This window comes from Durio zibethinus, chromosome 14, assembly GCF_047325235.1.
Source record: "Durio zibethinus cultivar Kanyao isolate XHJ-2024 chromosome 14, ASM4732523v1, whole genome shotgun sequence".
In the NCBI taxonomy this organism is placed as follows: domain Eukaryota; kingdom Viridiplantae; phylum Streptophyta; class Magnoliopsida; order Malvales; family Malvaceae; genus Durio; species Durio zibethinus.
The window spans coordinates 13,696,649-13,839,447 of NC_143175.1; the positions used below are offsets into that span (position 1 = coordinate 13,696,649).

Consider the following 142,799-nt stretch of genomic DNA (forward strand, 5'->3'; position numbering starts at 1 on the left):
ATCAAAGAATTCATCATGAAAATCATTAACTATTTCAGTTTGATGTGGTGCAGTCATTGAAGTTCAAAATGAACTTTTAAAGTTTTGGGTTTTCGAAACTCACATGTTTTTTTTTTTTTTAAGGTTTTAAATTGTAATTTTATTGCTGTGGAGGTTGAAAGGGATTGAAATCTGGTTTTTTGGTGCGAAATGACATGAAAATGTGGACAAAACGAAACAGGTCGGATGAATCAAATTGCAATGAAATGGGTAGGCTAGGTAAAGAACATGATTGGCGCACGCACTGCCAAAAAATTTTGGTTGTGGCGCGTGTGATAACCCACTACACCGTGGCGCATGAAATCCACGCGCTTACTAATCCGTTTCTAGCGCATGTCGTACATGTGCCAGATGCACTCCCTCTAACGCATGAAACCCGTGGGCCAGACGCCTCTTGATTGGCACGTGCTTAGATCTGCTTGACGCAAAACATTAAAAAAGGGGAAAGGAAATCAAAGAGAAATTTCGTTTTTGCCCCTTTTGTTTTGAGCCATTCAATTTGGGCCTCCTTTAATTCCCTTTTTTTGTCGTTTCCTAATTCTCCCCTTTTAGGTCATTTTCCTGTATGGCCATTGGTATAGGGCTATTTGGATAGGAATTAAAAAGGAATTTTTTTATTATTGGTTGATTACTTTGTTTAGGTTAAATTTAGTTATTAAATTTTAAAATTATTAATTTTAATTAATTTTGGTCATTTTATTAATTAAATAAAATTAATAAATTTGTTTGATTTTATATCATATTAAATTAAATTGAAATTAATTTTAATTTTAATTTTAATTTCATTTGGACCACTCAAGTTTAGATCATTTTGTTAAAATTAAATTTGATCATTTTGTTTTAGACCACATTTATTAAAATTAAAATTAGGCCTAATTTTATTAATTTTAAGCATTTTGCTTATAGTTTTGTAAAATATTTTGATCTAAAATTAATGACTCTTTTTGGTAAAATACATTTAACCTAATTTCGATAATTAAAATTTATCAATCCGTCAATAATTCATTTAATTTCATAAAAACTCATTTAATTAATAAAATTACCTTATTATTTGTATTTTCACTTTAAATCAAATCTATTGATTTTGTTAGATTAATTTTCTAAATATGCATCCAAATATAATATATTTTAGTCATATTAAATTTTGGTTTGATAATTAGGGAATATGTTTAAATTACACAAGTCAATAATCAAAGTGATTAGAGCCCGTTTGTTGTGGGAATAATCATGAAGATTCTTAGGATTTTTTTGATAATTTATTTTGGAATAACAATAAAGCAATTCTTATGATAGTTGCAATATTTACTAAGGTCTTTTAAGGTAATAAGACCTTCCTTATTGGATTGATTATATCTTTGAAGGATGCTTGGGAAGGAAAATATTCTAGTTGGGATATAATGTGATTTAGTTACTCTGTCAATAGTAAGTCATTTCAAGTTTATACCTAACTAGTTTTGTAGTATCATTTATTGTATGTTCTAGGAAAATCTTAAATCCTAAAATTAATAAAATAACTTTCATGGCATGATTCTATTTTACATGCATGATATAATTTGAGTTATTTTATAAAGCCTTAAATCGCCATTTGTATTTGCAACTATCATCAAACAATATCAATTTCAATAAATGGTATGAATCACTCTTTACTGTTTTGAGTGTAATAAATTTTAAATGTTGTTTTAAGAGTTGATCACTTCTAATACCCATTTTTAGGAGCTCGATTGAGAACAAAAGTGCAATGTGCATTCCGAAGGCACTCTAATTAGAATTGTCTGATGATATATAGGTATCTCATTAATGAGTTCATCAATAAGGTGTTCTACACATTGTTAATCAAGGATGCTATTAAAGATAATTTGATAGGTTCCATAAGGTTGAAATATCAAACCACATATACCGTTCACCACTACCATATTGGATAAGGTAGATGATTTCCATGAGTACATTTTGAAAATGACTAAAGTTGAAACAGAAGACCAATTGCTATTGTGGCAGGTTTTAATCACTTTTTTTTAGGGGTGATAACGTGAAATCTACCTATAAAGTACAGAAAGAAGCATAGGATTTAAATATTGTAAGTGTTATTAATATTAAAAGGTGAAGATATTATATATCAGTAAATTTCATTGTGTCCTTCTTAATTATACAAGTCAGCACTACTACCAAAAGGAACATCAATAAGAAAAGCCTTATTAAAGGTTATTTAAGAAAAAAAAATTTAGGAAGCCTATTTTTCATTTTAATTTCACAAATGCTTCTGAACTCTAAAATCACAAAATTTTAGAAATTTGTGCCACTTTTATTATAAATTAGGCATAATAGGGCAAACTGTAAAAGTTTTCTAAATTGAAAAATAAAGCAAGGTATTCTATTAGCCTTTTTCATTTGAATCCAATCCGGATAATATGCCTTCTGCTTTTCATGGTGGGATATTGGTATCATTTATGAACATAGGCAGTCTTCTTCAATTATGCATACAATAAATAATGTGGTCGTTAGTTTTAATCTTGGTGGAATAGATAAAAAGTCTAGCATATTGTGGCATGAAAACAAAGACATTTTAAATTTATCACATGTAGATCATTGCTAATATATAGTCCTGATTAGTGGATGCAAAGAAGTTTAAGAACTGATTTATATTGATAATTGTAGATCATTTTCACTTACTACTTTTAGTAAATATAAGTGCTTTATCCCCTTCACTAAATACCATCTTGGTTTCAATCATGTGGACTGAGAAGTCTAATTCTGTAGAACCCTTAAAGTTTTTTAAAATCTATTGCTGAGTTTTCAAAAACACAAAATTAAGGTAATGAGGTCAGACATTGGTGATGAATACTGCGGTCGATATAATGAAACTTGACACAATCCTAGATTATTATATTAAGTCTTCTGTAAAATTATGGTGTTGACATTTAGTATGTTGTGCTTGGCACACTAAAAAAATAAGGTTACAGTAATCGTACACTTTGTTTATTATGCAATACATGCTGTGTCATTCCATATTTTTGGAATTCATGTGGAATAAAGCCTTAGAGACTTGCAATATTTAATTTAAATAAAGTGCCAAATGAAAAAATTCCTAAAGTTGTTGTAAATTTATGGTTAGATAAAAAGTGGATTTTCGAGCTGCTTTTATGTTTGAGGTTATAATATGTGCCCACAACCTGCAATGAAGGAAACTTGATTGGAAAGTATCAATGGCATTCTATTAGCTATTACATCAGCTTTAGAGATTCTAGATTTAGATATTTGTTGTGAAATACTATAATCATCAAGTTTGACTATATAATCTATCTAAAAGATGACTTATAGGTTTTGAACTCCACAAAGTTATTCTCATTAAAGGAAATATTATTGTGCTATCTCTTATGTGATTTATTTATTGACGAAAAATGCCACAAACGGTTGAACCAACAAAAAATCTCAACAATCTAATTTCTGAAACTACACCTAAACTTACAGAAAAACATAGATATGACATTCATGTATCTTTTGATTTTATTATGTTTCAAGAGGCTATTAGTAATCCTAACTCTTTGAGTTGGATGTTTGTCAAGTAGTATGAAATTGTATATGTGTTACATAAATGGGTATGGAATCAAGATCAATGACCACATTATTGTAGTCCAATCAATTGTTAATGGACTTACAACATTAAAAAGGATTCCATATGTTAGGTAAAAAGGTTTAAAGCTAATCTGTGATCCAAAGCTTTAAAGAAAAGAATGAATTGTAAAAAATCATTTTATATTATTTCTACCAATGATTCTTTTAAAATCTTTATGGCATTGGTAACTCATTTGATTTTAAGCTATATCAGTTAGACGTTAAGACATCTAAATGGAGTAAATTGAAGGTTTCGTAGTTTTTTTGTGATGGAATATGATTTGTTAATTTAAAAAATCTTGTTATAGATTTAAAAGGCATCCATTTTATGACATCTAAGTTGATAAGATTTTTTCTATAAAAAAAAATTCATGATCAATGCACATGACTAAAGGTTAGTGGAAGAAGCTACATATTTCGAGTGTTCTAAGTTGATGATATCATATCAACAATTTAAACATTGACATATTGTTTGAGAAAAAATATGTTATCATGTTACTTTGGATCAAGAATCTAAGTGAGACTCCCATTCTAGTTTAAGGATTGAAATTCATTATGACATATATAGAGACATATTTAGTTGGTTTAAGAAAACATATATTCAATGTATGTTGAATAGGTTTGATTTGCAAAGCTATTTTCCTAATAAGGTGTTTATTGTGAAAAATGACAAACTATTAAATCTTAAAATCCTCATAATGATAATGAAATAGCTCAAGTCGAATATTCAATATACCTCAAATGTGGGTAGTTTGATGTATGCTTAAGTTTGTACATATTCTGATTTTATATATGTTGTAGGATTATTTTGTAGAGACTTGAATGACCCTGTGTTCAAACATAGTGATATGACATTTTAAGATTTAGTTAGATATTTTGATCTTGTTTTAGTATGCTATAGGTAGCCAATTTCGATATTATTGGCTAAAAGAACTATTTTTTGAAAAATGTGAAATGAACACTTACAATGTCCTTGATTATAGAGGTAAAATATGTACGATAATGTGAAGCTACATACCAAATCATTGGCTATAGAATCTCATTTCAAGGTTAGGTTTTGTGGTTCTTATTTCGAAGTTGCTAAGGATGCTTCGTGGTATATCTAGAACAGGTGTTTTCTCTTAATATTATAAGTTTCTCACATTCTAAATAAATAGATATCATCATTCAATTTATTAGAGATAAAATAATGGAATCTATTTTAAAATAAATTATGGAGCACATGATCTATAAAGCTCATCTACTATAACACTAACTGATTTTGGTTGTTATAATGTCTTGAAACATGACACTTATATAAGGCTTATAGAGCCTTCTGTTGTATTAAGTTAATGGGACTATATGTAATGAAATCTATTATAAATGTACAAATGGATGCCTATTTGCCATATGTATATTCTACTTATGTGCATTTTGTTAATTATGGCATTCCATTAGATCAGATATTCTAATTTAGTTTCATGTGCTTTTATTGAACTGCATCATTCAGTTTAGATGTAAAGACCTAATAAAAATGGATATTGATTCTGTTTTCATATCATTTCTATCTCACATTATTGTACTACTACTTTTAAAGTGTTTATGAGTTTATGTACATGTATCCTATCGATATGGTGCATTGTAAGGGCTCATAAATGCTTATTGTTATTGCTATTGATGAAGTATTCATGTCTGTGTACATTTATCCTATTGATACAATGCATCCTAAGGCTTATAAATACTTTTTTATTGTAAAGGGCATATAAATCCACACATTTATACCTTATCAATACAATGTATTTTAAGGCTTATAAGCGTTCATTTTGGCTTATGATGATTTGGGTATTTACTCATATTTGATAGTTTTGATTTTGACCATTCTGTTGATCGATATTTTATTTCCTAAATGTATAAGTATATAGATTATACTATATTTTAAAATATATATAATTGACTTATGTTGTCCAAGTGGAAGATTGTTACAATTATCTCATATTATGGACTAAAATAGTCGATTAATTCAGAGTTAGGTCAATTTACATTAAATTATGAGTAATTACAGTGGTATCATATTATAATACACCTAATATAATATGATTTTAGTTGAGTGTGATCCTAATTTAATTTTATATCTGGACCCATAATGGAATTGGTCAATTTTGACTAATATATTAAAGGAGGTTCTTGTGAAACCTTTATAAATATGAGGTTGGCCCATTAGGTATCATAACTTTAGTTTTTAGAGACAAAAAGAAGTTCTCTCTCCCTTTCTTATACAAATCACCATTCGTAGCCTGAAAGATGGCATTGAATAGCTCATGACGGTGATGCCTCGATTAAGCAAGATCGCGCCTCCGTTCACATCCAAGTTAGTTTTAATTTTAATTATATTATGTTAGTGACTTGGTAAGTTTTTAGGCAAATCCAACATAATGTTCATAAATTTCATAAGCTCTTTTAAACAATAAATTATTACATCATTGTTAAAATCAAGTGATTCAAAAAACTTCTTTAGAAAAACAAGATAATCATATATCAATTACAACTTTATACTATCTTTTAAATTTATCTAAAATATGTGAACAGTGATGAAATAGCTACCATTACTTTCCAACACTTGTAAGGCATTTAAAAATCATTTTAAATGACTTCAACATGTTTTCCACTCGCTATTTGTAAAAAGCATAAGAAATACCATTACTAGAAATAATAAGTAGACAAATGAATCTTCAACCACCAAAAAATTGGTTTCAACCTTCAAAATGAATAGGAAACTTAGAGGATAGAGCAAAAAGAAGAGAAACCTAGAGATGAAAGAAAAGTTGACCAATAAGTGAATCAGATACTTTGGCTTAATAACATAGGCACATGATTGAAAGGAAATGAATATTTTAATAGGGGAAAAAAAGAAAAAGGTATTAATTGAATACAAAACCTAAATCCATCGATTACTAAACAGCCATGAAAACCCAAAAGCAATTACATATCATAGCGTACAAGTCTATAAACTTAATCATTAGATACAAATATATAGTCATCCTTTATTTTTTGTAGGTGCGATTGACCATTTAGTTGAATTTATTTCCTTCAAAGATATTCGAAGCTCAATTCAGGTTTTTTTAAAAGAATAAGTTCCGATCCATGAAACAAAATTAGATTTAAGAGTATAATTACTTATAGGAAATGTTATAGCACTCCTACAATGCCTATCCAAGATGGTACCTACTAGTTTTAGTGTTATACAAAACCTTAAAATACATCTAAAAAAACTTCTTCAATAATTTAATATTTTAAATTATTCTTAAGATTACTCCAATAGTTTTGCAAAAATTTAAAAATAGTTTTTTACCTTAAAAGTATTCGAAAAGATTCTGTCATCAAATTTAAAAACTTTTCCAAAATTAAAATTAAAGTGAAATATTTATATTGGAAGGTCTTCTTGAATTATTCCAATAGTTTGACAAAATTTCAAAAATATATTTCTAGTAATTTATATAGAAACTACAATTATAACTTTTTAGTAATTTCAACATTTGGAAAACTCAAATTTTTATTTTTCTAAATCTTAGAAAAAATTGATATTTCAATTTTTTCCTAAATATTTTTCAAAAGTTCATCTTAAAGGAAAAATTAAAAATATATATTTCAAATATTCCTTTTTATTTTTCAAAAATTTAAAGGAAATTGATACTTCAATTTTTTTTAAAGTCAAAGAAAATTTATATTTCAACTTTTTTTTTATTCTCTAAAAGTTTCATCTTAAGAAAATATTGGCATTTCAACTCTTTCATTAATTTTTCAAAAAAAATTAATTTTTAAAAAACTAATAATTCAACTTTTTCTTTAATTTTTCAAAAATTTATCTTTTAAGAAAATATTGATATGCTATTTCTTTTCTTAATTTTTAAAACAATTTTATTTCAAGTAGATTTAAAAAATACTTCTAGAGTATGAATTAAAATCCACATTAAAAATAAATACAAAAAATTCTTAAAAAGATAAAAAAAATTACTATTATGCCCTTAATTAACGTTGGTTTGATCAATAAATGAATGGTCAATGTGGTCAATAGGTGAAGAGCTGGAGGCTGAATCGAGTCAGGTGTGGCTAGATATGGGTCGGGTCAATAAAACATACGAATCTCCCTTATGTAATATGATAGCTAAAACATTTTCTTGTTTTTAGTTTTTCACTTCCACTTTTGTCTTTTCAAAGTCTCCCATTTTTCTAGACAAAACCCATCAAATTCAAAGTTAAGAACACTAGTTGCCATGTTTTTTAAATTTTTCAAAATCAGGCAAGGCTCCACTACCGTCGCCTTCACAAGCTGCTAATCACCGTCGCTTCTCTTAATTTTCCAAAAAAGATCCTTAACACCTCTTTCTTTTCATTTTTGGCCTTGATTTCCCTTATAACAACCTTTAAACCTATAAATCTATAAAGATAATAACCTACCGTTCCAAAGGCCTAAAACACTTCATTTCATCACTACAATTATTGAAAATAGTGACTCAAATCCCATAAGAAATTTGTTTAGGATTAGTTAGATATTACTTGATAGATAAAAAGACTTGTAGATAAAGAATTTTAAAAGGAAAAGGATTCTTGATAGGTAAGTTAATATATTTATAAATATGTGAAGTCTCTATATGGTTAGATATGAGAAAAAAATGTAAGAGAGTTGTAGGATTTTATAGGATAAATACTTCATAAGACTACTGGAGATTTACATCTTATGGATGTGTATGTTTGAATGTTTGTAAATGGACTAGAAAAAATTGAAAAGGTCCACATAAGTATAGTGCATTGGTGTATATGTGTATGTATTTGTTTAAGTTGAGAATACTCTATAGGACTAAAGAAGATTGAGAGGATCTAAGGATATTAATTATTAGTGCTTGATTTTATGTTTGTTTATAATTCTCTACAATTAATGGATTTTTTTCTCATCCGTAAAAATTGATTGGGTTGAACTACGTTAAATTATTGTTTCTTGTTTGATTATACTTCCACTAACATGGATGTTTAATTGGATGGAAGCTTATATCAAAACTATGGTGATCCCCAACAAGTGGTATCAGAGTATAGTTTAAGTCATGGGAAGAAGCAAGTCCTAAAGAGCTTGACTCATGAAAGAAGTTTAAGTTCATGTTTTGAATATTGATTTATGTGAAACATGAAGATACACAAGAGAAAATGATTGTGAGACTTCCATTACAGGTGGAGCTAAGCATGTTTAGCATGAAAATTAATGATTGATGAAATTTGAGTCGAGGTGGAGATTGTTGAGAATAGTAACTCAAATTTCATAAGTGATTTATTTGGAATTAGCTAGATATTACTTGATGGACAATAAGACTTGCAGAATAAAAATTTTAAAAGAAAAAAAGATTCTTGATAGGCAAGTTAATATACTTAAAAATAGGTAAAGTCTCTATAAAGTTATGTATGAGACAAAGATGTAAGAGACTTATAGGGTTTTATGGGATAAACATCTCATAAGACTACTAGAGATTTACATTTCATGGGTGTGTATATTTGAATATTTGTGAGTGAACTATAAGAGACTGAAATAGTCCACATATGTATGGTGCATGAGTGCACATAGGTATGTGTTTGTTTAGATTAAGAATATTTCATATAGCTAAAGGATATTGAAAGGATCTATGGGTATTATACTCTATATGACTAGAAGATATTGAGAGGATCTATGTGTATTATACTCCATATGGCTAGAGAAAATTAAGAAGATTTAAGAGCATTAATTATGAGTGCTTGATTTGATGTTCGTTTGTAATTTTCTACAATTAATGGATATTTTTTCTCATCCGTGAACATAGGTCGATTAGGTCGAATCACATTAAATTATTGTCTCTTGTATAATTGATTGATTATTTGATTATACTTCCTATTGTGTGGATGTTTAATTGGATGAAGGCTTTTTTGCCTAACACTTGATACCAAAGGATAATTCCTAATACAATCGACCTAAACTTTCATTATGTTGTTTCCACTCCTCCACCATACCCATTCATTGTTTTTGATCTTCCATAAGCCACTATTAGGGTTATTTACAAAACCTTTTTTTCTTCCCTCTGCCAACTGCTACTTCAAAAGTCTTCGAGAAACCCTAATACGAGAAATCCTAAAGGAAAAATTTGGCTAAAATTTGCTTTTGTTGATTGTGTTTGGATGTTGTTGTGATTGTAGTAGTTTGGGGTTGTTTTGTTGGAAATTATAAAACATCTCTATGTTGGATTTGTGTTTACTGGTTAAGGGTATATAGGTTCACTTTATAGATTATTATGGATTGATTCTCTATGTTGGTGATTCCCCTCTCCCAGAAAACTTAAGTACAAACTTAAACTGAAACCCTAACATTTCTCCAATACCATAAACTATTTCACAATTTCACTATTGTTTTAGCTTTTTTTTGCCTTTCTTCCTCTGCTAGTCTAATTGTGTCCCAAATCCTATAGCAAACAAATAAGATCTAAATTTGAATTTTGTTCAATCTTGGTTTTAAATTCAAATCCAATTTCCCCCTTTTTCTTTCAAATTTTAATTTTTGTTTTGTATTTTTATTTATCTTTTATTTCTGAATTTTTTATCCCTCCAAAATTTAACAAACTTTTAACAAATTTAAATAATAATAATAATAAGAAGAAGAAGAAGAAAAAAATAGAAAATGAAACAAAAGAAAATCAGGCCCTTGGAAACCCAAACCAAAAACAATTTCGATTGAGGCTTAAATCTTACAACTCAAGCCCAAATAAGGATTCAAACTGAAATGGGTTAACCTTAAGCCCATTTCAAAGCCCGTGCTCTTATTAATGGACAACAATGAATACCAGGATTTAAGAGCCGCAGACAAAATGGGTGTCTAGATTCAGTATCCACTAGATCCCGAAATTTGAAAACCAGGACTCCATTCACTGCTTCCCAACACGAGAATAAATTTTTTTTTAAAAAAAAGTATTAATCTACAAAAAGCCTATGCATCATCCTACATGTGATTCATGTACCTAAAGAACCAAAGTAAATGGCTTGCAATTTAATGAGGGATTTCCAGTACCGACAGAATTATGCATTCACTATAGCTGCTTCACAACATCAGTGAATAAAACCGATCAGGTTAGTCCCTTAATCGGCTGCTACTGCCTCGTCTTCTTTTGGCATGACGGACATTTGTAAAACTTAATCATTTCCGCCTTGGCTGGCGTTATCTTCACACACTTTCCATGGTACCACCGTTCACAGTTGTCACAACCAATCCAAAACTCATCAGAATTGTATCCTCCCCCACAGCTCCCACAAAAGGTATCACCCTGCTCTTCTTCATCCTCGTAATTTTCATCAGCTAACATAGGATTGCTTCTTGGCTGTCCATCAATTGACCTCTGAAAGGCAAAAGGTTAATTATAAAATACAAAACCAATCAAGTGAAACAACAATGATGATACAAACTTCACATTTAACAATTTGAATTGCTTTTATCATTCTCATGAATGAAGGGCAGCATAAATTCACCTTTGTGCTGTTTCGTGATTTGCTTCCACTCTCCACAGTGGGCTTGTCTTTGATGGATTTCCTTCCAGTTACAACTTCAAAGCAAGTAGGAAGATCATTTATCATGCTAAATAAGCGCTTCCTGTTGAGTGAAGGGCACAAAACTCATGATTTATGGTCCTATCACAAAAGTTTCAGAAAAGCAAGCCACAGAGAGAAAGAGAGAGAGAGAGTGAATACAGAAGGTTGACATCATAGGAACTAGGGATGGAAACAGGTCACTATCGGGGCGGTATGGCACTCCCCATCTCCATAACCAATTATGTTACATTTATCTGTCCCCGTCCCTGTACCCTCCAAGTAATACTTTCTTGTACACATCCCTGTACTTAGTGTGTAATGCGTAACCCGAACCCACCCCAAATACCCAATTATTCCTTTTTGAGAGCTAAAGCTTTCGGGAAAAAATTTTAGAATGAATTAAAATTTAATCTCAAAAAGACAAACCTTTTAAATCAGAGCCCTAAAACCATAAATTATCTAGTAAACTTTATCCCAAAATCCATTGAAAAATTTTATAAAAAATCAAAATCCAAAAAAAGCCAACAAAACAAAAAAGAAGGAAAATATCTCAGAAAAAAAGTAAACTAAAAAAAGGGAAAAGATCTATATTGAGGTTTTGATGATGGAAGTTTTTTTGGGAGGGGGGAGAAGAATAAGGAAAAAGAAAGAGGGGAGCAAGATTGAGGTCGCTGGTAGCAAGTTATGAAGCACGGACACGGACACATAATACAGATACAACACGATACAGACATGGCAACACGAGAATTTTTAAAAAATGCGGACACAAATACAACAGTACACAGCAATAAAAAACATTTTTTTATATATCATAATTATCAGTTAAAAAATATATGGTAGATATTAGACTGATTTTTAAAAGATATTTACTCTTGTAAAAAAAAATGATGATAGGCACAATAATAAAAGAACATATGGTGTTATTATCCACATGAGAATTGTTTTTTTCTTCTTTTTCTTCTTCTTTGTCATATCTGTCGAATGTATTTAGGCATATCGCAAGCATCAAAGTATCGGACACGGATACAAAATGGGCATCCAAGAGGTTTAGAAGTGTCCATACTTCATAGGTAGCAAGACTACCATTGCAAATCACGGAAATGGAAAAAGAAAGGTGATAGTACCATATCCCGGAGAGAGGGAAGCAATGAGAAGGAAGAAAATTAGAAGAAAAAAAGACAAAGGAAAGAAAAGGCGAAAAAAGGAACAGTTGCTGAAAACGAACATGCTAGTTGAAGCACATGCGAACAACAACTAAAGTAGAGAAGAGAGTGAATAGAGATAGTGGCTGATGATTGATGAGAAAGAAAGAAGAAAATGAAAATTGGTGAAAAAACAAATTTATAGGTAGGGTTTTAAGGTTTTTGTCTAATATTAGTCAGGTATCAAGCAACTCGCGAGGCAAGTAATACCCACCCATCCTATACCCAAACTCAATTAACTGTTTAGAATAATCAGGTCAAAAAACCCCTCATAACTGTACCCATTTGGGTAAGAAATACAGATTACCCATCATGTATGCGTGAAATTGTCATCCCAAATAGAAAATTGTCATCCCAAATAGAACCAACAATGCGATAGCTAGTGCTGGGTCCCTTGTGAATTGTGATATTACATATACAACCCCTTTTTTAAAAGGAAGAGTGAAAATAAAAAAATCGTTGGAACAGGCCCATCAACTTCTAGTCTACAACAATAAACACACGCATACACAAGAAAGCAATCCTCGGGTAAAAACAAGCATTCTTGTTAAAATATGTATGCATGTCAAGGTTGTCCAGCACAAGTAGAACCAGGGGTTACCAACTTCTTAAGGTCCCAATGATGAAAACAGGGATTCTCAAGTATGATGCATTAAAGATGCAAAGTGCTGGTTGAACCTGTCCTTCATCTACTTCAGCATATATATTACTTACTGCAATATGTCATAAGCACCTATGATTGAAAGAGTTCTTACAAGTCTCTTCCATCAATATTCGATTTTGCCAGGCCTAATGTGATATCAATGAAACTGCAAAATACAACTTTACCCAAAGAAACAACAAAACCAGATCTAATACAACAGACAGAGCCAGAACTAATTAACTGGGGAGAGCTAATTTAAGATAGTAATGAAACCTTAAGAGGGAAAGGGTAGGGTGGGAAGGTTGCGATAAAATTTTGAGGGCAACATAATAGCCTTTAGTTTATTAGCTGATGACTTCCATTGTGCTATTGTGTTGGCCACAAACAGAACGGAGACAAAGAAAGAGGGATGAGGAGGGGGCTGAGGCTTATTATGAATTTCAAGTTATAGTTGGAAAATAATCTCTCTTTCTTTTTTCCTTTATCATTGAAAGGAGCATTATATTCGGTACCCAAGAACAAAAGTAATGCCTACAACCATGAACTAATCACCTAAAACTAGTAAGGGGGAAAACAAAGAAAAAAGGCACCAAAAAGAAAAGGAAAAGAAGTATAGTTTGATATATGTATCTTAACCAATTAAAAGCTTAGAATGCCTATCCTGCCACAGACTCCAACAATGGGACAGTTAATGTTAAGTAAATAACATCACTCCTTTAAGTGATACGTGTCTTAATTCAATCAAACTAATAGTCATAGCATGGGGCAATTATTGAAACAGGGGAGCATTCTCAGATTAATTTGGGAAGGACCTTCAAAGTAGCCTCCCTGGATTAAGGATAAAAGCATCAGATAAAATGGAGACAGTGGTCTCTGCTTAAAGGATTCTTGAGATAGAGGATAGAAGGTATTAATCTCCAGATTCCCATCTTACAATCCATAAACAGAAGAGTGGATGACTCCAGATTGAAGTAAAGAGAACAGGCAAAAGGTAGGAGTAAGGTCTTTAGCATTGCTTTGTTGGAGGATTTTGAAGTCGTATAGGTTACTGACTTGGTGGCTAGAACTGAGAATCTACCTAGATTGCATGCATCCAAGGGTGTGATTGTCAAAGCCTCCAAAGAGAAAAAAGGATTTTCAAATATGTCACTTGGTAGTGCACTCAAAGTGCAACATAACATTCTATTGGTTCTGACAATTAAATGCTGGCAGAAGACCCCGAGAAACCTCTCAATTCTAAACACTCAATCATCCATTTACCCCCACCCAACTGAAATTTCTTCTGGATTGTTCACTCTCACTTCAAGTTCAAATCAATACTGCACTCTCCCTCAATCCTAACGTAACACTAGAAACCCTGAATCTTCAAATTCAGTGAATGTAAACCACCTAAAAAACAATATTCATGGCTTCATGCAATTATACAGTACCAGGTTTTGCAAACTCAAAATGTCAGGGGAACATATGGAATCAACTGCCTACCAATTTAAAAACTAAAATATGAAGTCCTTAAGGCAGGTAATGGGGTGAATGAAAGCACGTAGATGGATTTATATCCAATAAACAGTTATCTGAAAAATTATAATATTTCAGTATGTAACATATACTTCATCATTGTAGCAGTCCCATATTCATTTGTCTAATCACAGACAAAATCATCACAAACAACATAACAAAACAATGACCTTGATAAAATAAATTCCACCCAATAAGGGAACATTACTTCTAAGAGTGGCCCATATATATAAAGTATTCCAACATCAACATCAGAATTCTGATGGTAAAATTTTTCAAATTTCAGCCCAACATCAGACTCCTTTCTCATTTTCTTTTATGTCAAGTCACAGACTTTCATATCCACTATGGCTAAGACAAATAATTGTTTAGAGCAAGAGAACAGAACATAGAACATAAACACCATATCAATGCAAAAAAAGAAAAAAATCAAAACATTTGCAATTCAAGTAGAGAAAGATAGACGCCAGAACAATGTACCTCTCGTTGCCATTAAGTCGAGCTCCAAAGTAGAAAGCCACGGAAAGCAACCAACAATCACTATGCACTGCAACCAGTGAAAGCCAGTCTTTACGATTCATCCCATCTCTTGCAAAATTAACACCCAAGGCTGGCTCAGGGAGCTCTGGTGGAACTTCCTCTGCTGGTAAAGCTACCTCCCAAGCCTCATTTGGGTGTCCATACAAACACAAATTCTCCTTATCTGAGCAGCAACAAATTAAAAATACTTCAATAAAAAATTAAAGCTGCAATCAAAATCACAAATTCTACAGCCTAAAATAAAGCACAACTTGGACATTGCTCAACTGCTAAAAGAAAATGCAGGAAAAATGAAAATAAAACCAATTGCATACTGCATATGAATAAATTTTCCGTTTCTTCTCAGAACTCAAACAAAAATTCTAGCAGTCTCAAAGACAAAAAGGAAACAGATTCGCATCTAAATTGAACAAGTGACCAAAAAATCCAAAGGCCTATAAGGAAAGGATACAACGATTGATAAAATTTTCTTCTCTGATTTCCATCAACTTCCTATACTTATTTACTTAAAAAGAAAGTCAACATAAAGATTGAAAATCCAATGGCCTATAAGAAATCAGAAACCTTGAAACAATAAATCGAATGCAAAGGCAACAAAAACTCAACTTCAAAATCAAACTGGATCGATCGCATCACCTAGAGACTACTTAGCTCACTCCAAATTAAATCATGACGGACAAATAGAACTCCCATCTCTATTTTCCTCAGCAAACAAAAATATATAGAAAAACTGAAATAACAAAAAAAGGACAGAAACTGACCCGGATCGCATTGCGAGTAGAAATCATCTACATCTGATCCAAACCACACGAAAGCAAAAACAAATTAATAAAATAAAATTAATAATAAATTCAAAGAATGAAATTAGGGTTTACAGAAAGAGAAAATCACCGTAAGTGAGAGCACGAACGAGACCGGAGCGTCGAGCGCTATAATCTTTGAAGATCTCTTCGACAGTTCGAGGACTAGAAGAAGCCATTTTTCTCCAAATAAATATTTATAATTTATAATTTTTTTTATTTTTGTGTGTACAAAGAGAGTGTTTTGCTTTCGGAAACGGATCGATTGGTTATTTGCGGGGACAGTTTTTTTTTTTTGTTTTTTGAGAAATCGATAGTTTCAAAGACAAAAAAGCAGACTTTGTGAAGCTCACGTGTACGGAGCGCAGAAATGACCGAGCTTTGTCAGTTTGGTACTTCGGTGTCAGGAAAAACAAAAAATATAACATTGGTTTTGGCAGAATTTCATGGAACTTTATGGGCTTGTTTGGTCTTGGCCCAAAAATAATAAGGCTCTGTTTGGTACTTGTCAAAACAAAATGGCAAGGTCATGTTTGGTCTTGGCTCAAACCAAAACAAGGTAGGAGTTCAAACTACATTACCCCCATCCCACAAAAAAAAAAAAAAAAAGGAAATATAATAGGGCCCATTTGGGGACATTTTGGAAAATATTTCTTTTTTATTCAATCATTTCAGGGCTTATTATGTTTTCATTGATTATTGGAGTAGAAAAGGTTATTATTATTTTTTTTTAGTTAAAGTTTTAGCATTTATGAGAATATTGAAATTTTATGAATTAATTAATAAAAGTATAGAATAGGAGTTCTAAAGTGCAAAAATACAAAGGCTGGACACTCTATTCCTTTCTTTTATTCCATTTTTCTTCTTTCAACTTTTGGAGCAATTTGCAATTGATTTTATCACCTAGGTTTATAACCTACTTATAGCTTATATGAAAATTGCTTTTTAATTGTAACAAATCACAATGAACCCAAAAGATATTTCACATTTTACTTTTTTAAATGAAAACCAAAAACTAAAAATATCATAAAGTCTCACTTTTATATATACTTGTAAACACAAAAGTTAAAAGATCTATAAATCTAAAAATATTTATATGTTTCAATATCATTTTTAAAAAAATTAAAAAAACGTTAAGGTGGATTTAATTTAATAGTAGGATTTGCATTAACAAAATTAATAATTTTAACTTTTTTCTTTACTTTTTTTGCATATAATAGAAGTCATTGCAATCAAGTTCAACCAAAATTCTCAATATGTATCTTTTTTTTTTTGTACTTTTGTTTAGACCAAAAACGAAATTGGGTAGGCTTTTATCAAAAAAGAACACAGATTAAGAGCAAAGGTCTAAGGTTATTCTGACATTTGTACTTCAACACACAAATTAGTGAGGTAAACAAATAAAGAGGAAAGAAAGCAAGAATACTGAAAATAAGAGAAAAAGATTACTTGCCTCACTTGAAAGGGAATGAGAGATATTTATACATGATATGGCATAGTAGGCAGCATCTAACTTGGTGTAGGTTATTCGGACATGGCCTTAGGTGAACCGGATAGCTACCCAACACGTCAACATGCCCACTTGGGGATGCATAAGTCGCAACAAGGATCCACGTTAGCTATAGGTAGTAGAAGTCTAACAATATCAACTATACGCCTCTACTAACAACATGGTCATATCAATTTGCCTTTCACTAATTGTGCAAGGATGTCAGGTCGTCATAAAATGAAAATACCCTAAGTTAACCAAAAGTTTAAAATGCCCTTGATCCAAATGTAATATTCAAATGTCCATTTTGCCCTTAAAGTTAATAATGTCCATATCATTTTACCCTTTCAACAGCTAATTTAATGGTTCAAAATAGGTGATTTAGACTTTTCATAGGTTGAGTATTCGGGCAAAATGGGCACACCTTTACTAATTAAATTTTTAGATCGCTTAACAAGTTGAAGAAGAGGATGACTATGTCATTGAAATAATTTTAGGTTCGATGTCAAGGTGAGGTGGTTGTTTAGCATAAGCGTTCAATTTTTGCAAAATGAGTTTAAGTCAAGTGTTCCTGTCAGCAATTCCCATCAACTATTGTAGGAGTTGTTTAGGCCATGCTTGATTGGCAATCTGTACATTAGTTTTCTTTTATTGATAACTTATAAAATTTTGTTGACTTCTCGAATGGGTGCTAAGATTAGACATGATTATTGAGGGTTTTTTTTTTTTTTTGAATGGTAAATTGAAAGGTTGCCTTTTTTTCTATATATAAATATATGAACTTTTTCTTTTAAAGCCATTACTTTCAAATCTTTTAGTAAAACTTTTCCTCTTTGAGGATTTGAACTACTCTGTAGAGTTTTAGGTATTCTTCTAGTTTTTCGCTATTCTAGATCATTTTTAGGCATTTTGCTAGGTTTTTAGGTATTCTAACTTTTTTTTTTTTTTAGGTATTCTTGGTGGCCTCTTTTCTTCGAATTTTGACCTTATTCTTCAAACATTGGTACATCTTCAAACATGTCTCACTCCAATTCATCTTTAAAATTCTTAGATGCTGAGGTGAATCTAAAGGCTGAGCTTTTGACCAAGGTAGTCAAGGTGAACACCACTTCATCATTATATTTAGATGAGTCTCCCTCGTGCACTTTAAATGCCTAAAGTGAAGAGTTAACCAGTTATATATGGTTTTGGCCTTTGTCCAAATACCAAAAAAATGCGTTGTATGAGAATGAAGCAATTCGTACTATTGTTGAGTTGAGCCAAAGTGTCGTACCTAACTAAATGATCCTTTCTATTAAAGTTCATCCTCATTGGCCCATCTTAAAAAATAAGGATTTGAATCTGAAAGTTCTAACTAAAGACGAGAATGACTCTTAACTCGATAACGAAATCCAAAATGATTTACCTCGAGCCAATAACATCTTCTTAGATAACAAACCCATAGAAACCATAAATTCTTTAAAAAGTCAAGCTTTCCCCAATAATTGATCTAAATTGTTTACAAATTGTCATATAAATGAGTTTAGAAAAAATTTTGACCTCCCAAAAGATTACAAGGTCAAGTCTTCTGATTTTTCTAATAGAATAACTTAACATCAAGGTCAAAATAAATTATAGGCATACAAGGAGGCCATGGTTGCCATACTAAGATTTTTTTACATCTTGTCATAATGATTATTTTAAATTTTTATTATCAGTTCCTTTTCAGCTCGTGCCCAACTCTTGGAGCATTGTTGGCTTTATAATGCTAATAAAAAGTATAAGTCAGATAAATGAGTTTAGGAATATTTTGGACCTTTCAAAAATTTACAAGGTTGAGTCTTTTGATTTTTCTGATAAAAGAACTCAACATCGAGGTCAAAATAAGTTGCAAGCGTACAAGGGAGCTATGGCAACCAAACTAAGATTTTCTTTACATTTTTTCATAGTGATTGTTCTAAAGTTTTATGGTCTAACTCCTTTTCAGCTTGTACCTAACTCGTAGCACAACATTGTTAGGTTTATAGTGTTAGTAGGGGGCTTAGGTCAATGTTTAACCCTTAACCTTTTTAGGAATTTCTTTTCAATAAAAGCTTATCCTCAATATCACAACTGGTATTATGTTATAGCTAAGTCTAGTAAAAAGTTATTTGATAAAATCCCTACCTCAATAAAAACATAAAAGTTATTATTTTATTCCATTATCACACCTAACAAAAAATGGATAGTCCAAACTAGCCTTGGTTGATTTATTAGCCATTTGAGTGGCCAATTTGCTCTTTGTGGAAGATGCTCATGTCTTCTAAAATATCAATAAAATTAGGAAGTATGGGATCTTATTGATCAATGTAAATCCTTTAACCTCAGTTAATACTCTTTGTTATTTTAAAATTAAAGGTAATTATGACTAGGTAATTTTTCAAAGGTTTGCAAAACTTGAGGCTTATAAATGTCTAATTATTTTTTGTTTATTTTCAGATATAGCAGGTGCTAAAGATCAAGCAAAGTCAAGCTTGCAAGCCGACAAAGGGAAAGAGAAGCAAGCTCCTACCTTTAACATTTTTTACTTCATCAAACTTTTTAAATGGTAAGTCAAGAGCAAATGAAGAAGAAGAGCTCAGCAGGTCATATGTTGTTGAGCTTAACTTTTCAAGTCTGTCTTCCTCAACTTAACTTCCCCATTCTGATCTTTTCGTCAAGGTTAAAGTTGTTAAGGTCTAACCTCTTTGACCTATTACAAAACATTCTTGCTAGGTGACGGATATGCCTGATTCTCCTCCCCCTCAAACTGAAGTTCTAGTTGAAACCACTCTTTTGGTGGTTACCCTATTTTGTAGAGATAAGTGAAAATGAAAGTGCTTATGACTTCACTAGATTTTTTTCATAAAATTATCAAGTTCATGATACCTTCTGTAGGTGAGTTTGGTAACTTAGTTATTCTTTGTTATATCTTTTAATGTTTGTATTGTGGCTAATCTTAACTTAATATTTGATTTTTTTATTACATATTTTTTTAGATAAAAAGAAATTCAACATTCCTATGGTTAATAACATCAATTTTGTGCAACATTTTGCCCATGATGCTTTAGCTCATGTTGATTGGGCTGAAACACAAAAACAAATATACAAGCTTAGATCAAGGATGAGAAACACACTCAAGAAAAAGGCTTGATAGATTCAAATACTCTTACAAAAAATTAAGTCTCCGTATGCAACTATTAAGACTAAGCTAGACCAACTAAAATTTGAGCTAAGAAAAAAGAATGATACATTAAAGAGGAAGAATATCGAGCTGAATGAACTTCAACTTAAGTTTAAATATGATGAGGCAGAGTTTAAATACTAAGAAGAAGTTTACAATGTTATGAAGGCTACCTTGGTAAATTTTCAAGAAACTGAGAAATTACAAGTTGTTGCAAAACTGCAAATGAGGTCAATGTCTGAAAGTCCTTTAACTTGGCCAAAGACGAGGTTGACAATCTACCTCTACTTTAATCTTTCAACGATCTTTGTTAATGATCTTAAAATCCTCCAACCTCCAGGATAAAAAAAAAAAGATGAGGACAATGATAATGATGGTAATGATGACAGTGGAGACCAAATGTAAGTAGAATACTAGGGAGCTCAATTTGATTAAGAGTATGAGGATACCACCTATATTGAGAGGAGAAATGAGAGATTCAGACATAGATTTATATTTGTAAGCAATTTTATATAATACAATTATTATGGGATCATAAAGAATAGTCATTTTGCTAAACAGTTATAAGATTATAAAAAATAATATTTTGCCAAACAATTTTCATAATTATATGTGTTTTGTTTGTTTATTAAAATATATGTTTATTTAAGATCAAATTTCACATCAAGACCTTTAGCTCAGCTAAATTGATTTATCATAACCAAACTTACCACTCTTAAGATCGATTGTCATGCCTTTGACATATTCAAAATAAAGATCAAACCTTCTTAAGTCGGTTAAAGATATCATTATTTATTGATAATAAACTTTTTAAATTATTAGCATTCTAAGTCCTAGGGACAAGCCTTCTATCCAGGTCCTATAGTTTGAAGGTACTAGCTCAAATCACCTCTTTTACAACATAGGGGTAACTCTCTTAATTGAAAGCTAGTTTTCCACCTTAGTTATCCTGACCTAATGCTTCAGCTTTTCATAATATCAAGTCTCATTTCTAAATGATTTTCTTTTTCACTGTTTTGTTGTAATACCTGGTCACTCTTTATTAATATACTATTGTTTTGAAAAGACCCATGTTTCTTTGCTTTTCAATTAAGTCAAAGTAAACCTTTATAGCTTTAGGAATAGCAACAAAGTAGATATCCATTATTTTTTAGATATCCATATCCAAATTTATTTAATATTTATAATATTTGAGTCTGTTTAAATATCTACTTAACTTTAATATCACTATCCAAATCTGAATCCATTAAATAAGTACTATCCATTTAAATATCTGAATCAATTAAACTATTTGGTTATTTAAATTTTTTTATCAAAATATAAAATAAACAAGAATTTAGTTTAAAATTTAAGTTCACTGTTAATTAATAATAAATAAAAGTTATTTTTTAAGGTCTAAAACCTTCTACAAGTATAAAATTTTATATATTTTACATATGTAAATGAGTAACAAATTCATATACGGATTCAAATATTTGATATCCAGGGGATATTATCTGTATCCACTTCAAATCTATAACAGATAATAAATCTCTTATCTGAATGTATTAATTATCCATTTCTAACAATCTGAATCTGACCAAAACGGATTAGATAATGACGGATATTTATTTTTTTACTATCCATTGCCATCCCTCTATAGCTTTTACACTATCCTCTTCCTTATTCATTTTAACTATAAAGCTTGACATACCGATCTCAATTAGAATAATTGTTTTAATCCTGAATGCCAAATTAAAAGTTGTCTCCTCTGTTGGAACTTTGTCATCATCCTCAATACCCATAAAACTCTAAGAAGTTTTTTTGCCTAAGTTCCTTTAGCTTCATCTAACTTTTTTTTAAAGCTTTTAAGATATTATTGTTTGCTACCTTGGCTTACCCATTAAATTGGGATGAGCTACCGAGGTGAAGTAAAGGTCAATCCTAAAATTTGTAGACCATTCCTTGAACTTGGGATTTTTAAATTGTTTTAATTATCAACAATTATTACCTTGGGCAAATCTACATACTACATTCTTTCAACAAAATTTCTCCATTTATGCTTTAATTATGGTCACTAATGGCTCCGCTTCAATCCACTTAGTAAAATAATCAATGGCTATTACAACAAATTTCCATTGTCTTAAGGCTAGTATAAATGGGCCCAATATAATTATCCTTCATTACATGAATGACGATAGACTGATTAATAGGGTGAGCTTAATGACGCGCTTTGATGTTGAATAGGTGCAAATCATTAGCACTTATCACATCTTTTAACAAGATCAATGATGTTTTTCCTAATAGTGGGCTAGTAAGACATTTGTCTCAGTACCATGTAAGCCAAAGCCCTTAGACCAAGGTGGTTTCCATATATTTCTTCATGCACCTCTCTTTATATGTGGTTGATCTCGTATGCACTCAAACATCTGAGATATGACCAAGTAAATGATTTGCAATATAGCTTTCCTTCCACAATGGTATACCTTAATGCCTTTCTTACCAAAGCTTTGGCTTAGATCCTATTCTTTAGTAGGTTTTTCATTGTTAGGTACTCTTTAATTAGGCTTATCTAAGACTCTTAATCTTTCTTTATCTGTTTGACTTGCTTATCTTTATTGTACTCATTTCATTGATTTTTTCAATTAAAAAACTTCATGGGTTCTCTGAGATTAGGCTAGTAGACAACTTCGATAAGGCATTTGCCAATATTCTATTCTCAAGGTATTCTTTTTATTTTGCACTTAGTGAATTTTTGGAGTATATTTTTTACCTTGTATAAATATTTAACCATGGTTTCTTCTTTTACCTCATATTCACCCTTAACTTGGCTTACCATGAGCTATAACTCACTGTAAACAATTAGCTTTTTTTTTCTAATTCTATTGCTATCCTTAAACCATCTATAAGTGCTTTTATACTTTGCTTCATCGTTTGAAGCTCTAAATTTGAATTTCAAAGCATATTGCACCTTTATGTTTTTAAGATTGACTAAGATGGTTCGTACACCACTTCTTTCCTCAGTAGTTGATCTATATACATATAAATTCCATATTTTCTTTTCATTTAACTTTACTATTTCAAGGTTTTAGATAACGTTACTAGTAAAGTCGATAAAAGCATTTCTTACGATAATGCATTCTGTAATAAAATCAACTGTTACTTATTCAAAATAGTTCATGGCTTGATATGCAAGTATATTTGATAAGCTCCACAACCCACTTTATCAGCCATCTTGACAATTCTATTTTTGTAAAACTTGTCTTAAAGATTGGTCAGTTAGGACATTAATTATGTGAGACTGAAAGTAAGGCCTGAGTTTCCTTGTTGTTATTATTATAGCAAAAGTAAGCTTCTTAATTTTATGGTAATTCAATTTGGCCCTAAAAAGAACTTTACTTACAAAACACACAAGTTTTTGGCATAATTTTTTCTCTTTAACCAATACCTAACTAACTAAATGGTTTATCATAACTAGGAATAGGTACAAAGGTTCTCCTATTATGTGTTTAGAGAGTATATATGGTGTAGTAAAAAATACTTTAATCTCTTCAAAAAAGCTTTCTGACATTGTTTGATCCATTAAAAATCACCAATATTCTTGAAATTTTTAAAAAATGAAAGACATCTATTAGTTAACTAGACATGAACCTATTCAGTCTAGCTATTTTTTTAGTCAATCTCTATACTTCTTTTACTGAATTTGGTAGGCTCATATCAATGATCCTTTAAACCTTTTTAGGGTTTGCCTTAATACCCTGTTGATGTATCATAAAGCTTATGAACTTTTCTAAGGTAACCCTAAAAGCATATTTACTCGGATTTAACCTCATCTTATGTTTTTTCAAAACACCAAACACTTTTTCAAATCTTTCAAATGCTCTTCCAAAGTCTTGCTTTTGACAATCATGTCGTCCACATAAATTTTCATGTTCTTACCAATCAGATGTCAAAATATCTTATTTACCAACATCTGGTAAGTAACTCTAACATTCTTTAAGCCAAATGGCATACCTTATAATAATACAATCTGTTCTCAGTTATGAAAATTGTCTTTTTTTCATCTTTTTCAATTATTTTGATTTGGTTATACTTAAAATAAGCATCCATGAAACTAAAAAATCCATATTTAATAATATCATCTACTAACTTGTCAATGCTCAGTAAAAAGAAGCTAATCTTAAGATATGCCTTATTGAGATTAGTAAAGTTTATGATCATCCTTCATTTCCATTTTGCCTCTTTACCATCACCACATTAGTTAGCCGTTTTGGGTAGTATGCCTCTTTAATGAACCCAATGGCTTGCAGTTTATTCACTTCTTCCTAAATCATAACTTGTCTTTATAAGGCAAAACACTTTTTATTTTACTTAACTAGCCTAACGTCCAACCTGACACTTAAACAATGTACCATGTGTCTCAAATCTATGCTTGGCATATCCTTAGGTTTTCATGTGAAGAGGTCTACATTGTTCCATGAACCAACCTATTTTATTTTTTAACTTTTCACTAATCTATATAATTTTTTTTTATTTTTCTTCAAATATTGAAACTTGTACTAATATGTCTACAGGTTCAAGTCTACTATGGTCTAAATCTGGCTTGTAATCAAGAATATCTTCAATTCTACCTCCAATGTCATTACTTTTTGGAGATGAAATACATTATGTTAGCTTAGTTATAGGTATTCTAGATCACATATGTATATATTTTATTCCTATGTAGTTTATTTGTGAATGTGAAATGTTAAACTATTTGATTTTAGCACCACTAACAAGTTTATGCTTTAGTGACTTGCTTAGCCAAGCTACATCAACAATTTCACAATTATAATATAAGTAAGGTGTACTTGCATTTATAATATAAGGATGCCTTCCATAAAAAATAAAAGTGTTAGACAATTATAGGTATAGTTGATTCATATATCAAATATTATGTTTCATGGTATTCACAAGTCATTGTAAAAATCTAAGACCTTAATTTAAAGCAAAAACTAAATAAAGCTTGATTCAGAGTTTTGATTTTTAGATATTCATTTAGGTAATCTCTTGTCGTTTCCTTATTGGGCTTTGCCAAGCCTTTTTATCATCATTCTCTTTCTCACTTAAAGTGTTCAACTATTCTCTACTAAGTTCCACTACTAATTTTGGTTGGACTTCTATTGCCTCTTCCTTCATTTTTAATTTTAACGTAGCCATATAGCATTATCTAGCCATGGGCTAGTTAGTCAGGTTTTCACCTATTTCACATAGAGTTAAAAATTTCACTTTTAGATGAGATGTTGATCTATCATCTTCAAAAATGTTTGGCTAGGCCTTCTTAAGATGATATTATAGGCTAAAAGAATATCTACAACCATAAACTCGATCATAGCTGTGATTGTTTTTGGCTCAGCTTCTAGGGTGATAGGTAACTTTATAGTTCTTAACACAGAGACGTGCTCATTTTCAAACATGACTAAGGTCATCTAATGTGGCCTGAACTGGTCATTAGATATTCCCATCTTTCTCATCTTGCTATAGTATAACACATTACTTGAGTTATCATTGTTAAAGTAGATCTTTCTAGCTATATGGTTGTAAAGTATGGCACTGATAACTATCCCATCATTTTATGGGAATCAATATTCTTTAGGTCTTTTGTCAAGAAAAAGATCAACTCTTCTTTCCAATATTTAGTCTTCTTAGTTGAAAAGCCTATCGCTAAAATTGCCCATTTATTAACTTTATTTTTAGCTAAGGTTGAAGTTTCTCTAATAATGACATTGATAACCCTAACAATAAGTTAGTTCATATTGTGCTCTCTTTGCTCTTCAACTCGACCAAAATTTTTCCCATCATTTTTCTAACCACAATCAACTTGATTATAATAGTTTTTTTCTAATGGTTTTCATATTCCTCTTTTTTAATAATTCCTATTCCTTTTCTATCTCAAGTTTTCCATGAACATATGTAGTCTACCCCTTGCGATGAGGTTTTCTATATCATTCATCAATTTCGCATTCTTTAATAGTGTAGCCATGGCCCTTATGAAATGCACATTTTTTTGTTTGATCTCTTTAGTTGTTTTGCCTTATAAGCCTAAGCTACCTCAATTATGGATCTCTTTCTATCTACACCAATAACCTTTCACAGAAAATATTCTAAGGGGTATATTGATCATATTTTTTATCCGAGCTCCTGGCTCTTGTATATCCCATTATGTGTGGTTTTTTCCCTTTTTGAGAGCTTTCTACCTCTTTACCTTATTTCTTACTCAGGTGGTTAGGAATTTTTCCTATTCTATCTTTCTTAAAAGCCATTGTTTCCATAACATTAATGTGTTGCTCAACTTTTGTAAGGAGCTTTTACATTATCTTTGAGGGTTTTAAAAAGAAGGCATATTTGAATTGGTATTTTTTATCATCCAAGCCTCTTAAGAGATTGACCACTGCAATTGATTACATTAGGTCTTTGTCCTATAGAGCATTTATGTTGAATACCGTTATGAGAGCATTTACTTAGCGCATCAAAAATATTTGAACAAAATATAGACCAGGGTAGGCTCTTATTAAAAAGAACACAAGTCAGGAACAAAGGCTCGAGATCATTCTGACATCTGTATTTCAACGTGCAAGTTAATGATGTAAACGAATATAGAGGAAAGAGAGCAAGAATACTAAAAATAAGAAAAAAGGGTTACTTGCCTCACCTGTGAAGGAATAAGAGATATTTATACCTAAGATGATGTGGCATGTGATATCTGACTTGACGTGGAGGATGCCTACATGGGCATAGGTGGAGTGGTAGCTGCCAAACACATCAGTAGGCCCATTTAGAGATGCATAGATCACAACAGGGATCCATGTTAACAATAGGTAGTAAGAGTTCGACAATATCAATTGTGTGCCTCCATCAATGACTTGATCATGTCAGGTTTATCTTTTACTAATTGTATGAGGATATCAAGTCAACAAAGAGATAGAAATATACCAGGTCGACCCAAAAACTTAAATACCCCAATTAAAAGATACTATTCAAATATCCATTTTACCCTTAAGGTGAATAATGTCTACATCAACTTCCCTTCCATAACACAAAGATGAAAAGAAGTTTTTTTCCCTACTTTTGTTGTTTTTAAGCAAAGAAAAAAAAGATTCAGGGTACATCCATTCATGTAATGTAATATTCAAAAACTAAACTTTATAAATTAGAAACAATGAATAAGATAAATAAAATAATAAAAATTGAAAAAAAAAATCACATGGAAGTTAGGGTCATGTCAGCTAATTAAAGCATCAATGCTTTGCTTCTTCAACTTTTCTTCTCCAACCTTACCATACGGTATTGCATACAACAATATTATTAGGTACGTTTGTATTTAGTTTAATTATATTTAATTTTGTGTTTGGCTACATTATTTACATCTTAATTAGGTAGCAAAAAACAATAATGCTTACCCTAATATATTTATCTTTGAATTGTCTGCAATAACATGTTTGCAATTTAATATTATATTTTACAAAAAAAATTTATTATATAATGATAGTTTAGTTATCAAAAGTTTTATTGGCGACTAGTAATTATCATTACCTACAAGTTCAAAGTTTTGTTAGTTTTCATTTTGAAATTCTAAACTTTCGTCATTATTTACCGCCTCTATCGTTAGAAAAATATCCAGTTAATTCAGTTATTATTAAAATATTACATCAAGTTGCAAGTTTAAAAATCAAAATTCAAATTGCAATTCTTTCTTTTAGTCCTAAATTATGATTTTTTTATAAAATTTTTTTTTTAAAAATTTTAAAAATTGCTCTTGTTCTTGTTTAGCATTGTGATTTACTTTTGGCATGTGCTAACTATAATAATGGCAATAATAACAAATGATATAATTTATATAGCAAAGAAAAGTTAATCTCTTCTCTCAAAATGTAAATTATCAACAATTTATCAGCCTTGTTCCCTTAAAGGAATTTGATGAGATAAAAATGACATCTCAATAAAATGAAACCAATGATTCTTTTTATTCCTTTTTCGATGATACAAAATAAATGGAAAATGATTAACAACCCAGGTTCAACTTAATTGTTATTCTTCTTTTTAGGAGGGTTTAGGATCTTCCTTTTTTAAATTTTTTACATGTACAATAAAAATATAAAAAAATTTTAAATAATAACAAAATTTTAAATTTAAATCAAATTTTAATTCAATTAATTCATATAATTATTTTTAAAAATTGACATCTAATAAATCTGAAATTTAAATTTTTAACATGTGCAACTCCTTTCTTTCTCTTCAGGTTACAACCTCATTTATTAAAAAAACAATCTAGCTAATACTTTGAGTAAAACATTAGGTATTATAACTCAAATTTCTGCCACAATTAGATTATATATATACAAATACTTTCTCATGTACAGAAATAAAAAAAAAAAAAAATTCTATAAGTCGACAGTTGTAAAGGTTATAATGTATATTTTTTATAACAAATCCAACAAGAACACAAAAAAAGAAAATTACTAACCAAGGAAGAACAGATTCGGTTGAACCATAATTATAATTGTTTGGTTGAACCAGAACTATATGGTAGGGACCTTTATATGGTCTATTATTTCTTAAGTTATCCTTTTAATGTCACATTATAATTATGAACTAGATCTTAGCAATCAAACCAAAATATTAAGACTCAACGGCTATATTAGAATCATATTTTTCAAAATCCAAAACCCAATCAAATCCTACAACAAATTTAAAGGGGAAACGAGTGAAAGGTAGCAATCATTATAAAGGGGAAGTAAGGAGTGGGGAAAATGAACTAAAAACATCCTTTTTCTTTCGTGTCACATGGAAAAGATGCTAGAAAGTGAAAAAAAAACAAAAAAACAAAAAAAAAGCCGTGTTTATCACACTATTAGTGGAGAAATTAACATCATTTCATCATGGCATGAAGTTGGATTTTTTTTTTCTTATTTATGAGCCCATGAACCCATGAAAAGTAGGTTCCACCAGTAAATTAACTAACCCAATGTGACCCCACCAACAAAATTTGACCTATTTAATCAATTAATTGCATCAATGTATTCTTTCTTTACATTTGATCTTACGTTATGCTAAAAAGAATTGGGTTAATGAAGGAATTGGAAGATCCTTCGTCTAAATTCTCATACTTTGTTGATTGCCAATATTTTTCGTTTATAAAGTGGTCATAGAAGGATGACAATAAGAGCTTGATTCACTTTAAAAACTACTTTTCTTCTACATAATAGCAATTTATCACCTAGGGTACTTGTTTTTTTTTAATAAAAATCGTAATTTAAAAATAAAAAAATTTTAAATTTTAAATTTGATAAATATTATTTTTAAAAATAATTATATAAATTAATTGTATTAAGTTTTAGATTTAAAATACTTGTTGTTGCTATTTTTGTAATGTTATTTATTGATATAAAATGAAAAAAATGATATTATTTTACCTTGGCTTTTCTTTTTCCTTTTATGAGAAATAAAATATCAATTATACTTGAAAAAAAAGTAAAATGGGGAATAGCAATATCAAATTAACTATCATGGATGTTAATATTCTATAAAAAAAAAAAATGAGCACTTTTGACTTTATTTTTTAAGAAAAATCAACAAATAATTTAAAAGTATAAGATAAATTTGAAAAAGATAATGTCTACAGAATTTTATTACAAACATGGGAAACATCTCGTCTTCATGTGAAGCGTCCCTTAAGTTGAAAATTTGACATGTTCAAGATTCGAACATGTTTTTGACTCTCTGTTTTTAAAACCAATGACTTTTTTTAGAGAAAAAAAAGTTAGGCAATGAAAATGGTCCCCTAAACGACCACTTGACTTCCCATAAAAAATACAAAACAAAAAAACAATAGAAAGATTATTACAGAGAAAAAACTCTCGTCATCCACTTGTAGCATACGGATTCATCCACGTGTTCATGTGATGGAATGCGACCCCACAAATAAAAATCAAAGACCCCACTTAAACCTCTTGTCAGCCCCTCACATTTCAAAGTTGGTAAGGATTGGAGTAACATCTTCGGTGTTTGGCTTAAGTTTCACACCAAAGAGAGAAGAAAAAAAAAATGCAGAAGCTAGAGGATGGAATTTTGTGTATATTGTTTTCCGCTTTTGACCCTCCATATTTACTTAATTTTCGCACTTACAGCACCTGAAAGTCCAAAGACACTGAGAGAGAGAGAGAATTGTTGTTTTTTTTTTTCATGGAGGCGAGCTTTGAAATGGAAGCTGTGATAGAGTTTTTGAGGAAGAATGGATTGAAAGAAGCTGAGAAAGCACTTGAGGAAGATATGACGGAGAAAAATGAACAAGAAGTGGGTGCTTTTGATTTTGAGAAATTCTTGTTCCCCATGCCCCCGCCGGTCAAGATTCCAGGGACCCTCCGGCGATCAGAGGTGGATGAGAAAGTGAAGTCAAGTGATGGGTCGGATTCAGATGGTGATGAGTTTGTCAGCTTGAGCTCTTCTACTAGTGATGTTTGCTCTTCAGGTGAAAAGAACTTTGGTTTTTAATTTTGTTTGATCTTTTAATGGTTGGAATTAAGTTGGTATTAAAAATGCTTAGCTAAATTTGTTTTTATTTCATATAAATTTTTTTTTTCAAATTCTTTTGCTCTTTCAGTGATTGTTTTAAGTTGGAATTTTGTTTTTAGAAACTGACTTTTGTTTTATATTTTTTTTAATTCTTTTTCTATTTTTGTGATTTTTTAGTTAAAATTTGATTGGTTTTACTTTAATCATGCTTAACTTAATTGGTCTTTGATCAACTTGATTTTGTTTGAAAGATTCTAGCTTGATCATCAACCTTCATTGTTTTTCTGGTTGCTTGTTGAGTTTTAGGTGATGTAAGCAACAGGCAAATTGCTATGAATAAAGTTAAGCGAAGGCCTTTCTCTTTTTCCCTTTTTATCTTTTTCTCGTGTGGGTTCGAATTTGAATGGATTGTTTACTTGCTCATCTCCTTTCCTGTTTTAATTTTAATGGATCTTTATAACTGATGATTCGATTTTAAGATTGCTATAAGGTCACAAAACTTAGTTTAATTTCTTGTGAATTCTTATAGTTTATAGAGCAAATTTGTGAATTGTTGTGTAAATGTCTTGAAACCAGATGGGTTATTCATCTTTCTTTTTGATTTGGGGGAGTGGGATTCGAACCTGCTCTGTTGAGCGAAAGGTCATACATCAACTCATTGAGTTAAATGATCGGATGTATGGGTTGTTCATCTTAAGTGATTAGAGATGGTGCTTTTTCTCTTTTTAATTAACGTTTTCCGGTAGTAGACTCCAATTATGCTGCTTATGCATTGTAAATCTCCTTGAACTTCTCCCAATAAATGGAATCTCTTTTCACCACCATCTTATTCTACTAGTGCTTTTTTCTTACAGCTATGCAAGGATCACCTTTTTTTTTTGTTTGAGACATGCACGCCTCATTGCCATCTAGTTTTTCCATGGAGGTTGTGTGAGAAATTTTATCAATTCTGTTTGCTACTTCTGCCTTTCATCATTGCCATTTCTAAGTCACTGCCAAGTACTAATTAATAGATCCTTCTGTACTTTTAAAAATACCACCAAAAAAAAAAAAAAAAGAAAAACCTTAAATGTTCCAATTTTATTTAAGGAATTATGCAACAGTCTGAAATTGTTATTATTGTTTTCTTATTTGGCCCTATTTTCAATATCTAGGTGGCTGCTGGGATGAATGTGTTAGTTAATGTGCATAACAGCAATCCAACTGTTTTTCATTTTGCAGAGTTTGTGAATCCATATGGACTTCATTCTGGCTCTCAGGCTGATTCTGATACTTCATCAGATAGATTATCTCAATTTGGAACGGCACGCGACTATCCTGATTTTGACATGCAGAATGACTTGGACTGGTATAATGAGAAGGACTTCATGACTCCATGCTTTGCTGGGTCAGACTTCTATAACTGTCCAAGTCAGGATAAGTTTGTCACAACTTTGGAGACAGAGAAGCAACATGATAATAAACCGAGTTCACATAACAAATCTGAAGAATTTCAAACAGAAGTGGGCACTGATTACTTGGACAAGCCACGCTTTTATAATATGGCCTGCATAAATGGCGAAAATGAGGTTCAAATGATCGATTATTATCATTTTGATAAATGTAATGGGATTGAAGGGGACATTGAACGAGAGCTGAAGAATTGTGGTTATGGTTGTTCATTTCCCCTTTGCAAATGTTGTGAGGGGTCCTGTGTTTATGATGAAAATCCCATGAACTTCAGCTACATGAGCTCCAAAGAAACTGATTTGGATGATCTTCAGTTAAAGGCTACTGGAGAGGTTAATGCAGATTATAATAGAGCTTCTGAACATAAATCTAACAAGAATCTTTACTCTGCCAGAAGGGGTTCAAATGATTGGATTGATGGGTTTAAAGGTGATTCTAACTTAGTGCACAAGATTGGCGAGAAAGATTTGTTGCAGAAAACAGTTGATGGTTATGGAGTTGAAGGTGATGAATACTATGGAGAACTTAGTGAACCTCAGGCTGCTGCCGAAGAAGAGGGTGATGCTACTGATGAACTTCTGATGTACTCTAATGATGATGAATATGAAGTATTCAATTTGCGAATCATTCACAGGAAAAACAGGTTAGCTGCTATACTATTTCTCAGATTGCTGATGTTAATTAAGCTAATATAGGATTTTTTTATAGAGCTAAGCAAATTGGTGAGTAAACTTGTTTAAAATTGATAAGTTGCAGACGAAATTTATGTTCGTATTCAAATTCTCGATGATCATAAACTAATCAACAGGTCTCCAAATAACTATAGTTAAATTTTCTCTCTCAAAATGCTAATATACAAAGCCCATATTACTGGAGTTCACATAAATAAAGTGCAAATAAAGAAAAACTATTTGCTAAATTTGGTCTTCCATCTCATTCTTACGTGGACAGGACAGACTTGCTGCTAGAATATTTTGTCATGTTATATAGCTCATGCTGGCACTAAACTCACCATGCTAAAAGTTCTTTCTTTATAGATATTTGAGGACAATGCACTGCAGGTTAATATGCGGAAATCAGTATAACTCATGAATTATACTATCTCTAGGACTGGATTTGAAGAAAACAAGGACCTGCCTATAGTGCTAAATAACGTCATTGCTGGAAGATATTATGTAACAGAATACCTAGGTTCAGCTGCTTTTAGTAAGGTTGTTCGAGCACATGATCTTCTCATGGGAATGGATGTTTGCCTGAAGATCATTAAAAATGATAAAGATTTTTTTGACCAAAGTTTGGATGAAATTAAACTACTAAAGCTTGTCAATAAGCATGACCCTGGAGATGAGCACCACATTTTGCGTCTCTATGACTACTTCTATCATCAGGTATGTTTAAAGAGTAAATTAGTAATTCTTTCCACCCCATTGCAAAAAATATGGACTGCACTTGAAACAGTCACTTGTTTAGTAAAATGGCTATAGCCACCCCATCTCACCATTCTGAGTTTCAAAAAATACCATTTCATTAGTGTTTATTTTGTTGAGCACTATTTTGTACATATTGGATACTAATGATTTCTTTATGGCTTATGCAAAATCTGTGTAGGAACATCTGTTCATCGTCTGTGAACTCCTTCGAGCAAACTTGTATGAATTTCAGAAATTCAATCAAGAATCTGGTGGAGAACCATATTTTACCCTCAGCCGGCTGCAGGTTTGTTCAAATGGATATTGGCTCAGCCAAGATGTTTTAGTTCATTGTTTCTCTTTTTTGTAGTTAGTTATATATTTCTGAACTATAAACCCTTATCTGGGATTGTTTGTTAAGTGATAAATTTTTAGGTTAACTCAAATAATACATCCAGCATGAGACAATAATTTGCTGTTGATATTCTCTCACACAGGTCATAACTCGTCAGTGTTTGGAGGCACTTGATTACTTACATGGCTTGGGAATTATTCACTGTGATCTAAAGCCCGAGAACATCCTTATCAAAAGTTATAGAAGATGTGAGATAAAGATTATTGATCTTGGAAGCAGTTGCTTTCGGACTGACAATCTGTGCCTATATGTTCAATCTCGTTCCTATAGAGCGCCTGAAGTCATCCTTGGCCTCTCATATGACCAGAAGATTGACCTATGGTCTCTTGGATGTATCCTTGCCGAGCTATGCTCTGGGGAGGTTTGTCATATTTTATCATAGTTTGGCAATGTCTTGAATTAAAGCTAACCAAATTAATGCTGATTCCATCTGATGACTGCCTTCAAGTTTCTTACAAACATCTTATTGGCTTCCTTTACTTCTGATTTTTCTACCAATTTTAAGTAGTTATTCCTTTGGAAGCAATTTTATCAGTGACTCACTTTTAAGTACCCGTGTCCTTTTACAGGTCCTGTTTCCAAATGATGCAGTCGTAATGATCCTCGCACAGATGGTTGGAATGCTAGGTCCTATTGATATGGAGATGTTGGAGAATGGACAAGAGACATACAAGTATTTCACAAAAGAATATGATCTGTACCATATAAATGAGGTTTGTTTATGATTTCTTTTTAAACCTACAAGTATTTCACCAATTATAGGTTTGAGGGCAGTCAATTTTTTAGTGAACTATGAGATTTACTGGTTAGTTCATCCAACTTAATTTAGGACGAACTCATGCTGTTTTTTTTTCTGTCCAGGAGACTAACCAATTAGAATACATTATTTCTGAGGAGTCTTCACTGGAGCATCATATTCAAGTTTCTGATGTCGGGTTTATCGATTTTGTTAAACATTTGCTTCAGATGAATCCTCAAAGGCGCCCAACTGCAAGGGAGGCATTAGAACACCCATGGCTTTCGTACTCGTACTGAACCAAAACTCCCTAAATTGCTGTTGGAATGACCTTTTCTGTGAGTATTACACATTCATCGAGGAATGGAATTATATGGAGACAAGGCCAACTGTATTTCGGATTTCAATTTTGGTTTTATGTGTATAGCAATACTCATATTTATTCACATTCTTTTTTGTACAAAACTCTTCCCCCTCTACTTTGTTGGGGTCGTAAAAAACAAGCCCTTTTGATTTGAGTGACAAGAAAGATACAATAAAAATCATTTTAGTTGAACAATCTCATGTTATGCTGCATAAGCAACTCATTTTTTCCATTTTAATTCATTTATCTGCATCGGATTCAATACTTTATCCAATAAGTGTTCATCAGCCATAGAGCTATGTGATACATCACTGCCTTTTTGTTGACTTGAGTTTTCGCGAAGAATCCCCCTCAGGTGCCTTTTGTTTCAACATCCACAGGAAACATCTCGGAAGCTGTATGAAGTCGTGATTGTCACATACTTAGTTGTGAATGTCTGGTCATGCAAACCCAATGAAACTCCAAAGTCTCTTATTATCTGTCTTTAGGTTAAGCAAGGCATCAAGTAGATTTGCTTAAAGGGATTTTTGGGTAGTGACAACAATGATAGCTGTCAATAGATATTAAATCGGGAAAAGGATCATGTCCAAATTAATGATTGAAATTTGACTAGCATAAGTAAAAGTAGAAAAGTTTGATTATACTTTGTAACAAGAAAAAGATTGTCAATTAGGAGATAAAAGTTGATGAATTTAGTATAAGAAAACAAACCAACAATTTCAATTCTAGTTGTATTATAAAGAACAAAGAACAAAACATTGCAACAACAAGATTTCCACATTCTTGTCCAAAAGAGATGCAGACAGAATCGTCATAATCTAATATCTATTTGCCAGCACATTCCATTTTTTCTCTCGTTCTAAATTCTTAATGTCTGCTTCGTATATTTTCTATTTTATAAACTAATTATTAAAAACTATAGTGACATAAACTAGAATCTATTTCCCGTAAAAATTATTTCAGTTGATAAATAAAAAAAAAACCTTTTTTAATCAAAGTTTGATTCTTGTTAGAACACTTTGAAGGTATAATACTGAATGTATCAAATCCATATAAAAAAAAATACATGCTTAATTTAAAAAAAAATACATAAAGTAACATTACTAAAATTGTCTTGTCAATCTAGATGAAGTAAATTTGATTTTAATAAATAATTGTATTACTAATTTTGGCAGTATCAATAAAATACCTATGGTTATTATTTTCATTCAAACTGATGTTATAAAATTATCATATTATTATACTCCGAACCATTTGATTTATTGTGATTTATATGATGCTTTGTTAAGATCATCCATAGTTAGAATATACAATTTTTAATTTCAAAATACTGAACATAATATATGGAAAGATAAATGAGGCTTTTGTACAAATATATATATATATATACATATGGTTAATTTCCATTTTTTGAATAGAAAATAGAAGAGGTGACGTGGAAAGTGAGATCATGTAATCTGAGTAGGCTTTGGGACAGTAGATTCCTCCCTCAAGTAGTAATTAGCAGCGAAGTTTGTCTCGCATGATTGGCTGATTCGATCCAACAAAATTTCACTAGTTTCACTTTCTTTGTTTCTTCCAGTGTTTTACACCACCACTTTCTCTTCTAGCCCGTGTAATCCACTTCCACTCTGCACTTTAATTCTTGATTATATTCTAGGTTTAATTCTATTGATTAAATGCAACAACAAACAAAATTAATTCTTTTGAATTTTCTTCAAAATTTTACCTAAGAAAATAAACCTTTAATGCCTAACTTAGCATTGACTAAAATAGTTTGCATACTTGATATGTTTTTAAAATTTGTAATTTAAAAAAAGTTCAAACAGGTAATTTTTTTTAAGGTGAATTAAATAAATAAAAATTAAGAGTTAAAAATAAATTAAAAATTAAAAAAATAAAAATTTGATAGCTAATCTTGGTCTTGGCATGTTTGAATTAAATTTCATGGTATGTTATCGGCTAAACAAACGAATTGCAATCTATTTCAATTAATTGCATGTGATTTCAAAAGTTTCATTTAATATAGGTGGTTGGTATCATTAAATAAGAATATTATGCTGTTAAATTTTTAAACAAACTAGTTGAATTGTATTTATTGCTCTCTTTCATTAAATTTAATGTTAAAATAACAGAAAAGTTTTAAATTTTTATTAAGGGATTAATTTTTTTTAAAGCAAAATTGAAGTGAAATTATTATAAATCATTATGTGTTTATATGTAACCAAATAAATTAACCACTATGGCTTAAAAGTTGGTTGGAGCTAGCAATTACTCAAATTTTTATTAAGATTATTAAAAGATTATAATATATGCATATTTGTTTAATTGATTATTGAATTCACGGTGATTGACCTATTTTTAACATACAATATGATTTTAGATCGGTTAAGTCAGTTCATTATAAGAATTATGAGATCAATTTCTCATCTCAAAATCAAATTTACTATTTTTAATCGAATAGGAAAGGTTTGAGGAGATTGGTCCACGGCAAGGTAAAAAAAAAGATTATGAAACAGACTTCAAGTTCAGCTAGCACTAAAGAAACCCAGGGCAAAGAAGAAACGGAGATCAAGATTATTATAGGGGAAACAAAGTCAAAGGGTAAGAAGAATGCAACTGGCCAAGAAAGGAAGAAATGAAACTAGCTTTTTAAAGAGCCGAGAATGAAAAACATGCTTTTAATCTTGAAATTATTGTAAATAATTTGTTATGAGGTTGAGCACTTAAGTTGACACTAAAATTCATATTATAAATACCATACTTTGAATTTAAAGAAAAATTTATTAAAGCAAAGCTTACCCTCTACATCTTAATGTATATGTCTATTTTTCTACCGATTGAACAAATAAATTCATGTCTGAGAATTGGTCTTTTCACAAGAATCAATCTCGACCTAAATAAAGAAAAGAAAATCATTGATCAAAGGCCCAAAATCGATCTCGCCCAACTTGAATCAGTGGAAAATCTCGTATTGGCACCATTTTGTGAAAACAGCCAGGAAAATGCATACAAATCGAGGCTAAACTCTTTTATAAAGAACAACTAATACAATTGCTAAGAAATAATGTCAATCTTTTTTTGCATGGATCCCATAAAATATGCTTGAGATAGATCCTTCAATAATAGTTCATAAATTGAATACTAACCCAAATATCAAATCAATTTCGCAGAAAAAACGGTGTTTTGCTTCTAAAAGAAAGATAATAATTAAGGAAGAGGTTGATAAATTATTACAAGCTGTGTTCATCAAATAATCTTATTACCTAATTGAATAGCCAATGTAGTAATGGTGCAAAAAACATAATAAAAAGTGAAAAATATGTGTTGACTTCGTCGACTTGAATAAGGCCTCCCTAAAGGATAGTTTTCTTTTACCAAGTGCAAATGCACTAGTAAATGTTGATGCCAAGTTGTTCGATGAAATCACAAGATTCAAAGTTGGTTAAAGGCAAAGGTTGAAGTGTCTTCGTTTGTGTTCTTATACTCAAATTAGTGTTTAAAATTTAAATTATGAATGACGTGATCCTTTAAATAAACAAATATAAAAAAAGATTGTTAATACACAATTATTAAAAGTAATTGGTAAGAGCAAATGTCACGGACCTAAGGAAGAGTCATGAATCCCACATCGAACATAATAAGAGGGTACCTGGGGTATAAAAGGGTTCACACCATTTTCGCCTTGTGAGGTACCTTTTATAGGACAAAATCGTGATGTCAGGGGGTCAGAGCGGACAATACCTCACAAGGGTGTAAACCGTGACAAAAGGCTGATCTGGGACGCCGGAAGGGTGAATGCCCCGGTCCCGAAGCCACACAAGTTCGGAGCTTGAGTCTCGACCCGTGACACAAGCGCCATGACATTCCTTTTAAAAACTACTACATTTTAGACTCCCTTTTATTTCACATAAAATAATTTTTGAAAAATAATTTTTGTATTTTAAAGTGTTTGTTTGATAAAAAATTAACTGGTCAATAAAAAATAATTTATTAGTCAACAAAAATGAAATAATTTTTCTTGAAATTATGTTATCCTCTTCAAAAGGGAAAGACAATTTTTGAAAAATAGTTGTTATGAGTAAAATTATTTATTAATGTGTATAAATATAATTTTACTCAAGTTGAACCTTATACATGATTTTTCAAAGTTTAAACTTAATTTGACTCGATTCAAAATATTATTATATTAATAAATAATATTTTATTTAATTATACCTAAATTTTTAAAATATTAATATTAAAAGTCTTTTAATATTTTAATTTTTAATATTTTTATAGTTTTATTCAAGTAAGACTTTGAACATAATATTTTAAGCTTAAATTTTATTTAATTAGATTTAAAATATTATTATATTAATAACAATATTTTATTTAATTTTAATTAAATAAATTATAATATTAACATTAAAAGTCTTTTGATATTTCAAATTTAAATATTTTATTTTATATATTATTAAACATAAATATTTCAATATTTCAATAAAATAATATTATTTTAATATTTTAATAATAAATAATAACATATATAATAATATTTTTATTATTTTAATAATTAATGTTTAATAATAATATAATATTATTTTCTTAATATGAATTTTTTGATATTTCTTTTTTTTTGTTTAAAATATATAATTTTACATTTTTATTTATTAAGAAATTTATATTACTATTTTAACAATAAAATAAGTCAAAATTATTTTTTGATTTACTAATAATAAAAATTGTAAATATTTTATTAGTATAAATATTTTGTTAATAAATATTAATATTTTAATATTAATAAAAATAATAATATTATTAAAATATAATTATTCTCAAATATTAATAATTTTAATAATAAATAATTTAATATACTTTAATAATAAATAACTTTTAATATTATTTAAAAATATTTTAAAAAACAATCAAATAATGAAAAAATACTTTTTTATTAATTCATTCAAATAATAAAAAAAATTTAAAATATAAATATTTTTAAAAAATATTTTTTGAAAATAAATTTATACGAAATAAACATCTTTTAACCTGTTTACGGAAGGCAAATTTACTTGCCCAAATACGACACACAAGTCAATAATTAATCCGAAGAAAACCTCGGAACACTCCCAAATTAGAAGAAAAAATTAAAAAAAAGAAAAGAAAAGAAAAGGCCAAGAACTACTCACTCGCCTAACTCAGAGCGTGGTTCAGCACACTTTCTCTCATTTCTCTCTCTATACTTTCTCGAATTTCCACCATGATCACAACTCTGATAAAACTGCTTAACTAAGATAGAGAAGAGACGAAAGCCTCTTCACCAAAGAAGAAGAAAGATTTTATCCGTTGAGTGATAACCGTATTTAACGAACCGATCCGGTTCCGGTAAAACCGTGCGCACGCTCAGCCGCCTCGCACCCGGTATCTTTCTTATCGTAAATTGTTCGAGTTTCGATGGCTGAGTTCACTCAGGCCGAGGTGTACTCGCCTCGGTCGACGCAAGTATGGAGGGCGTTTTTGAACTGGCTGGCCTTTTTCTTTCAGATCTTTGCTCAGATCATCAGAGCCGTTGGTCAATATCCTTTGCTTTCTTCTTCTTCGTCGACGACTTCGACTTCAACACACCGTTTCAAGCCCTTGCCTGTCGTTGACTCGACCGAGATCGAGTCTCCCGCTACGGTCGAGATCGCTGCCGTTTTGGACTCACATGTTCTCGCTGATGAAGACCACATCGAAAAACTCACGGTAGGATTTTTTTTTTTTTCAAAATTTTCCCTTTTTTACTAAATTAGATTCTTATTTTTCTTTCAGTTAAGCAATAAAAATGCTCTTTTTTTTTTTTGAGGAATCGGAGATTTTTAGTTTTTTTTATTTGTATCTATCAGCCAATTAGGGAGTTGAATCAATATATGAAAAGTTAATAACAAAAAATATATATCAGGTGTAGGTCTACAATTTATTTAACTGTCTCTTGTGCCTAATTTTCCGATGTGGAACTTCTGTTAAGAAGCATAAACCCATGAGGGTATAAAGATGCCAACTTTGATTACTTTAAGGTAATGTGTTCAAACCAGGTGAATGTGTAAAATAATATATATATATATATATATATATATATACTAAGTATCATAAATATTTTTATTGTTCGTTTGGTGTATCATTGTTTGCCGATGTTCTAGGTCTGATTCATGCTCCTGCAGGTAGTTCTTGACTTGGATGAAACTCTAGTATGCGCATACGAGACATCTAGTCTGCCTCCTTCCCTTCGTAATCAAGCAATGGATGCTGGGTTGAAGTGGTTTGAACTAGAATGTATGTCTTCGGACAAGGTTTGTTATGAATAATTCATTCTCTATTTTAATTGATGGTATTTATATCAGAGAGGCACTTTGTCATTTGGGTGCTTTGATCTTTAAAGGAATATGAAGGAAAACCTAAGATCAATTACATTACGGTGTTTGAGCGCCCGGGTTTGCAAGAATTTTTAAATCAACTAAGTGAATTTGCTGAGCTTGTACTATTTACTGCTGGCCTTGAAGGTTTGCTCATTATTACCCGTTTGATTTTTAACTTGTTACTCAAGTTTCTGCTTATATTTCTTCCCCCCACTGCCCTCTCCCTGCATTATCTCGTGACTTTTAATGGCTGCCCACAGGCTATGCTAGACCACTTGTTGACAGAATTGATGCTGAAAATCAATTTAGTCTTCGACTTTATAGGCCTTCTACAATTAGTACGTAAGTACTGCTTCCTATGCATGCTCCTTTTATAATCTTCTGCCCGACTTGCTCTCTGATTTGTAGATCAAAACAGAAGAAACCTATTCATCTTTTGTGTTACACATTTCTTTTCTGTGAAATTATACTGATACCGGTTCTTTTTATTTCATTGCCCATCATCTGCCTGGTCTTCTATACTATCCTAAATGGACCTTAATCATGATACTTCAGGGGGCTTCTCTCCCCTGGAACTCCATACATAAGGGTCAAAATCTGTATGTGTTGAACAATGCCTTGAATCCAAGGCTGGCTATTTGGTTACATGTATAAATTCATTTTTTTTTCCAGTTTATCTTGATGTAAGATGACATCAAATTTCTAGAATTTGAATCTCCAAAAAAAAAAGAGATTATCTTTGAGTTTTGGGTAGGATTTCATAAGTTCGTTTTAAGCTGTGATCAGATGCTTTTGCTTAATGTTTGTACAGTAGCAATGCATTGGTGCTGATGTTAATGACTTGATATTTCAGTTTTGTTTGATAAAGTTTAGGAAAACATTATTAAGTCGTTTCGTTTCCTATCTAAAATATGAAAGGTATTTATTTTTTGGCCAAATAAAGGCATTAGTTAAGTTGTCCAAAAACTCCCAACATGCTTTGTGCCAAGCATAGATGTTTTAGGGCAAATGCGTGCTTCCTTTGTGTTGGATTTTGTTGTTTCATTTGGTGGTGAAACAAATGACATCGTGGTGATTATATGTCTAGTTCCACTGAAGATTTTGTTGTTTCATTTGGTAAAATTTTTCTTCTGACATAAACAGGGAGTATCGGGAGCATGTGAAAGATCTCTCCTGCCTATCTAGGGATTTAGGCCGAACTGTTATTGTAGACAACAATCCTTTCAGTTTCTTGTTGCAACCGCTAAATGGGATTCCATGCATTCCATTTTCTGCGGGGCAGCCACATGATACACAGGTAACAGGATTTGCATTAGTTAAATCTTGTTATCCTCATTCAATATCAATTTGTACACCATTTCTGTTTACTTACCTCTTCTACATCTGGTTTTGTGTTGAAAAGCTTCTGGATGTACTTCTTCCACTTCTCAAGCACCTTTCTCTGCAGAAAGATGTGAGGCCTGTTCTGTATGACAGGTTCCACATGCCTGAATGGTTTCAAAAGCAGGGTATCCCTGCTTCTAGTTGGTCAGCATAGGAAAAAGATCATATACAAGGCCTTCAATCAGATATTTACTTTTCATGCCAATCTCTATTGTCCAAAGGCAGCATCTTATTATAGGATTCATGACCTTTTGTATAGCATCTGAATGCTGGAAGTGTTAATGAAAGTCATCAGAGACTTGCAAAAGGATGAATGTGATGCTATCTCTTATTCGATTAGGTAAACCATTTACATATTTAGATCCACTAAAAATTCTTGATTCTTAGTGTAACTTTGCTTATAAGCTTGCAATTCTGTTGGATGTTTATGTATCTTTCAGAATTTTGTAAATTTCTTCTCTATCAGTGATTATTTGTAGTTTACACATCCTTTATTTGCTTGCTACTCTACTTTGTACAAGAAGCCACGGCTGCTAGGCTCTTATTGCCTAATTGAATTTTCGAAAATTTACAAGAGATCTTGCGAGAGATTTGAGCTGTGGCTCAGACAGAATAGATTAGGAAGTTTAGCCAAATGTCCCAAGTTTAATTCGTTTCTCTGAATGTATCAATGTATCAATGGATCAAGGAGGAAGAGAGAGAGAGAGCACCTGCAAGAATGTTTGTAAGATTATTTTGATCTGATATAAAAGAGGTCATGAACGTGAATGCCAGGATATTTCAAGTCACCAGCTGGGTTATGATGTTTTATAGCTTGAACAGTGTCCAAGTCTCCATTGAATTTAGCCACAACAGTTTTCGCAATGGTACAGTTTTGCTCATAACTCATGCTAACACTGCCGGGCATGGAATGCAAGGGAACAATCTTTTAAACACCCTTGCAGATGAAAACGTGTTCGATTAAGCTTCGTTGTTTTTTGCCCATGCCTCCTACAGTGACAGGCAAAAAAGGCCGCTTTGCCAGGGGTTAGCCCTTTCAAAGTCCTTGTGATCAAACTAGGTTCAGACACTGAAGACATTTTTTTGAGCCCGAAGGTCATTTAAGGATACCAACTCTTACACGTTTTCTCAATCTCACCAGACTGCATTTACAACTGATGACCGAACCTTGTCCTCTCTGACACTCAAATGTATTAACTGGACAAAATATTCTTGTTTTGTATAGCATAGTGTCAACGCGAAGTAGCAAGTATGGTGGCCGCCTATGAACAAGGAATGGACCGAAATCTACCTTCCACTGTCACACCAACCAAGGAGGCTTAAGGAATCTACTTCACCTCCCTGGTAGCCTTTATCTATGGGGTGGAAAGTGAAGCTAAAAGAGTGATATCATTTCCTGTGTTTCCCAACACTTTATGCTTATATTTCAGTAAATAGTTTGAAATCATGCTTGAAGGAAGGAATAGGGAGATTTTAACTAGGGAAATCTTCCTCGTATTAAATTGTAAGGTTTTGTCTCTTTTGACCCATTAAGTCCCATGATTTTATCCTATAAAAATGTTTTATAGAGTTTTATTTATATATACCCAGTCGAACTTTAATACACGTCGGATACAAATTTAAGACTCCTCTTTGAGACAACGATTGCAACCAATTTTCCTCGACGGCAATGCCTAACCTTAGTTTGATTTTTCCATATAGTGCGAACTGGAAATACTGTGGCAGTATCCAGCAATAGCACAAAAGGGACAACCTAAGCATGGCCACATGAAAGAGGGATGGTTTGATTTGTTTAGTTTTAGACTTTCAGTTGATAATAATTGTCTGGAAATTGTATACAATTAGTTAGCAGCCCGACAGAATGTTAGGAACTTAAGCTATCAAAATAGAATTTTACAGCTTTCCCTGTCCCAAAAGCTTATTATATATATAATACAAGTGACAAAAGCAGGCTAAAAGCTTGTAAACATACATATATACAGTTGCAAGAAGCACCGGCATCTCTTTTCCAGATACACTTTCCACTTCCTTTTTCTCCCCATTTATTTATTTCCATTATAGAGAAAGAGAACGGTTGATCCTTGTAAAGATAATGTTCTAGTACCAGTTTATTAAGTGTTCATGTTTCTTAGTTTGAATCTTCCTTTCTTATTCCAATAGGACAGAATGGAAAGAATCTGTAATGAAATGGATTTGGAACATCTCACATGGAGGAGACATCATGATCAGAAACAAATAAAATTTTAGCCATTTTTCCAAGAAACTGATTATTCCTATCTCTAAATAAAATTTGATTGTCTTGCTTATTTTTTAACATGATTATGCAATTTTGGAATTTATTAAACCAATGTTGTATCCTTTGTGAAACAAATATGATTAGCCTTAAGGGGCCCATAATCAAATGCATGTTTAATCTTTGCTGTTGGCTACCTGCCTCTGTACTCTTGACCAAAACGATATGCTTTTTGGTCAACTTGATTCATCACGATGAAACGGGTCTCAAATTCTTCTTTCGTTGGAATTTCTATGAATAAACTGGCAAAAAGTAAAGCAATACTGTAACATTATCAAAATTATTCTAACCAATTAGCTAGAAAACCAAAAAAAAAAAAGTTCATACATAAAAAATAAAATTATTCAAGTCTCAATAAATGCAAATATTTCTATTTACAAAATCTGATTCAATATGCATCAAACCCATTGATTTCAATCTGACAACCTCCCTAATACCATCAAAGATTTGCATGAAAAACTCTAGTAAATGTTCATATAACCTGTTTTATTCAGATTTCTTATAGTAAAAACTTTGTTTTTGACATTTTCTTGCAAACAAGAAGTAAAAGTAAAGGCATATATATATATATATATATATATATATATATATATATATATATATTGGAAGTAGAATCCTAATAATTTCTAATTCGTGGGCAAGATCTCCTGGTCTGAATAAAATTCTGTTTAATGCATTATAACTTTTCAGTGGGGAAACAGACATCAACTTGGAACTCCACAATCATTTTCCCAAGTTCCAATTAAGTATCACATCAAACCATCAAAAGTTCATTTTTGTGAAAATCACGTCACCTCTTTCTTGTGGAAAAGTAATGGATTAAATTAATTATTACTAAATTTAAACTCTCATTTATTACGAGATAAATTTTTATTTTTTATTAAATATAAAAAAATAAAATTTTTATATCAATTTTTAATGAATGAAAATATATTTAAAAATAAGTTTATTTATTTTTAAATATAAATTAATGTAATTTTTATTAAATTAAAGTATTTAAATAATATTTTTATTAATATAATATATTTATATAAATATAAATTAAATAAATAATAAAATAAAATTTTAATACATCTCCAAGAAAGTCAAGACAAAATACCTCAAATTTGGTCATAACTTAACTCAAATTATTTAAAAAATAAAAACTTAATTCAATTATCATTTAAAGAAAATTGATTTGATTAGATCGTATCAAAATCGAAATCCATCGGATATAGTTTTATTTTGTTATTTCAACATTCATTAAATTTTTTTTATAACATTTATCTAATAAATAAAATTTTACAAAATAAAAAAATGACAAATAATAAAATATATATTTTATATATACTAAGGCTAACATCCAAAAGCTTACTTTGATTTGAGTTTGATTTAAAAAAACTAAACTTAATTATCTCAAATTAAAAGAAAATGCATTAATTGGATCAAGATGAATTAAAATACATCGATACAAGTCATTTTGCAAATTCTATCTAAATTAACTTTTTTATTAAAAAATTTATCTAACTAAAAACAAAAGCAAAAAAACTTTAAAAAAAGAAACCCAAAAAGCAAAAGTTTTTAAAAACAAAAAAAAAATTAAAGAAGTGCCACGTGAGCACTTGAGATAAGGCATAACACCTTAAATTCATCTCTAACTTAACCTATTTTTTTTTAAAAATCATGATCGAATTTTTTTTTTTTTTTTAAATGTAACTACATTGGATTGATGTGAATCAAAATTAATCAAATACCAAATGTTTTACCATACCTATCTTCATTGATTTTTTTTTTTTACAAAATTTATCTAATAAAAAAATGAAATAACAAATAAAAAGTTAAACATATATGTACATTAATAAAAATAAAATAAAAACATAAAAAAAAAAGAAGGATGAGGTATCACATGAACACCATCTCCTTCCCCATTCTCTATAAATTTAAATATACAAATATATAAATAATAGTTTAATAAATAAATAAATAATGTCAAACCAAGAATACAATTCTCTCCTCTTCCATGTTTTGCAACTACTACTACTACTTTCAAGTTCAAAGTAAGAAAAGAAGTCTTTGGTCAACAAACCAGACTCCATAGCATCATATTATATATGTAGAATGGCCCTCAAGAAGATAATGAAATAATTCTTCAATTTTTTAATTTAATTTGACCAACAAATTCTTTTTTTTTTTAAGAAAAAACTTATAGTAACGTTTTTATTAAAAAGGTTGTACAATAAAATGTATTAAATTATTAGAATCTATAAATTTTCAATTTTGAAATTATATATTATTTATTTTATCTTAATCAAAAGTAAATGTATGCACTTCATTTATTCCAATTTTCAATAAAAATATATTATTTAATTAATAAAATATTTATAAATTTTTAATTATTTAAAATCATAATATATTTAATAAAATATTACTACTACTACTACTATTATTATTATTCTTATTATTTCAATAAAGACCTATAATTACATTTTACTTACAAAAATAGAAAAAAAAATCAATTTCATTTTTTTTTCTAAATTTTAAGGGATTTCCTAAATAATTAGTTTTATTTAACTTATTGAGTTAATGAGTTATTTGTTATTCTTATTCCCTTTAAAAGCTATTGAATAAATCTAATTCATACAAAAAATTAAGAATAAATAGATAAAGAAGGAATAAACTAGGAAATTTATATTTTTTTTCGTATTTAAGTTTACAAGGATTTGTATCCTAGCCATAAAAATAAAGAGTTTAACATCCTACCAAGAAAGCATACAATTGTTGGTGGCTTAAAAATATACATTAATTAATTGGGATGTTCATGATATCGTTAAAATCGAATTAATCAATCGAATCAAATTAATTTAATTAATTGACCGATCACAAAATTAATTTTGATTAACTATCAAAAATGATTTTTTTAAAAATTTCGATTTTCAATTAATTCGACTCGATAATTGAATTAACTAAAATATAACAAAACCTAAATAAAATTGAAAATATATGAAATAAAACATTTTATTTTATAAATTGTTAGAAATTTTAAGTTAATAATTTGATACTTAAATATTTTGTTGTGTGATTTTATTTAGTTTGTTTTTAATATAAGAAATGAAGAGTTTAAAATATAATTTAACTTGAATATATTTTATTGTTCAATTAATCAAAAAAATTAATTTAATCTGTAAGTTAATTTTTAAATTTAAAAAATTTAGTTTGATTAATGAAAATAAAATAAATTAATTCAGCTACTTTAATTTTAAATAATTTGAGTCAAAATTAATTAAACCGATTAAACGATGTTGCATGGATTTCAACTATCATCTTTCATTTTCCTTTTTTTTTTTTTTTTTTTTTCTGATGTTCTCTGGTTCATTGTTGTCTTTGGTAGTCCTGCAGTTTTATACATGATATTTTTCTAAAGAAATTTTTTTTTTTATTTTCGTTTTCATTTTTCTGTTTCTTCCATTCGTTTCTTAGAAATTTTCAGTTCATTTTAGCTTCTTTTTTTTTTTTTTTTAATTTTTAAATATGATAAGATGTTTTGATGTATTTGTTGTTTGCACATGTTTATGATTTGTAACTTGTGACTTTACTGGTATTTTTATTTTATTTTATTTTTGATTTCGTGGGTATCAAGTTTAAAATATTTAATAAAATTTTTTGGGTTAAATACATTTTTATAAAAACGTTTCGAAAGTTTGATTTTTGTTGCCATTGCTACTTCCTATGTGTTCTAAAATTACTTTTAATTTTTAATTTATTTTTAATCTTTCAATTTTGATCTATCCTTAATGGAAAGACATTAAGCATTTAAATTATCTCAAACCCACAACTTATAAAAATCTCTCTATTATGCATGATATTTGAATTAATATTTAATTAATTGAAATTGTTATATTTTAAAATTTATAGTATATATCATGCTTTTACTTTTGATATTATATGCAAAATCTTTGGTCCAATTGCTTCCTTTGAATAAAATAAATTATTAGCATGGAAATTGGGTACATGGGATCCTTTATTTTATAGAAAACAAATACATGAGCATTGAGCAAACTTAGTTGTTAATATTTCAAATTAAAAATATGGGAATCTCTTATAAAAAATATTCACATAAAAAACCAAGCGTCCCTTTTTTGGGTCTCTCTCCAACGTGCTTGACTCATATATTAATTTAAAAAAAAAAAAAAAAACTAAAACAAAACCCGTGAAAGTAACAAATGAAATTGTAATAAAATACGAACCTACCATCCTTTTCTTAACAAAAAGCAGCCGTAAATTTCATGTTGTTTGACTCGGTAACTCCAATTTGATTTTTTTTTTTTTTTTGAATTGTTAGAAGATAAAGTACAATTGGCTCTAGAAGATTAAGATACCATACTCCAAATATATTCTACATGAACAATTGAATTTAAGTAAAACAGCTTCATTTTAATTTTTTTTATTCAAAATTCAAATCATTTATAAAATGTGTTTAAATTTTGTTTCTTTAATAACTGATGCTGTGCTATATATAAAACTTTTAAGTTATATAGGAATTAAGATCAAATTTCAGTATTATATTATAGATGAAAGTTGAATTTTATTATTATATTTTAATTTTGATAATTTTTGAAAAAAGATAATGAAATTAATGGAAAGTCGTCATTTGTGTCAACAAAATTTTCTTGAAATAGTCAAATTTCATTATTTTTTAAATTAATAAAATTACAATTATAATAGTAAAATTGAATAAAGCTAAAAGTATAGTGATAAATTTTAATATTAAATTATAATTCAATGATAAATTTTGTTTTAATCTCATTATTCAAGGTGAACAAATTGAATATTTCATTGAGCCTTTCTAGTTTTTTTACCCTTAAATAAAAATAAAAAATATATAATTTTGTACATTTAAAAATATATATATATTTAACAATTTTTGTCAAAGTTAGGTAGCTATTTCTTAATACATGTCGACTACATTTTCATAATATGTTTATTATAGAAGCGTGTGTCTTTCACTGCTGAGAAGCGTAAACGATGTTCCATTTTATAACACGTGGTGCTTATATATGGCGAGTAATTCAACTTAGCGATTTTGCTTATATTTATCTTCCGCGTCCTTGTTTGGCTTTCCAAAAATAGTGCTTTTGTTTTGAGCATCCAAAAAGAGAATAAAAATTTAAAATAATATATAAACAAAAAATATATAAATATACGGAGAGTTTCAAATTTAAATTATAACGTTAAAGAGCTTTATCAGTTAAATATTATTTAAAGAAAGATATAAAGTATATAAAAAGATAAAATCAGAAAATCCAATTTGAAATTTTTATTTGAAAAAAAGTTAAAAATTCAAATTTAAATTAAAGAATCTTTTTATAAAATTTTTTGTACAATTCAATTGTCAAAAATTAAATTTACATGTCAATTTACAAAAAGGGTGATGAAGATTTTTTTTTTTTTTTTTTGGTATGTGTGGTAACTGTAATTATTAAAAATTATGAAAAAAATTAAAAATATATAAAAAAAAAACACTTTAAGAACCAAGAAATGTCAATTATTGCTTGGCATTTAATTAAATTAATTTTCTTTATTTAAAAAAATTTAAAATTCAAATCTCAAAATAAATTTTAGATTTCTAATATCTTGTTCATAGAATATTCAACTTGATGTGGACCTAAAGAAAAAATATATAATATAATATAATAAAGATAAAATTTTAAATTATTATTATTATTATTATTATTATTAGAAGAAGAAAAAAGATTAACAAAATCTTCAAAAATTTGCTAGTAATAAACTGGCGGTTACATTTCATTAATTCAATTTCACCTGGTCCCAAACACGGCCTCTTTCCTTTTCTTCTCAAAACGCTTTTAAAACTGAAACTCTCAACTTCTTTGCGTTCTCTCTTCAAAACTTTATTCTTTTATCAAAACTCTTTCCTTTCCCGTCCCTCTCTCTCGCCAAATGAAGCTGACGGACGGAAACGCCAACTCTTCCTCTGTCGAGCTCAACTTTTTTAAATGATGGAACTATTCTTCCCTCTCCTTTTCGCTGTTAGTTTCTTCACCATTATCTCATTCCCGCCGTTAACTCATGCCTTGGGTTCTGGCTCAACTCTCGCCGTCGCCTACGGCACCGCCACTGTATGCGCCATCGTGGCCGCCGAGCCGACTCAACGCATTATCTGCTACCGCGCTGGCGACATCTCCTCCTTCGCCGTCCCCATCCTCCCGAACGTCTCTTACTCCACCGTCGCCGGTGGCCAAACCAACATTTGCGCCCTTCGTTCTGGTGGTTACAGTCTCCTGTGCTGGGAAACAAACACCCCAACTTTTCCTCTTAAACGCATATATTATAATGACACCATGTTCCTACAATCCCTCTCCATTGGCGACGGAAGGATTTGTGCAACTTCGACGAATGCGACGCCGTCTGTAGCCTGCTGGAGACCGGGCGGTAATACTAGAAATAACAGTGAGGAGTTACCCAACGATAATTACAGAATGGGTAAAATCACATCCGGGTTTGGGTTTTCTTGTGGGATTGTATTGAGTGAAAACAACAGGATGACCTGTTGGGGAAGTAACCCCGTAGGGAAAGACATAGAAGGGCAATTCGGGAACATGTCAATGTCAAATATCGAAGCTGGGTTTTCCCATGTTTGTGGAGTGAACTCAGCTGGTGATTTAGTATGTAAAGGAGAAAACTCAACTGGTCAATTAAATGTTCCTTTAAACAGAGGTTTAAACTTTGCTTCAGGGTTAGCTCTTGGTGAAAGGTTTAGTTGTGCAATTAGGAGATCGAATGGGACAGTTGTTTGTTGGGGTTCAATGGATGAGACTGCTGTTGAAGGAATCGAGTTCGAATCCATTGTTTCAGGTTTAAATTTTACGTGTGGATTAACCACTAGGAATTTTTCAATTGTTTGTTGGGGTACAGGGTGGCCTGGAAACAATGGGTCAAATTCAAATTCTTCCGCAAATGAGTTACCTTTCGGAGCTGATATTTTACCAGGGCCTTGCGTTCAATCTCCTTGTAACGAGTGTGGGTTATATCCTCAATCAAGTAGCCTTTGTTTTGGCTCTGGTAACATTTGTAAACCTTCACCTTGTTTCAATTTCACCAACTCATCACCACCGTTATCGCCGCCACTACCGGAAGCTCCACCTCCGGAGGTTTTGAGGCAGTCGTCGCCGTCTAAAGCGTTGAGGAGAGGGTTATTGGTCTTTGCAATAGTTGGATCAGTTGGAGGTTTTTTGGGGATTTGTAGTATTATTTATTGTTTATGGACTGGGGTTTGTTTTGGGAAAAAGAAAGTACATAATTCAGTTCAGCCAACAATAACTAGAGCTGGTTCTAGTGGTGGTCCAGGTTCAAATAATAGTCCTCCGTCAAGGTCATCTACAATTAGACGCCAGAGTTCAAGAGCAATGAAGCGTCAAAGAAGTGGAACATCATCGAAACATGCTGATAGAGCTGAGGAATTTAGCTTCGGCGAGCTTGCTGCTGCTACCAATGATTTTTCATTGGAAAACAAGATTGGTGCTGGTAGCTTTGGGGTTGTTTACAGGGGGAAGTTGTTGGATGGCCGTCAGGTGGCAATTAAAAGAGGTGAAACAGGTCAAAAAACCAAGAAATTCCAAGAGAAAGAGACTGCATTTGAATCAGAATTGGCATTCTTGTCTAGGCTTCATCATAAGCATTTGGTTAGGCTTGTTGGGTATTGTGAAGAGAGGGATGAAAGGCTTCTGGTTTATGAGTACATGAAGAATGGTGCACTTTATGATCATTTACATGATAAGAACAATGTTGAGAAAAGTAGTAGTCTGCTTAATTCCTGGAAAATGAGGATCAAAATTGCTTTGGATGCGGCCCGGGGGATTGAATATCTTCACAATTATGCAGTTCCACCTATAATTCATAGGGATATAAAGTCTTCTAACATATTGCTTGATGAGAATTGGACAGCAAGAGTTTCAGATTTTGGACTTTCCCTTATGGGTCCGGAATCTGTCCGAGATTACAGGCCAATGAAGGCGGCTGGAACAGTTGGTTACATTGATCCTGAGTACTATGGCTTTAATGTATTAACAACAAAGAGTGATGTGTATGGGCTTGGAGTTGTAATGCTAGAACTTCTGACAGGGAAGAGAGCTATATTCAAGAATGATGAAAAAGGAGGGACCCCGGTGAGCCTGGTGGATTTTGCAGTTCCTGCAATTATGGCAGGTGAATTGATTAAGGTTTTGGACTCGAGGGTTGGACCACCAGAACTGAATGAAGCTGAAGCAGTGGAACTGATGGCATACACTGCAATGCATTGTGTGAATTTGGAAGGGAAAGAGAGGCCTACAATTGGTGACATTGTTTCTAATTTGGAGAGGGCAGTGACTGTTTGTGATGGCAGCCATGGCAGCATCTCAAGTGGTGCATTCTCCATGGTTTCAGAGTGAGATTTTCAACTCTGAAAAAAAAAAGTACAATTTTGCCCTTTCCTTCGTTAATTTTTTCCGTAAGTGATTTATCCAGGTATACATTTTGGAGTGCAAAGATTTTTCATTTTTAGGAGTTTTTCTTCATCTAACATTGAGCTGTAGTTTAGGGTTTTGTGAACAGTGACAGTAAGGAGAAATGATTGCATGATTTATTCTTGTTGCCCTTTAGCATATTGTTTTCCTGACAATTTCTTGATTAATTTACTCTCCTAAAGAGTAGTTAATTTTCTTTTCTTGTTTATTATTTTTGGGGTTGGGATCAAATTTGACCATTTGGTTTCATTTCACACTAAAAAGAAAAAAGAAAAGTACTAAACTATTGAGTTAGGGCCAACCTGACAATGATAAAGGCAATTAGCCAACCAAAGAACAAAAATACGTGGACATGAACTTAGCTTTTTGGCATGTGCTTTGAAACTTGAAGTGCATTGCTTGCGTGGTTGTTTCACCCCAAATAAAGGTACCAAGATTTTGTCAAAACCCATCACCCAAATGGTCCAACAAACAGAAGGAAACTGAATGAAAAACTGGGTCCATTCTTTAAAAAATTCACACGTAGGGGCACAGTTAGATAAAGGAAATTGACTTTGAATTAGAAAAATGTTTTGGATTTACGTAATCACTCGACAAGTGTCTGATTTATTTTTATTTTTAAAGGTTGGATGTTACTATACTTGAGTTGGTTAAAAATTGTAAAAAAAAAATTCATGAATTGGTGTAGATTGGATTCTCTAGGGCCATTGATTTCATAGAATTATTACCGAATTGGACGGTGCCTCCTAATTAATTTGTAAGCAGTTTCTTGCATGCCAAGTTAATACCAAAGAATTAAAGTAGAAATTTAAAGAAACTAAATGTTGTGGAGCTAGATAAGGTGGGCCAAGGACACAAAGGAGGGGTGGTGGCCGATTGGCCGGTGACCCACCTCTTCCATTTGCCCCTTTTCACTCGGTTGCTAATTGGTTAAAATCGTACATTGATCAAAGGGTAGTAGTGTGGAAAGTGTTTGCAAAATCCAGAAAAAAGGGTATGGTGAAAAGTGAAACTATATCATATCTCTCTGCACATTGATATAAGTAATCATCAATGTTTTGTCAATTGGACTCTCGCAAGGATTTCTCCTTGATTTCATTTGTACAAAAATGAGAAAATCCCATTAAAGAACAGTGGACTTGGATTGGATAAATTGTGTTTGTTTCCAAGATATTGAAAATTTTCAGTTGCTTTATATTGATTGTGATAAGATTTGATTTGATCATTACCAACCTTAAAACCAAGTTTGAGACCTCCTCGATTCTTTCTTATCTTTAAATTTTGAATTGCTGTGACTTCTTGATTTACTTTTAATGAAAGAGCAAATAATCAGAAAAAGGAAAACAAAAACAAAAAGCATTTTTCATGGGCATGGAGTTTGCCAAGAATTTTCATCAGTCGTCACTAAATTATTTTGTTTTGGTTTTTTTTACCATGAGTTACATATTCATTGATGATGAATTCTAGTGGTTTTTTTTTTTTTTTTTTTTTTTAAGGTTAGGTCAAGTGTAACATATCTAGAATATTCAAGACTATACTAACAGAAGGGAAATTAAATATTGACCCATTTGTCTCCAATTTAAGCCCACCTTTTTAATGTGGTTGGTAGGTCCTGCAATTGCGGCAGAATAAACAGGGAACCGGCAATGTAGGAGACCAGTCAAATGCGTGCGGAGGGCAGCAAAAATCACCTTTGCACAACAGGGTGAAGTCCCTCAGAAACAAACATCAGTTTAAGCCCAACAGTCAATAGCCATCCTAGCACTATTAGAGAATGTCACAAACACCTTTAACTCTTTCTCATTCTGTTTTGAAATTCCATCAGAAAACCTCGATATTTTTACAAATATTGAATTAAAATTTCTAATTCAGCTACATTTTGCACCAACTATTATAGCTGGCCTTCATTCAAATTTATGGGCAACTTTTTTATTGCATTAATAATGAGCTTGAGTAGTATTACAAATGGGACATTAAAACAAAATTCCAAAATTTCAATCACTCCCCAAAGTTTAGTGAGTGACCGTGTTGTAACCTACACGACAAAAGAGAATGTTTTGCCAGAAACCAAAATATCAATTATATGTTCAGTTTACGCAACAAAAATTCAAATGAGAAGAATTCCGAGAAAGATCAGATGCGTTGATGTCTTCTTTTTGCTCGTTGCACTTCAACTTCATTCATCCAATCGGAGAGTCTCAAGAGACCTTTGTAAACATAATATGTTACTGCAATCAGAGCTGCTACTATGATGATAAACAAAAGCAGCCGCTTCAAGGTGCCCACAAGTTTCTGTTGGAAATATAATAATAATAATGATGATGTTGTTAAGCAAAGAAAAGTGACTAGGAAATGATCACTTAGCTTGTGAAGAGAATGACATACTTGCAGTTTTGAGACTTGCTTGCCCTCCTGAATCCGATCACGCCTTTTTCTGCGCTTTGACACATGCTTTTCATTTTCTGGCTCCTTTTTCTTCAATTAAGCAGGCAATGATATTAGATTTAACAGCAAGAGCCACAAAATGATGAACATAAGTGTAAACAAGTATACTGTATGCATGGCAAGGCAATAAAGAGAAAATAAAATTTTATACCAGTTGGCGACTAGATGCTGAAATTATAAGATTAAGGATTGGAAGTACTGAATAATAGAACACAGAAACAAGTTTGACAACTCTCCCAGTACGCCAGAAAACCACTACCAAAATCCAAAGCAGCCCACCCTTGTTGTGAAAAACCCAGGATAGATCTCCGTAAATTGACAGGATATTTCTGTTGTGGGTAACTTAGAAAATGTTGTCATCATAAAGTCCTAGCATCTGTGATAATAGCATAACACGCGCGGGGTATATTTCATTTTGTATGTTCACGGCAGAAGATTTAGTCTTCTCTGTACGGTAATTATCTCAGCAACAACCACAAATTCTAACTCAAAGGAGGATTAGTCAATAAAAGGAACATTGAAGTTGGATTTCAAAAATGTAAATACAAATTTTCTTGTTACTATATAATCTGATAATTGAAAAAGAAAACAAGAAATATTTCCTATTTCTAGAAAATATATAAGGAACCCAATACTCAATATCTGCTTTATCCACCAGGCTGCCTATCATGTTATAGCTGATTACAGAAGCAACTTGACTCAATATGTATGCAATACATCTTGTTCTCGAATAATCATTAACCAATATCTAAAAAGGTTCAAAGTAATCTAAAATGACATACGCTCAAGCAAATGAACAATGAAACAGAAGTTGAATAATGATAACTCAATTTTAAAGATGTTACCTCCAAAACCTTAGGCTTACGCAATTGTAGAGCAGAATCAACCTCCTGTACCTTGCTCTTACAATCTGAATTGCAAGGCAGAAGTCCAAGTCCAAACTGATTCTTTGATATATCTTTGGGATCATACCCAATGTCACAATATGCTGCCTGAACATCTTGGCATATCCATTCCTTCTTCAAGGTTTGGCATTTACAACGAACAGTAACCTTGCACATAGAAGATGGAGACGGAATAGGAAATTAATAACAACTCAAATTGTGATTATGAACTCTGTTATAATGTTGCTAAAGTTCAAGGGACATCATCTGAGTAATTCAATTAATATACAAAATTCCTTACTTATCACTTATAAAGTGAATTACTTAAAATTATTACCCTTTTGCAGCACTTGTCAGGGGCAGGGCATCGACCAGCATGGCATATTTCAGGGCATAGATGTGTACAGTTGGGCAACTTTCTGCAACACAAATTTCAAAATTTTTAGTATAGGAACACATGGCAGTGCCAGTTCTGATACATGGAAATAAATTTCAATGATACTATGAGAATGAAAACAACCCAAGAACTTAAAAAACAGCAGCAAGAGAGAGAGAGAGAGAGAGAGAGAGAGAGAGAAATAGAGTATATTTATAAACTACCTATGGCAAGGCCCTCCACATGAGCGAACAGCCACTTGATCCTTTTCAGATAAATTGTTATAATAGATGCACTCAAATGCATGGACCATTGCACTGCAGTGACATGACCGTTTCAGCAGCACTTTGCAAGGAGGGCATTCTGCAGGATGACATGGTAGGGGACAGGGGTGTGGACATATGGGCATCCTCTCCTGGGCAAATATTAAGGCAGAAGGAAATTAAAACCCCCATATTAAATAATGTTTCTTGTAACTAGATAAACTATGGTAAAAATGAGTTGCTGATAGCTGCCTTGTGCTTTTAAGCTACCCAAGTGACAGAGAGCAAACATAGCAAACAAAAGATTAACAGGAGACAAATATCATAAATGAGGGGAACAAGAAAAATAACAGGTTTAGCACCTTCTGGCAAGGGAGATTACACTCTTCACAAGACTCGCTTCCTTTACGATGTTCTGACAATGAAGACTGGATCTCCAGGGGATGGCAAGTCTTCGTACAATAATGATTGCCACAAGGAAGAAGATTTCCACATAAATTATCACAAGAAAATCGTGCTCTATCTGAGCAAACCATCTGAAAGAAGGAAAAAGAATAAGTTCAAAGTGAAGTAGATGGCCAGGGCAATCAAATAGATTGATTAGCAGCTATTCATTCACAACTTAAAAAAGAAGTAAAACCAACCATCCTCTCTGCTCCTATGTGCTGGCCAACACATGGTCTCCAAACAATTTCTGGGCAGGGAGGGCAAGGGATGCCAGGAGTGTACGCAGTATGATGATTTGATTTCTTTTTCTTGGGTTTCAATGTGAATTCTGGATTTGGAGGAGGTCTTGGCCCATGACACCTGGAATGTCAAAAGTAAAAGAAAACAAATCAGCTAACAGAAACATATGTAGAGAAAAGTTACACTCTAAAGTGCAAATATCAATTAAATATTTGGCAAACCTTAAGTTGCACTTATGACCACATGGATATTCTTCTTCACAAAGCAACCAACATTGGGGGCAAGCTCCATAATGGCATCTGTGTGGCTGGTAAAATATGGATGAGAATTTATGGCTAGGAGAATTAAGCAAAATATGCTATAGTTTCTTTATGGTAAGTAAATTATGAAACAAATAGAAACACTATCACTTACAAGAGATAAGTGCATAAATATAGAAACTTTTGAACATGATAAAAAAAAAATTATGGATCATTATTAATATGACACAACTAGCTAATAAAGTAAGTTAAAAAATTCTAAGACATATATGTAGTAGACACCATGAAGGTTATGTTGTATAGAAATGAAAGAAGAAATCATGATGATTGTTGATAATACATAATCCAAGCATAAGACCAAAACTTGGGCATTATCACCATGCTATCAACAACATCATACAACAGAGACTGAAGGAAACTAGTGTAACACAAATAACCTCCAGCCAATAATATGAAAAAGTGAAGAATCAATAGTACCTTGCAGTTTGATGCATGCCTGCACAAGGGAGTTATCTTGCATAATTTACGACATTTGGGAGGCTTTTGATTGATCTCAGTACCACAAGGAACCTAGTTCAAAAAATTATAGAAACAATCATACAACATCCAAAAGTGCCTCATATTAGCAACTGATATGCAAATAAATAACAAAGAGGAGCAATTTGCCAAAAGACCACAAATCCATCATGGTGATCAACTAAGATCCTTTTTAGTTTGGCATACGAGACCTTAACACTTTAATGCAGTGTTATATCCATCTACAAATGAACAGAGAATCTGTTATAACCAAACTCTCACCTCAAAGTGTGTCTCACCACATGCACATGAAATTGTCACCATAACCGGACAGGGAGCACAAGCACCTCTACAATAATGAAACTCACGGTCAGCACATTTTGCCTTCTAGAAAGGAACTCATAGAACAGTACTCATAGGAAAGAATGATAAAGCCAACTAGGAGTCTACGACTTGGTTTTGAAGGACAGCTATTCCATTTACAACAGACATGACAAAGGTGCTAGGCAATTCACTTTGTTTAGCATTGTCCTAATCTAACAGTTTTATTGCGTAACCCTATACTCAGAAGAAATAAAAGTAAAAAAACTTGATCATGCAGCATACCGATGACAAGGGGCAGGGCATTTGTGGTTCTTGCACCGAAGCCTCTTATCACAAACCTGAAACATCCATAATTATATAACATTTCACAGACAAAACAATTTCAACAAAAATAATAGCATTTTAAAGTTTAAAAAAAAAAAAAGCACAACACCTCCGAACAAGGCGGGCAATTTCCATCACAACATCGACGCTTACAAGCATGGCGTCCACAATCCCTCATTCTCAAACACTTCCTCTCACATGACAAATCTTGATAGCAAGGAACCTACACTAAATTCAGTTAAAACATTCATGAAAAGCCAAAAGAAAATCGTAACTGAAAACCAATCAATCAAATTCTACCTCTTTCTTCAATCCTCCACACCGGCACGATTTCTTAACCACAATCCTACATGTCTCCACACAAGGTCCCTTATGACACCTCTCAGGACACCTATGGAAACCACAATTCAACAACTTATTACATGTTGCACCGCAAACAGGAGCTGTCCCATCACAGGGCATCCCTTCATAAACTCTTTTCCCACATGGACATGTCCGTTTTCCTTGCAACGGACACTCCCCACAATCTCCTGCATGACATCCTCTTTCACAAACATGTTTTTCACAATTAAGTAACTTTTTACACTCATTTTCGCAGCGAAAATCCCTGTCACAACATTCTTTTTCCTCCTCCTTTTTACCACATCGGCAACGGTAAACGTCACGAGCACGGCAAGGAGGGCACGTGCCTAGATGACAGATCTCTAAACAGTTATGTTTGTTACAATCTAAACGTTTGTTGCAATGTCTGTTACAGGAAAAGTTTTTGAAACCGCAACGGCGAAAATCCTCGCAGGAGCCGCAAAAGCAACGGGTTTTGATGGATTTCGGGCAGGACGGGCAGGGTCCAGGGTGGCATAAAAGGAGGCAAAAGTGACCGCAATTATTGGGCAACGGGCGGTTACAGATTTCGCCGCAAGAGTGAGGGAGGATCCAGGGGTTGTCAGAAGGAGGATCTTGAAGCTTACCGCAGAAGCAAAGGTAAGATCTAGGGATCTGCGATTTGGAGTAGGAGGAGCGGCATTTGGGGCAGTTCCAGATGGCTTGCTTGGCAGCGGTTTCGGCGGTGATTGGGAGACGTGCGGCGGCGCGCGCAGCGGAGAGGTCGGAGGATTGGCGGGCCCACGATTGGATGCAGAGGAGGTGGAAGAGAGCGAAGCAGAGGGAAGAGCAGGACCAGGTGGGATCCGAGGGGCGAATTCGTTCGAGGCATATGAGGCATGATAGAGCGCCGGAAGAAGAGGAAGTTAGGAAGGATTGGATCTTGGAGAGATCGACGGCTGTGATCGAAGAAGATGGTGATGACGAAGAAGAAGAGGAAAATTCGAGGTAGGTTTTGAAAATGGAATTTGAGAGATCAGATCCGACGTGGAAGTTTTCGGAATCGGAGTCGGAGTCCGAATCCGAAAATGGCGATGGTGTGTCGTAGTTGACCATTGTGGTCATTTTGGAGATCTGAGCTTTCTGGGAGAATGGGTTTTGCCGCCTTTTTACAGTGATGCCTTTGGCTAGCTTTTTTTAGATAGTTTGAAAATCACGTGAGATCACAAAATTTTGCATTTAATAAGAAATGGGGCTCCCCAGTCAAAACTATGGATAGCTCAGTTGGGAGAGCGTCAGACTGAAGATCTGAAGGTCGCGTGTTCGATCCACGCTCACCGCATCAAAAAATTTCATTTTATTTATTTAAACTGTTCATCCTTTCCAAGTTTAGTGATTGAATTTTAACATTGCAAAATCTTATATCCCGAAGATGCATTTGGATGTAAGATCCAAAGTTATGAAACTAAATTTCGAAAAGATGGGAAATATACAACCTTGATGAAACCGAGTGAAGATGATAAAACAGAACATGTTCGGCATCCAAAAGCCATTAACTAATAATAGCAGATAAATAATATATACCAGGCTTGCTAATTACACACCTAGTTTAAGTTTTTTTTTTTTTTTTTGTCTCGTAATTATATATCACAAGTTAAAAATATGACTAATTACACGCCGCAAATGAAAAGCTGCAGAGCAGATGGTATATATATATATATGTATATATGTCTATATATATACATATATATGTATATATATATATATATATATATATATATCAGACAGCAAACATGTAATGGATAACTGCACACAAGCTCAGCAAATACCATCAAACAAATTGAAGGTGGCTTCAGAAATGTGGAACTGGAACTCTCTCAGGGACTATGAAGCGACAAATTCGAAGCGCATAAGGAGCTTTACAGAATTATACTTGTCACCCTTCAGGCTGTTGAGGGGAACTGCTCGGATCCCTCTTCTTAGCTCTGAAATTGGTAGGCATGTTTGCCCTCCGAAGTCATCCTTTTCAGACATGTCGTATTCGTGCACTTCGATTCGAAGTAAAGCCAATTCAGGGACGGTTAGAGGGAACTCGAATTCCTCATTCCAAGAAGGCACCCAATTGTCTTCTAAAGTCTTTGTTTTCTTCATCACAGAATCTGCTGGGACTCCAGCAATTCCCACCTGCAGACATATTAATCATATTTCAGGTTGAAGTTCTCCACTTTCACATTAATCTAGTTTTCTCTGGGAGGTATTGCCCATGTCACTGTTTGTCAACTTACCCTTGCATAAAAGTCCGGAGGCGAATATGCATCAAAATGTGTGTGATGGAAATCATAATACCATCCTTCCCCCATATACACGGTTACCTTTCCAAAACAAGGACAAGAAATCATAATTCTTGATTGAGAATAATAAATAAAGGGAAAAAAAAAAAGCATCACTTAGTATTACAAATCAGCACTTTAGGGGAAAAAATAAATAAATAAAGGGATCCCATGGCAATAAAACATTTACCTTCAAAATTGTTTTCACTGAAGGCTTGACTTTGGGATCAAAGACTTCATTAGAGTTCAACAGGAAATCTGGTTTTTTCACATAACCACATCCCCCATTGGCTTTGAACATTCCATGCATCAACCATAAAGATCTTCCATGACCCTGTCATACACATCAACAAGAAAATAAAAGAATCTTATCATTTGGCAAAGCAGCTAGCCAAAATCAACTAAACAAAGCATTCGCCAAATTTCCTCTCTGATATCCATTAGGCTATCATCTCTCACATGATGATGGAACAGAGAAACAGAGTAGGCTGTGAAGCACATTTCGTATCTAGTTGTTGGATCAAACATGAAGCCTACCAGCAGTGACCAGTCTAGGAAAAGGATCACTACTCAATTAATTACTCACTATTCATGCTTTTTTGCCGTGTTCTAATTACAAGAATCATGCAATGCACAAATAGCCCTCTAGCTGTGAAGTTATAGGTTAGGATAGTTTTTGAAACTTTCATCTCTATATCTTTGAGCTATGCAAATCATTATGTCTATCCATAACCAAATAAAGAAAGATATATTACCATACCTGAGACTTCTACCTTTTTACTTACTATTTCATCCAAATGTCAGACAAATGAATAATAAAAAGAAAACCATACCTAGAATAGAAATGAATTTTGAGAAAATATAGCTAAACGGAAGGGGAAAAGAAAATAAGGAACAAAAAGGGGGGTTGCGTAAACCTGCATATTAAATGCAACCATTTGAGCTCCATGAATCCATCCAATTAGTGGGTTGTAATTGGAAGAGTCAACACGTATACCCTTGGGATATACCCTAAAAATATTCTTCTGTGTAAACCTGTAGCAGGACAAACATCAGAAAGAGGGAATTCGCAATTTTTAATAATCAGAATATTCGATCAAACAGATGACTTACAATGCACATGCCGGGTTAATTCTAGCATAACACAACGTCAATACTAGCATAATAACACATGAAACAAAGTATTGACAAATGGAAACACATCCAACTTAAAAATTGAAAAAAAAAATAGTATGTAACTGATCAAATAATTTGAGCAATAATCAAAACCTTCCAACAACCATGATCGTTTACATGATAATACAGAAATACTTAATGACTGCTTCTATCAGACCAGCCAAGCCACTGATAGTCCCTAGCTAAATTTTCACACCAGCCAGATCAACGACAACATGTACTGTGCACTATTTTTACATTGCTAGTGTGGTGTAATTGCTTTAAGTTGGATGCTTAACATGGTATCAGAGCCAGCATTTCTTTCTGTTGCCCTTTCCAAATCTGTCACATAGTAGGCTTCTTCCATCTCTGCTTACATGTGATGGGGGCTTGTTAGTATGGTATTATCCCATGTCTAATGAATTTCCAATATCCTATAGTCTTATATTCAAGTCGGACCCCTTCACTTACTACCAATTGGTTTTAAGTTGGATGCTTGACATGCATCATCTTAAAGTGGATTCATCTAAGCAGTGAGAAAGAAAAAGCTCAAGAAGCCAGGACGGATATGTACTCTTCGTAAAAATATCACCAAATAGGGCGCATGCAGACAATAGAGAAAAAGAAACTAACAACTTTATCTAATAACTAAGGATCATTTCTCATAAATGAAATTTGCCAAATCCTTTATTACATACCTGACAATTTGTTTTCCATGAGTTACTGCAGCCTTTTCAAGTTCTTGCTCACTCATGCTAAGTCGTCTCACTTTATCAGGATCCACCCTTAGACACTCATCTAATCCACCCTTTGGCTTCCCAGCATGAATAGCAATTAAACGTTTATATTCCGGCACTAGAGTATGCTGTGACTTATCCCCATCATCAAGATCCTCCTCATCTTCTTGATCCAAGTCATTCTGTCATACAAGAGTAACCAATAATTGAAATGTAAATTATAAGTAAACATTTAGTAATATCAATTTGAAGTAAATCACGGTAGCATCATCAGCCACCTTGTTGTCAGCTACATGACTGCCTTTAAGCTCTGGAACTTCTTTTCCCCAAGCTTCTTCATCACTGGCCTTACCCCTTTCGGACTCATTCTCTTTATCCTTAACTTCTTTGGCCTCAAGGTATTCCTTCGGTGGTTTGGTAGATATGATTATGCGTTTCTTCAATGATTCTGGAGAAGGGAATTCTTTTAAGCATTCTGAGCCAGGAGAAAACAGGATGTCTCCAAATGTTTGGGTGACCATCTAGAAATTAGCGACAAAAATGTAAATTATGGGAATATTAGATGTTTAAAGTCCCATTGAAAGCACCAAGACTCACCTCGGCAACTTTAGCCTGAAGATCTGGGGTAAGATGGTCTTCTAGAGTTATAACAACTGGGTAATCTGAGGCAACAAAAGCATACTCCTTAATAGACCTCAAACACTTGATGAGTTCCACGGGAGTAGTCAAAGTCCTACATGAAGAAAATTATTCGTTATTTTCCCAGAGGCAAAATTACTGACTAGGGATGGACTGTTATTTTTAAAACTTAAAGAGGTTAGTTACAGTGGGAGGTAACATAGTAGTAGAATCAGTTGTATCCCAAGCAGGTGTCAAACATGTAAAGTTATAGCTTTAATGCAGAGTCATGTTTTTTCTTCAGCATTTTCCTCATACAATGGAAACTACATGCTTATGCGCAAGGTGCCCGTCACATTAACAAGCAACCATCTTTTCTAATTTAATGCCTGGAAAAATAAATCAATACACCAATGTCAAGTGCAATTCAACATTTCTTCTCCCTTCAGCTTTTCATTTTGGTGGCAAGTACATGTATATGTTCAAGATACCAGCTGAAGGGAATAAGCAAATTGTTGTAATGAAAGCATCACATTTTCAGTAAATCATTTATCATCATTTGGCAAAATAGAAGATCCATTCATGTTAAAGGCTTAAAATGGGAACAATTTGGACTTCAAGAACATACCTTCCATGAAGAACATCGACATTATCTTTTGCTGAATTTGGCCATATATCCAATTCTATCACTCTCACACCTCTCTTAAGTGCATTTATGATGGGGACATCGCTGCAGACACTACTGAGTTGATTCCCAGTAAGATAGGAATTGTGACCAGTATATATGAAATAATGAGACAAAGGAGCATTCATATCATGGTGCACCTGAAACCAAAGAAATGAACATGACATAAACAACAATAGCACAAAGTGTTGAAAGCTGAATGATTTGCTTTTGCAACCAAACTACAAAGCAAATTAGAATAGAGGGATCACAAAAGCTCAGGCACGAACAAGGCTCCTAAATTTTTTTCTTCACCAATCTCAAGTCTCAACATTAATAGAATAGGATTGTGATAAGCAAATTGTGGAGCGAACAACAAAAGCAAAACAGTTCAAAGGTAAAGCCACATTGAGATAAGTTAAAAGCCTGTAATGGCATATTTTAGCTAGAAGTTAAATACATGCCATGCGCCGTAGAAAGCATTTTCAAACAAAATCATCATCATCAAAGTACCATCCTCAAAGCTATGAAAGCAACAAAGCAATCCAGCTAATATACATTACTTGCTGAGCTGAAAATAAGTACTTAGTTTCATTAGTTTCATTTAAATCCCATACAATCCAAGATAAATCATCTAATTTGGAACTAAACCCTTCAATCGCAATTAAACAACAGAAAAGGAAAGAGCCAATCCCAAAAACAATAGCCAAAATGAAAAAAAGAGAGAGAGACAAATATTTTTACCCCAAGAGAAGCAAGAGGAGGATTAAGATCGCCAAAGAGGTACTTAAAAAAAGCTTCAAGATTTAGACCCTTTCTATGAAAATGCTTAAAACTATCAATAATCTTCTGATCATCTTCTCTGGTGGCGTTATCTTCTTTCTGGACCTCAACCAAGAACCTCTGCAGTCCATCAACGCTCATGATCCCATTCTCAGAGTACTGTTCGAACACCTTCTTGATCTCCTCTGGTGCCTCTGCAACTGCCAGCCTAAACCTCCGCCTGAAGCAAAAGCAAACCCTGTAGGTTTGTTTGGACATTGGTTATTCCTAGAATTTCCAAAAATCTGATCAAAAGAACAAAAAAAATACAATCTGCAAATCTGCACTGTCTGAAATTTAACTTTTAATTGCTTCGGTTGGCTGTTTCAGCTTGATGAAGTCGTTATCAGTTTGTTTCCAGAGAAGTTCGGTGGGATGGGTTGCGCCCTTGGGGGACCCATACCCATACGTGAATCTGAGATCCATTCACATTCTATATACGTGGACCTCATGCGACAATTGATATTTTGCATAATTTTTTTTAATTATATTCATAATCAAATATTACATCTTATAATTAATTAAATAATTAAATAATTGAATAATAAATTATAATTTAATTAAATAATTAAATTCACGCAAAATAAAACAAACCTAAAATTTAATCTTAAAACTAAAAACAAAGGATTTCAGGACTTGGATTTGATCATCTTTATCTAATTGTCGACATGGACTACAAGAAGTCAATCTGACAACGAACAAGTTTTTAGGCTTTCTCTCAATCATTGAATGCGTAGTGAAAATGCCAAAATGGGTGAAATAAGTATTAAAATATGGTTAATTTTAACTTTTTTTTTTTCTTAGGCAACTAATGCAATGAAGATTATAGAGCTTTGTTCATAAAATATCTCGTCTGTCATTGTTGGCTGAATTTTCTTTTTGCTTTTCCGAGAGTGTAAAGATGCACTAAAAAATTTTACCCGCTTGGGTTTTAATTTTATTTCATGCCAATAAATAATAAATATTTATAAAATAATATTTATGGGAATAAATTAATAAATTCATTTAATTGAAGTTTTATTGGTGTATAAGCTAAAATTTTAATTTTAATTTTAATGCTACAAACCAAAAACTTATAATTTTACAACATAAAAAAATAAATCCATTCATTACACTAATTACTAAAAGTACATATTCACAATTAATTAAGTTTATAGAATCATAGATTCATATATTCATAAATGGTTAAGTTTATAAACGATTAGATTTATACAATTTGAATTTGATTTATGATAACTTATGTTTTTTAATATTATATGAATCTAGATTTAAATATTAAATTTAAACAATACTAATTACAAAATATATTTATCCATAATTAATTAGTTTCATAGATACTATAAATGATTAAATGATTAAATTCATGAATTATTAAATTCCTATATTTTAGAATTAAAGAATAAAAAATAAGTGAATAGTATATATGAATCTAATTAATTATAAATCTTATTATTTCTTAATTATAAATTATTTAACTCAATCCAATCAATATAATATAATTACAGATACAGGTCATTTAATTAAGTACCTTAATTGACCAAGTGTCATGTCATTCCTCCTAAATCCCAAAATTATAGTAGGGTATAGATTTAATTTATTAGTAAACACAAAACAATGACTTTTAGTTTTTAAAATAATTATAATCTAATAAAATCATTTTCTTTTTTAAATTATCATGATAATTTTAAAACTAACAAAATCAAATTTAACCAAAATAATTATAATATTATACCTAATTTAATCCTCAAATTATAACTTAAGATAAGTATGAGTTGTCCATGCATTAAGTTTTAATTTTAAGTGAAGATAACTTTATTCTAATTACTAGAATTAGTCCCCGCTATGTTAAGGGAGACAAATTATTTTAATATAAAATAATAAATAAAAATATTATAAAAATATTAAAATTAAAAAATATATAGTATTTCATATATTGTGATTATATTTTTTTGTTATTTGTTCATGTTATGCGTATTATATTTTTTTTATTAATTATTTGATCAAAATGTATGACTTTTTTTAATTTTTTTGTAGATTATAAATTTTTTATAAAAATATTTAAAACAAAAGAAAGGAAAAAAGAAAAGTAACTTATTTTTTGTTTTTGCATTTTATATCATCTTATATTTATATTTATTATTATTACTATATTTTTATTATTTTATTTTGTAATAGATAATAAATGATAAAAACTTAAAATTTATAAAAAAATATATATACTCAACTATAACTTAACATAAGACAAATACAATATTCTTTTTTTCAAAATTCAATTAAAATCTAACTTATTATGTTCAAATCCAATTAAAGTTCAACACATTGTAACATGCCAAATCCAATAATTTATTAAATTTTATTATCAACTAATAACTATTTGACAAATAGAGAGTAATTCAACAGCTCAATTGCGAGTTGTTCTTCAATTTAGAGTTATCCTCACTTAGGAGTAACTTTTATTGTATGTTATTGATTAATTTACGTATAGAAAAAAGTATTAACATCTTTACAACATTCATTTAAATACAATACTAATTAATCTTATATTATCTTAAAAATGTATTATCTAAACAGTCTTTATTTTTAATTAAATTTCACTATTTCAAATATTGAAAATGTTTTTATATTTTTATTACTATTTTGATAGAATTTCAAAAAAATTCTTTTACTTCAAAAGTATTCAAGAAATTCATTATTTTTTTGAAGATGCTATGTTGTTGGATTAATTTAAAATTTTATAAAAAAAATGTTTATTTATGTTTTACTAACCTTTGTTTTTATTAAATATTTTATTAAAAAATTATAAAAATTTTTTATTGAAATACCTTTAAAATCTTTCAAACACTTTTGAAAAGATTATAAAAAATCATTTAGGAAATTCAAGCACCACTTTTAATTTTCTTTTAATTTCATTATTGGAAAATTTTTCATTTATTTTCATTTCTAAATTTACATGATACAAATAAAAAAATATAATTATAAAAAAATTATAAATCTATTTGTCTAACACATATTTTTAGTTTTTTTACATTATCAAATGATTAAAACATATTCTTAATATAAAATTTTAAATATGTATCTAAATAAAAAATAAACAAATAAATAAGTAAATTGATAAACAAAAAATAAAACAAAAATAACATAAAATGAAATGAAATGAAAATAAAAATAAAAATAAAAATACCAAAATAAAAAACAAAAAAAAATTAATTGACTTGTGTCCAAAACAAATAAAAAATACTAAAAGTTCTTTCTCCAAATCACTCCTAATCAATTTATTTCATACCTTAATTAATTCTCTAATCATTTTTTATGTCTTATCATAGCTGTTTTTGAATTTGAAGAAACTCACAAATATATAAAAAAAAGATATATGATTTAAAAATTTAATAATAACTCTATGGATAAACTTATTGGTCTTATAAGGAAAAAATGTAAGTTTAAAAAAATTGGCTGCATTCAAAATTAACATCAAAAGAAGGTTACAGTCTACAAATCCAAATATGAATTTTGAATACGAAGGAACTTAAATTTATGGTCTGAAAAATGCATTGATTATGTTGGACCAGGTAACTCTCCTTTGCAGATGGTTTTCAACACTCGAAATCTGATAAAGCAGCGTCATTCCAGTTTTTGAACTTAAAATTTGTCACAGACTCTACCGGTAAATATTTTTGTCCCAATTTTCATGCGCTCTTAATCTTTACTGTTGACTGAAGTTTTACTTCATGAAAAAAAGTGGAATAGAATACAAATGACTCAATAATCAGATATCACGGATAAAACAGTCGAACGCCAACAGAAAGAGACAAAGGTTTGAAAAGATTACAAGAATAAGCTTCTCATGGGCATTTTAACAAACATTTGGTTGTCCCAATCAGCCACTATCCATATGAGTCAAAACCAACACATTAAACAGCCTAGATTCAAGTAAAATAGCAAAATAATCAATAAACACAAAATTTATTACAAACCAAGAAGAATAGGAGCCATTGTAGGAGTTGGGGATTTCTCTTTCCAAACTTGATATCCTTCTAATCTCAAAATTCTCTTTACTAACTCATGGACACACTTCATTTCTTATTCTTTTCAGTTTCAAGGTGCACTTGTTTTACCTTTTTAAATTGATAAACAACAATTTTTTTAATTGAACTTTCCAACATAAATTTCATCAATTAAAGGGTAAAGGAAAAGTATATACAATCCACTAAAAGTCCAGATAAAACTTATAATTTAAAATACCAAACTAATTGGTTTTTTTTTTTTTTTTTTTTTTTTGCGAATGAATTTAATCAAGTATTAAGAAAACGATAATAAAAAGTTTTTTTTAAAAAAATTTAGTGATAAAAAAGACTCAGTTTTGAACTTCTTTTTTTATTTAAACACTTACATACTTTTACTATGAAAGGAAGAAAGAAAATTTTCAGAAAATCATAATACTCAAGTAACTTACGATATGAAGTTGTCGGTTTCAGATATAAAACATGAGATTATGTGGCTTTACGAGGACTCGTGTATCCAAAAGCGATCGTTAGGGTGAGTGTCGCTAGCATTCCCTTAAAATGTTTAGCACATTCCATCTCTCAAACCGTCATTTGTTACTCTCACTAAAACCCCATCTTGACATTCCATTTGGAAACTCAATTTTGCAACAATCTTCAATTTTCTATTTAATTTAAAAGATTAGAAGTGTATTTAGAGTATTTGTAAAACAGATTTTACCTCAAAAGCAAAAACCAGCTTGGAATTATGGTATATATATGCTTTTGTCATTAAAAAAAAAAGGTTAATATCACAAATAATTTTTAAACTATAATAAAATATTTAATGTAATATTTTAAATTTTAAAAATTTTTAATATGATATATGAATTATAAATTTATTAATTAATATAATACTTGAAATGTTATTTTTTGTCACATTTTATTATTTGAAATTAATAAGGTTAAAAATAAATACCACATATAAAATTTTTAAATCTTAACATTATATTAAATATTTTACTATAATTTAAACATCATTGATGATATTAATCTAAAAACTTAATTCATCTTTTGTATAGATAACGGTATGCCAACGCCAATTTACAAGCCCAAAAAAGACATTAGAAAAGTTTTTTAAGATCTTCAATGCTCATCAACCATCAAATCTTCCAAAAAACCAGAAGTGCTTGGCAAAAGAGTGGTGTGTAAAATTTCTTACCATTGCTTCAAAACAGGGCAAAAGGAACATAGACATTTTAGCATATCAGAATTCTCAGAACTTGTCACAATGACTTTGTATATCCTGACTACACCTGATTTGGTTTTTGCAAAGAGCTAACAACAGCCTTGCTCCTGGATCGATAATTCTACACTATTTATACAAATTCAAACTTCATTAGAAGCCTTACATTGGGGAGTTTCTTTCCCTTTTTGTCATGCAAAGGGACTGACCGGATCCCCGTCATTATCTCTGCGACAGGCAAACATGTCTGGCCACCAAAGTCATCTTTCTCCGACATGTCATACTCGCGTACTTCAATCCTAAGCAGAGCCAGGTCTGGAACAGTCAAGGGAAATGTGAATTCTTCATCCCATACAGGACACCAATCATCTCGAATTATCTTTGTTTTCCTTTTAGCTTCATCTGCTGGCACCCCTACAATGTAAACCTGCAATTTGGTTGGTAGATAGGAATTAATTGTGCAAAGACATAAGGAGATGAGCTATACTCATCGTATATCATAAATTTTTGAGGGAGCCACACCTCAATCTATCTCTTTTACCAACATATCCAGGGCCACAGGCTTATCTTTTCGAGTTCTTTAATAATATTAGCACAAATTTGAATATAAGACTCTTTTTCCAAATAGTTAATGGTTTATGAGTCATTAGGGAGAGCCTTGTTTATTTATTTTAATCACGTAAATGAACCAGTTGGATGGTTGATAGTTCTTAATAAAGGTCGTGAAACTCATATTGCAGATCTAGTCTAAAGAAGCTCAATCTAAATGGAAATTATCCACATATTGCAAATTTGCAATGAGAAACATGCAGCAATATAGTAATTAATAGAATATGATCAACCGCATTTAGTTCATCAGTAAGCTGGAATTGTTCTCAAACCTTTGTGTAGAAGTCTGGAGGAGAGTATGTATCGAAGTGTGTGTGGCTAAAGTCCAACCGCCATCCATCCCCCATATATATTTTCACCTGTTAAGTTACAAAATGCTCTAAGAAAAAAGTCATAATGTAAATGACTTTCAGTTTGAGCCAAGCTAATATGCTCACCTTTAACTTTTTCTGCAAGGGCAATGTTGTTCTGGGATCAAAAAACTCATCAGATGGTCCTTCCCGCATCAGAAAATCGGGTTTTCTTACATAACCACATCCTCCGTTGGCTCTAAACATGCCATGCATCAACCAGAGTGATTTTCCATATCCCTGATAAAGGACATTCAAAAATAAGGAGTAGAAAGTTTTACAGTTATTAGCACCGTGAAAATTAATACACCCAATTGTCTGCTTAAAAAGAGGAATTTCTTTGACAAAAAATAAAAAACTGTAAAATTGCAATGCGGGGGTAACCTGCATGTTAAATGCTATCATCTGAGCTCCATGCATCCATCCAATAGTTGGATTGTAGTTTGAGGAAGTAAAACGTGTACCCTTTGGATAGATTCTCAGGATATTCTTCTGCGTAAACCTGAAAAAGTTAGCACGTGTTAGTGTAGGTTATGCACAGAGAATATAGACAATAGAAAGTATAAACATCTTTGAGAATTTAACAGGCACCTTACAACATCAGATCCATAAGATCCTGCAGCCCTTTCAAGCTCTTGTTCACTCAAACTAAGACGTCTAACCTTATCAGCTGCAACTTCTAATGCATCTTTTAAGGCACCCTTTGGTTTTCCAGCATGAATGGTTATTAGGCACTTGTACGCAGATACCCCCGTTTGGCCTGATTTGCGATTGCATTCGTTGAAGTCTTCATCATCATGATCACTATCACTCTGATACCAGTGAAAAGAGTTCTTTCATATTAGCTAATATAGAAATCAAACTATGTCAAGGTAAAATAAATTTCTGCCTTACCTTATCATCAACTTCTGACTCAGATATATTGACTTTCATCTCCTTTGGGGATGCTTCTTCTTCAGAGAATCCCATTCCATTTCCACCTGGTGACAAATTGTCTTTGGGCCTAGACTCTAGATATTCTTTTGGGGGTTTGGTTGAAATAATTATTCGATGTTTCAATGATTCTGGTGAAGGGAACTCACTTAAGCGATCTGACTCTGGGTAGTAAAGCATAGTTCCAAATGTTTGAGTGACCATCTATATGAGAAATCATTTGAGGTCATCTTAGAGGAAATTTTTTTTCTTACACACATCATAGAGAAAAATTGAAAGCAAAAATAAGTGCTTAACTCGAAGTTAATTTCTTGGAAAGGGAGAAAAAGAGGACTAACCTCAGCAACTCTAGCCTGCAGTTCTGGTGTAAGGTGGTCTTCTAATGTTATAATAACAGGGTAAGGAGAACTAGCAAAAGCATACTCCTTTATGGACATCAAACATTTGATAAGTGACACTGGAGTAGTCAGGGTCCTACATTTTATACATTGATGATACTTTTAGAGAAGTTTAAAATGCAATCACCAAAATCAAGTAAACTGATGGTTCTATAAAGATTATACACTAAAATGCAGTTGATTAATGGACTGTAAACCATCGCATCTGATCAGTCCTTAAAAAATAGTTTAAATTGCAAATGCAATGTACAATAGGTTCAAAATCTTTGGCTCAAACCAGTGTTTGCGATGTGTTTCAACTGAAAAACGTTGCCAAACTAGGCTTAGATTATGGATTTTACTTCCTTCCTTCCTTCCTTCCCTTCTTAAACAATTCATAGCTTGTCATAATCCTGTTATCTATATTCAAACAGAATACATTTAGAGATCCAAAAACTATTACATCAGATGAAATTAATAGTTTGAAACTAGTAGAAATATAACATTCATAACTCTCGGGAGCTTCTTAGAAATTGCTAAATTTGAGAATCATTCTTAATTACCTTCCATGAAGAACAAGAATTTCGTCTTTTGTGGAACTTGGCCATAAATCAAGTTCAATAACTCTGACACCTCTTTGCAATGCCTTGATAATTGGGACCTCACTACAATCACTGCTCAGTTGATTCCCAGTTAGATAGGAATTATGCCCCGTATATATGAAATAATGTGACAATGGAGCAGTCATATCATGGTGTACCTGGAAATAACATATATCATTTGTCAAACCTAAAGTAGTAAAATCAAATAAGGAAAAGTAAAAAGAATTTATCATCAATAAAAACTTTGAGATAGACAAAAAGAAACGTATAAATTGAACATCAAAGAGGCAATTATAACAGAACATCAACACACAACATCTAAAACAGGTCCCAGCTTTTTTGCACATCAAAGAGATAGGTTTGAACTTATTTTGCAATAACCAAAAGGGATCTACTCTGCTTCCATGACGATGACAACAAAGAAACGCCATTCTTTTCCTCTTTGCCCACTTTGGCCATGTAAAATTTCAAATCAGATTATCTTTTGCTTGAGATATTATTTGAAGTCATAACTTAATTCTAATATCATCAAGAATATATAATATGAAGGTAGAAATTGAATTATTAGATTAACAGATACAAATTAGTGAAGTTGATAGATTATCCTAGTCAAACTCAGATCTTGTTTCAATTTCCAATTCCAACATAATAATAAAAACATGATCCTATTTGATTCATGGTTATGGATTTGTTTATTGGGAGAGAAAGGGAGAAAGAAAATAACCTGAGTTTTAATAGGGCCATTGAGATCATCAAAGAAGAGAAAGTGAAAGAAATCATCAAGGTTAAGCGAGTGCCTAGCAAATCTAGTCACATGGTGTCTCCTGTTAACAACCTGTTCGATGATACGCTCAGCATCTTCCAGGGTCGAGTCAACCTCACCCTGGTGCACCACCAGGAACCATTTGAGCTGCTCAGCAGTCATGTGGGAAGCACCATCCGTGAATCCGGCAAAAGCCTTCTTGACATCAGCAGGAGGCTCCACCTCGTTGATCTTGAACTTCCTGTTGAAGAAGTTGAACATCTTGTAGTTGTAGCTTCCATTGTCAACGTTCTCGTTCTTCTTCTCCTTCCCCATTATTTAGTTTCTTGTGTTGATTTTTCCTTTTTGGTTTGGTCTCTGTGGGTTTTTTTTTTTTTTGGGATTCAATGGAGAGAGATTGAGAGTTTTGCCAGGCCCTTGAAAATAGGAGTTTTTCAAGCTGGATCGCTGGAACTCAACGTTCTCTCGTAGTAAACGAGGATTGGACTCTATTCTATTACCATGTTTTCTTTTTCTTTTGCCAATTTTAGCTGGTCTTTGGTTTCCAAAAACTTTTTCATTTTTAAAAAACAATTTTCATTTTTAATGAAAATGAAAGAATACTTTTGACAATGAAAGGTGTTTTCCTGTCAAGAATTGAACTCAAAACATTTATTTTTCTTAATAAACAAGAAATCATCGAACTATGTAGTTGTTGGCATATGTTGATCAGTTTGTTTCTTGGCATTTTTGTATATTTTTATTCTGTTATTCAAGATTTTTTTCTTGGTGCTTTCTTCCCCACAAGGAGAAGAAAAAACGAATAGAACATCAAAATAATAATTGTTTGAATATACATCTTATGTTTTTTTTTTCAACAATGTTAATTGAGAGTAGTTGGGCAAATAGGATGCAGTCAAACTTCAGTTCTTAGAAAATTTGGAGTGGTTTAAGCCATCCAAAAAAACCATGGCATTGCTTCAATAATAAACAACATATAATATTAGCATATAACCACTACATGTGAATAGCATCGTTTAGTGATATATAAATATATATATATATATATATATGATCTTTTTCATCTAAAAAAATAATTTTAATATTAATTGTTGCTTGGATATTTTTAAAATATAAAGTGGTTAAGCATATTCATAGTATATACCTAGGGTTTAAACTTTTTCTTTTTTTATAGAAGTGGCAATATAAAGATAAAAAAGAAAATTATAAGTTTTGAGATTTTAATTTTAAATATATGTTATTCACAACATAAATCAATTAAATTAATTTTTAATTGAGATTTAAACTTTTTAAATATTAAAATAAAGATAATCCTATTTTATAATGAATATATAATATTTAGAGAACGACTAGTCCTATCCTACTTGTAAAGGAGAGAAAAAGTCTATGAATAAGTATTATAATAACTTAAATTATAAATTTTGCCCTTTTTCTAGTTGAATGAACTAATCTTAGTTTGAGTTTCTTTCTTGGCATGTTCAATTGCTTTAAAAATAATAATAATAATAAAAAAGTTTTATTATTGTCAGCTTGATGGGAAGCACATGTGTCATGAGTTGAGATTCAAGTTTTGAATTCACGCGATTTCGAGATTCAGATATCTATTCATCTGACCCCCTGACTTCAGGGTTTTATTTTACAAAAAGCACCTCATAAGGTTGAGATGGTGTGAACCCTTTTATACTTCAGTGAGCCTTTTATTATATTCGATGCGGGATTCAAGACTTCTCTTTAGGTCATTTTATACCCCAATGACCTTCTTATTATGTTCGATGTGGGATTCAGGACTATGTAGGATTCAGAACTTCTCCTTAGGTCCGACCTGTGACGCCCTCGTCATGGAGGTTGGTCACCCTGCCTTCCTCCCTCAAGGTGTCTGGCGTGGGGTCAAGACTTAAGCTCCGAACTTGCGCGACTCCGAGACCCGGGTATCCACTCATCTGACTCACATATTCTTCTGAATTATATGTATCCGCAGGATTAATTTGGAAAACCAGTAAGGATATGCAAGAACAAACAATTTTTATTGGAAACATCGGTCTATACTAGTACCCCTTCCTCCCTCAAGGTGCTTGACGTGGATCGAACGGTTTAGGGTTGGCTCTGATACCACTTGTCAAGACCCGGGTATCCACTCATCTGACGTCCCAGATCAGCCTACCTACCACGGTTTACACTCTTGTGAGATATTATCCGCTCTAGCCCCCTGATCTCACGGTTTTGTCCTACAAAAGACGTCTTACAAAAAAGAAATGGTGTGAACCCTTTTATACTTCAGTGACACTCTTATTATGTTGGATGTGCGATTCAGGACTTCTCCTTAGGTCCGTGACATTCTCCTGCACCCAACCTTGTGACACCCTCGTCACGGAAGCTAGCCATTCTGCCTACCTCTCTCAAGGAGCTTGACGTGAGTCAAACGGTTTAGGGCTAGCTCTGATACCACCTCTTCTTTGTAAAACGTCTTTTGTAAGATAAAACCGTGAAGTCAAGGGGTTAGAGCGGACAATACCTCATAAAGGTGTGAATTGTGGCAGTTAGGTTGATCTGTGACTTCCCATAGTCGCACGGATTTGAAACTTAAGTATCGACCCGTGATACATGCACCGGATCCCTGCTGGGCGGAATTTATTGTCACCTTCCTAAAATACGAAGTACTGTTCCTAAAATACCATCCTCTTGCGGTTATGCATAGAGATTTGAAATATGAGAATCTTGTGTTTGTTAACGAGGATGATGGTTTTTTCTTTTAAGGCCATTGATTAGGAGCTGTTTTTTAGGGAAATAATTAACTTTATTTTGTAATTTTTAAATGAATTAGAAGATGTTTGAGACGTAGCTGCTACGTAGATATTGCAATATCTTTGCATTGCATATATATTCATCGATTGCTTGCTACAGAAGTAATACCAATATATCTAAGCTAGGTCTTCCAGTGATTGCGAGATGAATGATTTGCTGCAAAAATAGTAGAAAACAAAGGATTATGTGCTATTGTAAGTGGGATCAAAGTTGTTGCTTGCATGACAAGTAATTTATCTCATAATTAGCTAATATTTACCGATAATAAGCCAGCTGCTGTTAAAGATAGATGTCTTGTTAAATTCAGTTGCTCTGGAAGCCTGTATTATGTAGCTTCAGAGATGCTTCTTAGTAAGGGTTATGGACAGGTTAGCGATATATGGTCTGCAGGGGTTATACTGTTTACATTGCTGGTGCTGGTATGCTTCCATTTAAAGCAGGTACAGTGACAATGATTTGCTGCTGCTAATAAGATCATACCATAGTAAGAACAATAAACAAAATTAGAAGAAGGAAAATCATTGAGAAATTGATGTAATGAGTTTTTTCTTTGTCAACTAGTAGGATGTGCATTAAATTTTTTTCTTTGTGGACTTCAGAAAGAGTAAAAGAAGTGCTAGATAGAAATGCTAGATTTGGTACTGGAAGAACAAATGAATTTGGAATCAGAGCCATGGCCTCTGAAAGATCTGATAATCCAAATGACCTAGTCTGGAAGATGTTATGCTCTCAACCATCCGAACTCTTTACTGCTAAGGAAGTGCTACGTAAGCATTTCTATATATGACTTTCATAGCTGATGTTAACTAATGGTGAAGCTACATTTGATAGTACAATATACATTAGAAAGGTTCTGGTTTGATTTTAAAAGTGCAGATCAATAAGTCATGTATGTTTAATTTGCTTTGATTTTTTAGATCATCCTTGGATTTGCGAAAACGAAATTGGATTCAGCTTTACTTCCTAATCGAGAAAAGTTTCCAGCTATGAAACTACGCTCAGACTGACAAGAAAGAAAATTTGCAACACCAGATGTCCACTTGCCAATGAAGAAACAAAGACAATAGTCAGAAAACAATTGAAAGTATAGATGAGAAAGCATGTCTATGTCTTGTAAGATGATGCAAACACCAGAATTCGTCTCTGGGTAGTTGCTGATCCAATTGTAGGAAGAGGCAAAGTTGATTGATCTCTTTATGTTGTATTTCAGTTCAATTGAGAGTCAATGCAGGCTTGTAAAAGACAAGAAATACTCATTTCTCATCTTAGAAACATCCGCATTTGTTTTGGAAACTCTTATGTAACACCGAAAACAAATATTTACTGGTTTTACTAGCATTATTTCTTAATTATAAAAGACCAACATGACAGAATGATTAGAAGAACTAAAAGTAGAGCTCTGTATCATCGACAACTATATCCGCAATGCTAAGTCCTTCAAATTGAAGTCCTATCTTTTACAAAGAAACAATTACATAAAGCCACACCAAAACATAGGATTTCCCATTCAGTACAAGGAAATTGGAAATTTTTTCCAAACCAACAAAATTTGCCTAGACAAGAAAATGCTGCCGTTAGCTAAAGTATTTAATCTTGACAATTACTTTTAATTATCCATAGATGAGACTTGAACATTTGGTAACCCTGAAACAATCGGAACTGTACTGCTTTTTTTTTTTCTCTTCCGGTGCACGAATCTGTACTACATTTAGTCATCCACTTCAACAACTTTGCATTTGGTCATTTGAGCAACCGAAGATAATAGTATAATTATCTGATACGGGAACATGGGATGCCTGAATCTATTTGACTTTATATCGAGGGATTAAGTTAGAGCGTCAGACATATTTCAGTAGTAGGATTTCCAATGAATTTAGTTCCCTGTTTGTTTTTTCTTTAATTCTGTACATGGTTTTTGGTACTCATCAGTTATTCATCCCCAGTAGGAACAGAACTTCTTAGCTAAAGAGGTATATATACTTGATATTATCACATATCTCTAAGTTTCTTCGGTAAACCAAACGAAAATATCCCATTATCCAACGTGATCTCTTCCTCCTTTTCAGGGCCAAATCAACTTCTGCTGTTGGCTACACATTGAAGCTAGAGAGCTGATCCTTGGCTGGTAGTTCTGCCCTTGTAGCAGCATCAAACTTGATTCTGTCATCAGTTTCATGGGAAACGAATGCATTCGATCTCTTGGATCAGTATTTCATCAGAACTACAATCTCCAAAAGGACAAATCTTCGCGTTCCAAACTCAACAATCCTGTCATAAGTTATAACATTGACAACCTAAGTATTTTAGGCCATAAAACTCCTAATATTCGTGACCTTTACAAGTTGGGGCAGAAGTTAGGACAAGGACAATTTGGAACTACTTTTGTTTGTACTGAGATTGCATCGGGGATCAAATATGCATGTAAATCTATACTGAAAGAGAAGCTGATTTCCAAGCAAGCTGTGGAGGATGTTAGAAGGGAGGCCCAGATAATGCAGCACTTGGCTGGTCAGAAAAATATTGTGAAGATCAAAGGTGCCTACGAGGATCATTTGTATGTGCATATTGTGATGGAGCTGTGTTATGGAGGTGACTTGTTTGATCGAATCAAAAAGAGGGGGCATTGTTACAGTGAAAGAGAGGCAGCTAAATTGATAAAGATTATTGTTGGGGTGGTTGAGGTTTGTCATTCACTTGGGGTTGTGCATAGAGATCTAAAGCCAGAGAATTTCATGTTGGTTAACAAAGATGATGATTTCTCTCTCAAAGCCATTGATTTTGGATGCTCTATCTTCTTTGAATCAGGTCGGGAATAAATATATATATATATATATATATATATATATTACTCATCTTCTTGGATTGAATTGAAGTAACTTTCTTTTTCTTTTGATAAGAGAATCAAGTTCTTTAACATTATATATATCTTGATGAATGCTGCATTGCTGCTTTAGGCCAAGTTTTTACTGACAGGGTTGGAAGCCCATATTATGTGGCTCCTGAGGTAATCAACAAACATTATGGACCAGAAGCAGATGTATGGTCTGCAGGGGTTATACTCTACATATTGCTAAGTGGTGTGCCACCATTTATTGCTGGTATTTACCATGAACTATGATATCCTATGCAGCAAAAATTACTGATAAAACCATAAAACTCATTGCCCAAATTTACTTAATATTATGAAAAAGTCATGGCAAAAATAAAAGTTTTTGCAACAGAAAACTTACGACGTCTTATGTTAAAACTAATTTATTCTGCCTTTCAGAAACAACGCAAGCACAATTTGAGGCAACGTTAAAAGGGCACATTGACTTCGAATCGGAGCCATGGCCTCAGATATCTGACAGTGCAAAGGACTTAATCCGAAAAATGTTATGCCTTCGACCTTCAGAACGCTTGACTGCTGGAGCCGTTTTAAGTAAGATCTTTCCAAGGTTTTCTGGCTGATATAAACAAATAAGTGTCATGTGATTTTGTTTTCGAAAATCTCACAATATCATTTGCTTTGTTAACTTTGTTTAGACCATCCTTGGATTTGCCAAAACATATGACATGATGAAGCTGAAGAATGCACCAAGAAAACACAGATAAAGCTTTAAAGTGAAGATGAGATTGATAGAGGAGATGAATATATCAGAAAGGCAAGAGTTTTATTGCGCTAAAAATCAAAATTTTTTAAACTAGCATTGAAAGACTTCTTCAACTGTTTCAGTTGCTTTCACTGCCTAATTTGCTTTTCAGTTCTCAAATGTGACAAATAATAAACCTATAAAAAAAAAAAAAAAGCATTTGACATTGTTGGGGGCTTGATTTGATGAAGACATTCTGTTTAGATTTTCTCTTGACTGTAATTTTAGCTTGATGCTGCTGTTTTGGACCATAATTTTTCTTTCTTTACTATGGTGCTACTCTTTGATAGATCTTTCTACTTGCTTTACCATTGTCTTTGCTTTCTTTTTCTTGGCTTTGCTTTATGGATAAATGAAAATTTGCAGTTCTATTTATATAATCAACGTCTACTTTTAGCGAAGGTTTCAATGATTTTACAGTATATAGCTTCTTTAAATAATAATTTTTTTATCAATAACTTATCTTTATTGATTTATACAATATTTATAACATTTAATAAATTTAGAGTTTAAATTTTAATATTTACAATTTTTTTTTTTTTTTTCATCTTCAAACTGCTAAAAAATTCCTATGAAAAAAAAGTTACTCTGTCTTTGGAAAAAGTTGTTAATTACAATAGAATGAACTAATCTACTTATAAGTTACACATTTACTATGACTCATAGAATAAGAAAATAAGCAAACATCAACCATGGTGACACTTTAAAAACATAAATGACAATGTCTGAAAAATCTCTTCTATGTTAAAATTTTGCATAAGATAAAAATGAAAAGGTCCAGTTTTTTTATATAAATAAATAATAATAATAATCCAACATTTAGTTCTAAGACACATTAAATAATTAAATAATAAAAATGACACTAAAAAAAAACACATATCTCAACCTCTTAAAAATCACTTCTATATTAAAATTTTTCATTCTTTCAAAAATTAACAAATAAAAAAGAGACATATTTTTTCCCTGTATTATTTTTATCAAACTAAAAAATAATGTATTAATTACAAAAGCCCAACAACCGCTTTTCAACTAAGTACTAACCTTCTTCCCAAGCAAGGAAATCTGTATTTCCCTGCTAAATCTATACACTACAGAAAGCAAACGCTCTATATTTTCCCCATCGAAGCTGCTGAAACAGAAGCAGAGATGGCAACCAAAACGAGATTGGCTTCGGTAGCTGTGTTGTGGGTTCTAGTTCTTTTTGGAACCTTAGCTTTGATTCAGGTTCCCTTTCTCTCCTCTGTATTTCCTCACAAAAAATGAACGCAAAATTTATTTTTTTTCTTCTTTTTGATGTTTTTAGAATCGATTAAGCGATGCAGGAGTTTCAGAACCCAAGATTAATCAGGTTTGCCAATTCAATTATGTAATTTTTTTTTTCAACTTTATGAATTCATAGGGTGTGTTATTTGAATTGAATTTTTTATTTTAATGTTTTTGTAGGTATTTGAGGATGATTCAGAAAAGGTTACACATAAAGTTTACTTTGATGTACAGATTGATGGAAAATCTGCTGGTATGCTTGCGTTTGGTTTTCTGTAGAAATGGGATTTCATGTGTTAAGTGTATTTATAAAAATAATGCTTTTTTTTGGGTAATTGATAGATGAAATTTTCTAGTGCATAATGCAAAGTTTACATTTTTATTCCTTAAAATTGATTTTCCCACTATCTAGTGTTGCATTAGTCATTCTGCATTAGACTCTTTTTTTTTTTTTTTTTAATAAATTTAGAGTCTTGCAAATAAAACATGCAATCATTAGTTAGAATGATTGGATGATTAGATGATGAAACAAATCACTCATCTAAGAACATAAAGTTTTTCTTCAGAATAAGACAAGATAGTTGAAATTTTATATGGAAATGATTAACTGATTTTTGTTCCTCTGCATCTTTGCTTTGATTAAATAGCTTGTCAAATTTACTTTCCTCTCTCTCTCTCTCTCTCTCTCTCTCTCTCTCTCTCAGAGTCTTTCTTTCTTCTTGATGTGTTTTCAACTAGTAGCGAAAGGAGTTACATTTTGCGTTTTTGCTTTTTCACTGGTATTGCTTAGAAGGTCTCTTAGATACACTCATGGAAGTATAATATGTTCATAACTTTTGGCTTTCAGGTCGAATAGTCATGGGCCTATTTGGGAAAACAGTTCCTAAAACTGCAGGTATATTGCTCAAGAACCTTTGCTGTCCTCTGATTTTCCTTTTTCCTATAAACTAATGCACTTGCTAATCATGATTTTTCTCATACTTTCTTTTTTTTTTTTTGCAGAAAACTTCCGAGCCCTTTGCACGGGTAGCCAAGTAACTTTTGCTCCCATCTTATATTATAACTTTATGGCTTTGATTGTGCTGCTACTACAATTTCTTAAAGTATGAAGTTTTTTAAGTAAAGTTTGTGAAGTTTCTTTTTAAAATTATTTAATAAAAACTTTAATAAAAAATCCAAACCATAGATTGATTGAGTTAAATGTGAAGATCAATAATATAAAATATTAAAAATGTTATTTATAATTCAAATTTGATCGATACTTTTTCAATGGAAAAAATCTTGTCAACTTTTTTTTTTCTAAAATTGTCTATCTAAAAAATATATCAAAATTTATTAAAATATTTTGAAAATTTGCACACTTGATCTATGTAATGAGATCTTTCAATTTATCGGTCTTTATTTTTTATTTTAATTTTATTTAATCATTTATAGTAGAGAATTTCATCTAAGGAACTTTATCTAAATCTTTCCTTATTCTCTAAGTAATATGATTTATTTCTCCTAAATACGAAGTAGGCTGAATAATGTCTTGATAGTATAGCAATGATTTAGTAAAGTATGCTGTAATAAAAGGACAATCTTTTCATCAGTGGTGGATATTAGATAACAAAAGCAACTTATCTTGCATAATTTAGCAATGCAACTTATTGTAAAATGCCTGGCCGATCCTGGCAGTCTATGGCTATGCCTGAGCCACCACTTTCTCACTCTGAGCTTTGCTTCATTGTCTTCTGGACCTAAACATGCTAAATAAATTATCTGTCTATTTGCACCTTGGATGGTTAGCCAGCTAATAAAAGTACTGTATTTGTTTATTAATATTAGCTTCTTTTTGATGTGTTAATGATAACTAAACAAACAGCTTTATTTGAGAGTCTTATGGAATTGGTCAACATGCCTTAAAAACTATAAAAAAGAGTGTAGAAACACTAAGTAAAGGTCTTCTTCTAACTGCAAATGCTAGTCAGTAATTATGTATAGGATGATAAGATCAAGGGATATGTGACATGTGGTATTTGAAAGTTTAGTTTGCAAAAGAAGGGTGGCTGAATTAATTAAAAGAGTAGATCTTTGCTTAAGTATTGATGCCTGACTTTTTCTTTGCTCTGATTAGTAATCTGGGAGAAACTCACTGCTTAAACCTGTCTACTTATATTCATCCCATGTATCACAGGGGAGAAAGGAACTGGAAACAGTGGGAAGCCTCTCCATTACAAAGGGAGCACATTTCATAGAATTATTCCCAGCTTTATGATCCAAGGCGGCGATTTTACTCACGGGGATGGACGAGGTGGAGAGTCAATCTATGGTGAGAAGTTTGCTGATGAGAATTTCAAACTTAAGCATGATGGGCCTGGTAAGTTGGGATCCTTTTATACCTTATAAATTTCCTTCAATGCATTTTTTTTTTTTTATTGTGTGTAAGAGGTTCTTTATTAATTGTTTTTGGAATGAACTTGAACACTGCAAATTAGAAAGGCGTGTAATAAGTATGTTATTTACGTATACAAAATTCCTTTCATTGTTGAACAGGATTGCTTTCAATGGCCAATGCTGGGCCAGACACCAATGGATCACAATTCTTCATTACAACTGTAACAACCAGCTGGTAATTATCATTTTTAATTTGTCTCCAGACCAAGTAAATATATTTATAGCGTTGTGTGTGACTTTTTGTATATCTTTCTTAATTGTGAAAGATGTGGAAATGCCCAACATCAGTTTTCTTATTACTTTGTGATTATTCGAATATAAACCAAAGTAGCAGAATGTTGTTTGTGACAATCATTTTGCTATTTTCACATGAGCTTTCCACGGTTCCATATTGTGGCTGAGGAATCATAAATTTGCATATTAACCATTGCCCTTTGTTAAAACTGCATTTCTAAGGCCCTCTCAGATTTTCTCAAACTCGCACTTGCGTTTTTTATTACATTGGAAGGTTGGATGGCCGTCATGTTGTATTTGGCAAGGTGATCGCTGGAATGGATGTTGTCTACAAGATTGAAGCCGAAGGAAGACAGAGTGGGGTGCCTAAAACTAAAGTTGTCATTGTAGACAGCGGTGAGATGCCTTCGTAATTTTACACGCTGGTTTCAAGCAATTTAAACTTAGATTCCATACCCCTGTTCTAATTGGCAATATTTCCTTTATTTTAATTGTGCTTTGCTGTAATCATTTGGCAGCACTCTGATTACAATATTATAAATCCTTCCAGAAAGAAACAAATACGCTGGTTCTATTTTGATTCTTTAACCAGAAGGACATGCCGATGTGATCAATTCCATTGTTCGATTAGAATAAGAGATCAAACTTTGATCAACAAATGATGAAAAGAGGTTAAACTTCATTGCTAAAAGCTTCCCTCCCCCTATCATGCCATTTTGTCCAATTCCTAGTTAGTTTGCTGGAGAAATGTTTTGAAACTGAAGCCTTTCCCAAGGGTTTAACAAGACTCTTATCTTCATCTCCAACCAAACCATGATAATAATACCACTAGAGCTTAACCCACATACAAAATTATCCCATCTAGGCAAACAAACATCCTCCCGATTATCCTCAATTTTATCGACTAACCATTAATATTACAAAGCAACTCAATCATAATAAAACCAAAACATAAATAAAATCCCAACATGATCTCAAACAAGTTTCATAAGGAAGACTAAGCACCCCCCCCCCCCCCCCTTAACCATATCATCCCCTTAAAACACAAAACACAAGCAACTATAGAAAATATAACTGAAGAACCGCGGCAACAAATATTTCTTTTTTTTTCTCAATCGAAGTTCAGCCATCCCTCCGGGCATCACCATTCTTGGGGTGGTCATGATTCTTTTGATGAAACACGGTGGAGAAATTGGAAGACAAATCAGAGTAAAGTGAAACAACCTTGGAGATGTTCCCATTTAGTTCTTGAATGAGTGCAACGTTTTTCACCATGTTGTCAGGAATCTTGGACTGGTGATTCTCGTTGACCTGTTGAATCAAGACACGGTTCCTGTCCAAAACAGACTGAACTTGCTTGAAACTCTTGTCAAATGTTGCCCAAACTTCAGGGTCTCCATCGACTTCCTCCGAATCTTGGTTCCGCTGGTGTTTGAGTTTCTTGTTACTGTTGTTTGTGGGGTTGTTGGCCATGTTTTTCGATCAATTTTTAATAGGAGTTGAGTTTGGTCATTTGCATGTAAAAAAGGGTATGGTTATCATACCATTTTTTGAGGTTTTGGGTTTGAGTGTTTGCAGAGAGGCAGGGAGAGTTTTGGGGTATAAATTCTTGAAGGATGGGGGCTGGTCACCATGAGAAGAGTTGCAAGTCGGAAGAAAACTCCACCCTACGCGCTACCAAAGCGAGTGTCACAAGTATTAGCCTTTTACGGATAACAGGGTAAACCGCAATATCTTGTCATGCGCGTTAAATATCTTCCATGCTTAATTGCTTACAAATATTTGGTTGAAAAAAAAAATCTATAAGCTATTATTTTATTTAAATAAATTTATATATTTTTATTAAATTTAAATAAAATTTTAATCTTATATTAAAACAAATTCTTGTTTAAAAAATAATCATTTCTGTTATAGTCAATGTTAATTATATTTTTTTATTCACATGAAAATATAATGACGTAGATAAAAATTAAAAAATAAATTTATTAATTTTTCATTTTTTTTTTCAATTTTCGATCACGTGAAACTGATAGTTTTCATATGGATAAAACATTTAATAATAGCGGATCGTATTAAAAAATTAATCTTTCATTCAGATTAAAATATTTTTTAATACAAATTAAAAGAAAGTTTTTATTAAATACAATAAAAAGATAATGATTTATGCAATGAAAAAATAAAAGCTCATTTATTATTTTAGTCAAAATATTTCTAAAGCAATCTTGTAAACTTTAAAAATTTTAAATTTGAAATATTTTATAATTATTTGACTAGCTAAAAAGATATTTTTTAATTATTTAAAACATGATGTAATTCGTTATTACTTAGTAATTAATAAGGATTTTTGTTTAAATTATTATATTAAAATTAAAATTCTATTCAATGCATTAAAATATATAAATAATAACAAAATTTTTTATTGAATTAAGCAAAAAATAAATTAATATCATTAAATATATAATTAATCTTTTAATCTTGCGTCCCATGCTTTCTGATATCTTCATCGCATAACTCTTTAAAGTTAGGAGTACTTGAAAAGTGAAAACAAAGTTGGTAGTGATTTTAAATTAAATAATAATAATAATAATAAGGCTGGTAGATGGAACCACGCGCCATGTCTGAAAGTGGAAAAAAGGCACATAAGAAATATCTTAGCCTATACTTCGATCGAGAAAAAAAATAAAAGGAAAAGTATCTCTCCAAGATAATATCACGAAAAAGTGGGCTTTTTTTAATGAAAAAAAAAGTTCAGATAGAGAGAATATTGCATTTTAAGCTTAGAGTATTTAATAAATTTGTGAAAATTTATGTTAAATTTATAAATTATTTATTAAATAATATTATTAATAATATAAATATAAATTTTAAAATGAAATATTCAATCTTATCAACTTCATCAACTTAGACAAAAAAAATTGCGCTAATTCTTTCCTCTTTTGCTGGATTGTACATGTCATGGTTGGTACCCTTGTCATTGTTAATTTTTATTTCTATATGCTGACTACATTTCTAAAATAAGACGACAAAAAAAAAAAATGAAAAATGTGTTATGTCTATTCAAGGAACATTTAGGCCAAGCATTTTAGATAACTACTTACCTCAATCACGTGTCAAATTTTCAATGTAATTGAAATTAGTATTTTCCAAAATAATAATAATAATAATAATAATGATATATATTATGTTTCTTATTTTTAAAAAATACTAAGTTTTTATAAAAACAAAATTGAAAAGTTTGAGGATAATGTATAGGAAAAAATGAGTTAATGTTATTGTTTTCAATCAATTTTGAAAAATGAAAAATAAAATTAAAATGAAGGTGTTGAATATCCAAGTTAAAAAAGTTGTCCAAAACATAATTTTCTCTTTTGAACATTTGAAATGCCCTTATTATATATTTAAAAAAAAAAGAAATATCCTTATTATATATATACATTTTAAATATATATCCTTATTTTATGTTAATACGAATAAATATAGTATAATAAAATTAAAGGGGTTGTTGTAAATTGGGCCCAGCTTGGAGAAAGTCCAAGCCTAGATAGTCAGAAAGCCCACCCCAAGACTCAGGCTGATGGTATTAAAATTTTCCATGAAATTATTGTAACAAAAACCTATGGAAACGGAACATACCTAAATGGAAAATTTTTTCCGAGAAAATACTGAATCCAAAGAGGACTAAAAGCATAATCCAACGGAAAGGATACATATTCAGGTCTTCGTCTATGGTAATACAAACCTAATTCCAGTTCTGAGCTTTAGATTTAAATAGAAATGAAAATAATATATTTATACTCGTAAGTTATTCAAGTTTAATTTGAATAAAATTTAAATTCGATTCAATTATTATCAAATCAAATTCGAACTCGAATAATTAAATTCATTGATCAAATTGAATTCGAATATTTTTATATTTGATTCAAATAGTTCAAAAGTCTAATTAAACTTTTATATTTAAATATATTTTTATTATTTTAATTAATAAAATATTTTAAATTCGAACATAAATAATCGAGTTTTTTTCGAATATAAAAATTAAGTTTTTTTTACATATTAATCGAATCTAATCAAACGAATTCGAATAATTCAATTTTTATTTCGAATCAAACTTGTACAAAAAAAAATAAAATTCAATTGAATTTAAGCTGAATTTTGAGTTTCGAATCGAGTTCAAACTTAATACTGTATCAACTCAAATTTGATCGATTACACTTTTAAGTTTAAATCATTCAAACACAGTATTAAACAATTACTCTTGCTCTTGTCACTAAAGAAACATATAGGAGACTCAAAATTAACTGACAACGAAAAATTAAGAAGTCTAAGAATCTGTGTATTGGAGTCATGAAATGAGTTATGAGCATCATATTCATATACATGTGAACAAAACATTTTTCATCAATTTCGACCACAGGCGAACTAGAATAGCATCTACTCAATAGGCTTCCTCTTCCTTCCAAGAACTGAAGCCCTTTGAAGCCTTGGGCCACCCATCCGCCACTTCTTAAAGGCTGCCATTGAAGTCTGAGCTGATTCATACACTACAAAAAGCACGAACATAATCGTAATATTTATACGTGTAAAGGAGGCATAGCAGTAGAAGAAATAAGTTCTAACAAGAAAAGGACTCTCACAAATTGTTTCTTCTTTTGTTAGAAGTGGCAAGAACTTTGAAGTTGCCGTGTATGCTGCAGTATATGCCTTGGTCAAGATCTCCTTATACCTGATCTTGAATGCCGATAATAGCAAGATTTCAACGGTTTTATCACCAACCCTATCCCACGAAAATAGAATTACTGAGAACCATTTTCGTTTAGGACAGATTACGCATCAAATTTTACCACAAAGGTAATTAACCAACTACCATATAGCAGATCAAACATAAAGTAAGGCTGACCACCAGATTAACTACCTTAATGTAAGCAAAGTTTATGCTTACAATTCTAATCACAATGAACAGAGAGAGAATCTAATATTCATCATCTAATTTGGAATCCATTTAAAGCAGTCTCACTCACAATGACTATCGAGATGCTCTACAAGATTGAGGGAAAAGTCACAAAATTCAAACTTTTGAACTTAAAATGAAGAGCAATTCTTCCTATACAACAAGGATTGAAGGAGAGACTCACAGTGGTGCTATCTTGCATCCAAACTCATAAAAATATGGAGACCGAGATTTAAGATCCACACAAGCTGCATCAGCTTGGATTTCCAACCTTGTTCTGGCCATACAAAAAGAAAGCATCATCAACAACGCACAAAGACAAACTTTGCAAGGAAATAAATAAATCATCCAGAGATTAAAATCAGATGTATTGGACAACAAAATAAGTTAATCATCATTCTTCCATAGCAACTGCACACACTTATGCTAGAAGCTATAACCTCATACCGCTTCGAATAAAGTGGAACAAAATTCATTGAGAAATAAAATCAAACACCTAGTATTACTAGTAGTACCAAACCAAATTCAACATAACTGAAATTCAAATTCAATTTAAATTAACTACAGGCAAACTACCTAATAAGAAGAATAAAACTTTTAATAGCTAGTAATAATAATAAATAAATAAAAACTTACTTTTGATTGTAACAGGCAGGGACGCTAATCGATATGGCTTGCCTGAAGTATAATTCTTGAGCAAGCCACAATGGCAGCTCCACCTTTGCTCCTTGTTCAACCTGAGAACCAAACATCAGAAAACTAACCCTTTTTTTTAAAGAAAAAAAAAAGGGTCTTGACAGGAAAAGCTTAACAAAACTTACGGAGTTAGTTTCGGAACTGGGATCAATTATAACTCCATTTGCTGCTTTATGAAAAACAACTGGAACAAACTGCATCAGCAAAAAAAAAAAAAAGGCTGAAACTTTTAAGATGAGAAATTTGAGAATTAAACATAAGCAAAATTGGGGGGGAAAGGTGTTAAACCAACCTCTTCCTCTGTAAGAATATCATCGATATTGTAGTAATTTGCCATTTTCTTTTTATTCTTTTTCGATTTCTCTTTGATTCTGGCAAGAAGAAAATAAGTAAAGAAAAAAGGGAGGGGAAGAAAATTATGTGATAGTTAAGCTGATTTTCTGGGATTTGATTGTTTAGAGAATTGAGAGGGAAAATTGAATGGGAAAAAGGAGGGAAAGTCGAAAAAATAGAATGTGTACAGTATGGGGCTAAGAAATGGGAACATCCAAACATGGTCTTGTTGCTATTTTTAATGGGCTTCAGCCTTCATAATCATACTTGATTTAGCAGGATTTGATTGAGATTTGATTATTTATTTTTTAAATAAAAAAAAAAATAGAGAACCAATAAAATAGTGAAAAGTAAATTAGTAGATAATTAAAGGTTAGAAAAGGCCTTTTATGATCTAATTAGATAAAGAAAATAATATTAATTTTCTTGAAGAAAATTTTTAAAAAATAAAATATAACTTTAATTTTTCTTTTTAATAAAAATTTTACTTAAAATCACTAAAAACTAATTTCTAATAGCTTCAAGTACAAAAAAAAAATATTTCCTTTTTTAAGTAGTAGAAACCTTAATAGCCACTCAAATCGCATTCCATCCTTATGATTTTAGAGATGCAAGTTGCTTATGTATACCTAATTATAGTAACTCTAGCAAAAGGCTTGGTCAAGATTTTTGGCATTTAGAAAAGAAAAAAAAAATCTTGAGAAGTTAATTATTTTCTATAAAGAGTTAAAGGCTTGAACCCTAATTTAATCCCAATTCCAAAAAATGATTACTTACAAGTATGATAATACAACCATCTCTTTGCTGCCAAGTTGTTCAAGAACTAATTAAGAAGGAAAATGATAATAATAAAAGAGAAAAAACAATCAGTTACAGTTGAAATTTGAAAGAAAAATTATTCACATCTCAAAAACCAATACTAGATGTTATAGATGATCAGCTAATGAAAGAAATTGCCAAAGACATACTGAAAAACAAAATACTAGTTGTTTATTCATCTTTACCATATATAAGGAAGGGAAAAGAAAATAAAATTTTGGATGATCCCAGAACATTTGTTATTGCTTTTGTTTGTTTGTTTGTTTGGTTGGCTATGACTCAAGCCAGACTTCTTCACCAAATAGCTTGAAGACTTTCTTCATGGTTTTGATTGTGAACGAGGAATCACCTTCAACATCCTTGTACAAAACAACCTTATCTCCAACTTGAAGTCTTTTTTCCTTAACAAACCGACGCCATCCTTTGGAAACCACAGGTTTTGGATGGAAATCTTTCTTCCTGGTGGAGCAACGAAACTGCCACTTTTGCCCACCTTTGTCCTTCACTTCGAAATCTGCACAACGATGAACTTGATCGAACTGGAATGCCCATAATATCTCGGATGGAACTGCCAGCCTATGTTCGATGTCTGTTGGAGACAGAACCTTTGAGAACAGGAACAGCTGCTTCATTACCTATCTTCAAACAAACTCTTCAATAAACGGTTTTTGTTAGAGAAATAAACCAAAATAATAATAATAATAATAATAATAATTTTAAGCACCTCATTTCTTGAATATGGTGCGACTTATATATTTAGATACTTTGGTTGCTCTTTAGGGACATCCAGCAATTCTTGTTTTCTTTTCCTTCATTGTCTTATTCTATTCTTATTTTATAAAGATTTTTTTAAATAATAACTTGTATATAGTCTTAAACCCTACCTATTAACAAATACTTTAAAAATTCATAACTAAAACATTATTTTTTGTGTATTTAAAATTTGTGATAGTTTAATAAATTTTGATTCGTCCTTATATGAGAGTAACTTGCTATCTTACTTGTGGGTTCAAAATTAAAATTGATAAGTATATTTAAACTCATCATTAATTAAAATGATTAAATTTATTGGTCGAGTCAATTTTTATTAATATTACTAAACTTTAATGAGTTTCAAATGTTGAAATCATTGCATCAAAACAAATTATAATAAGTGGATGCCAAAGACTAAAATTTGTCTCTAAATTCCAATATTTGTTCAAATGGGTAGGTTTGGAGTATCACTTTAGTTGGAAAAACATATGTCAAGCTTTTGTTTTTCCTTTTCAAGGACCGCTTTTGCTTGTGACTTTTCTCTCTTTGTTCCTGTCTTTTTCTATTTTAACGTCGTTAAAGTGGCACAAGTATATGTTTAACTTCAACTTTTGTGGGTCCAAAAACCCATATTTTAGAAAAGTAGATAAAGCTTTGTAAAAATATGGCTGGTTGTTTGAATGAAAGACAGCAACACGATTACTTCGAATCTATCTCGACTACTTTGAAAATTTTGGTGCTATTTCATCGAATGAGAAGACAGAAAGTACACTGTTGAGGGCCCATTTCCGTTGACAAATGCAGCAGTGATTTCCTACTTCCAAATTGCTTAGAGTTGACGGTTTACTAAATTTGAGCGAGCAACAAAAACCATAGTAACAGTAAATCGTATTTACATAAGCAATCAGTAATAGCAGTATTTACTAGGGATTTGTTTAGGGTCTAATGTCGTATCAAACCTTTTTTTAGAGTATAATATTTTATATCTAATTGATGCAATATTCAAATTTTTACCTAACTTTAAAGCTTGATATTTAAGAAACTCAAGTTATAATATTAATAATATTCTCATCTTCAAATATTTTAATATCATTTGTTATAAAATGTTACTAATTTATCTTTCCCTTTACATACTTTGTTGTGAAGTACCCTCAAAACTACTATAATAAACATAACAGCTATGCATTAGACATCGTCATATTTACGAGAGTTGTGCGTTTCCTCTTTCTATGGTGTCAGATGATAGGAGGGCCAAGGGTTTGGACAATACAAGAATGGTGAATCCAAATAATTGTCTGTATCTCTGAGTAGATGATATGCTAGTGTGTAAAAATGTGTGTGTTATGAACGAAAGTGTGCTTCAAGAAAGGAACAAGAGATATGTTCCCACATGACATTTAAACTGGACTCAAATGTCACATTGAAAATTAGAAAAAAAAAATGAAAACAACAACAACAACAATGTTTCCTAGTCGGCCATGTCGAATCAAAGATTCTTGGTCTGTGCTTGAAATTGATGTTTCTAGGATTATTAAGTAGGAATTGAACTTACTATAATATATAAATTTTACATGAATCAACTAAAATAAATTGAACTTACTAAAATATATAAACTCTTGATGGCTTTGCAAGAAGCAATCACAGTACTAAAATGTTCCAGCTCAGTCCTTTCTACAAATTCTGTTCATCTATAGAACTTCATCCTTTTATTTCCATGGGATTTGGAGATCATGAACTTTAAGAAAACTTGAACTCTAGCCCCATTGAATTGCTCGTGCAATGTCCAGTCGTACGGATTCAACATGGTTTTCCCATCAGCAGCAACAAGATTATAAGGTAAGTCCTCTGAGAAATCATTTGGCATAGATTTCCAGTGTAGAGGTGGCTTCCACTCAGCTTCTTTGAGTACTTTTAGTATCACTGCCACTACTATTTTGCTCCCCTCAGCAGATAGATGAACTCCATCTCTGATGAAAAGCAGAAATTTGATAATTCAACTTCCAAAAACTTCACCACAGTTATTTGACTGCAAGTTAAATGTTTCATTTGTGAAAATTAGAAAGAGGGTAAACTTTGAAAGATTAGCAACTACACTATATATATATAGCACAAAAAGGGAAAAACAAAAAGAAATGAAAGAATCAAGCCTATCCAATATAATTACAATTTCGTTTTGATCTCCCCAAGATTTATATATATATATATATATATATATATTTTGCCAAACCCAAGATTTACATTCAAGCACCATTAAAATTCATTCAGGTATCATGACTCGGAATTTTGGTTTCGGCTTCTCTTTCTTCTTTGTTCCCATTCTAATACAATGTTCACTGCTACATATTCTTAATCTTCTCATGTTTACTTTTCTTTTTATTTTTTAAATTACTTTTCAACAACAGAAAAAACTGCACCAATTAGATTGTTTGTGTGAAATTGCATTGTACCATATCGGGAATAAGGAAAAATCAAAGTTTTCGTAACTTCAAAACAGAAGTGAACTGGCAATGGTAGCAAACCTTCCATTCCAAGTTTCCATACAGGAAATATCCTTGTCATAGCAAGAGGTATCATTAGTTCCCCAAAGTACCCTACCAAAAAAAAAAAAAAAAGTTCCCTAAAGTTGCTAGCAGGAGGGGAAAAAGGCAGAAAAAAGTTATATGGAGAGACTTGAGTGGAAAACAAAGCACATGGATGATTCACAAATAAAGCCAATGAACTTTCCAAAATGTGATTGCTTCAGAAAAAGATAACATTAAATCATAGATAAGCAAACTTACGTGAAGCAATCAGTTGCCCAATAATCTCTTTGTTGAAATGCAGTAAAAAGATTGACTACCTTAACATCCAATTCCTGTCACAGCTTTACACAAGCTTCAGAATTCGTCTGGCATAAAACTTCACTGATTTACCAAAGGGACATCTTAGATTGACATTTTGCAATAAGAAATTGGGGAAAGAAGGCATAGAAAACATGCATTTCAGCACCTTGTGTTTTTATTTACTCTTTTCTTCATCAACAGGAGGACAAGTAAGAAAAATGAGGCACATTAAATCTGAAAGGCTCTGATTTTTCAGAAGAAAAAAAAAGTTAGAATGAGCATTGAATGTTACTCATCAGACAATGAAAAGACATACTAGGTTGAGCTTAAGGCCAGCACTTAATAAATACAAGCAAAGGAAGAACAGAAATATTTGAAGCATTCGAAACCATTTTCTTCTTTCTGATTTGGTCCAAGAAATTAGGACATTGCCGAAACCTCATAAGAATGATTCAGCCCTTTCTTTTTCCTACTGCTACGGAATCATTCTAGTAGTTAATTTTTGTATCTTTTTATTTTTTAAAACATTTTGGCATATTTCTTAGGCTCCATTTCACATGATAGAGCTCTACGTTTTACTATCTAAATAATGAATAAGTTTATCTTTGCACTACCTCCAACATCCACATTATTCACTCAACCATGTTTACAAGCTACTACATGCTTCATGCCATATATTGCAAGTATTGCTTTACAACTCCTAGATCAGTCAGTTTCTCTTAAGTCTACATTGATGCATCAACCTTAACTGAGAGACATGTTGAGATTTGAGACAATACCTTCAGCTGAATTGCTGTTTTCCTCGTGTTCTCAATATAATCGGGAAGTAGGACATGAGGGCCAAAGCCAGATGGATGAGACCCCATTGACTCATTAACTCCAAAATAAGTTATTATCAGAGAAGGCTGTATAGCAGCATCCTGTAAAGTATAAAAGAACAGAACTACAATGTTAATATCAAAGCACTTTGAAAAGAGAATACCCTATAAATCTGAAAATGGAAACTAATACCTATTTAATCAACAATAAAATATAGAATGATAAAAAAAGGTTTCCCTACTGTCTTAGTTAAATATTTTCTGACACTCATAAACCAGATTACAGAAAGCAATTCGTATAATAATAAAGCAGCCTACTTATCTTCCCCCAAATTTGGGAGCACGACCTAGTACATGCAAATCAAACTGGAAAATACATGGCTGCTCTATAAGCATCAATTACAATTTTGACAAGTTTGAGGTAATAACTACCAAACTTTAATACCTTTGGAAAAACATGATCGAGCACCTCTAGGGCACGCCATGAATTCCGTCCATAATATCCTCCTATGTCAGCCTGCAGGAGGATTGCAAATAAAAGCGGATTCTCATAGAACACAAACCACACACAAAGTAAGAGACTTAATATTAAATGATTTAAGGGGAAACAAAACAAGAGACTAAATATAAATGGTAAATTCTTTCACAACAGTGAATTCGAGAAGAATCATCATAGTGCAGTGATTGGAGTAAGAACATACACCCAGGTTTAAGAAAACTACAATATGTCTCTGTTACTTCAATTCTTCTATTAATCTGCTTGGTAAGAAATCAGACTAATGAGATCAAATAATTTGAGGGCTGAATAACAGGAGGAAATCAAATAATTAAAAAAAAATTACATTTAACATCATAAATTTTGTAATTTTATTTCCTTTCACACCTCTCTCAAAATCACAGGGCGAATCTGTATAATTACAATTTACAATTTCCCTCCTTTAATTCATCCAAATTTGCAGAATTGCTATTTATAATGCATGAGAACTGGTAAAAACACTATCACTCACATTAAATTCCTCCCAACATTTCCCTCATATCAAGAAAGAAGGAAAAAGAAAGTTTCGTTCTCTTTCTCTCCTACCAACCAAAACCTCATATCAAGAAAGAGCGAAAAAGAAAGTTTCTGACACCAATTACAAATATTTAGAGAAAAAAGTAAATATATATATATATATATGTATATATATGAAGAAAGAGGAAGTGGAGTCTGCCGATTCTTCTCCTTCCGCTTTTTCGTCTTGCCATTCTTTTTGCCATCATTTTATTTTTTTCCTAATTTTGACAAAAATTACAGATAATGACATGTCATTTATTTTCTACCAAACTTTTACAAAAATGACATGACATATATTTTTTACTTAAGTTTGATAAAAATTACAGATAATGAAATTTACTTTGTACATATAGTATTTGTCATTTTAGCAACAAATGTTGATTGAGATACAATTTTTTATTTATTATCTTTTTTATTTATCTTGTTGATTATCTTGATTTATAATTTTTTTTATTTTCTAAATTAAAAAATGGTGAAGACTTATTTCACCATTCCCTAATATTAAAGTAGTAAAAAAAATAGAGTAATCTAAATATTTTATTTTAGATAGTTTCTTTAAAAGTTCGATCGCTTCGGACTTTGACTATGGATTATTTTAATTATAAAATTTTTTCACATAAATCATTTTGTCATTTGTGATAATAGTGATATAAAAGAGTTTGTGAGTTTGGTGAAATTTCATTCAACAATTATTTTACTTTTTTTATCATGCTAATTCCTGCTTAGAAACTACATAAACTTGCTCTATTAAACTGTGAAAGAGCAAATTTTATATTTTTTTGATTTTCATTAAGCGTAAATAAATATGATCCATAAAATACTTTTTTGACTTTCTAGATTTGATAGTGTTGAAAAAATCTTTCTTTGTGAAAGAGTCTTACTAAATTAGTTATTTTAATATGCACATAAGAAGAATATTCATCATTTTGACAAAATCAAATATTGTTTATTTAATAAAAGTAGAAAAATGTCTTATTAAATAAAAAGATAAATTTTGAAAAATAATTATTCCTATAAAACTTTATTTCAATATTGATTATATAATAAGGGTCATAATCTAATTTGAATTTAATTTTTGGAAATCCACATGAAATTCCTTAATTTTTCAAATATATAAAAGGAAAATATTCATGAAATTTTTCATGAAGTATAAGGTCTACTTCATCTCCTATTGAATTTTTTATTCTATTAAAAACTTTATTATTGGGTAAGACTTTATTAGCCTTTTCATATAACAGAATTTTTTAAATTTTTAAAAAAGAAGAAGAAATGGTTTTCTCTTTTATGAAAAGATCACAAATATTTAAGAGATTGTTTATCTATTCAAGGAAGCATTCTTTTTCATCAAGTTAAAAAATTTGTGGTTCCTCTCAATCTCTTAGAGTTTAACTATTTAAAACAAGATTTTGAAAATTTTGAAATTTATTAACTTATTTGGTTAATCATTCCTTAAGCTTAGTCATATTTTTCCTAAAGGTTGATTCATTACCTTTAAGTTGGGCTTTCTAAACTTCATTTATGAGATTATATAACTCAAAGGGTAATCCTCAATTATACAAATCTTTGATTTCTAAAATTTTTTTTTGTGGTTTCAATAAATTTTCTATTTTTTCAAAAATTTCAAAATATAATATTGGAGTCCATTGGTTTGGATTCTAAGAAAATTAGGACAATAAATAGGGTTCCATTACTTGCTATAATAGAATTTTTGGTATTTCCATGTATGGTTGATAATAAAAGAAATATCTTGAATTAGGATATGGAATTAATGATTGGTTAAAAGATTGAAATCTTAATCCTTGGTTAGGATTAATATGTGCAAAAGAAAAACCTTGTTTGGGTTGCTTTTTTTTTTTTACTGTAGTCAATTCACCAATTTGTTATAGAGGTTTTTTACTCAATCCATCAAGCCTGCTTAAAAAATCAACAAGTGCATTGTTTGATCCTTTAATAAATTCAATAAAAAAATTATATTGACATAAAAAGTTATACCATCTAATTCTTCTAAGATTAGTCTCTAATTTCTTATTTTTGAAGAATTCTTTAACTACCTAATTATCAGTTCTAATAATAAAGTTTTTAGGTGATAGGTAAATGAAATCCAGCTATAGCATTTTTTATAACTAGTAATTCTTTTTCAAAAATAATATATTTTATCTCATTAGGTTTAAATTTTCTTGAATTATAACCACAAATTAATTCTTGATTACATATTTTTGATTTAAGTACACATCTCTAATGTTGGTCTAATACATTTATTTCAAGAATAAGTAATTCTCCTGATTTTGGAAGATATACCTTATGTATAAATTTAATATATAATTTTATTTATTTAATAATATCATAATCATCTTTTGACTAGGAAAAAGATATATCATTTTTTAATTTTTCTTGTAAAACTTTCTCTTTTTAAAGAGGTTTTTAATAAATTGTCTTTCATAATTAGAAAGACCTAAAAAACTTTGAAGTTGTTTTTTTACCTTCTAATTGTTACAAAAATTCTTTAATTTTTACTATATTGTAAAGTAAGACCATTTGTAGATAAATTTAATCCTAAGAATTCTATATTAGTTTTTTCAAACTATATCTTTTTAGGGCTTAATATAATACTATGTTTTATGAATTTTTGAGCTATAAGATTTAGGTGTTTCCTATACTCATTTAATATTTCAGAAACTATAAGTATATCACCAATATATACTATACAAAAATCTTTATATTTTCCAAAAATGGTGTCCATCCATCTTTGAAAAATTTGTGGTGCATTACAAAGTCTAAAGGGCATGACTTTCCATTGATAATGGCCTTTTGGCGCACTAAAGGTTGTCACTGGTTTTGACTCTTCAGTTAGCATTATTTGTCAAAATCCTAATTTATAATCAAATTTACTTAAATATTTAGCATTTTTGCTAAGTTTATTAGCACATCTTTTCTAAGGATAAAGTATCCATCAAATATTAAATTTTGATTAAACCTTTTATAGTTGAATACCATTATGGCTTTTCCTCTTTTTGGTTTAGCATCATTTCTTACCATAAATGTTGGACTAGCAGTGGGTTCTATAATTCCTTTTTGTAAAAGTTCATTGATTTGTATATCAAATTCATCTATATCTTGTTTAATATAGATCATTGATTTTACTCTAATTATTTTCTTTGAATCAAGAATTTTTAAACTACAAAATCTAAGACTTTTAGACCATAATTTTAATGGTTCCTCACTAAAATTTTCTTTTAAAATTTTATATAACTAGTGTGTTTCACTAATTGATTTAATTTCCATCTTATTGGTTTCAAGTCGAAAATTAGAATCACATATATGTTTATAATTTTTTACTAAAGGTATTTCTATAGATTTTTTATCTATAATAAAAATAATATTTTTGTTATTCAAACAAAAAGGTAAATAATTGTATATAAAATTATTTCCTCATAACATATCACCATGCATAAAAAGAAAGCATAAAATTTTTGGAATTATGAAATTTTTATTCATAAAATAAATAAAAATATTTTTTGCTTTATATCTTATTATGATTTATTTTCCATCAATTCCTATTATTGCTATAGCATGTTTCATTGACTCCCATTTTTCTAATGGTAAAGCATTGCTTCTACAACTACATATAGTATCATTAGAACATTTAAATAGCATGGTTTATACTTTTTAAATCTAAATTCTGCTTCAACATAATTATAATACCTTTTTGGTTGATTTTTTGAGAATGTAATTATTTCATCATTACTGATTTTATATTGGTTGATTATAGCCAAACTTTTGACATCATCTCTTCTAGTATCTCTAAAAGAAATTGAATTTAAAACTGAGTTTACGGAATCGTAAATCGATTTTTTCTTTTACTACTTGTATCTCCTAAAAAAATAGGAATATTTATATTTTTTGTTCCTATTGATTAAGGTTGAGAAAGAAAAGATTGCCTATGTGAGACAAATGATTGTCCACTAGCAATACTCTTATTGTCTTTATTATCTCTATTTGAGAATGAAGGTATAGAAGAAGGTGATGATAGAACTAGATTACTACCAGAACTATTTTTTCCATAATTTTTAAAATACAGATTATTTTTTGATGCAAAAAATTCCATAGGTTTTATTGTTTTATTAAAAGGTATAGGTTCTATAATACCTTATAATAACCATCTAGGTGGTACGAATAGATCTTTAAGATTCATTAATTTTGGTTTGATTTCTGAATCAAAAGATCTAGGTTCAAATATTTCTATAATATTGGAATCTATTTCTTTAATAAATGTAAAAGTATGATTAGTAAATTTATTGATAGCTATCTTATTTATAGACAAATCATGAGCTACATTCCTAATTTCTAACTTTTTTTGTCATTATTCTTAATCTAAAGCAATCTTCTATTAATGGGTCATTAATAAAAATAAAATAATTTGGTTTTATTTTAAAGCAAACAGCTCCTGAAACAAGATTTGATTGTATTCTTCCTATTAGTGCTTTATTAGGATTTTCAAATCTTTTATCTGCTAATATTGCTATTATTGGTACATCATTTCCAGTTTTGAATAAAACTTTTATAGTTATCATAATTATTCCTAAATATATATATATCTAACTTCAAGATATTTTTGTTTAATTCTCTTGATTTTTTTTAGTAAATAAAGGAATATTTACAGATCCTTGATTAGAATAAGTAACTATAGTATTGCCACTAAATTTTTCTATGTGTCTTTTTATCCATGGTTGGAATTTTGAGAAGACAAAAAGTTTATATATTTCATCTTTCTTTAATGATTGTAGTTTTTCTAACAATTCATATGAAATAATAACATTTTATCCTAAGACATCATTTAATTTTGTTATTTGCTATTCTTCAGCAAGTATATCTTTAGTTTCGAACTAAGTTGATTATTAACTTTCGATATAGTATTATTATTAGGATTGCTTCTTGTATTAAGTATAAAAATATACCCATCATCATCAGAATCAGAATCTATTTCAAAAATTAATTCATAAATAATTTCGCCTTCAAAAACTTCTTTTCCAAAATAAATTTTTAAATCTCGTTCTTCGAGAGTTTTAATAATTTTTTTTAGCATTTTTTACTTTATTAGGACATTGAGATGCTATATGGCCTTCTTCATTACAAATAAAACATTTGTATTTTGATTTCTTTTTAGAAGTTTTTCTTCTAATAAATTTTTTCTTTTTGTTAAATTTATGCTTTTTTAGCTTCCATTTGACCAATTTATGTCCTTATTTTTTTTGTATTTCGTTGAATAGGTTTTAGATTGAGATTTGCAACCAAAATTTCATTCATTTTCTAGTATTTTTGTGCATTGTTTATTACTAAATTAAGCATAAAAATATATCCATCATCATCAGAATCATAATCTATTTCAAAAATTAATTCATAAATAAATTCGCCTTCAAAAACTTTTTTTCCAAAATAAATTTTTAAATCTCGTTCTTCGAGTAATAACTTTTTTTAGCATTTTTTACTTTATTAGGGCATTGAGGTGCTATATGGCCTTCTTCATCACAAATAAAACATTTGCATTTTGATTTCCTTTTATAAGTTTTTCTTCTAATAAATTTTTTCTTTTTGTTAAATTTATGCTTTTTTGGCTTCCATTTGACCAATTTATATTATATTTTTTGTATTTCGTTGAATAGGTTTTAGATTGAGATTTACAACCAAAATTTCATTCATTTTCTAGTATTTTTATGCATTGGTTATTACTTAATTTACTTTTTGCTTGTTTAGAAGCCTTTGTTTTAAGGTAATGTTCTATAATTTGTTAGAAGCAAAATAAACTCTATTTTCTATAGAATCTAGATAGTCTTTATTTTCTCATGTAGGGTTGTGAAGTTCTAAATATTTGGGATATTATTGATTATAGAGTTCATCCCAAGGTGATGCTAATTTATGAAAATATTATTCTGTCCATAATTTGGAATGAGTTTCATCCAACTTTTGGTATGTGTGAATATATTTTTTAGAAAATTCTTCTAAATGTCTTATGTCACATAATTTTATTTTAGTTAATATATAACTAGCTTCACTATTTTGATTAGCCAGTTCTATTCTTCCACAAAATTCACTTTTTAGTATATTTGTAAGGTTTTTTTAACAAATTTGGTATTGTAGTTATTTGATTTAACAAAGTCCTTTTTTTAGCTTTTCTTGTTTTAGAGTTTTTTTTTTCATTTACGCAAAAATTGTAAAATATCTCATTGAAATGTTCTACAAAAATAATTTAAATTTTTTTCTTTAGACCAGGTGTCTTTGTAATTGTTTACTATAATAGTCATAGATTGTGCCCAATCTTCTATGGTTTTTTCATAGTCATTTATCAATATTTTTGAAAGATCTAAATGTGTTCCTCCTTGAGCTACAGTTCTTTTGTTTAAAGATTCTATAAAACTAAATTATGGCATAAGTTTCGTAATAGTTTCAGAAGATGTTCCTGTTTGTTTGATTTCATCCTTATAAATATTATCTTTAGTTCTATTAGCAAACCTATTTTTATCATCAATTTCTTGATTAAAAATTTCTCCTACTTTTTTTTTCTTTATCAATTTGTTGTTGATCAAGATCTGAAGGTGTAGGCTTAGTATCTATTTCTTTGTCTACTTCTTCAAAGGATGAAGATTCTATACTACTTGTTTCATCTTTTATTATTGAATTAGTAGTTAGAATTTTATCTTTTCTTGTATCTTCTTCATCTGAACTACTTTCATCAATAGTATCATAATTAAACATATAATGATAATTAAACTTTTTAAAAAGTTCTATATGTATTTCATATAATTTTTCTATCATATTCAAATAATCAGTCCTTCCTTTAGGATCTGTGACTTTTTTCATTTTATACTTAAGGTGTTCTATAAGACTTTTATAGGATTTAAAATCTAATTTTTCTAATTTAGAAAAATCTGATTGAGAAGATGATGGTTTATCATCATTAAGAGTAAGGATAACATTGCCATAATATAAAGGTCTAAAGTCATTTGTTTGACTTTTATCAACTTTTAATAATTTTTAATTTTTTACTAATAGTTGTTTAGAATCTTGATTTAGATTTAAACTAGTCGCTTGTCCTAAATTGTCTATTTTTTATTCTAATATATTAACTTTATTAAATAATTTTTTAAAGAAAGTAGTAGATAAATCTACAAATCCATTAATACTATGGCTAATTGCTAGTATATGATTTTCTAATTGAGGATCCTTATGCAAATTCTGATTATAAGGTTTTATTGAACAAACACAGTTTTCAATATTTTGCTTCATGTTCTTGATACCTAAAATCATTTGAACACCTTTCAAATATCTCTAAAACTAGGTTTAAAAGCCACAACAAAGCAATAAAACTAGCACAAAGATAGCAAATAGATATATGAGTTTTAAAACATAAAACTTAAAATTAAAAGTTATGAAAGTGAAAAAATATTTACAATGATAACTGTGATCTGAAGATCTCAAGTAATATATATATATATATATCTGAATACTGATTTGTATAATCTATGATATACAAAGATTTTTATAGGCTCTGATACTAATTACAAATATTTAGAGAGAAAACTTAAAAAAATGAAGAAAAAGAGAGAAGGAGATGAATGGCACACTCTTTCCTCCCCACTTCCTTTTTCTTTATTTTTTACTTTTCTCCTAATATATTTGTAATTTAAAGACCAAGCAAATCACTCCTCAAAAAGACCAAGCTTTCTTTTAGAATCCAATCATCTAAATTATCATTAAGTATAAAAAAAATAAAAGAAAGATATTGGAATGCAAAAAAAAAAAAAACAACAATAGTGGACCAAACTAACAGAGACAACCTCGTATGCTAAAAAAATATAACTCAACAAAGACATTGAAAACAACCCAGAAAGAAGAAAAAGAAGTTATGAAGAGAGATACAAAGAGAAAATACTTTGCAAGCATAGATTTTAGCAAGAATAGCTCCCCGTCCACAATTGCTGAAACTAAGTTAGACAATGGATGATACAAAGAGGATGAACTGTGGCCTAACTAGTCCCACCATTTCTTTTTCTTTTCTCTTTCTCACCCTTTTAATGTGAATGGAAAGTGGAGGACCGTGGATCAGCCTTTGCCCAACGTGTTTCTCTTAGGATAACATAATTTTGGTTTGGCTAAAGCCTTAGAACAAAAATCTTTAAATTATTGTATTTTTATTATATTTAAATTAGTCATTATTATCTTATTTTTATTTTTAATAAGAAATTAATTAACATTAAATGTTTATTTAAGTACAAATTAAAAATTAAAATTTTAGTTAAATATAAATTAAAATTTTATTTAAATATAATAACAATATAAAAATTTATTCAAATAAATTGATAAAATTTAATTTTTTTTTATTATTTTAGCCTTTCAGCTTAAAGCTTTTTTGATAGTCGGAAAGCCTACTATTAACATACAAAAAAAGCTATGCATTTGAAATTAATTACAAAATATGGTCAATAAATATATAAATTTATTGTTTATATATAGTTTAGGAAAATTTTAAATTCAAAAAACATTTGTGTTTATTAATTAATTAATTTTTAATATATATAAATATATTTTAAATGAGACATTTCTTAACTTTGTCAATGCAGGATGAGATAATTTCTTATACATATGTATATATATATATATATATATTTTATTAGATATACTACAATAATGTTGGCACATATTTTATGGATGGGAACACGGTCTAAGTATTCTAGAATCTGAAGTTAGGTTTGGGAGTGCCTAATTTGACAAAATGCCTTGCATTTGCATGATTTTGTATACGAGTTTCAGGCTGTGAAGTTGTTTCATCCCAACTAGGGTACAACATTTTAAGAACTTGATTTGTTCAATGTTCTTGTTAAGTTTTAAAATGTCTTTATCTCTTTTTAGTTTACAAACATAAAAAGCCAACACATATTGCTATAAAAAATAAAGTTATCTTGGCTCAAAATTTCTCTTTTTTTAGATATTTATACAATTTAAATTTTTATTACCAATTTTTTTTGGGGTTTATGCAGACCTATAGCTACTAATGTATATGTAATTTAAAATTTTCATTGACGAATCATTTTGGGGGGAAAGCTGGGTGTGGATGTTTTATGCAGTAAGAGAAAACAGATCGAGGAATTGATGGTGAAATAATGTAGGAGAGGTCAAAAGGGGGGAAGGGAGGTGGTCGCCAGACCAGCAGTGATCTTGGTCAAAAACCGACCAAACTAGCAGCCGAATTTTGCTCCACAATTAATACAATATAATTAAAATTTACCCACAGTAGTATAATTTATTAATATAATATTAAACTCTCGATTTTAAATCCCGACTACCTTAATTATAAAAAAAAAAAAAAGAAATTAAGAAAAAGCCTTCCAATCACAACTCAACAATTAGTCTAATCCTTTTCTCCATTCTATTTTACCGTAATAGAACCAAATATAAAACTATCCTTCATTTTCCGAATATGTTTATGCTTCCATTTTATTAGTCACTTATAAGCCTGGTCAATTTGCCAACTAAGCACATTCCTCAAGGTTATGGGTTCGCCCTATTCAAGTAAAGCCTGGCAAATTTGGAAGTATATGGTTGTTTTGCTGCTGCCCTGACGCCGAGGGAAAGAAAAATAAAAACCCCGCCAGCTCAATGGGGTCAAGGGTTTTTTTTGTTTTTCCTGATTGGAAGGAAGGAACAAGAGAGGGAAACTAAGGTTTGTTAGAAACCAACTATAAACGCAGCAATGATGAGTAATAAAGCTTAGGAATTCACAGAGGAAACATTATTAAAGACAAAAAAAAAAAAAAAACCTGGTCGATTGATCTATTTCTTCTGACTGCATTTAAAATCCTATTTGCTTGAATAGTGCTATCATTCAATCAGGCTCTTTTCACAAGAAAGGAACAAATGTATTTGAGATATAAATTGCTTCATTCCCACATGCTGCAGTAATCAATAATCAGCTGGTTCTGTTTGTCATTGAAACTAATCTACAGTTGTCAAGAAAACGAAGTTTCTTGCAGTTTATCACTGGCCTGGTTGATGGGGTTTTACAACAATGACCTAGTTCCGCAGGAAATAGGGTATTTTACAAAATCAAGGACACAAAATTTTACGAATTTATTCCTTTCTTGAAGAGAAAGAATCAATCTATCAATCCAAGCTCAGACAACCTGCATGAGGTGGTCTGAACAACAGAGGCAAAAAATATTGAGGTTTAGATGCCTAATATGAGATAAGAAACTGCTTTCAAACCTGAACCTATTACCAAGCCAATGCTTTCCTGACATGAAAAAGCCACAAGGCCATCTGCATCGCTAAAAGACGAGCTTCCAAAAAGAACTCTTCCACCCAGACATTTAACCAAGTAAGTAAGGATTTCTTCTGCATCATCTTTGCCTCAACAACTGCTTCAGAAGAAACTTTTCCGATGATCAGAAATGTCTCAAGAGAAGAACCCTGTAACTGTCAACGAAAATCCAAATGCAAACAGCAGTAAAGACAATTTAGTGACAAATCAAAGTTCCAAAGGTAAAGTGCTCATATAATATGCCCCTCATCAGTCACCTCATGAAAACAATAACTCAATGAAATCCAAGATGTGGAGAACTAGACAATACCAGAGAGTTATTGACTGCTCTTAAACAATCATTTGTCTTCAGCATCAATAGAATAACCCGGGGCAGTCTCCTGAGAAGCTCTGATATTTGAGGGAAATATTGAGATGCATACATCTGCCACAGAGGATAGATATGGCCAAGCAAGAAGTGAGAAACAATCAATTAAAAAATCCAACATTCCAACTTAATAATATAGCAAATAATAATCTCTAAGGCAAATACAGAGCCTCATTTGGAATCAGATCCTTATTCAGAAGGAAACCAATAAGAGAAAAATTATCGGTAACAGCATCTACAAAACCATCAACTCTTTACAAATCACCTGTAATTCTGAACGATCACTGTCAGTGCCTTTTATGACCAAATGATCCACAGCAGAGTCAATGACCCTATTCCAGGGCCTCATGGTTAGAAGCCCTGCAAATAGCACATATAGATCCTCCCCAGCACCCAATTTCACACTATTTTCCTTTATTCCATTGACATCAGCAAACACCAATGCCTGCAATCGAAGTCAAAGCACGAACATAGAACATCAAATTGCTTGCGTAAAAACCATAAATGCATCAAGAACTAAATCCAAATTTTAGGCAGAGCAATGATGTACACTCCAAAGAGAAGCATAGCTGAATCTGGTAGAGAAGTCAAGTTCTTTGTAAAGACCATGGTCTAGAAGTATCAACTGTGGTTTTCTCTTGCCTGCAAACAAAAGGAGAAAAGAAAACAAATCAAATATTCAGAGAAGGAATCCTAATATTGTATTTGGAGAAGTAATCAAACTTCACAACCAAGCACATGAAAAGCTTCAAAAAGAAGAGTGTCAAAGGAACTCAGATTTTTAATAAGGATGAGCAATTATATATCTAAGTGGAAGTCATAATGTTCTCTAGATTTCTCAGTTTTTTTTTTTTTTTTTCCGGCAACCACATTCTGGAGTCAATGGCAAGAGATACAACAGGTTTTAGTCAATTTAAAATGAATATAGAACATTTAGAAACCAACATTTTTTCCCTTAAGAATAACAAGCTCCCCAATATATTTCTTTCTTCAGCAGTTGCATGATTAAAAATCTAAAAGCTGGCATCATTACTAGCAATGAACAATTGATAATGAAAGAAGGGGCACCATCCTAGAAAGATCAATCTGCAAGAGATTCCATAGCTTTAACCAAAAACAGACAGAAAAATTTAGCTTACTGAGGTCAGTTAAGAAGAAAGAAAGAATTAACACCAACCATACCCCATTGCAACTAGTTAAGCACTAATAGAGATATTCTTAAATCATCTCAACAAAAAAGAAACCCTCACCAAAAATGCTCCTTCTGCCAGAAGGTAATGGCCGAACCAATAAATTAGCAGCATGTGGATCACAATGAACAAATCCATGTTTAAACATCATCTCAGCAAAAGTTTGACTAACCTGCATAGAATCAGATTACGTATCATCAAGATTATTTCCTTGTATGTGTTTATAACAATCGCATAACTGTAATCATTATATAGTTCCTTTCTTACACAAACAGTCTCATTTTCATAATATACAACTCATGAACCCAACAATGTTAATAAAAAAATAAAGCATGGGGTAGTGGAGTTGTATTATACAGCTTCTAAATGCAGAAAAACAATTGGCAGACAATTTCAAGCCAAGAACTTACTAATCTTGCAACTTCATTGGGTTGGATTCCAAGTCTTCGAATGGTAATCACATCATTCACTTGTGCACCATCCATGAATTCCATTGTTAACAGCTTTGAGGTACTTAAAGACCAATACACTTTTGGTGCATATACACAATCCGCAATATGAGGAGACAGCTTCCGGAAATTTTCCAAACATTTCACACTGTTCTTTGCCTCTATTAAAAAGTCTAGCTCCTGATGTCAAAAGGTTAGAAACAATAGAAAGTCAAGCTATACCATCTTGGATGGAAAGAAAGCTAAACACATATTGGGTAAATGAAAAACATGACTATCCAAGCAAGAGACAATTATGCATAGTTGTCTAAGTCCATCTTTTACAAGCAAGGGCACATGGAAGGTATACAAACAAAAAGTTAAACACATGAGTACCATGTCATAAAGAAACCAATTTTAAAATACATCTAGCTTCTTAAAAGACTAAATTTAGAGAATTTTTTATGGAAATCAAGACATAAAGGAATTCCTGAAAAATATTGAAGAGAAGGTTATCAAAGCAACTTGCCTTGGGTAAACTTTCTCGAATTTCAGCCACCAACCATCTGCATGCATAAGCCAAAAAAATTTCAAAGAACTCTAACAGTTTGAAACAATATAATCCCATGACAAAGACAACAGAAAAACCTTATGCTCAATCAAGCAAATCTGCAGTCATGCATCCATCTATGCGTGCATCATAACTCATAATCTAGAAGCCAAAGAAGGAAATTCTAAAAAACAGTACCTGTAATCAAAAGATGGAAATAACCAATGTAGAGTGTTGACAAGAAATTCCACAGTGGCTTGATCTGCAGCTGCAGTATCTGTCATATGAGTGTGCTGAACCTGAATTTCAAGACAAAAAATTTTAACGTGGGAAATAAATCCTAGCAAGAAAATTTGAGTCCTGCATCTGAAAATTCAAATGGAAAATTTTCCAAGTAAAGGTAATAAAGATTGAAACCTTCACAGCAACTTTTTGGCCATCATGGGTACGAGCAACATGAACTTGTGCAAGAGAAGCACTTGCTATTGGTTTGGGATCAAATTCATTGAAGACCTGTGCATGAAAAGATAGGCTAAAAGGACAAGTATAGATTCTACATGTCAAAAGAAGTACTGATAGAACCTTTTATTTGGAAAAGCAGTTATGCAGCCTTAATAATCATTAAGAAATAATATAACTCTGCGTATGCAAACATTATGCTTCAAAAATCAAAACAATACGTACTTTATCAGGCATCTCTCCAAGTTCCTTCTTGAAGACTTCACAGACTTGATCATATGAAGAAACTGGACACCTATTCAACATCGACTCCCTCATTGTCTGAACATACTCCTGAGGAACTAGATATTCCTAAAAAAAACAAAATCCTTCAGCTCAAAACCAAAATTAAATAGCATCTAATGAATCCAAAAACCCATATGTCAAACTTTATTCAAAGACACAAAGTCAGCATTACTAAGCGTATACCAACTGCCCAATATGTTGGCCAAGCTTGATATAAATTCCTCCATTTCTAAAACAAAGTTCTTGAAGCTTCCGGGCCGACCTTAAATGAACTTCATGTTTAACTTTTGCTCTCTCATTGCTTCCTTCCGGTAGTCCCCATAATGAGTATTCATAATCTAATTGCATCATTCAAAAGTTTAATAAAAAAAAAAAAGGCTATGAAAATGGGGAAAAATAGTAACCAAATTCCCAATAATTCACTAAACTTCTAGCGATGGGATTTAAAAAAAAAAAACTTAAATATCCCTTTAAATGTAACAAACTCAACTAATTTTTCCATTAGACTTAAATTTTTTTAATTCAAGATTGAAATTTAAGCTCCAATTAACTCTATTAATCAAAAGAATAAATGAAATATAACGTTAAAACTTTGACAGAAATAGAAAATGGTTCTTTAGGTACCGAAGACAATGGAGGCGGCAGTTATGGAGTCACGGAGAAGGCGAAGAGGAACGGTGGTGCAGACCTTGAGAGCTGTGGCGGGATCGTCGGAGGTAGCAATAGTAGCGGCGGCGCCTCCCGTGCAGAGGGCGGTGGCGGCAACCACCAGCTTGGCTCGCGTGCGCCAAAGGGATCGCGTTGCCATGTGTTTTTTGGAAGACCGCAGGCTAACGGGCAAGCGAGCGAAAATAACTCGCTAATGTTTCTCGGGTTGTTTTTCCTTGCCTTTCTTGATTTGTTTATTTATTTATTTTTTATAATTTGGGGTTTGACTTGTTTGAGCTAGCAGATCTGGGTTGGCCCACCCTAACAATGCTCTAGAATTTGAAAGTTATTTGAAGGTAAGAGTAGGGCTGTAAACGAGCCGAGCCGAGCCGAGCCGAGTAGTGAGAAGCTCGAGCTCGAGCTCGAGCTCGACTCACAATTCGGGGCTCGATACTCGGCTCGAGCTTGATCAAGTTTTATTTTTCAAAGCTCGAGCTCGATTCGTGATCGAATTCGAGCTACTCGAGCTCGCTCGATTAAGCTCGATTAATATGTAAAAATAAGCTCGATTCGTATACTCGATAAGAGTTCGATTATTTATGCTCGAACTCGAATTCGAACTCGGATTCGAAATATTTTATTAATTAAAAAAAATAAAAATATATTTAAATATAAAAGCTCGATTAGGCTCGCGAGCTACTCGAGTTAGATATAAGAATACTCGAATTCGGCTCGATCGATAAGTCGAGTTACTCGAGCTCGAGCTCGATTCGACAATAATCGAATCGAATTCGAGTTTTTTTCAAATCGAACCCGAGTAGCTTGCGAGTACTAATGTATCATTTACACCCCTAGGTAAGAGTACCCATTCCAACTTAATAAGTTGGAGTTACAACTAGGGTAAATTTGCAAATTGAACACCCAAATTAAATGGGTTAGATATTTTTTCCCTTCCGATTGGCTTCTTCGATAGAGGTACTGAATTTTTAGTACGCATGATAAAATGTACGAGTTACACCAAAAATACATGTACAAGTTTTCTTTTCTTTTTTTTTTTTTTCTATTTCTTCAAAAAATAAAGAAATAATTTTTTTCTATTAAACAAGGAATAAATTATTGAGATTCATAATACTTTTATTATTTATTGTTTTACTTTTTTTTTGGTAAAAAGTATGAATAGAAAGAAAAGACAATAAATAAATAAAAAAGAATAGAAAATGAAAGGTAGTTAGAATAAGTTTGGATTGAAAATGAAACTGTCAGGATTTTAATCTTACTAAAATTAAAAATCTAATAATCTAGCAACAAAGCAAATGAATAGTAGCAATTTTAAACTAAAATTATGAACAAAGCTTGAAACATTACTCAAACCTTAATCAACAAACACGATTTTAAATAAAATTCAAGATGTTGCATATAGAACATGACCATAAATTATTTGAATGGAAAAAGTCAATCAGCAAGGAAGAAAAAAGCAGGAGACCGTTTCTCTCATTCTTCAGAAGTATTCAGTCAAAAATCAAGGTTCCCAGCCTTGGAGGAACCAGAGCAACTACCAGATGTTCCATACGAAGTTCCACTTGATCCATCGACAGGGGCCTGATTTAGACATTCTAAAACCAAATACCTACGCTTTTGCAACTTGATTGAAAAAGTTGTTGCCTCAAGAATGACAGGAACCTGCTTAATTTGGGACAAATAAAGTAGAAAATGTAAGATAATGAGCAGAGTGAGACTAATGTGAATAAATTTGCATACCGATACTACACTGTAAAGGAACCAATTATGTTGTACAAGACTAGGGTGATCATGTTGTACAAGACTAGGGTGAGGACAAACTAATGAACCTGTGTGTTGATGCGTGCTACTTTGTGCACGTTCAGAAAGCCAACCATCTCCTGGTAACCAGTGAGGAGTTGTGCCAAATCCTTGTCTTCGTCTAACAGAAGCATCCAACGAGATCAATGAGTCAAGATACATTTGAAATCAATAGTGCATACCATAAGCGCATGGTATAGATTGATAATAAACCTGGAATTGCTTTCACAGAAAGCAATGTGTCTGCCATGTGCTGCCATCTTTTACAGAAGGATGGTGAAAGAAGGGAAGGTGGAAAGGTTATTATTGCAACTGAATTTGAAGACCGTACCATGCTTTTCAGAGATCTAATAAATGAAAGCATATCCCATTCCTGCAATAGTAGTATAGCAACAGAAATAATGGATAACAACTAAAATCAGGTGACCTATCCAATATAAATTTTAAAACTAGGATTTCTACAGTTTGAATGCTCAAAAACATTTTAAAAATTTCTTTACTTACAAAGGAACTCTTTGATCAAGGAAAGAAACAGGAATTTATAATAATTTAACAAATCCTAAGGACTTGCTACTAACCATGTTGGAATATGCACATTGAGGAGCACAAAATGATTGGATAGCAATACGACCAGCACATGAAACGCTGCCATCATTTCTATGAGATAGCCGAAAGAGGAAAGTAATGACAAGTAAATATACCAAAATGGAAAGAACAAAAAAGAAGACATAAAAGATAATGGCAAGTTAGTTGAGACACTAAAAATATAACTTTGGAACTTCATACAGTATTCTTCATGGAGCTGCAAGGGAGATGACATAACAGGTAATATTAAATCAAACATTGACTAATATAGCAACATGGTCAAATGTTTCCAATGTTATGAATATATGACCAAGAAAGCATGTGATAATACCGTGGAAACTGGGATGAAAATGTTGAACAACGGTCACGAAGAACAGAAAGATCAGGAGAATCTTGGATGCTAACACAATCTACATGCTGCCTATTGAGGAAGTGCCTATCTAGGGGCTTCCGCAAGTCAAATTCATTAGAGTACTCATGTTTACCATCTGCACCACATTAACATAAGGAGATATGAGTATAGAACTTTCAAGGAGGGGATAGCATGTGCACTTTCAAATAAACACCTGATAATGCATGAAGTTTTAACTGAAAAGTGATAAAGTATTATGAGTTGAAAGAATAATTCTTTTCTTAACCTTAATTAAAACCCAAAAGCAAGCTGCATTAACTTTTTGTTAAACCTACAAGTGAAAAGAAATAATGAATAATACCAAGGGATAAACTGCCTTTTTGACCATCAAAATTGAGTTGGTTTTCACCAAAGTACTTCTTATACTGCCAAGCAATTCTCAGACCTTTTTCCTGCAAGTTTTTAGACTATAATGTTCATATTCTTAGCATTTGCACATATGAGATTTCAAACAAACTGAAGAAGAAACCAAAAGATAAAAGGGTGTCAAAGATGATGGGCACCTGATCTGGATCAGTTTCATAGGATTTGTTATCTTTGGATGCAGCAGGACTGGGCAAAGTACCCAAAAACCCTCTTGGGTCTCTGGCTGGACTAGCATAGAGAAGAGGTTGGTTGTGAACAAGTCCCTGAGCCATGAAATTCCTCAACAAAAGCATGTGATGAGGTGCTTCTGCATCTTCCATCACCATAACTAGGCTTCCCAAAGGGAATCCTCCACCTAATATCTCTGCATATCAAGTAAAAACTATTCAATAAGAGAACAAATCAAATGAAAGAACTAATCCCAAAAGAGAACGTTATGCAACAAGAAGAATGAGAGACTGTAGGCCATTACTGTCAAGGTCGGGTATCCCGGAAGATAGAAAGACCAAGCCATTTGGCCCACACTTAAGTCCAGGGCCTTGAGATGGGGCTGCAGCCGAAAGGTTTCGAGAGAAGCTACTTGCCCGAGTCTTGGCCGCAGCCATAGCAGTAGCAACAGTCAAGAATCAAGACAGTACACAATGTAGTGAACAATAAGGCTGACGTAAGAATTTCCTGATTCAAAGTCCAGCAAGTTCGTTCAATCAATACCCAGTTGCCAACTTAGTCAAAACAACTCCAAAAAGCCAATAATACGTATCACTGAGGGTCTCAGAAACAGCAATGCCATCATATAAAAGATAAAGCGTAAAAACAAAGAAAACAACATTCATAATTCTCATAATCCCATGATTAAAATTGAAAATATTAAATTTAACTCAAATTTGATCTCTTTCTATTTTAAGTATTTTCTTTCAAAAAAAAGTTGTTATCTGTAAGCACCAAAAAGAACATGTATGTGGAACTAAAACTTTGCTAAAATCAATAAACATGAAAAAGTATTATTTTTCTTCAAGAACCCAAATTTTTTTAAGCACTTTTCATCCTTTTTTTAATAGAATTTCTTTTCTCTTTTCATTCAAGCCTTTTATCAAAGGAATGATGTGCAGTTCTTTAGTAAACTATACCGAACATTAAAGGGCTCAAAAGAGCTTCATTTTCTTTTGCTTGCCTTGGGTTTTCTAAGTAAGAAAAACAGAGTAGAATCAAATTCTTACCGTGGCTCCCTTTGAATTGTTTCAAAGGAGGAAGTATGGCAACTTCTTGACGCTCTTGGCTTCGGGTTTCCTGCTTCAGAGTTCCGTCTTTGTCAGAGCAATTACGCGCCGTTTCGTTTCTCATATTCCAGGCTTTCGCCACCAGCCGACAAAACGCACCGTCTCGTAGTATTTGTTATTGGTTAGCCCATTCCTAATCTTAATGGGACAAAATGGAGCTGGATTTAGGGTGTAAACCACGGAACTTGACCACCTGGGCTAGAGCCAGTGATCTCTTCTTAATGGGCCATTTCTATCAACCTTTGCTTTCTTATTCACAAGTTAAGGGCTTGACTTCTCATTATGAAACCAATAGAGATTTGTTTAACTTAAAGGTTAATTTACCCAATTTTATATATATATATATATATATATATAAAATAAATAGTAAAAGAAAAGCCTACAACAGTATGACGTTGCATAATAACGAATGATAAAAAAAAGCCTATACATAATTTCTTCTTGAATTCAAATAAATCGAAAATATATGTATCGATCAGCAAGTCAAATGATGGATATAATAAAATTGTATATTTCGTTGTTAAAACAAATACAAATATCTAAGGCTTATGAGTAAGACAACAAATAAACTCTTTAGCTCTATAGTATTAAACCCAAACGAGAAATAATTATTAAAAAAAAAGGAAATTTTCTCTTGAATTAATGAAAAGGTCACATCTTACATGACTCATAAGCCCGTAAAGGTCACACAAATTGGTTGTCAGTTGTGTCCAATTTTCTTAACCAAAAAAGTTTGTGTTATAATCTTTGCCACCTCAAATCTAAAATGTGCAACATGTCATAAAATCCCCCACCACTTAATTTCAACTTTCGACCAAGCTTTAATGTAAGAACAAACATCATTTCCAAAAAATATAAGAATAAAATTTGGAATTTAACAAAATTATTTCATATAATACTTTTAAAAGATTATATATAGTAAATTTTAAATTCAAATCTTAACACAAACAATCTTTTTCTTTATTTTTAAACTAATTTTTTACTTGTACAATATACATATTATTTTTATTTATTTAAATGTGTTTAGATATGTAAATTAATATTATTTAATCACTTAAATATTCAATATATATGTAAACTATGAATAATATAATTAAAATATAATAAAATTAATTTTTTTAATAAAAAATGATAAAAATTCAAATTTTATATAATATTTGAAGAAAAATAAAATATTCAAAAGATTTATATATAAAAAGTATTATTAAGTACACCAACAAAATATTAAATTAAAAATTAAAAAGTTTCATCATTTCAAATTAATTTTTTTCAATTTATGTCTTTTTCATATTTTACAATCATTTTGATACACCTACAAATTTATGTAATTTTAAGATAATTTTTATTTATTTAGAAAAATTATTTTAAATAATATTCATGGTAACTTATTTGCATGTACATTTATTACATAAGTTTTAGTAATATATTGATTTTCAACATCTATAAGATTTATCAAATTAATTTTTATATTTGTTTTAAATTTTACGTTTAATGAAAAATTGTGTTACTGTAAAAGCTGAAATAAAATATTATTAAATTTTAAACAATTATTTTAAAAATTTATTGCAAAAAAGTTTCAATTAGGTGTCAATTTTCATTCACATGATTTTATAATCAATTTTAAAGGTTAAAAAAAATTGTTTTTAGCTTTAACTAACGTTTCATTTTCAAGAAAAAAGCCAATCAATAATACTATAAAATAATTAAGCTATAAAAACTTACTTTCTAATAAATAAACATGATTTTACTTTTATAAAACAATTATGTTAGAATTAATACTACATTTTAATCATTTACCTTTATTTATAATTTTGTTTAAAAACAAATAAAAGAAAAACGCAACAAAATCAATAATTAAAAGCAAACCTATACATTTTTTTAAATAAATAAATAAAACCAATAACCAATACTTAAACAATTAAGTCAATAGATTTTACCACCAATTGTGAAAATATTTCAGAAAAGTTATTATCATGTTTGATCGATTTTCTACTTCCACTCCAACATTCATGAATTGTTAAAAAATTTCTATAAGATTCATGCACACTTTATCGAACAAACAAAATATTCAAATTTTTCATAAAATCTTCAAAAAAAAAACATTGATTTTAGTTTTTTAACATGTTAATGCACATTTTATAAAAAAAATATAATAAAAAATTATGCATCTCATATATAAGAAAGTTATTAAAAATAATAATAAAAAATTGTGCATCTCACAAGTTAAAAGCCTTTTTTTTTTGCAAGCTTAAAGGTTGAAAAAAAATTTTAAAAAAAGAATTAACATTAAGATTACCATTAAAGAATAAATTATCTTTTAATGTATGTGATATTTGATCTTTTTTAAATTTAAAAAATAATCAAACAATAAAGAATTATCATGAAATCTCTAAAAATAAAAATTATATTTTAAAATTTCAATTTCAAAATAACATATATTTAAATTATTAAGAAGTCTATTTTATAATTACATTTGATATTTTTAGATTTAAAAAAAAAACATCTATTTATATTATTAGGAAACCTATTTTAAATGATAATATATTACTCTATTTGAAAATTTTAAATTGAAAAAGATATATATATTTAAGATTATTTGGAAATTTATTTTAAAAAGAATAATATATTTCAATTAGATTTATTGTTAGTAACTTAAAAATAATTGAATTGATTTTCTACCTAAATTTAAAATTTTTGGATAATTAAATAAATTTTAAATATATAATTTTTTATAAATATCTTACATATCATTATAGAGAGAAATTTAAGAGATTTTCTTGCTTGTCTATAAATCATCCACTAAGCGTTTATGGAAACAAATTTTATCAAATTTTTATGTATATTATAATTTAATAAATATATTATTATGATTTCTTTTACAAAAAAGAATTAAAGCAAATTCGTCATATTCCAATAGCCTAATCTTTAGTACGAGCACGTGATGTAGAACATTGATTTTTTTATATCAAACTCTTGGCCTTGCACCTCGTTGATAAGGAAATAAAAAAAAAAAAAAAAAAAGGCAAAAGCCCACAATATTCATTTTGAGGCGGAAAGATGCTTTTCATTTTGTTCTCTTGTTTGGATCTACAGAAGCTAATGGATTAGTTCGATGTAGGTCTTTATTTGTTTCAAATTCGATTCAATTATATATATGATATTTTAATTTAATTTGATTTTATATTTAAATTTGATTTAATATTATATAAAATTATATTTAATTTAAAATTAATAAAATATTATTTTTTAATATAAATATAAAATTAAATAAATATAAAAATAAATATAATTAATTAAAAATATTTTTTTATATATCAAATTAGATTTGCTTAAAACTTCAATTTGATCCTGATTTTTTTTAGCCACTGTTATCTAATAATTGATTTAAAATAAAATAATTTTAAAAGATAAAGTTAAATCAAAATCCATCGTATATGTATCAAATTGCCTTTCCTATTTGGATTTAATTAAGTTATTTTTGGTTTTTTTTTTGGTTTTTTCATGCGAAACTATCTGGATTAGGTGATCCATTCTAGGAAGGAGAAACCATCAAATGACCAACACAGTTAAGATGGGAAAAAAAAAAGATTATCATATAACTACCTTTATAGATATCAAGGATTAGTTGAGGAAAGATGAGAAAAATATTTTGTGTTCCGAGTAATATAGATAAAGAAATAAACACGAATTCAATATTTCATTATGTTAATTGAAATAGACATTTGAATTTACATTATATCGTTAGAAATCTTAGTTTTGAAGTTTATGAGTACGTCAATAGCTTAGATTATTATATTAACACAAAAGGATTAAAAGGAAATGGGTATAAAAAATAGGGTAAATATGCAAATAGCCATTCAATTTTAGGGGTTTTTGTAAAATATACAAATAACCATTCAATTTTGGGAATTTTTTTTTAAAATGATAACTTAAATATTAATATTTTAATTTAATCACTTAGAGTAAGTTTTTTTGTCACTCAACTTTTAATTACTAACAATGTGTTGATGCGGCACCACTACAATCGTTGTCAAATATCATTGCTACTATAGCATTATAAATTTTGAAAAAAATATTATTAATTTTGATCAATTAATTTTTAAAAAATTTTTATTTTGGTCACTCAACTCTAAAAATTTCAATTTGATCACTGATAAATAATTCAACTTTTATAACAAAATAGTAACAAGCATTGATATTTTTATTGCACAAAATTAAATTATAAGTTTTTTATTGTAATTATATTATTTAAATTTAAAAAATTGATGAATATTATCCAATTGTCAAAATTACTAAAATAGCATTATTTTTTGATTTAATCCATCTAAATAAATTCAAGTAAATATTTCATATTTCATAATGTCAATATTCTAATTACAATAAAATTCATAATTTTAATTTCTTGCAATAAATAACTATAATAAAAATTCATAATTTTAATTTCATGCAATAAAATATTAAAAGAAATGTAGATAACATAAATTTACTATAATTAAAACTTTGACATTATAAAATATGAAATTTATTAATATTTTGATCTTTATTGTCAATAAGTCATTTGTCAACATAAATTTATAATAAGTTGATCACCAATGTTTATGAAAAGTTAATATAATAAATTATTATATTATTTATGTTACCTATCGAAGTATACTAGAATGATAAATAAATCATTGAAATTTATAAAAAAATTATAAATAAACATTCAATATTTTTTATTGTATGAAATTAAACTATAAACTTTTATTTTATTATAATTATACCATTTAAATTTAAAAAACACAAGAATATTAATCAATTACTAAATTTACTAAAATATTATTATTTCAAATATTTGTCATTCAATTAATTCAAATAAATTCAAGTAATTATTTTAAATTTTTACATTTTGGTCACCAATGCTTATGAAATTATTAATATTTGGAAGTCACCCTCAACTTAACTTTATAACAATTTAATCACTAAATTTATTATCTATATTTATTTTAATATTTTATTATATGAAATTAAAGCTAAATCTTCACATTATGAAATATGAAATACTTAATTGAGTTTATTTAAATAAACGAAATGACAAAAATTTGAAGTAATATTATTTTAGTAATTTTTACAAGTGGATACTATTCTTTCATTTTTATAAATTGAATAGTATAATTACAACAAAATAGAAGTTTTATAATTTAATTCTATGCAATAAAATATAAAAATCTTATTTTTATTTTTTTATAAAATTTGATAATTTATTTGTTAGTAATCAAATTATAAATGTTTAAAATTGAGTAATCAAAATAAAAATTTTTTAAAAATTAAGTGACTAAAATTTATTTATTTTTTAAACTTTATAATACTAATTGGTATTACATGATTTATTAATAATTTCATGTGACATTGATACTGGATGTGACACTGTCATCAACACGTGATTAATTATTAAGATTGAGTAAAAAATTAAAAAACTAATATTTAAATAATTATTTTTAAAAAATCTTTTAAATTGAGCGGCTACTTGTATATTTTAATTAAAAAAAAACAAAACAAAACAAAGCTATCTTCAACGATAAGAAGTGGCTCCTTGTATGACGTAACAGGTGACATGAATTTTTTAGTCAATTTTCAAACGAAAAAGTGTGTGTGGTAAGCCTTACAAGAGTTGTAAGCGAAAATAAAAATTTTGGATTTTATCAATCAAAATTCGACTTTTATAAAAATTATTTTCGAAGTTAAATTTTAAATGTATAATATGGATATTATAGAAAAAACTTTTCAAATTATCTAAAAAATAACTATAAAAAAATTGAAAATACAATTCATCGTATTATTAAAAAAAAAATTGCAAATCCGATGTGATTGAAATCCCCACCTGCTTTCTAGAAAGCATATATATATATATATCAAAACAAAATCCATCATATTCCAAAATACCCTATTCTCTCCGCGTGCAAGACGTGTGAATCTTCCATATCAATAATCCAATGCCTTAAGCCTTACATACTTCATCCATAAGGGAAAAGGGGCCACAGTTTTTAATACTGGTATCTTCTAAAGCAAGCTTCAAGAACGCTCGACCTTATCTCTTAGCAGAGTCCCAAAAAATATAGAAAATATGGATAAATTAAGATGCGTAATTGATTAAATTTTGATGAAATCCATATTCATAATTATTATTAGAAACCTAAAGTAAGTTAATGCAAAGCAGTTTTTGGCTTGGAAAGATAGTAACTGAGGCGGTAAACACTAAGCCAAAATGCTATGAGCATATCCAAATCAGCCGCTCTTTCATAGTCCACCAAGTAATCAAATAATTGCCATTTCTCTTGGGATGTTCCCCTCGTAAGCAAAATTTAGCATATTCTAACTCTTACTTGCGAATAATATTTTCCTGTCTTAAAAAGGCTACTTGATATAATTATTGAGTCAAGAAGCATCATGATTTTAATATTTACCTCTCATGATCTTGGCCCCCCAAAAAAAAAAATTATGATTAATTAACTATGAAATATTTTAATGAGATCGAGGTTAAATTTGTTACTATATTATGGTTTAATGTTGAATTTTACCATTATATCTTCAATTTTGTAGATTTCAAAAAAAATAACGAAATTGAAATAGTTCATAGAATATTTCATTAATATAATTAGCAAATTTTGTTCAATTTCATAAATTTTTATTTAAAAATCAACAAAATTGAAAAATATATTAGTGGAATTCAATGAAATTAAAGTAAGAGATAAAATTCAGTATTAATCCATAGTAAATAGACAAATTTAATTTTAATCTTAATTGATTAATTATCATGTAAAATGGGATTATTAAAAATATATATCATGATCATCATTCCTTCCTCGAAAACTTTTTTTTTTAATTTCTTTTAATTACACCTAACCTAGAGAAGGATTCAGATGATTCTCGTGTAGGCCTCATGATCCGTGTGTCTGTGTGTGCTGATGACATAGAAACCGGGAAGTTTTGGTGGAAGGTTGACTGTTAGCCTCGCCAAGGCCGGCTTTCATGGGCAATTCTACTCGACTACTTGTCCAATAAGGAAGATACCTCCCTAGAAAAGTCCAAATATATCAACCCATCCATTTGGATTTTGACCAAATCCCTTTTTTTTTTTTTCTTAAGGGCTGCTTGGCTCCTCCAACTAACTTTAGAGAAAAAATTGGAAATTCCTCGGTCAAATTAAACATGTAATTAACAAAATGGTATGATTCTCTTTATACATGAAATTTCACAGATAAAGGTCTTTATCATATGATCCTTGACAAACCATGAATTATTTATAATTTGTTTTTTTATGAAAGTATATATATATATATCAGTAAAAATTATAATAATAATTAAATAATTTTTCAATATACAACAAGTCAACAATCAATAAACATTTTAAGTAGATGAAACTTGCAAATGATGAAATTTAAACTTAAAATTCAAAGATTTTAGATTTCCTTGTCGTTGAAACAAAACGTAGTTGCTAATTATTCATATTGTTTTACCTAAAATAAAAGAAAAGCGATTAAATATCAAATAAATTTTAAATTTAAAAAGTTTTTGGGCCAAAGAAATTTTAAAATGGAGATAAGTAATTTAGTATACACAATTTATAGGACAATTATATCCTAATAGCTAGGGAAGTGTCAACCTACTGAAAATAGTTTTTTTTTTTTTTTTTTTTTGGGGGGGGGGGGGGTGTCTTTTGCCTTTGTTTAAAGACATTAAGAGGGTATTCAATCTTTACCATATAGTACAAAGAGCAGCTTTAAATGAAGGAAAGGAGTAGCTATAGGAAAAATTAGAAAGAGTAATTAATAAAAACATCGCACATTAATTCTATCCCAATACATCCACAAAGATAGTGTTTAGTATAATTTTTTAGATCACTAGTGGTCTACTTATCATGATGATAAGATCATTAAAATCATTTGATCATCAATAAAATTAAATTATTAAATCTGATATAATATTATAAATTATTAATATTTTAAAATCGTTATATTTAGTATTATATGAAAAAATTATATAATATAAAATATCTAAAATAATCTTATAAAAAGTAAACTATTTGATATTTATCAAATTAACAATTTATAAAATAGTTATATGTTAGTTTATTGAAAACTATAAAGTATAAATCAATTTTTATAAAAATAATTAATAAAAAATTATTAAATAAATTTATTATCTTTTTTTTTAACCAAAATAAATTTATAACATAAATTTTTTTAGAATGAGTGATTTAAAAATCAAAATTTTTTAAAAAATTTTAATGGTTAGCTTTATGAGATAATGTTAATTATATTTTTCATGAGAATAAATTAATCAAAAAATAATATTTAAAATTATTTTTTTATAATAGTAAAACTCCTTCATTCTTTAAATTGATAATTAGATCACTCCATAAGGTAATAATCTTATTACCCCAATAATTTAAGATTACTACTACCAAAAATTTTTAAATTACTACTATATAATTACTGAGTATAAATTATTATAATTTTTAAGTCAATTATGTTATACCAAACACTCTCCAAATATAAAATATTATAGAAAAGACGTTTGCATTGTCTTTATCCAACTATTCTATCCAATTTCAAAACAACGATCAATGAAGAAAGAAAAAGGTCCATGGATGGAACTTTCATGTGTACCTTTTTAATTTGAACATTAGTTAATTAAATAATTATTCAGCAATTCAATTGCAAACAAAATGTTAAAAAGCTTTTATATAGTCAATGCATGAGCTCAACAAGGCTGAAAAATTCAGACCTTCCCAGGTCAAAAATTATATGCAAAGTCCAAACTGTGAACCTCAAAATTTTCAAACTGTATATCAAATAAATAAATATATCAATATATGGTTGGTGATGCTATAATTATTATACATATAACCTTGACAAACTCCGTAAAATGGCCAAATTTTAAATATTTATTCATTTTACTTCCTTCTCTAACATTGACTTGATAGGTGGTAATCCTAGACTATTTCTAGAAGGAAACAAAGGATGAAATGTTTTTCTTTTGAAGTTGTTTGATGTATAGCAAAATATTGATATAATTAATTATATAATAAACTAAATATTTTTTATTTTTAATTAGTACCAACCTCACTGTTTTATAAGCATAAGGACAAATTTGCATGGTAATAAGTGGGAAATATTTGAAAGGTTAAAAAGAAGTTAATCTCATTTTGGGTATTTTAAATTGTTAAATTAAAAATTTTTTAGAAACACCCCTTTAGAAATCACGATTAAAAAAAAATCTATTGATTCTCGAGGAAAATTTTCTGCACGTGATCACATGATCCTAAACAGTCGGTTCCACCATATCCGCCTGTTAAATTGAATAGATAATTAAAATTGAATTTTAGTTAAATTCACACAAAAAACCGAATAACAATCAATTGTAAGTGATACAAACGTAAATATTTCTATAAACCAATACTTATAAAATCGTTATCTCATTCCAATTTTCACTTATCATGTTTTTATTTGTATTTGTATGCACTTAAATGAAGTCTCTTTTTCTAGACAAAATGATGTAACATGAAATACTAAAATTTAATAATTTTTTTGGTTCAATACTCAATTTGAAATTTGAAATTAAATGTGTTTGGTTGATTGTTTAATTTAAAAATAAATATTTAAATTTATATAAATAAGAATTAAATATTATCGATTTATAAAAATATAAATATTTTTTTAATAAAAATTAAAATATGAAAGATACACACCAAAATAATGCATGAAAAGATTAAAAATCAATTGATTTGACACTTTAATGTTGATTTAGTTGTTTTTTTTTTAATATTCAATAAAAAAATAAATATATTTATCAAATAAACTTAAAAATTTGGTTGCCTGTTTAAGTCGTAAATAAACGTTTTAATATATATAAATAATAATTAAATATTATTAATTTATAATAATATAAAATTTTTTTAATAGAAATTAAAATGTGAAATTATGCACCAAAAAAATTAAAAGTCAATTGATTTGATACTTTAATGCTGATTTGAATTTCTTTTTAGTATTCAATAAAAATATATATTTATCAACTATTATCAAACCAATGACAAAAAGAAAATTATTAACAAAAACAAAAAATCCAAAGATCTAAAATCACGCAAAGCATATTTACTTTATCCAAATCATTCAGACAACGTTTAAGTTTAAGATTTATTATTAACCCAAACAATTTTTGTCATCAAGAATCTCAAATTTTAATATTATGTTTGGATGTCCATCCAAGACGACAGTTTCTCGAGGGAAGGTGTCTTGAAAAACAAACTTATCCTTTTCTCTATCAAGTTCGCCCTTTTCAATAACTTTAGCGAAGATGCTTCCAGTTTGCATCATAGAAATTGCAAGGATTCCTAATTTCCTCTCCCTCTATTTTTGCAAGAATGTCGCTTCCTCTAACATCAATCTGTACATTCTAATGTTTTTTTTTTAACTCATTTCCATTTTGTCTTCTATTTCCAAAATTAAAATTTCAAAACAAAAAATTTAAAAGAAAAATCCTAATTTAATTAAAAAGTGAAAAAAGAGATTACTTTCTGTCTTCTTCATCGTTTGATTTGGTGGTAGGGTTATCTCCTTCATCTTGTTGGATGATTCTTTTTTTTGTTTTTTGAAATTCTTCCTCTTTAGCATTTCAATTTTCTTTTTTTTTTTTTTCAATTTCTTTCCCTAATTTCAATAAAATTGAAACTTACAATGAACTCTAAATTCTCTAAGTTTCAAATAGAAAGGATAATAAAGAAGGGAAATGAAATAGGCTTAAAGGAAAAGAAGAACCTTTTCATCTGGTATTTTTTGTAGGAAACTTGATTCTACTTGATTTCGTATTATTTTTATTTGTAATGATTTTTAAACGTTAAGGCTCGTATATTTAATATCTCAATTTTTATTAAAATAATTTTTATATTATTACGAGTTGATAACAAATAATTTTTAATTTTTATTTATATAAATTAAAATATTTAATCATAAATTAAGTAATAATCTAAACGTTTAATTTAAAATTGAATATTTTATTTTTTTTTAGATTTTGATTTAAGTGAAAAGTATTTTAAAATTAAAATTTTAATGCATTAAATAAATATAAAAAATACATTTAAAAGCTTTGGAAAAAAGATTAAATTCAAATAAAATTAAGAAATAACACTATCAACGCATAAAAAAAAAAGATAACAACGCTAAAAAATCTCGTTAATTGGCCTTTAAAAATCTGTATATGGGTATTTCCGTTAACAAGGCGCCTCCCTCTAATCCAATTGACCAGTTGTTTCCGCGTGTAAAGTTCCGACGTCTTTGTCATCACTTGCCTCCACAGGACAAGTCCGGTCAAAACATTGAACCTTCTTTTTTTTTTTTTTTAAGCTCTAATTTTCCTCTTCAAACCTCAAGCCTTTTTCTTTGTACATAATCTCTGGTTTTTCTAGCCCCAACACCTTCCCTAAAGAAAAAGTTGAACAAATAGAGATGGGTTTTTCAAAGGAAGAGAAATCAAGAAGAATTTGGAGAGGTGTTAAAACTGTGTTTTTCTTGATCACTATGGTGATTTCTTTTCTTATGTTTTCTGCACCGGTTTTTCTTGTTATTGCTGATACCGTTTTGCCTTCTGCTTTGCTTTCTGCTTACCTTTCTCCTTCTCCTTTATCTTTCAAAACCCTCTCTTCCCATTTCAGCAACTATGATTTTCGATACTCTCTCATAGATATCCCCCTCATATCTATCATCAGATCAGCTGTTATAATCTGTAAGTAACCAAAAAATAAAATACTTAAAAAAACTAAACCAAATACTATGGTTTTTATCACTGTTTCTTTCCAGCCAAGACTTTTGTAAGTTTTGTTTGATTGGTTTTTGTTGTTGTTTTTTGGCAGGTGTTTATAGTTTTTGTGATGGGCCAAGACTTTCCAGGGGACCTTATCTGGGAATTACAATGATTTGTTCTGTTTCATCTTTGATTTTTGTTTCATTAAAAGCTTCATTTGTGTTCAGTTCGAGTGTTCCTAGAGAAGTGTATGTTATAGCCATGGAAACTACTCTTTTCATTTGTTCGCTGGCCTTGGCAATTGCCCATATAATTGTGGCATATAGAACAAGTTGCAGAGAAAGAAGAAAACTCCTTGTCTACAAAATTGACATTGAAGCTGTAAGTTCTCTCTCCATTTCCATGACAGTAAGGACTTTCAGATGTAATCTAATAAATTAGAAGGAAAGTTATCAATTAATTATTAGAAGGAAAGTTATCAATTAATTAAATAAAGTAGCAAATTAAAAGGGTATAATTAACACAATGAATTATAATATAAAGCACTAGATGCATAGGAAAATCAGGACCGTTGATTGTCTCATCTTAGGTGCTTGTAATGAAAGAGCAAAAGGAAATTTCATTTGGTCCACCAATTTACACCAAAACTGTAGAAAGTTGGAATTTTGTGCTTCTAGAAGGTCAGCTGTTTAAATATCTTTTAATTTCATTGGGTAGTGCCTAATTTTAGGATATCTTGTAGAGGCAAGCTAAAAACTGAGAGTGACCTCACAAATTTTGTTACCCGGCGTTAATGCCAAACCCACTTGTGGTTTCTGGATGCACCTATTTGCAGTTTTTATGCTGACTGCTGCAATTCTGTTTAATCTGAGCTTTAGAAACAAAAGGGCGACCTTTTTTAAGTTACCCTATGTTATAGACTTGAGAGGGTACCATGTCATGTTTTTTTAAATTCCAAGGAAAAACAAATACATCGAATCTTGGACATGGGCCGCCGTCCATAAAGATGGGGCACTGAATTTATGCCATATTTGACCACATGGCATATACCATTTGCAACTGTGCCCACATTCATCCTATGTTTACATCAGAATATATGGATGTTTAGAATTCACTTTGCAATCGAAATTTCTTTCTCTGGTTAATTCCTCCTAATTTTGCTAGTAGAAGCCGTGTGCAGTAAAGTTGTTGGTCATTAAAGCTCACTTCTGCTTACCTTTTCCAAAATCGAATTCCAGCTACTTATTCTATTCACATGGCAAAGACAGAAAAATACTTTCAAAGAAGCAACTTAGAGGAACCTTTTGCTAATCCTAATCACATGCTATCCTCTGGGAAAGCAACTTTTGTATTGTCTAGTGTTCACATTCAAAAAATAATTAGAAGAATAACCCCGCTAAGGCTTATGTTGCTCCGATTCTACTTTTTTTTTCAAGTATCTGTATCGACACATATTTGATGGACCGACCTTCTAAATATATGAAAAAACTTTTAAAAAAAAGAAACATATCCATGTCAAACGCATTGCTAGATACGGCACGCACCTGAGTTCGAGTAAATATAAAGCTTAGCTATCAAGTCTTTCAATCTTTCAACTAGAAATAGATGATTTAAGCAAACAAAGATGTTAATGAAAACTGAATTAAAATTTATAAATGATGTTTTTATGTTTACAGATTTCAGCCTGCAAGAATGGGTTTCCAAGGTATCAGAAGATTCTCCAAGTACAAAGAGTGAAGTAAATACTAAATTAAAAATGAAAGGATTTCCATATGAGAAGTCTACCCTTTTGGCTCAGACATTCTTCTATGCCCGGTTTCAGGTAATTAACTCACTGACCATTTTGTCTGAACAAATAAAAAAAAAAAAGTGTAATCCTTTTTATCTTGTTGCAAACGAAGCCATGAACCAACCTTTAAAAAAAAAAAAAAAAAAACCAGACGCCAAACCAGCTTGATATTTCATATGTTATTTATATTCAACAACATCAGATAACTAACTCACGCTTTTTCATTCTGGTTTTTTTTCCTTTTGCAGATATATCCAAAACAAATCAGTCACCTGGAAATCAAAGAAAGTTAAACAGCTGGGTAGCAGCAGCATAAATCCCCCATAAACAAATAGATGAAATCATTTACTGCATATATATATATATGTATGTATGTATGTATGTATACAAATTTATGTAGTTGATGATTGTATATCACCATGTAGAGGCTTTGATTTTGAGGATAGATCCAACATTCATGATTTTGAGTGTACAGTTTGTATTACATAAAAATATTTAAAAGAAAAAGAAATTGGCCAAAGGCCTTTTCATGACCTTTCTTCTATTGTGTGGAAATATATTTAATACCATAATTTCAATGGCGTCCATAGTAGAACGGGTTGGAGAGATTTCATGAAATTCAGGACTGCATTCATAGCTCTATTCAAAGTTAGGAATAGTAAGCTAATGAATACAAGTAGAAGGCGGCAGAAACAAAAGGCGTATCATGAAAGATGATTGCCAACAATGGGGTTTCTTATGAAGTTCATGGTGAAATGAACAAAAGGTCTCTCCATAAAAAAGAAAATATAATTAAGCATTCAGCAGAGTTGCATAATAAGTTAAACAAGTGGCAATAGCAGTAATTCTATTATCTATTACATAAGTTTTTGCCGGTCATCATACAAAAACCTAAAACAAGGAACTAAGAGAAATGCATGTTCAGAAAAACTTTTTCTTACTGTCTTAAGAGATTCAGGCAAAGTCTACCATCAGCCGTAGCCCCCTCAACCATTCTGTTAATTTTCTGGCTTTCTGTAAACTTACCCTACTACCCTTCTTTCTTTCATTGGGCGCATGCCTAACTCATGAAAGTCAATTGGAAGAATAAAGTTATTGCTAATCAAATACTATTAAACAAAATCTTGTTATGGTCCAAAGAGAATTATTCTCAAGTAATTGTTTGACCATTGGAACAAATTTTGTATTTCAGTTGCTAGTATAAGAAATTTGACTTGAATTATTTACCTTCTTAAGTCAATCACACACTCCTTGAAACCCTTGGAAGCATTAACAATTTCTAACTCGAAACCACTTGTGTCTCTAAATCAGCAGACTGCAACTCAATGACAATCTGCTCTAAGAAATATGCACTTTCCAAGAATGATTTCATTCTTCTTCATCGAGTCACTAATTTTAACAACCTTGAGATGTTTAGGTATGCAATCAGAAGGCAACTTTTCTGATTCCAAGCATTCACGGTCATCACATAACACCTATAAGAAATGGTGAAAAACAAGTACTTCAGATGCCTAGTAATTGGATGAGTAATGAAAAAAATAGCCACTGATGAAATAGATTTACCTCAAAACTTTCCAAGGAAAACACTTCAAGATTAGGTGAGTGGTTGAGTAAGAAGCTAATCACTCGAAGATGGCATTTGTAAATAGAGGCACAAAGGCTTAGATGCTTGAGTTGATAAAAGATGGGCAACCAATCCAGGGAACTTTGCATCGAGGATAACAGCTGCTTAAACAAACATGATTATGCCTCTTTTCATAAAACACAAAGTTTTGAAGACTGTAATAAATTAAACTTAGTTCAGCACTTGGGAAATCAAACAAAAGAGAAATCAAACAGTTGAAGTAAAATAAAGTATACCTCAATTAACCGACAAGACAGCCTTGAAACCTTAACGCTAGGAAAAGCAACAAAAACTTGATTTATAGGCCGTTCACTCTTTTTGTTTACAGAAACCAATTCGAGTGAAGCACAAACAACCGATGGTGAATAATCAAAATAATAGTAACCCACATCTGGACCTCTGTATACAAATGATACAAGATTTTGACAAGAAACTTTGATCTTTAGAAAACTCCTCCAGTTAGGAGCTCCCAAAGTATCTATGCTCAAGCTCTTAAGTGCATGATTAAACATGTTTAAGACAATGGAACCAGCACATCGGTCCAAGAAAAGATTTTCAAGTTTTGGGCAGTTGGAGAACAATTTAGAGATCAATTTGCCATGGTTAAACAGAATTTTCTCAGGGTGTGTGGTCTTAAGTTCAGTAAAACAGAATGAAGCAGGAAGTTGAAGACTTTCTCCATTAAACTTCAGTTTCAATACCACCACAGTTCTGCAGTTGAAGAGGCAATGGGGAAATTGAATATGCGCCCGTGGTAACCAGAGAAAAGATCCTACAATGTAAGAATGCTGAATTGAAAATGCAATCTCTTTAACTCCGCGCATCACCATGGCACGTATCCACGTGTAAATATAAGACTTATGGCACTCCCAAGAGCAGTTAAAATGAACTTTCTCTATTAAAGTGCCATGGAGAAATAAAACCTTATGAACAAACCTCATAAAGCGTGTTGCTCTTGCCTTTGGGGCAGAATCGTTGCCAAATCCTGTAAACTCATCAAAGTTCAGGCATGGAAAAGAAGTCCAAAGGTAATGCCACTCGTAGACAGAACACTGGTTTGCACAAGAGTTTTAGTGGGAAGGCAGGAAAGAATGTTGTAGAAAACACTTTTCAGGCAGGCTACTAAATCTATCTTTTGAGACATTTGTTGAGTTGCAGCAGTTACTTGCCTTTCGTTGGCAGACACGCACATTGTTGCAGACAATATTCAACTGATTGAAAGTAAAGTAGAATATTAGTGTCACTAAAACAATTACTACGAAAGATCAAGAAGATAAAAATGTGTAGGGGACACTGATCATAATCTATCGAGTTCCAATCATTGCATATAAACCAGAAAAGATAAAAATAAACTAGCAATTGTAAGTGAATGTACTAATTAAGCTAATTATTTGAATCAATATGGTTATAGAGAAGGAATATCTAAGTAGAAATAAAAATGGAACTAAAATTAGTTTGAGAATAATGCATAACCAAGACACAGAATTGAAACAAGCAGAACATAATAAATTCCCATATTTTTAAAGCCCTCAGTTTTAAAGATCCCATGAACTATTAATTAATCTTTGAACCATGTTACAGAATATAGATAACATAATTAATCACCCAAACCATCGACTAGTTCATTTTATGAGTAAATTAAAAATCAAGTACACCTTTTACTTTCCCCTCAAATACCGACATATATATACTACACACATACATACATTCATATCATATTTTCGATGGTGCTATAAAGCTATAAGAGAAACTGTAGAATCTCCAACATTATATTAAACGAACATCTTCATCTTGTGACAATGCCTACATAACAAATGACAAGAAAGGAATCCTACCTTGCTGGCTGCAGCCCAACTGAGATGTTCTGTAATTTAAAAAAAAAATAAAATTAAGGCTTCTCGAAAACCTGGAGAGATTAACCGTAGCCTCTATACTACATTCTTTCTCATTCTTGCTGGTGGGAATCACGTCAAAGAAATTGAATTTGATGAGGGTTTTTTTTTGTTTTTTTTTTCTTTTAATTAACTTTCAGTTAAAAATACACCATTTAGTTTACCCTAAATTTTACTCATTAAACATAATGTAAGACTTTCATTTTCTTACTACTACTTTTTATTAGAAAAAGAGCAAGAAACAAAACTGAGAACGAATGACTTGTATTGTAATGAAAGAAAATAGTGTTGTTTTAAATGCAACTCGAAGAAAGATCGGATGTAGTACAACTCAACAAGCTATGATTAAACTCTTTTACAAGGTTCTCACTTCTCAGTTCTCGGGACAAGTTAAGGTTACTGATATACCCTTTGTTCTATTGGAAAATTGAAGGTAATTATTTGCCCTGTTGGGTACTGCCCGGGGTATCCCAATCATAAATGGACAAAGAATTAACCCTTTACATATTTGTGTATCTGGAAATATACAGTTAATTTGCTTCTTTGAAAACACTTCCAATGGGTCTTTGATTCTTTGAAACATGTTTCTTTGCAAAACAATCTATTTGGCTCGTCTTGATAGATACTGTTTCTGATGTTAAATCCACAACTACATTTGAGTTGACAATTTAAAAAACGAAATTTGAAATTTAGTTTGTTTATTATAATTTATAAAAATGTAAATTTTGTATTATTTTAGTTTGATAATTTTAATTTAGTTACTAATTTCATCAAAATTTTTTTAAAAATACTTATTTATACGATGACTTGATAACGTAAGAGTTGATTATATTCGCGTAGCATTTATTTTACTAACGTGATAACATGAATAAAAAAATTTAATTGTGAAATTGTACAAATAGCCTCTATATTCATAAAAAATTTAAAATTTAATCCTTTTAGTATAATTCATAAAAATTTCATCCTAATACAAGTTAAATTTGATAATTTTAGTCTAATTATTAATGCAATCAATATTTTTCATTATCTTTGCTGATGTAACCATTATTTTTAAAAAAAATTATTTGAAAATTAAAAAATATCTTAATTTTTTTAATTTTAAAAATTAAAAAAATCCAAAAAAATAAAAAAACTGATGTTTTGTGCTTTTTTAGAATTTTTAAAAAAATATTAAATTTAATTTTTTTGAAATATTTTAATTTTTTAGAAATCATATTTCTTGAATTTTTTTAACAATCAGATTTCAATTTAGAAACAAAATTTTGAATTATATAGAATCTTTTTCTGATTTTAAAATATTAATTTAATTTTTTAATTTTCTTAAAAAAATATTTAAAGAATTCTTATGAAAAATCAAATTTCATTTTTTAAAAATTAATTTTCAATGAATTTTGTAATATTTAGCAATATTTTATTTTTTAAAAACTAATATTTTTATTTTTTAATAAAATTAGAATTTTTAAAAATATAAAATATTTGTAATTTTAAGGCTATTTTGTTTTTTTTAATGTATTAAATTTAATATTTAAAATTAAAGAATTGGAAAAATTAAATTTATTTTTAAAAAAAATATATAAATTCTAAAAATTGAAAACTATTTTAAAAAAAGTTTTGAAATCTAATTTAAAAAAATAAAAGAAATAATATTTTTTTAAAAAATTTAAAATATTGAAAAAGAATTAAATTTAATGTTTTAAAAAATGAATAAAATTTTTCAATAATTCATAACTTTTGAATTTTTTACTATTATAACATTAGTTTTCATTAAAAAATTCAAGAAATATTATTTTTTAAAAGATTAAATATTAGAAAATGTTAATTTAATATTTTTTAAAAATATGAAAAACCTAAAAATTCATTTTTTTTTACTTTTTTAATCATTTTTTTAAATTTTCAGATATTTTCTTTTGAAAATTTTAAAAGTTTTTAATATTCAAATTTTTTCTAAAAAGATAATAGTTATTTTAGCAAAATTAACAAAAAGTAATTGATCGTATTAATAATTGGATCAGTATTATCAAATTCGACTTGTGTAAGGATGAGATTTTTATAAATTATACTAGAAGGACTAAAATTCAAATTTTATGTAAATATAAGGACTATTTACATAATTTGACAATTAATTTCATTTATTCATATTGTCACATCAATAAAGTCAATGCTATGTTATAAAAGTTAATACCTACATCATTAAGTCAATGGTCATGTTAGTATTTTTAACAATAAAAATTTAATGGAATTAGTAATTAGACTAAATTTTATCAAATCAAAATAGTATAAGAACTGCATTTTTATAAATTATAGTAGAATGATTATATTTCAAATTTTATTACAATACAAAAATCATTATCATAAATACAATCAATTATTTACATTTTAATATATTTAATAATATTTAACTAAATATACTTTTTAAAAATCATTATTTTATATATATATATAACTCTAATATTTTGTAATAAATGCCAATTTTTTTTTAGATAAGTTATAAATTTTATTTTTTAGCTTTATTACATAAAACACAATAAAGTTTTGATTGTCTAACATTTATTTGGATTATTGACTTTTGATTTATTTGTATTCATTATTTTTAAAATCATTATTTTTAAAATGTATTAATTGACCTTTTGGTATTATAACATTAATATTTTTGACTTTTGAGTTTCTTGTGATTTATGACTTTCTATCTCTTTTAAGGGTAAGAGTTATATGAGTATATTTCATGTCTCTATTATACTTTTTTTTCTCCCAATTACTGTTTGTCATATTATTTGGATTATTGACTTTTGATTTTTTTTTTGTGTTCATTCTATTTAAAACCATTATTTGTTAAAATTTATTGATTAAACTTTTTATTTTTTAACATTTCTATTTTTTACTTTTGATTTTTTTATGATTTATGGTTTTTTAATCTTTTTTAAAAGTGAGAATTATATGAGTTTCTTTCATTTTTTTTTTTTACACTTTTTTCTCTCAATTCTTATTTGTCATATTATTTGGATTATTGACATTTGATTTTCTTTTATTTATTTTCTTTTAAACCATTTTTCTGTTAAGATTCATTAATCAAATCTTTGGTTTTGTAACATTTCTATTTTTGACTTTTGATTTTCTTATGAATTATGGTTTTTCATCTCTTTTAGGGGTGTGAGGTTGTATGGGTGTCTTTCATGCTTCTATTACACTTTCTTTTCTCAATTCTTGTTTATCATATTATTAATTATGAGGATATATTTTATTGATTTTTTTTATAGTTTAAGTTTGACTATTAACCATTTTTGATCATGAGGTTTGTTTATTATTATGTTTTCATTTTTATAATTTTTTAAACATGATTTATGATTTTTTATTTGCATTTCAAGTTTGTTTATTAGCCAATTGGTGTATTTTTTATTTTTTGTATTTTTTGTATTTTTTTCTTTTTTGTGATTTTTTTTTTTTGCTGTTTAAACTTAGCTATTAACAAATTAAAATATATCATGATTGATGATTATATCTTAAAAGATGATTGGATGATCAAAATTTGTGTTTGTTGATTGTGAGATATTGATAATTTTAAGACTAAACAATATGTTACTATAAAAATGTTGTTCGTTGATAAAAAGGTATATATGCTTTTTTCTCTAATTTTGTCATATTATTTCTTATCATTAATTTGTTTTCTTATTTTTAGTTAAATCATAGGCATGAATATTATTTTTTATATTGTTTATTTATAACTTTTGATTTCCTTTTTTTTTTTTTTGGATTATATAAATTCTTTCAATCTTTTATATATTTTATTTTTTAGATTTTGGTATGTAATATGTTACTAATCATGAAATTTGTAAGCATTCTCTTTATGTTTGTATGTTTATAATTTTTTATTTTTTATATGATTCATGATCAATATTTTTGTTTTTCAAATATATTGTTTGGTATTTGAAACATGTTTAGAACCCATTTTGGCTTATGGCTTTTGAATTTCTTCTTTTAAGTGATAAACTCATCGTTGCAATAAGAGTTAAAAGGTTTGATTTATCAATTGTAGTATACTTTTCATTTAATTTAAAAGTATGAATTGATATTTTATATGCATTTTATTTTTAGGGAATCAAGTTAATATAAAATTTGCTTTTTTTTTCTATTTTTTTCATTGTGTTTTTTTTTTTTTTTTTTACAGGAATTTTAAAATTGTGGTAATATATGAACTAATTGACAATAGAAATGATACTCAAGTTTCAATGTTTTGATAAGATTTTAATTCCTTTTGTTATCACAAATATTTCTCTTAATCTATTTATTGACTTTTTTCTTCATTTCTTTCTTTCCATAATTTTCATGTGATAATTAAACTATAAAATATAGATATTTTATATTATTATATTCATTTATATTGTTAATAAATTTATATTTTTTTAGAAGATTTCTTTTGACTTTTAATGATTTCTCTATTTGATTACAATTTGATTTTTTATGTTAAGGTAGCAATGTAGATTCTTCAAAAGCTCAAGATCAATATAGTTTTTCTCTCAATAAAAAAGTATTATTTGTTTTACGAGCAAGTTATTTTCTCTTTTATTTTTAAACTTCTCAAATTAATTAAAATGATATATATAAAAGTTTACAAAGATAAAACGAATTAAACAAATTATAATATGACTAAAATAATCATATAATTCTTATAATTTTATAATATATCATATACAACATACTTATAAATTGATAAGTCTTGTGAAATATATGCATTTAAAAATGAAGATATGTATTTTTTAAATTTTTAGTATTTAAAAATGAAATATTATTCTTGTAATTACATTCATGGTATAAATTTATGTAGTTTACGGATTATTATTTTCAATATATTTAACATTTTAACTCTTTAATCTTAAATTTAAAGTTATAATTTTTATTTTATTGATCTTTTTTTTTGTATTCTTACAAAGTATATCAATACCAAATAATTTTTATGAATGAAACGGTGAAAAAGATCAAAAAAATTTTATTTTATTTTATCTATGGTAAGTAAATAAAATTTTTTTGTACTTATTTGATCATTTATCATGTTATAATTTCAAGAGATCCAAAAAAATTAGTTTTTTTTTTTGTAATTTGAGATTATAAATATTTAAAAATTCATATCACGTTCAAAATTTTTATCTATTTGTTGAAATTTTTTTTTACATTAGATTATTACTAATAAAAAAGTTAAAATTTTTCCCATCAACATGAGATTTAATAATAAATAAATAAATAAATAAAATCAATATTTTCAAGTAAAATAAAAATATTCAACTGAAGTCTACAAGAATGATCTAAAAATTAAAACTTTTTTTTTTTTGTTAATTAATAATTAGATCTCAACATTTTTATTTGGAAGATCTTGAGTTAAGCGGAATTAAAGAGATAAGTTTTGTTAGATAAAAGAACATTATACTAAAATATTTAGTTAAAATATTTATGGTTATTTTTTTACTTCATTTCATTGTACTTCTTCATCAAATATAGGTAATAAATGGTAATGATTTAACTATAATAATAATACTTTCATAAAATTTTCTTCTTAAAAGGCATAAACATACATAAATGGAAAGTGAAAATGTTAATATTAAATAAATATATATGACTAAATTTATTTATTTTATTATTTTTAAATTTAAATTTTTTTATCGAAATACTAACTTAACTTGATTAATAAAAATAGATACATTTGTTTTCTTGTACAACAACTGCTTAAAATATGAACGTTAATGGAAGATTTAATAATAAAATTTTTGTACAGCTTTTTCTTCAAAAATGATCAAATACACATAAAAATTATATTGAAAAATATAGTATGAATTTGAATGGACACTGGGAGTTTAATATAACATTGATAAAAAACTATAAAAATTGTAATAAATTTTATTTATGTTTTACATATTCTTTGCAATTTATTATTTATAAAATAAATTTTGTTAATAAATGTTTTTATTTCTCTTCTTATGCACCTATTATTTAATTAAAATATAGGTTAGAGTGGTGATATATATATATGTATATATAAATTTGATTGAATTCTAAAGGTTTAATTTTAATGTAAAAAATCTTGTAGTTAATTAAATTTATTTATTTATTTTCATATTTCATTTGTAAATCAATTATTCTCATAACAACATCTTAAATTTTTTTTAAATTTTTTTCATTCGCACTCACAGTTGAAAACACAAATTAAAACAATAATTTATAATAATAGAACTTTTTTTTAAATTCTTATTTTAACAATATAAAGAAGAGACACATAAAAATATTAATATTACAAATATAAGTGAATTTGGATAAATTTTTTGAATTTAATGCTAATTCCTTTAAACATACAATTGAAACTAGGACTAAATTTATTAACTTTTTCTTTATATTTCTTTCTCAATTAAATTTTTATCAAAAGAATATTTTCAATTTGTCAATTATAATAATTTTTTTTATCCGTAATATTGATTAGTGGCTCTAAGATCAAGTCAATATCTTACATTCTTAGGCAATTTATGTTTTTATCAATTAATAGAAAGATATATATATATATATATTTTTTTTTGGGTTTTTTTTTTCCTTGACATCTATGACTTAAAACTTAGGTTAAAATTACAAATTTTTCATATAAATTTTCATTTATAAAAGACACAAGTATAGCTAAAAAGAAAAATTGAAAATTTTCCTATTAAATAAATTTAAGGTCAAATGAACACTAGGGATTCAATGCCAAATTCACAAATATCATCATTTAAATATGATAGTTTTATTTAAAGTAAAATAAAACACTGACTGAAAAGTACTATAACTAATCTTTTTATCTGTTAGGGGCTAACATCTTCTTACTCATAAGATTGATATATTCATTAAAGAGATTGTTTATTCTATTAAAAATAAATAAATTTAATAATCAATATTGAATAATGAATTTCTTACCTTTTCACATTATTTAAGTATATTTAATTTATTAAAATCTCTTATATTTTTCTTTTAAATTTGTTTGTACCTCATTCTTTTAGATATTATTAATCAATCTTCTAATTAAATTGCAATATTGGTAATTTTCAATATCCACTAGAATTTCTTAAACAAAATTTGGTTTATAGCAAATAATAATGTATACTGAAGAATACTTTTAATGATATTCTAACATTATAAATGTTTTTCATTATTCAAGTAGGTTATTTTAACCCAAGTGCTATAAGATCATTTTTTAATATACTATTTAAAATTAAAAATTAAATCTATCTCTACAAAATTTTAAGTACCATATATTAAATAAATTATTATAAAGCAATTTATATTTGTAGGACTACTGTTGTAAATATATCTCTCTACCCATAGGAAAGTTTGTGCATCTTTTTATTCCTGTTATGAAATTTATTAAATACATATTAATGGAAAATCTCATTAAATAAATAAAGAGTTTAAAAACATATATATACATACATGACTATATTTTTTTTAAGGTTGTTGAAAGCCAAAAGGCAAAAAAAGTAATACACAATTAATATAATATGTATTTCTTTAAAATGGTAAAAAATCAAAAGGTAAGGAAAAAAATCAATTATCATAATTAATAAACATGCATTATTTTATTAAAATCAAAGAAAAATCGAAAGGCAAATAAAGCCCAAAAAACACATTCGATGATCATAATTAATATAATTTTAATATTATAAATATATGTGAATTTGGATAAATTTTTTGGATTTAATGCTAATTCCCCTAAACCTATAATTGAAACTAAGACTAAATTTATTAACCTTTTTTATATTTCTTTTTCAATTAAATTTTTATTAAAATAATATCTTGAATTTGTTAATTATCATAATTCATTTTAACTATAACATTGATTAGTAGCTTTAAGATCAAGTCAACCTCTTGCATTCTTAAGCAATTTATGTTTTTATTAATTAGTAGAACGATAATTGTATTTTTGCTTTTTCTTTTCCTTCACATCTATGAGTTAAAGCTAAGGTTTAAACTACAAATTTTCCATATAAATTTTCATTTATAAAAGACACAAGTATAGCTAAAAAAAAAAGTTGAAAATTTTCCTATTAAATAAATTTGATCAATTTTTTCTATCAAATTTGTTTGTACCTCATTCTTTTAGAAATTGATCAATTTTCAAGTTAAAGTGTAATATTGGTAATTTTCAACATCCACTAAAATTTCTTAAACAAAATTTGGTTTATAGCGAATAAAAATATATACAATTTGGAAGAATATTTTTAATGATATTCTAACATTATAGATGCTTTTATTACTTAAGTGGGTTATTTAAACCCATGTGTTACAAGATAATTTTTTAATACACTATTTAAAATTAAAAATTAAATATTTCTCTACAAAATTTTAAATACCATATATTAAATAAATTATTATAATGCAATTTATATTTGTAGGACTACTATTATAAATATATCTCTCTACTTGTTAGTAAGTTTATGAATCTTTTTATTCTTGTTATGAAATTTATTAAATACATATTAATGCAAATTATTTAAAAATCTCATTAAATAAATAAAGAGTTTAAAAACATATAAATACATACATGACTATATATTTTTAAGCTTGTTGAAAACTAAAAGGCAAAAAAAGTAATACAGAATTAATATAATATGCATCTCTTTAATATAGTAAAATATAAAAGTTAAGAAAAACAAAAAATACAACCAATTATCACAATTAATAAATAGATGTTATTTTTATTAAAATTGAAAAAAAATCAAAGACAAATAAAGTCCCAAAAAGACGTTCAATGATTATAGGTAATCCAATTTTAAACCCAAAA

General features: G+C 30.0%; 13 protein-coding genes, 1 long non-coding RNA gene and 2 pseudogenes across 23 annotated transcripts; 6 read left to right on the plus strand and 10 right to left on the minus strand.

Moving 5' to 3' along the window:
• Positions 1-10,319: 10,319 nt before the first annotated feature.
• Positions 10,320-16,308, minus strand: LOC111294148 (PHD finger protein ALFIN-LIKE 2-like). Of its 2 annotated transcripts, none has more exons than XM_022887335.2 (5): positions 16,009-16,308; positions 15,879-15,911; positions 15,058-15,280; positions 11,158-11,278; positions 10,320-11,027 (listed from the first exon to the last, which is right to left on the minus strand). In XM_022887335.2, the coding sequence occupies exons 1-5, from the start codon at positions 16,094-16,096 to the stop codon at positions 10,782-10,784; spliced, it is 711 nt and encodes a 236-aa protein (XP_022743070.1). In that variant the 5' UTR covers positions 16,097-16,308; the 3' UTR covers positions 10,320-10,781. The 2 variants fall into 2 exon arrangements, with proteins under 2 accessions (XP_022743070.1, XP_089599706.1); XM_089743580.1 differs by having other exon boundaries at positions 15,879-15,905; positions 16,009-16,241.
• A 14,276-nt stretch (positions 16,309-30,584) lies between these two features.
• Positions 30,585-35,685, plus strand: LOC111295327 (uncharacterized). The gene is made up of 7 exons (XM_022888777.2): positions 30,585-31,073; positions 32,339-33,209; positions 33,675-33,954; positions 34,175-34,282; positions 34,473-34,751; positions 34,960-35,103; positions 35,252-35,685. The coding sequence occupies exons 1-7, from the start codon at positions 30,788-30,790 to the stop codon at positions 35,423-35,425; spliced, it is 2,142 nt and encodes a 713-aa protein (XP_022744512.1). The 5' UTR covers positions 30,585-30,787; the 3' UTR covers positions 35,426-35,685.
• A 4,959-nt stretch (positions 35,686-40,644) lies between these two features.
• On the plus strand, positions 40,645-43,734 carry LOC111295598 (uncharacterized). The gene is made up of 6 exons (XM_022889143.2): positions 40,645-41,214; positions 41,670-41,798; positions 41,888-42,008; positions 42,125-42,206; positions 43,008-43,161; positions 43,267-43,734. The coding sequence occupies exons 1-6, from the start codon at positions 40,924-40,926 to the stop codon at positions 43,399-43,401; spliced, it is 912 nt and encodes a 303-aa protein (XP_022744878.1). The 5' UTR covers positions 40,645-40,923; the 3' UTR covers positions 43,402-43,734.
• Positions 43,735-51,398: 7,664 nt separating this feature from the next.
• LOC111294423 (putative serine/threonine-protein kinase-like protein CCR3 pseudogene) lies at positions 51,399-54,234 on the plus strand (annotated as a pseudogene).
• Positions 54,235-55,951: 1,717 nt separating this feature from the next.
• On the minus strand, positions 55,952-61,622 carry NFXL2 (NF-X1-type zinc finger protein NFXL2). Of its 2 annotated transcripts, XM_022886473.2 has the most exons (13): positions 60,418-61,612; positions 60,227-60,340; positions 60,076-60,131; positions 59,752-59,818; positions 59,431-59,523; positions 58,915-59,000; positions 58,651-58,813; positions 58,369-58,542; positions 57,968-58,158; positions 57,705-57,786; positions 57,329-57,535; positions 56,424-56,513; positions 55,952-56,330 (listed from the first exon to the last, which is right to left on the minus strand). In XM_022886473.2, exons 1-13 carry the CDS (start codon positions 61,561-61,563, stop codon positions 56,172-56,174), a joined length of 2,628 nt encoding a protein of 875 aa, XP_022742208.2. In that variant the 5' UTR covers positions 61,564-61,612; the 3' UTR covers positions 55,952-56,171. The 2 variants fall into 2 exon arrangements, with proteins under 2 accessions (XP_022742208.2, XP_089599707.1); XM_089743581.1 differs by lacking the exons at positions 55,952-56,330; positions 56,424-56,513 and adding an exon at positions 56,635-56,965 and having other exon boundaries at positions 60,418-61,622.
• A 368-nt stretch (positions 61,623-61,990) lies between these two features.
• LOC111293643 (phosphoinositide phospholipase C 2-like) lies at positions 61,991-67,175 on the minus strand. Of its 2 annotated transcripts, XM_022886476.2 has the most exons (10): positions 67,067-67,154; positions 66,687-66,963; positions 65,907-66,103; positions 65,258-65,393; positions 64,939-65,181; positions 64,622-64,842; positions 63,686-63,803; positions 62,959-63,102; positions 62,724-62,810; positions 61,991-62,622 (listed from the first exon to the last, which is right to left on the minus strand). In XM_022886476.2, exons 2-10 carry the CDS (start codon positions 66,864-66,866, stop codon positions 62,323-62,325), a joined length of 1,626 nt encoding a protein of 541 aa, XP_022742211.2. In that variant the 5' UTR covers positions 66,867-66,963; positions 67,067-67,154; the 3' UTR covers positions 61,991-62,322. The 2 variants fall into 2 exon arrangements, with proteins under 2 accessions (XP_022742211.2, XP_022742210.2); XM_022886475.2 differs by having other exon boundaries at positions 66,687-67,175.
• Positions 67,176-71,943: 4,768 nt separating this feature from the next.
• On the minus strand, positions 71,944-76,326 carry LOC111295142 (phosphoinositide phospholipase C 6-like). 2 transcript variants are annotated; one of them, XM_022888520.2, is made up of 9 exons: positions 75,583-76,326; positions 74,820-75,016; positions 74,218-74,353; positions 73,841-74,083; positions 73,538-73,758; positions 73,331-73,448; positions 73,034-73,186; positions 72,869-72,955; positions 71,944-72,414 (listed from the first exon to the last, which is right to left on the minus strand). In XM_022888520.2, the coding sequence occupies exons 1-9, from the start codon at positions 75,934-75,936 to the stop codon at positions 72,121-72,123; spliced, it is 1,803 nt and encodes a 600-aa protein (XP_022744255.1). In that variant the 5' UTR covers positions 75,937-76,326; the 3' UTR covers positions 71,944-72,120. The 2 variants fall into 2 exon arrangements, with proteins under 2 accessions (XP_022744255.1, XP_022744258.1); XM_022888523.2 differs by having other exon boundaries at positions 75,694-76,247.
• A 4,271-nt stretch (positions 76,327-80,597) lies between these two features.
• On the plus strand, positions 80,598-81,977 carry LOC111294807 (calcium-dependent protein kinase 5-like). The gene is made up of 4 exons (XM_022888163.2): positions 80,598-81,228; positions 81,378-81,521; positions 81,692-81,844; positions 81,949-81,977. Exons 1-4 carry the CDS (start codon positions 80,598-80,600, stop codon positions 81,975-81,977), a joined length of 957 nt encoding a protein of 318 aa, XP_022743898.2.
• A 1,074-nt stretch (positions 81,978-83,051) lies between these two features.
• LOC111294472 (peptidyl-prolyl cis-trans isomerase CYP19-4-like) lies at positions 83,052-86,549 on the plus strand. The gene is made up of 8 exons (XM_022887780.2): positions 83,052-83,279; positions 83,359-83,403; positions 83,499-83,571; positions 84,166-84,213; positions 84,321-84,344; positions 85,495-85,677; positions 85,854-85,929; positions 86,263-86,549. The coding sequence occupies exons 1-8, from the start codon at positions 83,202-83,204 to the stop codon at positions 86,399-86,401; spliced, it is 666 nt and encodes a 221-aa protein (XP_022743515.2). The 5' UTR covers positions 83,052-83,201; the 3' UTR covers positions 86,402-86,549.
• A 98-nt stretch (positions 86,550-86,647) lies between these two features.
• On the minus strand, positions 86,648-87,597 carry LOC111294473 (protein EARLY FLOWERING 4-like). Its single transcript, XM_022887781.2, has one exon. It carries the CDS (start codon positions 87,459-87,461, stop codon positions 87,111-87,113), a length of 351 nt encoding a protein of 116 aa, XP_022743516.2. The 5' UTR covers positions 87,462-87,597; the 3' UTR covers positions 86,648-87,110.
• Positions 87,598-90,179: 2,582 nt separating this feature from the next.
• On the minus strand, positions 90,180-92,261 carry LOC111295031 (uncharacterized). Its single transcript, XM_022888376.2, has 6 exons — positions 91,925-92,261; positions 91,758-91,826; positions 91,573-91,673; positions 91,121-91,213; positions 90,623-90,762; positions 90,180-90,529 (listed from the first exon to the last, which is right to left on the minus strand). The coding sequence occupies exons 1-6, from the start codon at positions 91,967-91,969 to the stop codon at positions 90,420-90,422; spliced, it is 558 nt and encodes a 185-aa protein (XP_022744111.2). The 5' UTR covers positions 91,970-92,261; the 3' UTR covers positions 90,180-90,419.
• A 608-nt stretch (positions 92,262-92,869) lies between these two features.
• On the minus strand, positions 92,870-93,651 carry LOC149515061 (uncharacterized). The gene is made up of 2 exons (XR_016327241.1): positions 93,509-93,651; positions 92,870-93,436 (listed from the first exon to the last, which is right to left on the minus strand). It is a non-coding gene; the product is annotated as an uncharacterized LOC149515061 (long non-coding RNA).
• Positions 93,652-95,041: 1,390 nt separating this feature from the next.
• LOC111294809 (GDSL esterase/lipase CPRD49-like) lies at positions 95,042-99,747 on the minus strand (annotated as a pseudogene). The gene is made up of 7 exons (XR_016327285.1): positions 99,721-99,747; positions 97,879-97,908; positions 97,623-97,694; positions 97,139-97,279; positions 96,526-96,603; positions 96,318-96,440; positions 95,042-95,504 (listed from the first exon to the last, which is right to left on the minus strand). The product of XR_016327285.1 is annotated as a GDSL esterase/lipase CPRD49-like (transcript).
• Positions 99,748-108,145: 8,398 nt separating this feature from the next.
• On the minus strand, positions 108,146-112,718 carry LOC111294506 (putative ABC1 protein At2g40090). Of its 4 annotated transcripts, XM_022887853.2 has the most exons (12): positions 112,447-112,718; positions 112,006-112,160; positions 111,763-111,888; positions 111,496-111,591; positions 111,277-111,377; positions 111,058-111,094; positions 110,511-110,729; positions 110,161-110,272; positions 109,461-109,552; positions 109,176-109,355; positions 108,854-108,967; positions 108,146-108,698 (listed from the first exon to the last, which is right to left on the minus strand). In XM_022887853.2, the coding sequence occupies exons 1-12, from the start codon at positions 112,628-112,630 to the stop codon at positions 108,498-108,500; spliced, it is 1,617 nt and encodes a 538-aa protein (XP_022743588.2). In that variant the 5' UTR covers positions 112,631-112,718; the 3' UTR covers positions 108,146-108,497. The 4 variants fall into 4 exon arrangements, with proteins under 4 accessions (XP_022743588.2, XP_022743589.2, XP_022743590.2 ...); XM_022887854.2 differs by lacking the exon at positions 112,006-112,160 and having other exon boundaries at positions 112,511-112,718; XM_022887855.2 differs by lacking the exon at positions 112,006-112,160 and having other exon boundaries at positions 112,447-112,693.
• A 1,124-nt stretch (positions 112,719-113,842) lies between these two features.
• ELO1 (Paxneb protein-like protein) lies at positions 113,843-117,015 on the minus strand. 2 transcript variants are annotated; one of them, XM_022887098.2, is made up of 9 exons: positions 116,869-117,015; positions 116,124-116,326; positions 115,789-116,015; positions 115,587-115,677; positions 115,205-115,361; positions 114,867-114,945; positions 114,502-114,661; positions 114,318-114,409; positions 113,843-114,150 (listed from the first exon to the last, which is right to left on the minus strand). In XM_022887098.2, exons 2-9 carry the CDS (start codon positions 116,254-116,256, stop codon positions 113,983-113,985), a joined length of 1,107 nt encoding a protein of 368 aa, XP_022742833.1. In that variant the 5' UTR covers positions 116,257-116,326; positions 116,869-117,015; the 3' UTR covers positions 113,843-113,982. The 2 variants fall into 2 exon arrangements, with proteins under 2 accessions (XP_022742833.1, XP_022742831.1); XM_022887096.2 differs by having other exon boundaries at positions 115,587-115,692; positions 116,869-117,004.
• An 11,166-nt stretch (positions 117,016-128,181) lies between these two features.
• On the plus strand, positions 128,182-131,028 carry LOC111295255 (uncharacterized). Its single transcript, XM_022888678.2, has 4 exons — positions 128,182-128,688; positions 128,816-129,087; positions 130,383-130,528; positions 130,744-131,028. The coding sequence occupies exons 1-3, from the start codon at positions 128,412-128,414 to the stop codon at positions 130,446-130,448; spliced, it is 615 nt and encodes a 204-aa protein (XP_022744413.2). The 5' UTR covers positions 128,182-128,411; the 3' UTR covers positions 130,449-130,528; positions 130,744-131,028.
• The last annotated feature ends 11,771 nt before the right edge of the window (positions 131,029-142,799 follow it).

Coding starts and splice junctions, on each gene's coding strand:
- LOC111294148 (XM_022887335.2), bottom strand. CDS start 16,096: ATGGCTTCTTCTAGTCCTCGAACTGTCGAAGAGATCTTCAAAGATTAT. Junction 15,281..15,878: donor CTACTCGCAATGCGATCCGG/GTCAGTTTCTGT, acceptor GTTGCTGCTCAG/ATAAGGAGAATTTGTGTTTG. Junction 11,028..11,157: donor AATCACGAAACAGCACAAAG/GTGAATTTATGC, acceptor TTTGCCTTTCAG/AGGTCAATTGATGGACAGCC.
- LOC111295327 (XM_022888777.2), top strand. CDS start 30,788: ATGGAGGCGAGCTTTGAAATGGAAGCTGTGATAGAGTTTTTGAGGAAG. Junction 31,074..32,338: donor TAGTGATGTTTGCTCTTCAG/GTGAAAAGAACT, acceptor TTCATTTTGCAG/AGTTTGTGAATCCATATGGA. Junction 33,210..33,674: donor ATCATTCACAGGAAAAACAG/GTTAGCTGCTAT, acceptor TACTATCTCTAG/GACTGGATTTGAAGAAAACA.
- LOC111295598 (XM_022889143.2), top strand. CDS start 40,924: ATGGCTGAGTTCACTCAGGCCGAGGTGTACTCGCCTCGGTCGACGCAA. Junction 41,799..41,887: donor AATGTATGTCTTCGGACAAG/GTTTGTTATGAA, acceptor TGATCTTTAAAG/GAATATGAAGGAAAACCTAA. Junction 43,162..43,266: donor GGCAGCCACATGATACACAG/GTAACAGGATTT, acceptor TGTGTTGAAAAG/CTTCTGGATGTACTTCTTCC.
- NFXL2 (XM_022886473.2), bottom strand. CDS start 61,563: ATGACCACAATGGTCAACTACGACACACCATCGCCATTTTCGGATTCG. Junction 58,159..58,368: donor GTAATCTCCCTTGCCAGAAG/GTGCTAAACCTG, acceptor ATATTTGCCCAG/GAGAGGATGCCCATATGTCC. Junction 57,536..57,704: donor CTGACAAGTGCTGCAAAAGG/GTAATAATTTTA, acceptor TCTATGTGCAAG/GTTACTGTTCGTTGTAAATG.
- LOC111293643 (XM_022886475.2), bottom strand. CDS start 66,983: ATGTCCAAACAAACCTACAGGGTTTGCTTTTGCTTCAGGCGGAGGTTT. Junction 64,843..64,938: donor GTCATGTAGCTGACAACAAG/GTGGCTGATGAT, acceptor CTTGTATGACAG/AATGACTTGGATCAAGAAGA. Junction 63,804..64,621: donor CATGGAAAACAAATTGTCAG/GTATGTAATAAA, acceptor GTCCTGCTACAG/GTTTACACAGAAGAATATTT.
- LOC111295142 (XM_022888520.2), bottom strand. CDS start 75,936: ATGGGGAAGGAGAAGAAGAACGAGAACGTTGACAATGGAAGCTACAAC. Junction 74,084..74,217: donor TGCAGGCTAGAGTTGCTGAG/GTTAGTCCTCTT, acceptor TTTCTCATATAG/ATGGTCACTCAAACATTTGG. Junction 72,956..73,033: donor CCTTGCAGAAAAAGTTAAAG/GTGAGCATATTA, acceptor GTAACTTAACAG/GTGAAAATATATATGGGGGA.
- LOC111294807 (XM_022888163.2), top strand. CDS start 80,598: ATGGGAAACGAATGCATTCGATCTCTTGGATCAGTATTTCATCAGAAC. Junction 81,522..81,691: donor TGTGCCACCATTTATTGCTG/GTATTTACCATG, acceptor TCTGCCTTTCAG/AAACAACGCAAGCACAATTT. Junction 81,845..81,948: donor GACTGCTGGAGCCGTTTTAA/GTAAGATCTTTC, acceptor AACTTTGTTTAG/ACCATCCTTGGATTTGCCAA.
- LOC111294472 (XM_022887780.2), top strand. CDS start 83,202: ATGGCAACCAAAACGAGATTGGCTTCGGTAGCTGTGTTGTGGGTTCTA. Junction 83,404..83,498: donor CAGAACCCAAGATTAATCAG/GTTTGCCAATTC, acceptor ATGTTTTTGTAG/GTATTTGAGGATGATTCAGA. Junction 84,345..85,494: donor CTTCCGAGCCCTTTGCACGG/GTAGCCAAGTAA, acceptor CATGTATCACAG/GGGAGAAAGGAACTGGAAAC.
- LOC111294473 (XM_022887781.2), bottom strand. CDS start 87,461: ATGGCCAACAACCCCACAAACAACAGTAACAAGAAACTCAAACACCAG.
- LOC111295031 (XM_022888376.2), bottom strand. CDS start 91,969: ATGGCAAATTACTACAATATCGATGATATTCTTACAGAGGAAGAG. Junction 91,214..91,572: donor CCTGCCTGTTACAATCAAAA/GTAAGTTTTTAT, acceptor TTGTATGGCCAG/AACAAGGTTGGAAATCCAAG. Junction 90,763..91,120: donor GGATGCAAGATAGCACCACT/GTGAGTCTCTCC, acceptor TTCGTGGGATAG/GGTTGGTGATAAAACCGTTG.
- LOC111294506 (XM_022887853.2), bottom strand. CDS start 112,630: ATGGCAACGCGATCCCTTTGGCGCACGCGAGCCAAGCTGGTGGTTGCC. Junction 110,730..111,057: donor TTCGAGAAAGTTTACCCAAG/GCAAGTTGCTTT, acceptor TTTTGACATCAG/GAGCTAGACTTTTTAATAGA. Junction 109,356..109,460: donor GCTATGCTTCTCTTTGGAGT/GTACATCATTGC, acceptor CTTCGATTGCAG/GCATTGGTGTTTGCTGATGT.
- ELO1 (XM_022887096.2), bottom strand. CDS start 116,256: ATGGCTGCGGCCAAGACTCGGGCAAGTAGCTTCTCTCGAAACCTTTCG. Junction 114,662..114,866: donor AATGTGCATATTCCAACATG/GTTAGTAGCAAG, acceptor CTACTATTGCAG/GAATGGGATATGCTTTCATT. Junction 114,151..114,317: donor TAGCACGCATCAACACACAG/GTTCATTAGTTT, acceptor CAAATTAAGCAG/GTTCCTGTCATTCTTGAGGC.
- LOC111295255 (XM_022888678.2), top strand. CDS start 128,412: ATGGGTTTTTCAAAGGAAGAGAAATCAAGAAGAATTTGGAGAGGTGTT. Junction 128,689..128,815: donor CAGATCAGCTGTTATAATCT/GTAAGTAACCAA, acceptor GTTTTTTGGCAG/GTGTTTATAGTTTTTGTGAT. Junction 129,088..130,382: donor ACAAAATTGACATTGAAGCT/GTAAGTTCTCTC, acceptor TTATGTTTACAG/ATTTCAGCCTGCAAGAATGG.